At 41.2% G+C, this 144179-nt stretch overlaps 11 protein-coding genes and 3 pseudogenes across 11 annotated transcripts; 13 read left to right on the plus strand and 1 right to left on the minus strand.

The window, feature by feature from the left end:
* Nucleotides 1-8054: 8054 nt before the first annotated feature.
* On the plus strand, nt 8055-20231 carry LOC123033441 (vomeronasal type-2 receptor 26-like). Its single transcript, XM_044450044.1, has 6 exons — nt 8055-8101; nt 9740-10031; nt 10977-11816; nt 12417-12644; nt 18869-18995; nt 19330-20231. The coding sequence occupies exons 1-6, from the start codon at nt 8055-8057 to the stop codon at nt 20229-20231; spliced, it is 2436 nt and encodes an 811-aa protein (XP_044305979.1).
* A 1893-nt stretch (nt 20232-22124) lies between these two features.
* On the plus strand, nt 22125-23038 carry LOC123033442 (annotated as a pseudogene).
* Nucleotides 23039-26641: 3603 nt separating this feature from the next.
* Nucleotides 26642-27577, plus strand: LOC123033479 (olfactory receptor 1020-like). The gene has a single exon (XM_044450083.1). The coding sequence runs from the start codon at nt 26642-26644 to the stop codon at nt 27575-27577; it is 936 nt and encodes a 311-aa protein (XP_044306018.1).
* A 9529-nt stretch (nt 27578-37106) lies between these two features.
* Nucleotides 37107-41029, plus strand: LOC123033351 (olfactory receptor 1020-like). Its single transcript, XM_044449955.1, has 2 exons — nt 37107-37458; nt 40512-41029. The coding sequence occupies exons 1-2, from the start codon at nt 37107-37109 to the stop codon at nt 41027-41029; spliced, it is 870 nt and encodes a 289-aa protein (XP_044305890.1).
* Nucleotides 41030-44855: 3826 nt separating this feature from the next.
* LOC123033350 (olfactory receptor 1020-like) lies at nt 44856-45770 on the plus strand. The gene has a single exon (XM_044449954.1). It carries the CDS (start codon nt 44856-44858, stop codon nt 45768-45770), a length of 915 nt encoding a protein of 304 aa, XP_044305889.1.
* Nucleotides 45771-50081: 4311 nt separating this feature from the next.
* On the plus strand, nt 50082-51010 carry LOC123033443 (annotated as a pseudogene).
* Nucleotides 51011-51183: 173 nt separating this feature from the next.
* Nucleotides 51184-55511, plus strand: LOC123033444 (putative olfactory receptor 2B8). The gene is given in 4 exon segments (XM_044450046.1): nt 51184-51216; nt 54567-54885; nt 54888-55078; nt 55080-55511. Coding segments are annotated over 4 exon segments (975 nt in total).
* Nucleotides 55512-58912: 3401 nt separating this feature from the next.
* LOC123033445 (olfactory receptor 5F1-like) lies at nt 58913-59968 on the plus strand. The gene has a single exon (XM_044450047.1). It carries the CDS (start codon nt 58913-58915, stop codon nt 59966-59968), a length of 1056 nt encoding a protein of 351 aa, XP_044305982.1.
* Nucleotides 59969-61373: 1405 nt separating this feature from the next.
* On the plus strand, nt 61374-65006 carry LOC123033446 (olfactory receptor 6M1-like). Its single transcript, XM_044450048.1, is given in 3 exon segments — nt 61374-61379; nt 64127-64378; nt 64380-65006. Coding segments are annotated over 3 exon segments (885 nt in total).
* Nucleotides 65007-71525: 6519 nt separating this feature from the next.
* LOC123033447 (vomeronasal type-2 receptor 26-like) lies at nt 71526-79418 on the minus strand. The gene is made up of 6 exons (XM_044450049.1): nt 79219-79418; nt 78251-78542; nt 75648-76460; nt 74913-75140; nt 73784-73910; nt 71526-72427 (listed from the first exon to the last, which is right to left on the minus strand). The coding sequence occupies exons 1-6, from the start codon at nt 79416-79418 to the stop codon at nt 71526-71528; spliced, it is 2562 nt and encodes an 853-aa protein (XP_044305984.1).
* A 4581-nt stretch (nt 79419-83999) lies between these two features.
* Nucleotides 84000-92783, plus strand: LOC123033448 (vomeronasal type-2 receptor 26-like). The gene is made up of 7 exons (XM_044450051.1): nt 84000-84151; nt 85633-85800; nt 86697-86988; nt 89561-89848; nt 90346-90573; nt 90772-90898; nt 91882-92783. The coding sequence occupies exons 1-7, from the start codon at nt 84000-84002 to the stop codon at nt 92781-92783; spliced, it is 2157 nt and encodes a 718-aa protein (XP_044305986.1).
* Nucleotides 92784-106909: 14126 nt separating this feature from the next.
* LOC123033449 lies at nt 106910-119076 on the plus strand (annotated as a pseudogene).
* Nucleotides 119077-120399: 1323 nt separating this feature from the next.
* On the plus strand, nt 120400-127682 carry LOC123033450 (vomeronasal type-2 receptor 26-like). The gene is made up of 7 exons (XM_044450052.1): nt 120400-120611; nt 121494-121785; nt 123419-123442; nt 123929-124741; nt 125142-125369; nt 125680-125806; nt 126781-127682. Exons 1-7 carry the CDS (start codon nt 120400-120402, stop codon nt 127680-127682), a joined length of 2598 nt encoding a protein of 865 aa, XP_044305987.1.
* Nucleotides 127683-131447: 3765 nt separating this feature from the next.
* LOC123033451 (vomeronasal type-2 receptor 26-like) lies at nt 131448-140660 on the plus strand. Its single transcript, XM_044450053.1, has 7 exons — nt 131448-131463; nt 132770-132953; nt 133874-134165; nt 136065-136481; nt 137363-137590; nt 138702-138828; nt 139759-140660. The coding sequence occupies exons 1-7, from the start codon at nt 131448-131450 to the stop codon at nt 140658-140660; spliced, it is 2166 nt and encodes a 721-aa protein (XP_044305988.1).
* Nucleotides 140661-144179: the final 3519 nt, after the last annotated feature.

Here is a 144179-nt window from a genome sequence, read left to right on the forward strand (position 1 = left end):
GTCATGCTCATTTCAAAGAAGGGTCCAGAAAGACTCTGCAAGGTTTCCTTCCCAGTGCAAGTTTCAGGGCTCTCTACAGCCACATGGGCATCTGAAAATATGCAGTCAAAGGCCTGCTCCCAGAAGTCCCTGATAAAATTACCTCCATTTAGTGAGTGAGGATTCAAAGCTAGAAGGAAGTTTTGAAATCCAGGCATCTCATTGTCCTGCATCGCAAAAGACAAGGCTCCATTGAAGACTCCTATATCCCAGTTCCTGTGAAATTGTAAGGCTGGGAAGTCCCATTGAGCTGTGAAGATCCAAACTCTACTCAGAGTCTCTGGACTATCCTCAGCCTGAACCAGCAAATATTTCAAAGATAAGATGGCATGAGTTTCTGCATAGACAACAAGGGCTTTGGTTTTTCTGTTGCTGAAAAGATGGAGCTTGTCCTCTATCTTCAAGTATATGTCATGTAACTCAGAGAAATCTGTCAGGGAAGGCATTCTGTCAGTGAAAGCTGGACAGATGTCACTCAGAGAAAGCATTGGCATCAGGGTCTGTACAAAATTTTCTCCTTTGTCATCATCTAATGTGATAATCCCAATCCAAGTCCATTGGAAATGCTTAAGAATTTGGATAATCCCAAAGTACTGATGTTCTTCATTGGGAACTACCCGATACATGAAAGGAAACTGACTTTTAGCACTCAGCATAGGACCAAAAAAATAGTAAGCAATCTAGGCAAAAAAGGAATTACCAGCTATGAAAAATATTGCCTCCATGGTGGACTTTATACAGATATAACAAGTGTTTCTGATAGATTGATAGGAACATTCTAGGAGATTTTCAGCATTGAATAAAGAGATATTGTTTGCCTTTCCTCCCAGGTAGCAGTTGATCAATCCCTGCTATTCATTCTAACTAGAAATGGCTCCAGCCATTTTGCTGCTTAAGGTGAAGAATATGATGGCTCTCTTTTCACTTCTATGGAGAAAAACCAACCACATAGGAAGCTGAGTCTTAGTTCAATATTACTGAGCTCATCCAGCACATATTAGGATAATAAGAGCACAGGACAGGCTGTTTGTCACACAGAGACCTGTCTTTCAACTCCTTGACTTTTCATGGCACCTGATGAGCTAATGCCTGGGGTAGCCATTTCACCCTGTTTAATGATCATGATGGCCTTGATTGCACTCAAACCAATATTTTGGACCAATTGATAGCACACATTCTTGTTGGACAAGCAAGCCGGCTTTTGGTAATGCCAAAAACAAATTGTAAGCAGATATTCTAGGAGATTTCTTGAAATAAGGACATTCTAAGAATGAGATAAACCTCTCTATTGCTATCGCATTCCTACCTCCTCCCACTTTCCTTTGCACTTCCACAAATGATCACACCAGTCCTGATGATATAGGAAAGTAGGACCAGTGTCAGAGTTATGAAAGGCGCAAATCCCACCTGTGGAATTCTATAGATGCCTAAGAGGGTGGCCATATAGAAGGAGGTTTCAGGGTTAAGTCCCCCAATAACAGCTACCAGATGCTTCTGTGTGTCACATTTGTAGTTAGGCACAATCCTTTTCAAGGTAGAAAGAAGATTCAGGGTACTCTGATAAGTCATCTTTTCATTGAAGTAGCTGTCATAGATATGGAATCCCAATGAAACATTTGGTAAGATCCTAAGATTCTTACTGATTTCCTTCACTGCAAACACAAAGGCCAGGATATGCTGGTAGTTCTTCATCACTACACTGAAATGAGAGTATAGTAATGAATAATTGTAAATAATTGAACAATGAGTAATTGTTATTGTTTCTGAATATATTATTACATATTTTCAGCCTATTCATACTATATTTAAACCTGTTGGATTACTTGTGAGTCCACATTGTTCCAACAGAAGCACTTGTTCTGGGGACATGCTATTGTATAAATCTTTACAATATATTTCTCTAAAATCAATGAAGTGATACTTTGGAAAACAAATGAAAATAAAAAAAGTTGGGATGAGTTTAATTTTCATAGAACAATATAAGTCACTTGGGCTGTATATACGTAGAACACATCTGTTTACTTTTGAAATAGAGAGTTACCACTGATTACAAGCTTTCTGTAATGCTCATAGAGTACTGCATGCAGTAAGTAGAAACATTAGGTATCCCATCAGATTTCAGCTGTATACCAGTTGCTTTTGTGTAAAACACATATATAAGTATACACACAATATATAGAACACCTTATCTATATGAAATATTTAATAATAATATTAATAACAACAACAACAATAACAACAACAACAACAATACTACTACTACAACAAAAACCAACTAAAGAATACTGGGGTGCTTCATCAAATTCAAATGGACTTGTGCTTTGGTGGGATATATACCCTGAATACCCACATTTCGTTTAGTTTGGAAAAATATGCTGGACAGAGCTTATCTGGCAAAAGGTTGCCTAGAAAAAGCAAGAACAATGACAAGTAGAACTTAAGAAAAAGTTGCCTTGCTGCATTCTAATTCACGGCACTGTTGCTTTGATTGTGATTTCTACCCCCAAAATAGGTCGCTGCATAGGAGAAGGGTAAATCAGAATGTCATTTCTGCATCCACATTCTGTTTTCAAGCTCTAGAATTAATGTAATAACGTGATCAAATTGTTATCAACCTCTTGATTTTTGTCCATTATCTTAACAGTATTATCAAATCAATACTGAGTATACTAGAAGCACAATAAAACAAAACTAGAAGAACTGTTAATAATTTGTCAGAATAAAAGCTGGATGACAGACATATAGATAAGAACAGTGAATGGATAGATAGTGCTCCTCCATAACATTTAGAGTCACAGAAGCCCTGTGAGTTTGCTCTGGGTTTAATAACCATGTACCAAAAAATTATAGTTATAAAAGTTACAAATTTATAAAAAGTTAAAGTTTAAAAGTTATATATAATTAAAATAATAAATATACTTTAACAATATGCAATTATATATTAAATATGATAAAGTCATGATAAAGTCATCTAGTTTTAGTGTCAAGGTACATGTGAAGGAAAAACTGCAGTGACTGGAAAGTGTATTTTATATGCATGGAAAGACAGCAATGATAGGACAACATGGCAGGATGGAATAAAAGTGAAAGAAAGCAAAACAAAAACCTGATGATAAAATAAAGGTGAGAATGATTAAAATAATAGAGAAAAGTGGTATAATGGGTAGATTGATGGACTTTACATCTGACAAGATATATCAGTTGTACTGATGGCTACATGCTAATTTAAACCCAAAAAGGCAGTTTGCCTAATGCCAATGGCCAAAAGCTGAGCATGAGTAGGAGGCACTCATGTCCTTCTTGTGGGTTTTGTATGGGCAGCAATTAAACTCTGTGCAAACAGAACACTGGACTAAATGTGTTCTGATCCAATATGGTGATTCTTGTGTCCTTATGAGGAGTGAAATGGCACAATACAGTAATCAGCAAGTGAATTCTATAAAAAGCTGGGCACACATCCCAAAATAAAACACCAAAGCACCATGCTATCCATCAATCTAGTTCACATTAAAAATAAAAGAAAAAGAAAAAAAACCTAACATAACTTTTCTGAAATATCTGCTCATAGGAATTCTAATAACCTGCTCATAGACATCGCATGGAAACAAGAAGTTTCTTACATAGGCTCTTTAATAAATGATTCACTGGGATGTTCATTGAAGTTTATAACATTAAAAAAGGAGAAGAACATAGAAGAGATACCACCAATTATGAGGTCTCCTTGCTGATAGTATTCATGTGGAATCTGAAGAGGATCACTCATGCCGCATATAACAGAGTGTGACTTGCACTCAATGTGGGGCAGAAATATCCACCACAACGTCAGTAGCCATAGCAAGAAAAGCAGCATTCTAATACAGAAGTGACTCCTTTTCTATTAAAGCCAAATCTACAGTTCCAAACTATTATCTAATGTCCATTCAAAATGATGTTTCCTGACTTTTCTATTCAATGCTGATAGCATCTGCCAGCAGTTGTGCCTGTCCACAATCTGTCTCCCTGAGCTCTGAAAGGCACATATGTATGAATGTATGCATATGCATATGTATGTATATCTTCCCATTCTGATTGTTTACTGTGAGAGCAGTCACTGGAAATCTATGTAGCTTTTGGCAAGAAAAAACATTGGTGTAATTTTAGACAATTTCAGGTTTACGTTATCTCCCTAAAGTATTCTGCTCATAGGCAGCAGAGCAGTTGATGAAAACATGTTTGTTAGATCTCATGTCACATCTGTTCCTTGATGGCAACAGTATCCCACCTGAGCTTAATGCAACAATGAGCCTGAAAATTCATGTGGTGCAGTTAGGCTTTATGATGGAGACAGAGAGCAATTGGCCATGGTTTGGACAAAGAGCATAAAGTTAACAATGTCTTCCCCCAGTCCCTCATTCTACAGTTACATACCATGTTCTACATTGGTCTGCTTGTAAAATATAGTCAGAAGTTTCTAAGGCTATGTTAAGCCTCTCAGAGGAACTCCATGGTGGACCTCATACACTCAGCCTCATTCTTTCCATCAACTATAGCATAGTTTCACTTGGCCTAGACTGTAAGAACACTTTCTATTCCTCCTTTCTCTACCTCAAGTGTGTCTTCAGAAAACACAGACCCCTATTGTTTCTGCATCATTTATAAGAACTAACTGATAAAAGAATATTCAATCTTTTGTGAGGTGAAGAATCATAATATTTCTTCAACAGGATGGTGGGAAACTCATAGTCTTCCACATGCTGTTGGTCTCCAAATCCCACCATTCCTTATTATTGGCCATGCTGTATGGGGCTGATGGGAATAGGGATCTTAGATCTTTCAAGGTCCATGGGTTCCCCACTTCTACTATAACAATATACTTTGAGCTTTCTTCCACAGGTGGGGTGAGTCTTAGCATGGTAGGAAAAAGTACATAACTTACTGAAAATAAAGACAACTGAACTTTCTCCTCCCTCCCTCCCTCTCCTTACAAAATAATCAGCAAAGACAATGAAATTCATAGATTTTTCCCTTTTGTGCAACTAGATTTAAATATTATAGTTCTAGGAAGCATTTTCTTGTCTTTATCTTTTTTTTTGGTTTTCTTTTTTTTTTTCCTGCAGATGATAGAAATAAAGAGATAGTAACAGTTATATAAACTATGAAAAGGTAATTCAAAACCACAACCATTAACCAGTATGATTGATTGATTGATTGATTGCACTGTAATGATTTAGTACAGCCATTCCCCATCATTCATTCTAAAAATACAACATGTTCCATACAAACAAGAACCACAAAACAGAGCAGCAGGCCAAGAGATAAATAGGTCATGACAGCAGCAATAAAATATCTCAACTTGATTAGGGTGGAGCCAGAGTATTTGGAGATAAAGTGGCTGGTGTTGGCAGTGGTGAGGAACACTTTCCTTCAGCTTCTCCTGATTTACCAACTATGCCCTTACCTGGATGAGCAGTGCCTAGCAACAGTGACCCATGCTCCGGTAACTTCCCAATTGAGCTACTGCATTGTGCTCTACATGGATTTTCCTTGAAGATGCTCCAGATATTTCAATTGGTTCAGAATAGTTACCAGGATATGAATGGGGACTGGCAGGTACTCTCATTTAGTGCTTGTCCTATGCAGTTTACACTAGCTGCCAATTGAAGTCCAGGCCCAATTTAAGGTGCTGGTAATGACCTATAAAGCTAAATGGCTCCTGGATACCCAAAGGAGCACCTTCTTCCTTATGCACCCACCCACCCCTTGAGATGTGAGGCACAGGTCCTTCTCCAGGAGCCTTCCTTGAAGATGATTAGGAGATCAGTTACCCAGAGAAGGTTCTTTTTGGCCAAGGTGCCCTAACTCTGGAATTTGTTCCCCAGTAAGATTTGCCTGGCACCTTCACTTTGTTCTTTTCAGTGTTAGGAAAAAACCTTTTTATTGTCCCATTATTTTAATATTTAATTGGGTTTATTGTGGGTTTTATTATTGAGGTTGGATGCAGTTCCTTGTTTTGTTTTATATATTTTTTTTCTCTTTCTTGTAAGCCTTCCTGAGATGCTTGCAGGGGATGGCCTATAAAAGCTTTTAATTAATACATAAAATAAACAAACTGTGGGTGGGACTGGTAGCCATGGCCCCAATCCACTAGCCACATTAAGCCCTCACACATGGTTTAAAGGTGAAGGACTGGAAAGTTTACAGATCCAAATTTATAAAGGGGGAAAGATTCTTGCAGTATAGTCCACAGCTATGCTCATAGTGCAGAGCCTCGAGGACCTTCAACTACTATTGTGCTGTTAAGATATAATCCATGAATAACGGCGATAAATAAGAGCTACACTATGAAAGTCCTCTGAGAGCATCCACATGACCAGAAGTCATTTGCAGGTATACATCATACTACATAACACAGTATACAATGTTAAGCATATGTAAGAAAGCAGGAAGGGGACAAGACCAGTTGCTCTACAGCTTCATCCAAAGGCTCATTGGCATTTTCTTTCTAGTGCTGTAACAAACAGGGTGGAGGACAATGCTACCCATTTTTTCATCCATTCTCATTCAATCTGATAGAAAAGAAATGGCTTTTTAAAGAAATTCAGCACTGAAATAATTTTGGAGAAAATCTTCTGACTTGGACTCACAGTAGGTAGATAATCAATGTGTCCAGTGTCCCACTTCTCTGTTGCTGCTGTTGTTGTGGACTGAATAACGTCATCTCTCCAGCATCCTGAAGTCTCATTAGCTTCATGCACTTTCATTCAAGCCCAGGGGAAGACATCATGAGATATTTCACCTCATGAAGCCTGGGCAGCTGCAGAGGTGAAGCCTGGGCATGAAGCCTGGGCAGCTGCAGAGATGACATCATGTTCATGATCATCATAATCATCAATTTCAAAAATGTCTATACCACCTGTAGCTGAAGTCCTCTGTGCAGTTCACAACATTAAGTCACCCATCCAGATTTCAACCAGTCCCAACCTTACTTAGCTTCCAAGCTGAGGTAAGATCAGGTACTTTAGAGAGCACCCAGAGAATGAGAGAGAGAAAAAGTGGGCGGGGGGACCTTCTTTTGTAAGGGAAGAAATTTTTCTGAAAATTTTAGCTCAGTGCTACCTCCAGTTCTTCTGGGGCGAGTCACAACAGTGGCCATCCAGAAGCAACACTGCCACCCCTGCATTGTGGGGAATGCAAAGTGGGGGTCAGCATACAGTTGGTCTTGTTGCCATTTTGCAGAGGAAGTACAACCACCAACAGAAGAAGCCATGTTACAGCCTCTGCCAGTGGTGAGCTCCACCTGTGAAAAATCGTTGGCAAATTTCTCTTTCCCCTGGAGACATTCAGTAAAATTAACACACACACCCCCAGAGAATTTTGAGACATCATTCAAACAACACTTTATGCATTTATTTCGTGCTTTCCATCCTAATAAGCCCAGGTGCCACTTCTGTCCCAGAAGAGAGACAACACCGAAGGAACATGTTATCTTCGGCTGCTTTGCTATCTAAGAGAACAATACTCTGGACAGATTATTATGCACCTTGATATAACCTCAAATAACAGTAATCTAAATGTATTTCCTGTCCAGGTTTTTCAGTAGCCATTGCCACAATCATCAACTGAAATAAGACTATGTGTCTTGCATGCCTGTGCCTTTCAGACTGGGAGACAAATGGTGGGGATGCTGCACTCCATCCAGCTTCTCTTCAGGTTTTACCTTGCAGAAAGTTCCTGTTTTGGCCAGAAGAAGCATCAGGAGTTCAGAAAATCAGGATGTTGTGATTAGGCTAACATTGAAGGATAATTAGTGAGAGGAAGCCCAAAGGTGGAAAAGGATTCACTTTTTGACTGCAATGATTTTCTTCTGGCTGTGGCTACCAGTTTTGTGGTTGGTGTTTGTGTCTCACACTGAGGGCAAGGGGCAGTCTGTTATTTGTGGTATGAATGAACCCCTGCACATCCCACATGAGTATTATCAACCAGGAGACCTCACAATTGGCTTGATGTCTTCCCAGTTCTTCTCCCTTTTTGACACAATGCTCTTTGATCAATCTCCCCATGATATGTTTGTTGAAGAACCTGTGTAAGGACTGCTTTATTCCCAGTGAAATGTCTTTTGTCAAATTAGGCTGATGGTAGAAACTATGATATGTGAATATTTCTCATCAGATAACTTTTGACAAGTTCTTATAAAGCTTAATTAAGAATAAGAGGTAGATATATCTATAGTTCTATCAATCTTTCCATCATTTATCTTTTCTCTATCTATAGATCAATATATTCGGGGGGGAGGATACACATCCTTCTGTAGGATATCTTATTCTTTTCTCCATCTTACCTTTCCTATTCTATAGTGCAACTTACAGGACATATGTTGGTCATTGGCTCCTTTGTGGTTTCCAAAATAGCCTTTATCCATCTAACTTTACGATAACTAACTCTAAGGATAGTTATTCTCTATCTCTCCCTCCCTTCAATCTTTATTTTTTAAAATTTTGTTTTATTCTGGATGGAGTGGGTTTGATCCAGGATGTGTTCTCCATGAAAGGGAGGGATATTACATGAGAGGAACAGCTTCACCTGAAGCTGTTTCCTGTGTCCAATTTCTCAGGTTCTCTTCCTCTCCTGACTGCATCTTTCATCCAGTTCAACATGGTCTTCTGACTCTCTGTGTAGGACTTTTAGGGGACTGGAGGTGCCACTTTGGAATGGTAGGAAGGAGTGGAGAAGTCCACTTACCTTAGGATAGCTGATTCATATAAATCTGGTTCCATATCTGCCTTTGAATTTAGTCTTTAGTAACTCGAGTTTATCCTCTGTATATACTTGAAGACAATTTGTATGCTCACATAGAATTATTGCAGACTTTCTCCTTTTCCACTATATTCTCTTTAGCCATTCTTTCACCATCTCTTTTACTATAAGTATATTTCCCATTTCAAATGTTGATGTGATTGTATTGACAATGCTGAATTTTCAAATATTAGGAACTTTGTAAACCTAGCTTGTCAGGGAATATTCAGGATGCTGCTTTCATAGTTATTGTTTTAACAGTGCTTTGACAGGAGAATCATAATTCATTGATTTAGATCTCCCCCCACCCTTCTTTTTACACACACGCGCAGACACACACAAAACCTTCTATTCTCATACACCAGTATCTCATCTTAGGAAATAATTGATATCCTAGATATCCTTTGTCTCAATAGAAGCAAGATTAAGGAGTTAGTTTCTTCTTCACAATGTAAACTTGAACTACAATATTTTAATAATTACACTGCTATTCATATATTTCTGTGAGACAATTGAACATTATTAGCTTTTTCCCCTTCCTAAGCACTACAGCTGTTTTTTCTTCTCTTTGAAACTGAAGGAAGAAGTGGAAGTTTTCCTGGACACAATTTTCCCTTCATGAAAAGCCAAAAATTGTTTGTATTTTACTTATCCCAAACACAGCTTCAGAAATATGAACAATCTGTAATAACAGTGAAAAGCTATTTTGTATCTCTGCTTCATAATTAAAAGTTGTTCTGTGCAATGTTTTACCTACCTGTTCTATACTCCTCTCAGTTCCTCAATGTTGTTAAGCTAGAGATGTTTTTACTTTAAAGATGTGTGGTTATAATAAAGTTCAAAATACCATGACACATTAGAAGGGACTCAGGAAGTAGTCTATGAAGTCTAGAATATGTATGTAAGTTGGCCGATACTCTCATTACAGTGTTGTGACAAAAAACTACCAGCATGTTCTGGCCTTGGTATTGGCCGTGAAGGAGGTCAATGAAAATCCCAGGCTTTTACTGAATATTACATTGGGATTCCACATCTATGACAGCTACTTCAATGAAAAGATGACTTACCAAAGCACCCTCAATCTTCTGTTTGGCCTGAAAACCATTGCTCCCAATTACAAATGTGACACACAGAAGAATCTGATAGCTGTAATTGGAGGACTTGATTCTGAAACTTCCCACTACATGGCCAGCATCTTACATATTTATAAGATTCCCCAGGTAGGATATGCATGCAAGGAATACAGGTTTTGCAGAAATAGAACAAAGAAAAATGTTTATTAAAAATGGAGTGTTGCTTGGGAAGTAACCTGCCAACTTAGAAATGTTAAAAGACAAGTAGAGGGAGTGGGGAACAGCTGGCATGGAAAGATCCAGGACAACTGCCACTCCAAGTCCCCAGAAATGACAAAAAGGGGCACGCCAGCTGTTGGGGAAGGGAAGGAGCTGAGGTTGATGACTTAGCCTGACTGCTATCAGTTCCCCAGCCTCCTTTCCTCTCCCTCTCTGGTGCTTTTTTATGGACATATGAAAAATGATCATAGAAACATAAAGACATAGAAACAGAATGAGTCATAAGGAGCCACCCAGGCCATCTAATCTGACTCCAGCCTCCAGCCAGCTCCACTCATGACATGCCTACTTTCATTCTTGAGAAAGATTTGTTTCGGAAAGTAACCCAATTGATGATATCAAATCCACTTTCCAATTCACCATTCTCATCCAAAGACACCTGATCACCCACATTATTGTTAAGTGAAATTCTCCGCAAGAAGTGACGGAGCTACAGTCAAAGAGTGTTTATTAATCACATTGTATGGTATCCCACTTTGAGCAACAACATAGCGAACTTCAAAATAGGCACATGGTAGGCTAACCAGCCTGTAATTCCTCATGACCCCTAGATCATCCAGAAAAATATATGGAATAAAGCTTGGGGGCAGCAGAGATCAACATTGCTATCCATCACTCCATGCCTTGGATGCACAAAAACCACTGACTCGAGATTTATGTGAATCTCAGCAAAGGGTGTTGGATTACACCTTACTTTGTTCTAAACTACCCTGAGAGCTATTGGACAGTATGGAATATTACTAACAACAAAGTTTATATTAATACTAATAGAAATTATGTCCTACATTCACCAATTTATTTGCACTTGCCTAGATTGCTTATTACGTATTTGGACCTATGCTGAGTACCAAGATCCAGTTCCCTTTCATCTACCGCACTGTCCCCAGTGAAGAATATCAGTATTCTGGGATTGTCCAACTACTGCTGCATTTCTTATGGACATGGGTTGGGATCATCACATTGGATGATGACAAAGGAGAGAATTTTATACAGATTTTGATGGCAATGCTTTCTCAGAATGGCATTTGTTCTGCTTTCACTGCAAGAATGCCATCCCTTACTAGTTTTTCTCAATTGTATGACAAATACTTCAACACTGGGATTCTGCTCCATCTTTTTAGCCACAGTAAATCCAAAGTACTTGTTGTATTTGCGGAAACTCTGTCAACATTGGGCTTGAAGTTGCTGCTAATACAGAATGAAAATATGGAAGGAACTCTGGGCAGAGTGTGGATCATGACAGCACAGTGGGATTTTCCAGCAGTGCAGTTTCACAGGAACTGGGATATACGTATCTTCCAGGGAACATTGTCTTTTGCAGTTCACTCCAATGAAGTGGCAGGATTTCAAAACTTCCTTCTGGCTTTAAAACCAAACTTATTAAATGGGGACAATTTTATCAAGGACTTCTGGGAACAGTCTTTCGACTGCCTATTTTCAGATGCTCATGAAGGTGGGGAGAGCCCTGGAACTTGCACTGGGAAGGAAACCTTGCAGAGCCTTTCTGGACCCTTCTTTGAAATGAGCATGACTCCCCAAAGCTACAGTGTATACAGTGCAGTCTACATTGTGGCACATGCCTTACATGCCATGTTTTCATCAGCTATCAAGCTCAGACTGGCAGCAGCACTTCCAAATCCCCAACCATGGCAGGTATTACCTTACAACCCTAACTTTACTATCATAAACAGGCAGATATACAGGATCACTGATTATTTAGTTTTTACAATAAGTGTGGATAAATTTCTGGGAGTCTTTGGAGTTACTTTGTTGTTGTTGTTTGTCTGCTTTCAGTGATCTGGTGCTTCTTACTTCATGGACTAGCCACCTGGTGCTTTATCCTTATCCCATCAAAATTCCATCATAAAACCTGCTTCAGTAATGGGGAGAGCCATTTCATTTAAAATAGTGTTCCAGGGGATTGTCGCTTTGATGGATCAGCTGCTGCAGCAATTCCTTTTTCCAGTGAGTCAATGAGGAGGAAGGCATGAGTCAAGGATGCACTGGCCATCAACAGTGTCAATGCCCCTTTGGTGGAAAAAAAGTGGGGAGAGTCATGCAGAGTGACAGGAAGAGGGGTGCCATTTTCTAAGATGAACAAAAGAGAGATGCCAGTGGGGTACAGCAGGAAAGCAAGGGGTCCAGGATTCCTCAAAAAAAGCAGCACCACTGTTCATATTTTGGAGCTCGCTACTTTGTTGCTCCCGGTGGGATTCCATATGATGTGATTAATAAACACTCTTTGACTTGTAGCTCCATCATTTCTTGCAGAGAATTTCATTTAACAACAGTGTGGGTGACCAGGTGTCTTTGGATGAGAATGGTGAATTGGAAAGTGGATTTGATATCATCAATTGGGTTACTTTTCCAAACAAATCTTTCTCAAGAGTGAAAGTTGGAAGGATGGATCCATGGGATGTACAAGCCAAAGAGCTCACCATTGATGAGGATACCATCACATGGCACGACGCATTTGATCAGGTTGGATCTGACTGCTGGTTCTTGGTACAGCCTGAAAGGATATGTTTTCCAGGGTCCATCCTAGATAGTTTATTTGTCAGATAATTCATTAAGTTATGCATGCTCTGAACAGGAGCAACCCTCCTTAATTAAATCTTCTACCCCATATTAAGGAAAACATAGATAGCTACGTTCTGATTCAGAAGCTCAGTTCATATGAAAATTTGCAAGTGCTGATACTCAAGCCCCCTGGCATCTATGAAAGTTTCCTTACCAGTGAAACTACCAGTTCCAGGCTGGGTGGGGACAATGGGAGTGTGGGAACACCACTTTCTCACTCCTTGTGCTTTCAGTTGTGCTTAAACCCTTTCATCCACACAATTAACATGACACTCCTGATGCTTTCTCAACTTTTGTACCTAATCTGCCTTTAAAATGGTATGAATAGAGGGAGAATTAGGAGAGATAAAATACTCTATTTGTGCAATGAATGTTATAGGAGTGTGTGACTGCATTGGGAGGGGACTGCGGGTCAAAGCCTCATTTTCCCAGCTTCTCCATGAAGGGCAACACACGAAAGCTGGTGCATTCACCAGGCCTTTATTCTTCTCTTACAGTTCCCACCGCATGCTTCCCACAGTGCCTTGCCTGCTCTGGCTCCCTTCCCCCTTGTCGCTATGGCAATGAGTTGTGCCATCCCGCAGTACCGCTGCCCAATCTCTGCTTGCAGTTTGCTCTGGCCTCCCTGCCAGCGGCTGCTGCTGCAGCTCTTCTTCAAACACACGTGTGTTTCTGTGCTCTTTGCTCTCTCGCTGTCTCTCACCGTCTCTCTCTCCTCCCCCCTCTCCTTCCTCTGCCACCTCTTTATGATCCCTCCTCATGCACCATTCCACCCAGCTCAGCTGTCCCTGCCTCAGTCTGCAATGCCATACAGTTTCACACTCCCTCGTATCCCCTGGCCACTGCTTCCCAGCAAATTGCTCTCCCCACCTGGACTCCCAGCCTCGCCCTGTTATCTTTGGTCTGGCCCTGTGGAAGGCCCCAGGAAAAGGGATGAGCCCCTCTGTCTCTTCACATACCCCCCCTCCAAGAGGGGATCACCATCTTCGTGTAAGGGCCAGGGACTCTGGCGGGAAATGAAATCAGCATTAGCATGTTGGCGACCATGCCTGTGCTGGACCGTAAAGGCATACCCTGCAATGCTAAATACGAATGAGTGAGGTGGGGATTGTCATCTTCCATCCTTCTTAGCCATTGTAATGGAGTGTGGTCGGTGACCAACATGAATGGGGCACCCCAGAAATAGTGTCTCAAAGCCAGAGCAGCCCATTTGACAGCTAGAGCCTACCTCTCTATTGTGGAGTACCGGCACTCTCGTTGCTCCAGCTCATGGCTCAAGTAGAGTACCGGATGTTCTCCCTGTGTCAGAACGGCTCCCAAGCCCACGGTTGAGGCATCGGTTTGGAGGATAAAGGGACGGGAGAAATCTGGCGACTGTAAAACAGGCTGGCTGAGGAGACAGGTCCTCAGTTCTTCAAAAGCTAGTTCCATCTCCTCAGTCCATATCAGGGCACAACTTTGCCTTTTCTTAAGTGCCTCTGTCAAGGGGGCAGCTTTGGAGAAGAAATGATGGATGAATCACCGATAGTAGCTGGCCAGGCCCAGAAACTGTTGTACTTCCTTCATGGTGTGCAGCCGTGGCCACTGGCTTAGCTTCTCCACTTTATCTGCCATAGGCTGTATCTGCCCATGACCTACAATATACCCCAAATAATGCACCTCCTGTCACACTATTCTGCAGTTGCATGGATTAGCTGTCAACCCAGCCTGTCTTAGAGCCACCAAAACTTGCCGGAGGTGATCTAGATGTTCCCCCCAGGTACGACTAAAAATGACAATGTCATCAATATAAGCCGCAGCACAATGGGACAAATGTCCCAAGACCTTGTCCATAAGCCGCTGGAAAGTCGTGGCTGCCCCATGTAACCCAAAGGGCATATATTTAAATTGGAATAGCCCTACTGGTGAGGCAAAGGCTGTCTTTTCTTTGGACTCTTCAGTCAATGGGATTTGCCAATACCCCTTAGTGAGGTCTAAGGTTGAAAGGAAATGGGCTTGCCCCAGAGGATCCAGCAACCCATCTATCCGGGGCATGGGGTAAGCATCAAACCTTGATACCTCATTGACCCTCCTAACATCAACACAGAAACTGACACTCTGATCCTGTTTGGGAACCAAGACTGGCTGACTCCTCCACGCACTCACTGGCTCCTCAATCACTCTTAATTGGAGCATCTGTCTCATTTCCTCTATTATCACTTGCCTCAATCATGGTGGGTAGGGCCGGGTTGGCACCCTGACAATGGCCCAGGGACTGTTTGTATATGGTGGGCTACAACCGTCGTGTGCCCAGGTAGATCAGAGAATACTTCCGTAAATTCTGCCTCCAAGGCCCTGACTTGTGCTACTTGAGTGGGTGTTAGTTGTGGATCAAGAGATAATTTCCCAGGGGCTAATGCCTGCACCTTGGGCGACTCAGCTATACAGTCTACCTGATGACTGGTACTCTCCCTTTCTCTTCAGGCCTTGAGTAGATTTACATGGTAAATCTGGGTCGAGCGCCGCCTATCGGTGAGGCGTATCTCATAGTCCATTGGCCCCACCCTCCTAATGACCGCGTAAGGCCCCTGCCACCATGCAAACAATTTGCCCCCTCCCGTGGGCAGGAGTAGGAGAATGTGCTGGCCAGTTGAAACATCTGGGGCTGGATGTGCTGATTGTAATAGTACGGCTGCTCTCCTTGGGCCTGTTTTAAATTACTCTCCATCCGCTGAGCTAGGTCAGTGAGGTGTTTCCTCATATCCAGCACATACTGGAGGGTAGAGGTGGGCTTTGGGACTGACGCCTCCCAATGCTCCTTGACCAGGTCTAGAATTCCCTGGGGGTGCCACCCGTATAGCAACTCAAATGGTGAAAATCCTAAAGAGACTTGAGGCACCTCCTGTATTGCAAACATCAAGGGCCCCAACAAAAAAATGCCATTGTCATGGGTAGGTTGACACAAACTTTCTAAGCATCTGCTTAAGGATCTGGTTAAAACGTTCCACTAGACCATTGGTCTGGGGGTGATAGACTGTGGTGCGTAAGGGCTTTATTCTCAACAGGTCCCACATCTGCCTCAGCACCTGGTTCATGAAATTAGTGGCCTGATCTGTCAAAATTTCCTTGGGGAAGCCCACCAGGGCAAAGACCCCTAATAGCTCCTGGACAATCACCCAAGCTGAAGTACTCCTGAGAAGCATGGCTTCAGGATAGCAGGTTGCATAGTCAATCACCACTAGAATATATTGGTGTCCCCAGGCTGACTTTTGCAAGGGCCCTACCAAGTCCACCCCAATCCTTTTGAAGGGCTCCCCTATAACTGGCATGGGTATTAAGGGCCCTGATGGGGATCCTTTCCTCTGAGTCTTCTGGCATTCTGGACATGACAAGCAGTACTGCTTGGTCTGAGCATACACCCCGGGCCAGTAGAACCTTCAGACAAGACTGTCGGTGGTTTTCTCCACTGCCAGGTGGCCAGTGGTAGGCAAGTCATGGGGTAGTCATAAAACGGCTAGCCTCAGGGGTTCAAGAATCACCAACTGCCACAGTTCACCGTGTCCTTCTCGCGCAGGTACAATCCTATACAGCAATCCCCCCGCAATCTCAAAGTGCAGGCCACTCCTTGCACCCTCTCTTGCTCCTGAGGGGTCCTGGGCTTGTCTCAGGCATGGACAAGAGGGGCATCATTTTGCTGGAGGAAGACCAGGCGCTTGTAGGAGGTATGCAGGGCTGTAAGTGTTACGTCTTCCTCCTCCCCTGCAAAAGCAACCTCTGAGCTCACCTCCCTCACCAGCTCTTCAAAATGGGGCCAATCACGTCCAATTATCACTTCATATGCTAAACTGGGGACAACCCCCACCTTCCCCTTTACTTCCACCTTAGCCCATTGAGTGGCATAAGGCTTGACATCCCCATGTATACATTTCACCGGTAGTACATCCACCAAGGGGCTGCACTGGGCTTGCCTAACCAGGGTGCAACCACAGCCGGTATCTACCAAGGCCTCAACTTCCTTCCCATCCACCCTGGCCTGAACCCACCAAGCTTGCTGAGGGGCGGTGCTCACCGGGGCAGACCACCAGGCTTCCACAAAGTCACACTCCATCAATGGACAGTCTTGCCGGAAATGCCCCTCCTTGCCACAAGTAAAGCACACTGGCTTCTGCTGGAATCCTCTTCCTTTCCCACTTGTAAGGCGCTGCAAAGCCAAGGGGGGGCCCGGAGCACATGCTTCCAGCTGGGAGACATACTTAAGCTTCATGCCCCTTCCAGTGGGTGTGGGTTCAGCAGGTCTTGCTCTCTCTGGGCCCTGGTTGCACCGGCCCCCAGGGCCTTTCTGCCTCTGACCCTCCTGCCAGGGTGGCCCTGGCCTGTCTCCTACATCTGGCTCTTCCGCAGCCACAAAGTTTTCCATAAGTTCGATGGCCTCCTCTAGGGTTTCAGGCCTTTGGCACCTAACCCAGTTTCTGGCTAGGGTGGGCAGGATGCTTATAAACTGCTCCAGCAGGACCAGCTCAGCCACCTGTTCCACACTGCGGACTGCAGTCTTCCTTTATCTCAGCCCATTAGCCCGAATCTTCTGTCCCAAGGCTCTGGGTGATGTGCCAGTTGCAAATGCAACCCCTCTCATCCGCTGCAAATAGGTCTCTTCCAAAACATTCAAAATCCCTAGAATGGCAGCCTTAACTAAATCATATCGGCCTGCCACTTCTGGGGTAAGGGTATCCACTGCTTCTTGGGCAGGACCCATGAGGCAAGGTGTCAGAATAAGGGCCCACTGGTCTTTGGGCCACTTGGCCACGAAGGCAACCCTTTCAAAGGTATTTAGAAAGGCTTCAGGGTCATCTTCTGCAGTCATCTTAGAGATCCGCATAGGCCCTGGGCACTTTCCTCCCATCTGTCCTACCAAGGTCTCAGATTGAGGGCTTTGTAGTCTCCCCAGCACTTGCTGACACTAAGAGCTTTGTTTCTGGAGCTGGGCAGTGAAAAACTGCTCCATAAGCTGCAACTGTTGCATTGCTAATTTCTGCAACAGGTGTTACAGCTCCTGGGCCTAGAGCAGGGGTCTCAAACTCAACTTACCTGGGGGCCACTGGAAGTAGACTCTGGGTGAGGCTGGTCCGCATCAAGTATTCCACCACCACGGTGGTGGTTAGCCGCTCATCCCGCGTCACTCCCGGAAGCTGGCCCTGGTGCCGCTGGCACTTTGAAGGCTGCAGAGCCCCTCCCCCATGCCCTGCCCATCCTGGCAATTGGCCTGCGGGCCGTGAGTTTGAGACCCCTGGCCTAGAGCATTTGCTGTTCAGCCCACCAAGCCATCCAGGAGTCAGCTGGGGTGGTGGGGGGGAACAGCCTGTGCATCCCCCTGCCGCCCTGTCCCTGGCATCTCCACCACTGTGACCGGGGGCTGCAGGAGGGGGCTCCGGGCCAAAGCTTCATTTTCCCAGTTTCTCCGTGAAGAGCAACACAAGAAAGCTGGTGCACTCACCAGGCCTTTATTCTTCTCTTACAGTTTCCACCACATGCTTCCCGCAGCGCCTTGCCCTTGCCCACTCTCTCCCTTCCCCCTTGTCGCTATGGCAATGAGTTGCACCATCCCAGCAGTACCGCCGCCCAATCTCTGCTTGCAATTTACCCTGGCCTCCCTGCCAGCAGCTGCCGCTGCAGCTCTTCCTCAAACACACGTGTGTTTCCGGGCTCTTTGCTCACTCGCCGTCTCTTGCCTTCTCTCTCTCCTCCCCCCTCTCCTTCCTCTGCCACCTCTTTATGATCCCTCCTCATGCACCATTCCACCCAGCCCAGCTGTCCCTGCCCCAGTCCGCAATGCCATACAGCTGCTCACTTGTTCATATCCCCTGGTCGCTGCTTCCCAGCAAATTGCTCTCCCCACCTGGACTCCCAGCCTTGCCCTGTTGTCTTTGGCCTGGCCCTGTGAAAGGCCCCAGGAAAAGGGTTGAGCCCCTCTGTCTCCTCACAGAGTGCTTCTCATGCGTATTTTTCATCTCCTGGAAAATTTGAAATTATTTTATGTACAAAATGATAACTCTGTCTTCCTGATATACCCAGTTTCTACATGGAACATCAACAGAGAAAAGCATTTAGAAGAATAGGTTTAGGATTTCCTTGCTTCTATTTATGCGCAGATGACACCCTCTTCAGTGTGCAATGATGAATGCCACCCGGGTTCTGTTAGGAAAAAGAAGGAGGGGAAACCATTCTGTTGTTATGATTGTGACCCATGTCCAGAAGGGAAGATCTCTAACCAAAAAGGTAGGTCTCACATTATATTATGATGTCTTCATTGATAAATGAATGGACAATGTTATGGCCAAACTCAAAGTTGCCATGACTGTTTGAATGATGCATTGCTCACAAATTATAAAGAATTGCTATATATTCATGGAGGGTTGGGCGGTTGGATTCCACATGCTACCTTTCTCCCACTCTGAGCATTCAGGTGAAAATACATTTGGTGGACACAGCTGTGCAAGTATGCACTTGTAAGTCCTCTTTTGTGGGATCAGAAACCTTCAGAATCCTGGAGAGGGTCTTAGCAACACATACCCATCTGAGAGACTGAGTTGTCATTCCTTCCTTTTTAAAGACATGGACAGCTGTATTGAGTGCCCAGACGACAAGTATCCAGACAGCAACCAAGAAGGATGCCTTCCCAAGCTCTTAAACTTTCTGCATTACGATGAAAGATTGAGCATCGGTTTAGTTCTTATGGCTTTTTCATTCTCCCTGGTCACAGCTTGGGTGCTGGGGACGTTCATCAAGTATCGAAGCACTCCCATCGTCAAAGCCAATAATCGTGGGCTCACCTACACGCTGCTCCTCTCCCTGCTGCTGGGCTTCCTCTGCTCCTTGCTGTTCATTGGCCGTCCTCAGCCAGTCAGCTGCCTCCTTCGGCAGACGGCTTTTGGCACCATCTTCTCAGTGGCTATTTCTTCTGTTTTGGCAAAGACACTGATGGTGGTTCTGGCATTTGTGGCCACAAAGCCAGGATCCAGGATCAGGAGCTGGGTGGGGAAAAGAGTGGCGGCCTTGATTGTTCTCTCCTGCTCCCTGATTCAAGCAGCCATATGCACTGCATGGCTCTGGACTGCTCCTCCGTTCCCAGATCTGGACATGCACTCTTTGGCCCAGGAAGTTGTGTTGTATTGCAATGAAGGCTCTGTCCTCATGTTTTATGGGGTCCTGGGCTACATGGCCTTTTTGTCTTTAGTAAGCTTTGTGGTGGCTTTCTTTGCTAGGAAGCTGCCTGATGCCTTTAATGAAGCCAAGTTCATCACTTTCAGCATGCTGATGTTTTGCAGTGTGTGGGTCTCATTTGTTCCGACTTACCTGAGCACCAAGGGGAAATACATGGTGGTTGTGGAGATCTTCTCCATCTTGTCCTCCAACGCTGGTTTACTGGGCTGCATCTTTTTCCCCAAATGTTATATAATTGTCCTGAGGCCTGAGCTGAACAACAAAGAACAACTGAGAAGGAGAAATATGTAGAAGTCTTTAATCTGGGTCAAATATTTACGCAAAGGCATGCATGAGAGTCCTTCTTTACTTAGCAGGAATTCTTAGGGGTCAAGAGTTTCCTTTTTTTGAAGTTCAGGAACAGTTTCAAGTCTTCATTTTTCCATTGTTCCAAAATCAGTAACATTTCCAAGTCTTCATTGTTCCAGTGTCCAAGTGGGATCAATGCCAAACTAGCTTATAATGCAGCTATATTATCTATTTGACACAATAATTTCTTGCTTGCTTTTGCATTAATCAATTACTTTTCTGTGTCAAAAATGGTTGTTTCAGTAATAAAATATTTCTAACTTCCAAAACAGTTATTCATATTTAGACAACAGATTTTAATGGGTCAGCATGGAAATCACTGGCTCCTGATCCCTGTTATTTTTTTACTGTGGTGGCCCCAATAACACTGTGATATCAGCCACTGAAACATCTGCAGCCCCAGATAGCTTTCCCAATCAGTTGTGGAAGGGCAAAGGGGATGAAACTCTGCCATTTTTGTAATTCCACAGAGAACTCTCACACCTATGATGCAAACACTGTCTGATCTGAATCAAAGTTTTTTTTTTTTAATGCCTGCACTTATTCCTTGTTGGTTATGAGAATTTTAGAGAAAACCAGAGAAGACATATTGGCAACTCCCTCTGTCCCCAGATTTCACTTTTCCCCCACTTTGCACAGTCATTGATGAGATTGCATGAACACAATGGCATATATATTTGGAAGTGAACAGTCAGAAGTAATCCATACAATAATGGAGATTGTCAGGGAAAGAAAGTGGCTGTACTGAACAAGTGCCTGGCCAAGGTAATGGGCTGTTTGAGGGCCAATAAACTGAAACTCAATCCAGATAAGATGGAGGTACTGTTGGTAGGTGATTCAGGTTTCTGGGTAAGTGACTTGGGCCGTGCCCTGGATGGGGTTGCACTCCCTCTAAAGAACAGGGTCCTCAGCTTAGGAGTACTCTTCAACCCAGAACTGTCCCTGGAAGCCCGGAGTGCTTTCCTTCAGCTCCAGCTGGTCCACCAGCTGTGTCCTTACCTAGAAGAGAACTACCTGGCAACAGTGATGCATGCTCTGGTTACCTCCCGTTTGGGCTACTGTAATGTGCTCTACATGCAGCTGCCCTTGAAGATGGTCCAGATACTGCAGGTGGTGCAAAATAGAGATGCCAGGATGCTATTGGGGACTGGTCATTATTCTCAGTTAACACCAGTTCTCTATCAGCTCCATTGGCTTCCCATTAAAGTCCAGGCTCAATTTAAGGTGCTGGTTATTATCGATCAAGCCCTAAACGGCTTGGGACCAAGATACCTAAGGGAATGTCTTTTTCCCTATATGCTCTCCAGCCCCTTAAGATGGGCAGCAGAGGCCTCCTCTGGGAACCCTCTTTGAAAGATGTCAGAAGACAGAGCACTCAGAAGAGAGCTTTCTCTGTGCTGGTGCCCCGACTATGGAATGCATTCCCTATATGCTTTTCAGCACCAGGTAAAGACATTTTTATTTGACCAATATTTTAATGTCAATCGATTTTAATTGTATATTTATTTAACTTATTTTAAATATGTTATTTTTAAATTCATTTGTGGCATAGCCAATTTATTTTGTTTAGGACTTATGTTATATATTGTAAGCCATCCAGAGACGTCAGTGATGGATGGTCTATAAATGCCCTAAATAAATAAATAAATAAATAAATAAATAAATAAATAAATAAAACCATGGCCCCTTTGGCAAACCAGCTACTGCACACACCTGAAAGGAAGAATCTGTAAGGTTGGTTCTCCCACATTTGGAGCAAGCCAGAATGATTGCAATTAACCTTTTGTATTCAAAATTTTGTTTCCTGCATATTCCTAGAAACTTCCAGAGGAGGAGATGTCTAATGGAAGTCTTGTGACTGAATTCCAGTTTCTTGGATTTTCCGACACCTCAGAGCTGCAGGTTTTGCAGTTTGTCATGTTCCTAACACTGTATCTGATGGCTCTGATGGGGAACTTCCTGATCATCACTGTCATATCCCTTGGTCATCACCTTCATACAGTCATATACTTCTTCCTGGTAAATTTATCTCTCGTGGATTTTGCTACCATCTCTGTCATTTTCCCCAAGTCAATGAGCAAGAGCAGGTCAATTTCTAACTTTGGATGCGCTGCACAGGTGTTTTTCCTCATTTCCTTCATGGCAATGAATATCTCCCTTCTCACAATTATTGCATATGACCGCTATTTTGCCATTTGTGACCCATTGCACTACACAACAGTCATGAGTGGAAGATCCTGTGTGCAAATGGCAGTCACTGCATGGATCAGTGGTCCCTATGGAACAATGAATGCTGCGAGCACTTTTGCAATCACCTTTTGTTCCAATGTCATCTATCAGTTCTTTTGTGAGGTTCCACAGCTGCTGAAGCTCTCCTGCTCTAATCTGTACCTCATAGAATTGACAATTCTTGCTTTCAGTACATGTTTGGTCTTCAGCTGCTTTATATTCATAGCAATGTCTTATGTACAGATCTTCAGAATGGTAGTGAAAATACCCTCTACGAAGGGAAGGAAAAAAGTATTTTCTACCTGCATTCCTCATCTAACTGTAGTATCTTTATCTTCACCTGTGCCTTTACCTACTTAAGACCAGTCTCCAGATCCATGTCTGAACTTGACCGAGTGGTTGCTGTGATCTACTGCATTGTGCCACCAATTATGAATCCAGTCATTTACAGTATAAGGAATAAAGATATCCAAGCAGCTTTGTGGAGACTGATTAACAAAGGCATCACCCAGGTTTTTTAAATAAGTTCACCCCACATTAAACTTGCTGATGGATATGCTGGAATGGGTGGCTTAATGATAACCTACCTGGGAATTTGAACTTAAACAAGTGTGCAACAGTAAGAGAAAGTTACTGGGAAAAAATACTGCTCTTAATCCCATTTACAAGTATAGAATTATAGAACTGGAAGAGAATTTGGGGGTTATCTAGTCCTCTTCTGCTCAGTGTAGGATCTGCAAATAGGATGCAGCTACAGTATCTCTGATAGCCTCTGTTTAAATACCTCCAAAAAATTACTGCCCCCCACCACCACATGCTGAGACAGAGTCTTCTACTGTTGGTTCCCTCTTATGATTAATGTTCAGCTCAAACATGTGGAAAAGAGGGCGTTTGCATGTGTTCTAATTCTGGAAAATGAGGCCAATGGCTATGCTATGTTCAGGGAGGATGCTGGAAAAACAAGAGAGGGAAAAAAGTAAAAGTAGAAAAAAGGTGTTCACCATCAGTTTTCCCTAACTATGCAGCCACTTCTGCACATCCTATTCTCTATTCTATCCACATGGTTTATCTGCCTTGAGAGAAATAGAATTTCCTTTGTGCTTCTTCTATTTTTACAGAAACCATAATCAAGGATTCAGACAGTGGAATCTCAACTTGTTGTGATCCAAACCTTCATTGTTGGACTATTTATTTCCCAAATTAGATGTGAGTGGAATGCAAAAGCAATCCAGTGTTGGCACTGATGATGATCACATTGCTGTCATTGAATAAAAGATTTTAAATATGTTTCATAGCTTGTTAATTTTAATAAATGGATCCTTACTTTCTCTCATTTTGAATCCTTTCCAAGTATGCAACACAGACGCCATTCTGGGTCAGAAGAACTGCTATGAGGAAGCCCTCTCCATCATCACCACCTGAAGTAGTGAGGTCCGCCCATGCCTTTACAAAGTGCAATGGCCACTTTGAAGTTCCCATGTTCTGGGTAGTGTCTTTGATACCATAATGTACAAAGAAAGGAAATCTATTCTAGCAATGTGTGTTTCCTCATATGCATATAAAGTAACACAACTGGGGAAATGAAATTCATGAGTACTTGCAGAAATGACAACGTTTTTCAAACTGAGTGATGACTATTACAAATTGCTATGAATAATATAGATAGCTTCATTTTTTTCTTATTTTGAATATATAAATAATAATAATAACACTTCTTTTCTAAGCTGAAAATTTAGTTGCTAATGGTTAAAAAGTTTCAGATCATGTTTGCAACAATCCACCATAGAGTGAAGCATGATCCACTGCTCACAATAGGTTATTGCTTTGGTCAATAGTCAGCATACAACTTTGTCCTGTAGGTCACATTTTCAAAGATGAAAAACTGTGTGCTGCGTTGAATACAGACAGAGATGTTGTGTGCCCACAGTCGGATGAGATTCCCAGGCACGCATGGGAGACCAAGGGCTCTGATGGGAATAATACCTTAGAAGAAGAGGAGTTAATCTTCGTCCCAGTAGACGCTCAGAGTTCTCACTCTGAGGTTGGAGTTGTTGATGCTTGCAAGGTTCCAGGTGGCAAACCACCCCCAGGGGGCCAGTCTGAGACAGTGGTGGATCAAAGCACTTCAAGGACAAGCATGCTACCCTCAATTATTGTGGGAGTAGTAAGACCACAGGTGTGGCCCCTGTTCTGGAGCCTCTTACAGACTTTTAAGACCAGCATTGTGAGCTATTTAATGCACTGCAGTCTGTGCCAGGTCACAGCAGAGCTGCCCTTAGGTTCAAACATTTGCCATCTGAAACCTGTAAAGAAAATTCCAGTGCAGATTTAAGAATATAGGAAGTTAGAACTTATTTATTTATTTAAAACTTTAAAGATTGTCCCTTAACATAGCATCAGGATGGTTTAACAGTAAGACAAAAGACAGAATAAAATACAGCAGTTTAAACACAACTTAAACTTGTGAGCACACACTTCACACACATACACACAGCAGCAGGGAGAGAGGAAGCTCATTAATCAAAAAAACAACAACTCCCTGGTGATGCTATTTGTATGTCTCCACAGTTCTCCTCAGCACATTTCAGTAGCATCTTCACTTATACTGAGTTTTAAAAGCCTTGAGCTGAAGTTAAAAGGAGGGAGAGAAGAACAGCAGCCTGTGTTGGTGGGAATGAGTCAGGAAGTCTCCTCTCTATCAAGATCTTTTCTGGGATGTGGTTTCAAAATGGGCTACTGCTGAAGTTCCAAAATGGAACAAGAAGTACAGCTCTGAACAGGTAAGACTATAATAAAAGGTATTCACACATGCATGTATATATCTTAAACATATGCAGTGGTTTAGTTGCTTATTTCATGGGCTCTCGAAAAGAGGATTAGAAAGGTGAGGTTGAGAGAGGAATTTCCCATGGAAATCTCTTGAGTCTCTAAATTCAAGACTGAAACTTACTCTTGCCAGTCCAATGCCCAGTTCATGCATGCCTGTTCCTCAACTGATTGCTGCACCAGGATCTAATGACCAACACATCAAACAGTATTGACAGTCTTGTCACCATTTCGAACAAAATGCAGTGCAATAAAAACCATTCACATATTGATAGAGGTACACAGTAGATACAGTTGAAATTCTGTGACAGCTGTTTGCATGCTTATTATTTATTTAAATTTGCTGACTGGCGGGCTTGTTTGTTTTAATGACTGCACTGATCTGAAGTCCCATGTCTGATTGGAGATGAGGAAAATATTGTTGAGTTCATATTTTAATGAGTCTTATCTACCAAAACCTAACTTCCAAATCAATATGAGAACTGGAGTGCCGTTATTCTTCAATAAACACAATATTCCAGGTTTAGTAATTTTTTCTCAGAACAAAATATAGAAACAAAAATGTATAAAGTAGAAAAAATTAGTGTAAGTGAAAAAATACTAGTACTCTCCACTGCAGCTTTCATAGAGTACTTTAAAAGAGCAGCACATTGGAGTTTTATTCTTCTCTTTCTTGAAAGATCCCCCAGTTCCACTTAAATTTAATTTACTTTTTCAGAACTATATGTTGTTCCTCTACAATGATTGTTGGCATGTATCTTATCATTTTTAAAAATCAGAGAAAAGGTTAACCCAGTTTCAGTGATATTAAGCCAACTAGTTAAATAGCATGCAATTGCTATGGATTTGGCAGTCTTTAGTGGCTTGTAACACTCACGGTGTTACAATTCCTGAACCGTGAACAATTGTCATTAAGTGGCCTTTTGCTTCTGGCACCATAGGATCAATCATTTCTTTCTTTTTCTTTCTTTCTTTCTTTCTTTCTTTCTTTCTTTCTTTCTTTCTTTCGTGTCTCTCTCTCTCCCCCCTCTTCCCTCCTTCTTTCCCCTCCCATCCCATAATGTCCCATCCTGACCCATCACTTTGACAAATCCAGGGAAATAGGGTCTGAGAGAGTTGATAGGGTCAAGAAACAATTGAGATGGGAGAATGAGATAATTTATGGGAGAAAAAAAATATAGGAATGCTGTCAAAACATTTGACTTGTTTTCATATGGCTACTTTATTTCACAGCCCACAGGGTGGCACCAAAGATAAGAGGAAGAAAATAAAAATGCTCCCCCAATATCTCTTCACAAATGAAGCTTCCATGTGAGAAGATGTGCAATGGGACAGCTGTCACTGAATTTGTGCTACTGGGACTCTCCAGCAACCCTGATGCCCACTTCATTCTCTTTGCTCTCTTTCTTTTCATTTACTTGGTGGCCCTGGTAGGGAACTTTCTTATCCTTCTCCTGATCAGTTTGGACAAAAGGCTTCACAACCCCATGTATTTCTTCCTGGGAAATCTTGCGGTGGTGGACATTGGTTATATAACCAGCACTGTTCCCAAGATGCTGCTCAACTACCTGTCTCAGGACAAGAGCATCTCTCTGGCCGGCTGCTTCACCCAGATGTTTTTCTTTATCTCCTTTGGTGGCATTGAGTGCCTTTTGCTGGGTGTCATGGCGTATGACCGGTATGCTGCCATTTGCCATCCACTGCATTATAGCATGCTCCTGAGCCCCAGAGTCTGTGCTTGGCTTGCAGCAGCTGCTTGGATTCTTGGCTTGTCTAATTCAGGTGTGCATTCTGGTATGATGTCGCTTTTATCATTCCGCAGAAGCAACATTATTCAACACTTCTTCTGTGACGTCCCACCATTATTCCAGCTCTCCTGCTCTGACACTCAGGTCAATCAAATTACTACCTTTGTATTAGGTGGGGGTGTAATCATGGGCTCATTCTTGGTTACCTTAGTGTCTTATGTGTACATTGTCTTGGCTATCCTCAGGATACACACCAAGGAAGGGTGTCTCAAGGCATTCTCCACTTGTGCCTCTCACCTGACTGTAGTTAATATTTACTTTGGCACCATCATTTTCACTTACATACGTCCCAACTCCACTTACTCCCAGCAGCAGGATCGGGTATTGCCTGTGCTCTATGGAATCCTAACCCCTATGTTTAATCCACTCATCTACAGCTTGAGGAACAAGGATGTGCAAGGGGCTCTCAGGAAAGTCATGCTATGAACTCAATGGGTATCCAGTTAATTGGTTTTGCAAGATCCAGGCCCTTTTCCCTGGATAGGCTTTGTTCTTTATGCACAAGATAATTGCAAGTGCTGTTTCAGTTTGAATGGCAGTGAATGGATATTTATCAATATCTGCTAACATTAAACAATGTTATTTAATGGTTTGATTCACATGCTGTTATTCACAAAGCATAATTTTTATTGTTGGACCATGCAAAAGGATGCAGGCACTAGCAAACAGCCATTCTAAATTGTTCCTGTTACGTAAAACTCTCTGAGTGCTGCATAAACTTGATGTACCAATACAGGAAGGAATGAAATAGAGGAATTTCTGTGCAATTCAGTGTCACTTCGACTGACACAGTTTAAGGGCATGGACAGTGCTTTAATTTTTCCCCCAGTAATATTTACATGAAACCCCTCCCAGCAATTTGATGTGGTCAAGTTAGCTGGGGTGGGCAAGGGCCATTACTCCTTTCCTCTGTCCTCCATTTATCTTTGAAGCAGAACTAAGGAGCCAAACACTAGCTTGAGTAAGAACATTTTGTATCCACCAGCTCGTATACATAGGACTCTATCCATTGTTTCAGTCTAAGATTCAAAGTTATGGATTGCAATAAGAAAAGGGGAAGTACTCTACTTCAGATTCAAGCTGCAACTCTCACCAGCTCTGGAAGGTCAAGATGAGGGGACTTGATGGGTGATATGCATGACATACCAGCCCAGACTGGCAATAATGTATGATGAATTGGTTATCCTTTGAACCACCCATGGTGTTATCTGGCAGAAGTTTAGGGCAGCAAAATTGGTTTAACAGAATGATCCTCCAATGGGTTTCCCAGGAGACACAGTAACCAAATCTATCTATCTTTTTCTGCACAACAGTTGTGAACCTTTTCTGGCTCAATGCACTGAATTTTTCATTTTCCTTTTCTATTTTGGTGATTGAGATCTTGGCCAGCCAACTTTCCTGATCCCCATTTTGACAGCTCAAAGAAAATCTAGTGGGGGGGCTCACAATCTGATTTACAGGAGACATTGCTGTTGACAAGCAAAAGGATGATTCCTTTTAAACAGAGATTTAGGCAAGGATATTTTGCTTTTGCTTTTGGAAAGGAAATTATGCATTTCTGAATGGAAATAGTACCTTTCCAGTATTTGTTCAAAAGGGAGCCTTATTTTGACAGCTAAAGTGATAACTCCTGTAAATGGAGAGGCTCATTCTTTCCATATTTTTGATCACACAGAGTCTTTGGACCAACTGGAAAAGAAAGACCACTCTTAGGACAGTGAGGTCCAAGAGGAGAGGAGAGGGAAGAGGAGAGGAGAGTGGAGTACATCCTGTGTGAAGAAGGTGTGAATCCCAATATGCTATTCAAACTGAGATAAACAGAATAAAGATGGGTTAAATTTTCATTCAGGGTCAATTTAATACCTATCTCATTAATTATCCTCCCACATATTTTGGCCAAGCTGTAACAGTCCTTCATTGGGGTATGTGGTCTGCAGGATGAGGCACTGATCATCAAACAGCCTATGGCTCTGAGTTATGAATAACCAAAGGAAACATTCTGTGTAAAACAAATGTAATAGCTTCAAAATGTGCTGGAACTTTTCCTTAGTACAAAAAACAGAGTATAATAACTGATGGAGATATGTCCCTCTTTCCCTTCACAAACACTCCTCACACAGAGATCACTCCTGTCCTCTCTCATGCTGTCTATCTTTGTAACAGAACTAAGGAGCCAAAGGGTAGCTTGAGAAGGAACACTTTTGCATCCCCTAACCAGAATACACAGGACCCTATCCATTGATTCAATGTAAGACAAACTCAAATATATGGATTAGAATAGAAAAGTGGAATGCTCTACTTCAGATTCAAGATGTGACTTTCACCAGCTCTGGAAGGTCAAGACAAGGGGACTTGAAGGGTGATGTGCATGACACACCAGCCCAGACTGGCAATAAACTACAATGGATTGGTTATCCCTTGAACCACCCATGGTGATAACTCATAGAGGTTTAGGGCAACAAAACTGGTTCAACCCAATGGTCCTCCAGTGGGTTTCCCAGGGGACAAAGTGTCCAGATCAATCTATCTTTTGTGAATCTATTCTGCCTCAGTACACTGAGTTTTCCATTTCCCTTTTCTTTTTTCTGATTACAATCTCTGCTAACCACCTTTCCTGATCCCCATTTTGACAGCTCAAAGGGAAACTAGAGGAGGACTATTGCTGGTTAACAATCCCATTTACAGGCATTATTGATGCTGATACATCTCAAAGGGAAAACAAAGGTTTAGTCAAGAATTCTTTGCTTTTTTTTTGAAAAGGAATCTATGCAACTATGAATGCACACATTACCTGTCCAGTTTCTTTTCAAAAGGGAGCCTTATTTTGACAGCAGCCAAAAGGAGTAACTCATGTAAATGGAGAAGTTCATTCTTTTCCATATTTCTGATCATGCAGAGTCTTTTGAGCAAGTCGTAAAATAACCACATTCTTAGGAGAGTCAGGTTAAAGGGCAGGGCAGGGCAAAATGGATCATGGGTTCAGGGGATGTATATCCCAGCATCCTGCTCTCATTAGCAAACAGCACTCAGGCCACTGGTATGTCTCAAAAGCTTTACCTTTGACCTGACCTGCTTTACCTTCAGTTACACTGATCAGAGTTCAGCACCTGAGAATTGAAAGGAACTGAAAGGCAAGAAGCCAATTGATGTCACATGAGGAGTTTCTTTCATCAGACATTACAAAAATTGATGCAGGTTGAAGACATTGTTCAGTGGCGGCCACTTCTCCAAGAAATGCATAGTCTTCAGTGCACAATGGTCCCTTGGATGTGTTACTGTCACACCCCAGCAACCTCAATGTGCAATGTGCCTCCAGAGCCTTGGGCACCATGCATGAGTTCCAGATTTAGGCTTTCCTCTCCTCCATCAAGAGAATATGGTAATGAGCCCCATGCTCTTCTTTTCCTCACCCCAATTAGTTCTGTTGGTCTCAGTGGGTTTAAAATGAACAGCAAAGACATGTGGCAATTTATTTATTTATTTAGAATATTTATATGCTGTCTTTTTCGCAGTGCCTCAGGACGGCTTACATAAATAAATAAAAATAACAATATAAAACATGATAAAAATAAAATTCCAGACCCACCCTGGCTGCAGATTAAAACAAATATAGCTAATATTTAAAAGTTATTAAAATATTGTTGCAATAAAAAGACCTTAGCCTAGTGCCGAAAAACAAATGACTGCGCCAGGCAGACCTCTCTGGGGAACGCATTACATAGGTGGGGTACCACTGCAAAGAAAGCTCTCCTCTGGGTACTTTGCTTCCTAATATCTTTCATGGAGGGTTCACGGATGAGGGCCTCTACTGCCGATCTCAGGGGGCGGGAGGGCAAATACGGAAGAAGGTGTTCCCTTAGGTATCTGGGTTCCAAGCCATTAAGGGCTTTATAGGTAATAATCAGCACCTTGAATTGAACCCGGGTTTGATGGGAAGCTAGTGAAGCTGGTAGAGGACTGGGGTTATATGAGAATAGTGCCCAGCCGCCTTCAGCAACCTGGCTGCTCTATTTTGCACCATCTGAAGTATCCGGACCGTCTTCAAGGGCAGCCCCACATAGAGCATGTTACAGAAATTCAACTGGGAAGTAACCAATGCATGTGTCACTAATGCTAGGCAATCGTCCTCCAGGTAGGGATGCAGCTGATGGATTAACCGAAGCTGAAGGAAAGCACTCCTCGCCACCGCAGTCACCGAGCTTCCAGGTACAGCTCTGGGTCAAGGAGCACTCCCAAGCTGCAGACCCTGTCCTTTAGAGGGAGTGCAACCCCATTCAGGGCAAGGTGCAAGTCATATTAATGACCTATCATTTTAATCATATTAATTAATTATTAACAATATTAATGACCTAGCCTATCCAGAAGGATACCATGGTCTATGGTATCAAAAGCTGCTGAGAGGTCCAGGAGGACCAACAGGGATGCACTCCCCCAGTCTCTCCCTGCATAGGTCATCATACAGGGTGATCAAGGCAGATACAGTACCATACCCGGGTCTGAAGCCAGAATGAAATGGGTCCAGATAGTCAGTTTCATCCAAGAGTGCTTGGAGTAGTCCCGCCACCACCCGTTCCAACACCTTGCCCAAAAATGGGATGTTGGCCACTGTTCTATAATTGGTGGCCATCTCTGGATCCAGGGATGCCTTCTTTAGGACTGGCATGACTACCACCTCCTTTAAAGAAGCAGGCACCCAGTCGTCCCTCAGAGAGGAGTTAATCTCCAGGATCCAGGCACCAATCCCGTGTTTGGCTTTGGTAGCAGCCATGATGGGCAAGGGTCAAGTAAACAGGTGGTGGGATGTACTTGTCCAAGCACTTTGTCCACATCATCAGGCCACAATAACTGAAATTCATCCAGTAATATCTGACCCTAGAGGATCTGAATCACTTGTAGAGTCCAGCTTGTGACGAATCTGAGTGATTTTCTCCTTAAAGTGCTGGACAAAGTCATCACAGTGGGCCATCGAGGGTGGTACGGGAACTTTCTTAGGGCCAGGATGTACCAGCCCATGTTACCACTCGAAAGAGCTCCGCTGGACAGCACTGTGAGGAGGCAAAGAAAGTGGAGGAGAATTTCTTTTTCGCTGCCCTCACTGCCACAGCATAGCTCGATAATGAGCTTGTAAGCATGTTTGGGCAGATTTATCTCGTGATTTCCTCCACCTATGCTCTAGACGTCTCCCGTCCCGCTTTATCTCTCATAGTTCAGGTGTATACCATGGGGATGAACGGGCTCTGCCAGACGGGATAGGATGCTTAGGAGTGATCGTGTCAATTGCTCTGGCCATTTCCCCATTCCACAGTTCAACCAGAGCATCAACAGCAGCACCAGCTTTATCAACAGGAAACTCCCCCAGAGCCTTCAGGAATCGATCTGGATCCATCCAGCTCTGAGGGCGGACCAACACAATAGGGTCTGCAGTCTTACAGAGGGAAAGGCCAGCATCGAGCTCAAACCTCATAAGTGATCTGACCATGACAAGGGAGTCAGACACAAATTCCTCACCCTCAGATCACCCTCTTACTGCCCCATCAAGAAAACCAGGTCTAGCGTGTGTCCACGTTCATGGGTAGGGCCTATGACATGTTGAGACAGCCCCATGGCCTTCATGGAGGCCATGAAGTAGCAGCAGACTTTCATGCTTGTATTGAAAGATGGAGTTTCTCAGAGGACAAATACATGCCACCCTCTAAAAGACTGAGACAGGGGAATGTGGGTTATTGTGACTGGTGAAAGAGTTCCAGTGCAGAGTGCGAAGAGCCTGTTGCCAGTGGATGGCAACGCTAATGTCTCCTGAACATCCTGAAGTATTATGAAGCACAGGTAACAAATCAGTTCTTGCAGCATTCTTACCAAAAAAATCTTGCCATATTTTAGGGAGGGTGAAAGGAACACAGTTGAGGACTTGAGGATCTGTTGGTCTGAGAAACCTAGAATTGGCATCTCCATTTCTCCCTCTTGCAGCTTTCACTCTTCCAAGACTGATACCCTTCACTTCAATGAAATAATCATTTCCCTAACCTTGTCTGTTGTGGAGAGCTTTAAAGAACCTGAAATAGTCCCAATATGATAAGGCCGTCAACTTAGAAACAAGTAGCGGGGCTCGTTCAGAGGACTGAAGACAGCTTCAAGGAGGGAATACTTTTTCTGATCTAAACAAACTCCCTGTATTCTCTGGGTGGAAATGAAATATCTCTGTATGATGGATGGATAGTAGTGTGTTTGTGTGTGTGCTTAACCTTTGGTCTAGTTTATTCAAGACTTTGAATATTTTTCTAATATTTCTTTGCATACATTGCAAATCTTGAAAAAAATCTTACATGGAAAATGTACACAATGTTGTGCACAGTTCTTTAAGTACATGCTTTGGTATGCAGTTTGTTTTAATATACACATACATGTTTTATCATTATTTTCATGATTACACAACATTCCTGTATTCATTCATCCCCAGCTGCCTTGAGTTGTTTTTTTCTTGGAGGAAAGTTGGAGTTCAAATCAAATATGGCTCTGTAACAATTTTCTTTAACTAATAACTTAATGTGGACATGTGTTGCATTGCTAATCCTGTGAAATCACCCTCTTGCAATTCAGATAGTGACTGAAAAGGCTGGAGATATGCAGAGCAGTGCTGCAGGGCTACAAAGTCATCTATTCTCTGTATCAGCTGAGCACAAGAAATTGAAAGCAATGCATCAGGGCAAGACACTCCATAAGGGCATACATTTTTAAAGGAAGTATTTTGTCAGCAGGAATAGTACGAATGTATTGCACTGCAGTCTGTGCCAGGTCAGAGCAGAGCTGTCCTTGGGTTTAAGCCTTCTCCATCTGAAACCTGTAAAGAAAATTCCAGTGCAGATTTAAGAATATTGGAAGTTAGAACTTATTTATTTACTTAAATCTTTTTTAGACAATCCCTTTCCATAGTTTGGCACAATGGTTTAAACTGCTGAGCTGCTGGGCTGGTTGATCAAAAGGTCGCGGGTCGAATCTGCACAATGGGGTGAGTTCCCATTGCTCCGTCACAGCTCCTGCCAACCTTGCAGTTTGAAAGCATGCAAATGAAAGTATTTAAAAAGGTACCACTTTGGTGGGAAGGTAACATCATTCCATGCACTTCAGTGTTTAGTCATGCTGGCCACATGACTACGGAGACTCTCTGCAGACAAATGCTGGCTCCCTCGGCTAGGAAACGGAGATGAGCACCACCCCTAGAGTCAGACATGACTGGACTTTAATGTCCAGGGGAAACCTCTACCTTTTACCATAGTTTCAGGATGGTTTAACAGTAAGACAAAAGATAGAATTAAATACAGCAGTTTGAATACAACTTAAACTTGTGAGTATGCATGCACATACACGCATGCACGCACACAGGGGTGGGAGAGGGGAAGCGAGAAAGAGAGACCTCATTAATTAAAAAAACAACTCCCTGGTGATGCTATTTGTATGTCTCTACAGTTCCCCTCAGCACATTTCACCAGAATCTTCACTTATACTGAGTTTTAAAAGCCTTGAGCTGAAGTTCAAAGGAGGCAGAGAACAGCTGCTTGTGTTGGTGGGAATGGGTCAGGAAGTCTCCTCTCTATCTAGACCTTTTCTGGGATGTGGTTTCATAATGGGCTATTGCTGAACTTCCAAAATGGAACACAAAGTACGGTTCTGAACAGGTAAGACTATAATAAAATATATGCACACGTGCATGCATGTATATCTTAAACATATGCAGTGGTTTAGTTACCTATTTCATAGACTCTCAAAAAGAGAATTAGAAAGATGAGGTTGAGAGAGGAGTTTCCCTTGGACTTCTCCTGAGTCTCTAATTCAAGACTGAAACTTACTCTCTCCAGTCCAATTCCCAATTCATGCATGCCTGTTCCTCAATTGCTTGTACAGATGCAAGGGAAGGACATAGGATCTGTATAAATACTTCGTACATAATTATTGCTGTTATGTAATGTTTACTTTGTGAGGCATTGTTTGTGGAAGTCTGCAGCCAAGAGCTGGCCCTGATTGTGCATTTATTTAGCTGGGTTGGAGATTTATGGAATACATCATGATGAAAAAGAGGTCCATATGCTTAAGAGTTTAACTGGTTTAAGACACTCGGTTAAATTGCTGTAACTGTTTTGGAATTCCTTGGTGCACTGTATATATTCAATACTACTTCTGGAAAACATGATTCCAATTGTCACTCTGGCTCAAAGTGATGGCAGTTACAGTCCAATACAGCTGGAAGGTTCAGCTTGGAAGAAATCAACTCTTTAAAATAGTGAAGTATATGACCTTAAATTATTCATCATCGATTTTCATAATCCTACTCTGGATGGTGAGACAATTCCAATGCCAAGAAAGAAGAATTCAGTACAGGGTGTCTGACAGCTCCAATGCCTCTCTTGCATCTTGAAGTTTTGTGACTAACAGGTGCCAAATCAGTTTTTACTGAATTCTTACCAAAGAAATCTTGCCTTATTTTCTTGAGGTTGAAAGCACCACTGTCAGTAACTAGATGGCTGTCGATAACTAGATGGACTAGTGTTTTGAGAGTTCAGAAACTAGGATATCCATTTCAACTTTGTACAGCTTGCACACTTCCAAGAATCCAAGGTTCAAAGGATATGAAAGAGTCCCACTAGGTTTAGTCCATGTGGCTAGAGATGTGCAATGGCTTTTTCATATACATGAAGACAGCCTCAAGGAGGATTTACCTCTTGAGGTGTGAACATTCTGCCTCCCTCTTTGGGAGAAAAGGGGGGAAGGATTAATGTGTCCATTTTCCCATTGTAAGTTCAGTTCATTACATGCATTTAGAGGGTTTTCAAATGCCCATTTAGAGTCATCCCAAATGTTGAGTTTTGTCCAAGTATTTCCATTAAAATGTATGCACAATTTTGCATGCATTTCTCCAAAATTCATGTATTTTGTATGCACTGTTGCCTTATATTCACATTCTTTGCAAGCATGTTGATTTTATTTTCATTAATATGGATATTTCAGTTTGCAATTGGCCCAGTTTTCTGCATTTTTTCTTATTTTATATTGACAAAATACTTGCAAATTTCAGGTATGCAACTTTTTTCTTAAAATGTTCAAAGATCCAGCAGTAGTGGCAGCAGTTACAGAAAAACCTATTGAATAATAACCAAGCTGTCTTGAACTGATATGGATACAGGAGTAGTGCAAATTTTCAAGGTTAACTGATTTTGGTTTGTATATTGGTTTGAATACCAAAATTAGACAATGTCTATCCATCCTAATGTTTACAGAATGGGAAACAAGGATTGTCCACACCAATAAGTTTGGGATACATGACTGCTTTGAATCTTACATCCAAGGCTATGAATAGTTTCTCTGAGAGAAATCAAGCAACAGCCTGAGTACTCCTAAACCTTTCCTTCCATAGAAAATATGTTTAGGCCACTCACACAGTTGGAGATCTGTTTTACTACACACAGGAAATATGAGTAAGCTGATGTTTCAATCTACCTTAGGTCAAAGATGGCTTACTATTGACTGTTAATGGCAAGGAAGTTGCTAAGAGGTTTTTTTTTTTAATATATGTTGTAAGATAAAAAAATGTTAAGAGCAAATACTTAACAATGCTGCATATTGGGACACAACAGCTTCCCAAGCTTCTGGCACCATAGAAATATGATCTCTCTCTCTCTCTCTCTCTCTCTCTCCTCCCATCCAATAACATCCCATCCTGTCCTATCCCATTCCCCTTTGCAAATCCAGGGAAAACAGGTCTGAGAGACCTGGGGTCATTGAGATGCGAGAATGAGATAAATTATGAGAGGAAAAAAAAAGTGAGAATGTTTTCAAAATGTTTGGTTTGTCTACATATGGCTATTATATTTCACAGCTCACACTTTGGCACTGAAGATAAGAGGAAGAAAAATAAAATTGCACCCTCAATATCTCTTCACAGATGGAGCATCCATGTGAGAAGATGTGCAATGGGACAGCTGTCACTGAATTTGTGCTACTAGGACACTCCAGCAACACTGATACCCACTTCATTCTCCTTGTTCTCTTTATTTCCATTTACTTGGTGGCCCTGGTAGGGAACTTTCTTATCCTTCTCCTGATCAGCTTGGATAAAAGGCTTCATAACCCCATGTATTTTTTCCTGGGAAATCTGGCGGTGGTGGACATTGGATACACAACCAGCACTGTTCCCAAGATGCTGCTCAACTACCTGTCTCAGGACAAGAGCATCTCCCTGGAAGGTTGCTTCACCCAGATGTTTTTCTTTATCTCCTTTGGTGGCATTGAGTGCCTTTTGCTGGGTGCCATGACATTATTATTTTTTTATTATTATTATAACATTTCTATGCCGCCCCTTGCCGAAACCTCGGGGCGGCTTACAACATGATAAAATACATTGAAATACAATAGTACATAATAAATTACCATTAAATATAAAAATACAAAAAATACATTGATTTACAAATACAAAATTAAAATTATCAGTATAAAATAAAAATATAGGAGGAGAAAGAGAAGGAAGAAGAAGTTGCCCAGGCCAGATCATATGTTTTAACAATTGAAATGATGTTTAAATAAAAAGGTCTTTACCTGGCACCGAAAAACCAGTAACGACGGTGCCAGGCGGACCTCTTTGGGGAGTGAATTCCATAGGTTGGGCGCCACCGCAGAGAAAGCCCTCCTCCGGGTACTTACTCTCCTAATTTCTTTCATGGAGGGTTCCCGGAGAAGGGACTCTCCCGCAGATCTCAAAGGGTGGTCGGGCATATACGGACATAAGCGCTCGTTCAGGTAGCCAGGACCCAAGCCGTTTAGGGCTTTGTAGGTCATAATCAACACCTTGAATTGGGCCCGGGCTTCAATGGGAAGCCAGTGAAGCTGATGGAGGACTGGAGTCATGTGAGCATAACGCCCCGTCCCCGTCAGCAACCTGGCAGCTCTATTTTGCACCAATTGAAGTGTTCGGACTGTCTTCAGGGGAAGCCCCACGTAAAGCGCGTTACAGAAGTCTAGGCGGGAAGTCACCAGCGCGTGTGTCACCGTCGCCAGGCAGTCGTACTCCAGGTAGGGGCGCAGCTGATTAATCAGCCGAAGCTGAAGGAAGGCGTTCCTCGCTACCGCTGTCACCTGAGCTTCCAATGAAAGCTCCGGGTCGAGGAGTACTCCTAAGCTGCGGACCTTATCCCTAAGAGGGAGTGTTGCACCATTCAGGACCAGGTCAAATCCACCCTCTCCGAAACCCGATCTGCCAACCAACAGGACCTCCGTCTTGTCTGGGTTGAGTTTCAGTTTATTGGCCCTCATCCATTCCCTTACCTCGGCCAAGCACCGGTTCAGCACAGCCACTGCCTCACCTGGATTAGTGGAGAATGAGAGGTAAAGCTGGGTATCATCAGCGTATTGATGATTCCGCAGCCCACACCTCCTGATGACCTCTCCCAGCGGTTTCATATAGATGTTAAATAGCAGAGGGGATAGAATGGAGCCCTGTGGTACCCCATGGCATAGCTGCCATGACGTAGAGACATGGTCCCCCAGCACTACCTTCTGGAATCGACCGTCGAGATAGGAGCGGAACCACTGCAAAGCAGTGCCTCCAACCCCCAATCCCGCAAGTCTATCCAGAAGGATACCATGGTCGATGGTATCGAAAGCCACCGAGAGGTCCAGAAGAACCAACAGGGATGTACTCCCCCTGTCCTTCTCCCTGCACAGGTCGTCGTACAGGGCGACCAAGGCAGATTCAGTACTGTACCCGGGTCTGAAGCCGGACTGAAAAGGATCCAGATAATCAGTTTCATCCAAGAGTGCTTGGAGTTGTCCCGCCACCACTCGCTCCAACACCTTGCCCAGAAACGGGATGTTGGCCACAGGTCTATAGTTAGTGGCCATCTCTGGATCCAGTGACGCTTTCTTCAGGACCGGTCGTATTACCGCCTCCTTTAAAGGGGCAGGCACTCGACCCTCCCTCAGAGAAGCATTAACCACTTCCAAAATCCAGGTCCCAATCCCGTGCTTGGAGTTATTTATTAACCAAGACGGGCAAGGATCCAATAGGCAAGTGGTGGGACGTACTCTTCCAAGCACCTTGTCCACATCATCGGGCCGCAATAATTGAAATTCCTCCAATAATTTTGGACCAGACGGTGGCATTGGCAACTCCTCAGAGACCTCTGATTCATTAGTGGAGTCCAGCTCGTGACGAATCTGAGTGATTTTCTCCCTGAAATGCCTGGCAAAGTCGTCACAGCGGGCCTTTGAGGGTGGCATCGGATCTTCCTTAGGACCCAGGCGAACCAGGCCTTGCACCACTCAAAAAAGCTCCGCTGGATGGCATTGTGAGGAGGCAATGGAAGCGGAAAAAAACTTCTTTTTCGCCGCCTTCACCGCCACAGCATAGGCCCGATAGTGGGCTATCAAGTGTGTTCGGTCAAATTCATCCCGTGATTTCCTCCACCTACGCTCTAGCCATCTCCCAGCTCGCTTCATCGCCCGTAATTCAGGTGTATACCAAGGGGAAGAGCGGACTCTGCCTGGTGGGAGAGGACGCTTAGGAGCGATCGTGTCCACAGCCCTGGTCATCTCTCCGTTCCACAGTTCGACCAGAGCCTCGACAGGAGCACCAGTCTTGTCAGCTGGAAACTCCCCCAGGGCCCCCAGGAATCCATCCGGATCCATCCGGCTCCTGGGGCCGGCCCATACAATCGGGTCCGCACTCTTATAGAGGGAGAGGCCGCTCTCGAGCACAAACCTCACCAGGAGGTGATCTGACCATGACAGGGGAGTCAAACATAAGTTCTTCACCCTCAGGTCATCCTCTACCTGCCCCATCGTGAATACCAGGTCCAGAGTGTGTCCACGTTCATGGGTAGGGCCAATGACGTGTTGAGACAGGCCCATGGCCGTCATAGAGGCCATGAAGTCCTGAGCCGCCCCGGTCAGTCCAGACTCGGCATGGAGATTGAAGTCCCCCAGGACCAACATCCTGGGGGTCCTCAATACCAGATCCGAGATGGTCTCTGTCAGCTCAGATAGGGAGACTGCTGGGCAGAAAGGTGCACGGTACACCAATAGAATCCCCAATCTGTCTCGTTCGCCCAACACCAAGTAGAGGCACTCCAGCCCTGGTCTCAAAGGGACCGGAAGACCCGTGAGAGAGATGAAGGCTCTGTAAACCAACGCGACTCCCCCTCCCCTCCCTTCTGGGCGTGAACAGTGTTGAACCAGATACCCGGGCGGGCACAATTGGGAGAGGGCAACAGCCCCTCCCTCTCCCGCCCAGGTCTCCGTTATGCAAGCCAGGTCGGCCCCCTCATCCACAATCAAGTCATGGATGAGGGAAGATTTATTATTGATCGACCTGGCATTGACTGGTATGCAGCCATTTGCCATTCACTGCATTATAGCATGCTCATGAGCTCCAGAGTCTGTGCGTGGCTTGCAGCAGCTGCTTGGATTCTTGGCTTGACTAACTCTAGTGTGCACTCTGGTCTGATATCCCAATTTTCATTCCACGGAGGCAATGTTATCCAGCATTTTTTCTGTGACATCCCACCATTATTCCAGCTCTCCTGCTCTGACACTCAGGTCAATCAAATTAATACCTTTGTGTTAGATGGTGGTATAATCATATGTTCTTTCCTGGTTATTCTTGTCTCTTATGTCTACATTGTCTTGGCTATCCTCAGGATCCACACCAAGGAAGGGCGTCTCAAGGCATTTTCCACTTGTGCTTCCCACCTGACTGTAGTTAATATTTACTTTGGCACCATCATTTTCACATACCTAAAACCCAATTCTACATATTCCCAGCAGCAGGATTGGGTATTGCCTGTGCTCTATGGGATCCTAACCCCTATGCTTAATCCACTCATCTACAGCTAGAGGAACAAGGATGTGCAAGGGACACTCAGGAAAGTCATCCTAACAACTCAGCAGATATCCAGTTAATTGGCTTTGCAAGATCCAGACCCTTTTGCCTGAATAGGCTTAGTTCCTTATTCATGGTATAATTGCAAGTTCTATTTTGGTTTCAATGTAGGGGACTGGATGCGTATTGATGTATTAAACAATATTATTACACATTTTGTATCACATGTCGTTATTCACGAAACACAAGTGTAAGGGTTGGATCACGCCAAAGGACATAGGGACTAGTGAACAGCTATTCTAAATCATTGCTGTTTTGTAAAACTCTCTGAGTCCTGCATCTGCTTGATGGGCCAGTGCAGGACGGAATGGAAGAAGAATAATTTCCAGGCTACTCAGTGCCAACCCTCTCTTACTGACATTGCTGTACCTTCATAGTCATGGACAGTGCCCCAAGAATTAATCTTGTGCAATAGATTTGGAATTCTTAACTGTATTTCCTTCACCTTGCTCTCACTGTGAAAGTTGATCACATCCTCAACGCTTTCCCACTGTAATCAATTGTGCTTAACATTCTGTTTGCAGCTGCAATATGACTAGTATGATTTGCATTTATTTCCAAAATATTCTAGTCAACAGCCATTTGGGCTATGGGCAAATTCTTGGGCTATGGATTTCAGATTCTTTTTCCTACTGCCTACCTGATCGACCTTTAGCTGGTCAGAACAGGTAAGAATAGGGATACCTTCATCTTACCCTCACCCACCCCACTCATTCTCTCCCTTTCTTCCCAATTCTCTCTCTCATTCTCTCTGTGTTTGCTGTGGGGAGGGTGAGGGTATGAATTGATTTTGTGTTGTGCCCTCAGCCATTCCATTTATTTTTGTAACAGAACTAAGGAGCCAAAGGCTAACTTGAAAAAGAACAAATTTTGCAACCATTGATCAGAATACCCATCACTATACCCATTGAGTCTAAGGCAGGTTCAAAGATGTGAATCGGAATAAGAAAAGGGCGATACTGTACACCAGATTCATGCTGTAACTCTCACCAGCTGTGGAAGGTCAAGATGAGGGGGACTTGATGGGTAATCTGCATGACACTCCAACCCAGGGTACCAATAAGCTACAGTGAATTGTTTATCTAGTGAACAGGCCATGAAGCATCTGACAGAAGGTTAGGGCAGCAAAACTGGTTCAACGCAAAGATCCTCCAGTGGGTGTCCTAGGACAGACACAGACACACACAAAACCCTGCATGCACACACACGCATGTGCACACACGCACACTCACGTACAGGGAGGCAGGGAGACAGGGAGACAGGGTGAGAGAGATACAGTCAATTAATCTATCCATCCTTTTTCAACCTTTGCTGGATCAATACATTGAATTTCCCATTTCCCTCTTGGAGATTGTGAAGTCTGCCAACCACCTTTCCTGATCCCCATTGTAACAGCCTAAAGGGAATATAGCAAGGGTCTATCCATGGTTAACAAGCCCATTTACAGGAGTCACTGCTGTTGACAATAGTTAAAAGGGTGACTCCACTTAAATGGAGATTAAGGAAATGATTCTTTGTTCTTGGTTTTGATAAGGAGAATATGCATGTATGAATTCCCACGATACCTGTCAAATCTCTGTTTAAAAGGAGCCTTACTCTGACCCCTGTTAAAAGTGGTACCTCCTGCAAATGGAGTGGTTCACTCACTTCCATATGTAGAATCTCTGGAACAAGAAGAAAATTAATCAGACTTTTAGGAGAGTCAAGTCCGAAAGAAGCAGAGGGGAGGGGACACATGGATTTTGTGTGAATGGGGTTTAAATACCAGCACACTATTTTTGGGAGCAAGGATCACTCATGCCATTTGTTTGGCTTGAAAGCTTTGCCTTTGGCCTGACCTCTTTTTCTTTCAGTCACACCCACCACCAGAATTCCACTTCTGGTGAAGAAATTCCTCTTTTCTTTCACTTTCCCACAGTCTCTATTTCTCCTTCTCTCTCTCCAGCTGTAGCAATACCCACTCTTTAAAAGACTTTTATTATTGGAATTATGTACGAACCAAAAGTCAACAGCTTTTATTTCAATTTTCATATGGAGCTGGGACTTTCCTTCTTAATTTACTAAGACCTCCAACTGCTTCTCATAGTTGAACTTATAAAAATGACTGGGACATCAGGATATTTGCAGTTCAGCATCTGATCACAGTGTCAAATTTGTTGTTCTGAGAAACCATTCACGAGAAGTTCACCATCCACATGAGGTATTTTCTTTAAGCAAAATATTTGGGAATGGGAGGTGGGGGGATGAATATTGGAGACAGTCTTTTGACTGGGAAATGCAAAGTCCTCAGTGCACAATGGTCCCTTTGATGTGTTGCTGTTATTCTCCAGCAACCGCAATGTTGAATTTGCTTCCAGAGTCTTGGGTACCACCATGAACCATGCGTGATTTCAGTCTTTCCTCTCCTGCAATAAGAGATCATGTTAATGAGCCACATGTTCATCCTTTGCTCACCCCAATTAGTTCTGCTGGCCTCAGGGGGTTTAAGATGAACAGCTAAGACATACGGCGATTGCAGCAGAGTTTCATAGTTACAGGGAAAGCTGGAGCTTCCCAGAGGACAAATACATGTCACCCTCTAAAAGATTGAGACAGGAGAATGTGGGTTTTTGTGGCTGGTGAGACAGTTCCAGTGCAGAGTCCGAAGAGTCTGTTGCCAGTGGATGGCAACACTAATGTCCCCTGAACATGCTGAAGTATTATGAAGAACAGGTAACAAAGCAGTTCCTACAGCTTTCTTGCCAAAAAAATCTTGCCATATTTTGGGGAGAGTGAAAGGAACTCGGCTGAGGACTTGAGGATCTGTTGGACTGAGAAACCTAAAATTGGCATCTCCATTTCTCCCTCTTTCAGCTTTCACTCTTCCAAGACTGACACGCTTCACTTGGTTTTGATAAGGAGAATGAAATAACCATTCCCCTAACCTTAAGTCCTTGGAGGAGAGCTTTGAAGGACTTGAGAGAGCCCCAGTATGGTAATGCTGTCAGCCTAGAAAAAAGCAACAGGGTTCTTCTGGTCTGAACAAGCTGCCTGCATTCTTAGGGCGGAAATGAAACATCTTTGTATGAAGGATGGATGGATGGATGGATGGATGTTTGTGTGCGTGCGTGCGTGCGTGTGTGTGTGTGTATTTAACCTTAGGTCTAGATTATTCAAAAATTTGAGCATTTTTCTAATATTTCTTTAGATATATTAAAAATCTGGAAAAATAATCTTACATGGAAAATACACACAATGTTGTGTACATTTCTCTAAATGCATGCATTTTGAATGCAGTTTGGCCTGACATGGTATGTTTTAAGCACTGCCTTCCAGTCTAATACATTTTTGAACATTATTTTCATGATTATACCACATTTCTCAATTCACTTCCCTCTAGTTTCTTTCAGTACAATTTTTCTTGAATTGAAATTGAGGGTGCAGACAAAATTATCTTTGTGAGTTATCTGTTTCTTTATTTGGATAATATAATGCCAAACCTCCTTCCTTCCTTCCTTCCTTCCTTCCTTCCTTCCTTCCTTCCTTGCTTGCTTGCTTGCTTGCTTCCTTTCTCCCCTCATCCTATAATGTCCTTTCCAACTCCATTCCCCCATGACCTTTCCAGTGAAACAGGGACTGAGAGGGAAGAGAGGTTAAGAAGAACTAAGGAATTGCAATTAAGAGAATCTGAAAGAGATGATACACATAAGAACGCTTTGAATGCTTTTGTTAAGGTAACAAAAAGAGCTATAAAATTGATCCCTCAGTATGTATTCACAGGTGGACCTTTCATGTGAGAGGATGTGCAATGGAACAGCTGTCTCTGAGTTTGTGCTACTAGGACTCTCCAGCAACCCTGACGCCCACTTCATTCTCTTTTCTCTCTTCCTTGTAATTTACTTGGTGGCCCTGGTGGGAAACCTTCTTATTCTTCTCCTGATCAGCTTGGACAAGAAGCTTCATAACCCCATGTATTTCTTCCTGGGCAATCTCTCAGTGGTGGACATCGGGTACACAACCAGCACTGTTCCCAAGATGCTACTGAACTACCTGTCTCAGGACAAGAGCATCTCCCTGACAGGCTGCTTCATCCAGATGTTTTTCTTTATCACCTTTGGTGGCACTGAGTGTCTTTTGCTGGGTGCCATGGCATATGACCGATATGCAGCCATTTGCCATCCACTGCATTATAGCATGCTCCTGAGCCCCAAAGTCTGTGCGTGGCTTGCAGCAGCTGCTTGGATTCTTGGCTTGTTTAACTCAAGTGTGCACTCTGGTCTGATGTCCCTTTTAAAATTTTGCAGAGGCAACATTATCCATCACTTTTTCTGTGACATCCCACACTTATTCCCGCTCTCTTGCTCAGACACCAAGGTCAATAAAATTGCTATATTTCTGGTAGGTGAAGGTTTAGGCATGGGGTCATTCCTGGTTACCTTAGTGTCTTATGTCTACATTGTCTTGGCTATCCTCAGGATCCGCACCAAGGAAGGGCGCTTCAAGGCATTCTCCACTTGCGCTTCCCACCTGACTGTAGTTAATATTTACTTTGTCACCATCATTTTCACATACCTAAAACCCAATTCTACTTATTCCCAGCAGCAGGATCAAGTATTGTCTGTGCTCTATGGGATCCTAACCCCTATGCTTAATCCAATCATCTACAGCTTCAGGAACAAGGATGTGCAAGGGGCACTCAGGAAAGTCATGCTATGAACTCAATGGGTATCCAGTTAATTGACTTTGGAAGACCCAGTCCCTTTCCCCTAGATAGGTGTGTTCCTTATTCATGATATACTTGCAGGTTCTGCTTTAGCTTGAATGCCAGTGAATTGATACTTATCAATATATAAAACAATGATATTCCATGGTTTGAATCCTATGTTGTTATTTACAAAACACAATTGTTCTTGCTGGACCATGCCAAAGGAGGTGGGCACTAGTGGACAGCCATTGTAATTAACTGTTGTTATGTAAACCTCTCTATGAGTCCTGCATGTACTTGATGGAAAGGAAAAGAGGATTAAGCATGAAGGAATGGATGGAATGGAAGATTGGGGTTTCGGTGCACCTCAGCACCACTTATACTGGCACAGTGGTGTGGTCAAGATAGCAGGGATTGGCAAGGGCCATCACCTCTGTCCTCTCTCATTGTGTTTACCTTTGGGATAAAAATAAGGAACCAAACGCTAGCTTGGGAAGAAACACATTTGCATCCACCAGCCCAAATACACAGGACTCTATCCATTGATTCAATGTAAGAGAAACTCAAAGATATGGATTAGAATTAAAATGAGGAATACTGTACTTCAGATTCAAGCTGTGACTCTCACCAGTTCTGGAAGGTCAGGATGACAGGATTAGATGGGTGATTTGCATGACACACCGGCCCAGGCTGGCAATAAACTACAATGAATTGGTTATCATTGAACCACCCATGGTGTTATCTAGCAGAGGTTTAGGGTTAGGGTTAGGGTTAGCAACAAAACTGGTTCAACCCAATGGTCCTCCAGTGGGTTTCCCAGGGGACAAAGTGGCCAGATCTATCTATCTTTTGTGAATCTATTCTGCCTCAGTACACTGAGTTTTCCATTTCCCTTTTCTTTTTTCTGATTGCAATCTCTGCTAACCACCTTTCCTGATCCCCATTTTGACAGCTGTAAGGGAAACTAGAGGAGGACTATTGCTGGTTAACAATCCCATTTACAGGCATTATTGATGCTGATACATCTCAAAGGGAAAGCAAAGGTTTAGTCAAGAATTCTTTGCTTTTTTTTTTTTTTTTGAAAAGGAATCTATGCAACTATGAATCTATGCAACATTACCTGTCCAGTTTCTTTTCAAAAGGGAGCCTTATTTTGACAGCAACCAAAAGGGGGAACTCATGTAAATGGAGAAGTTCATTCTTTTCCATATTTCTGATCATGCAGAATCTTTTGAGCAAGTCGTAAAGTAACCACATTCTTAGGAGAGTCAGGTTAAAGGGCAGGGCAGGGCAAAATGGATCATGGGTTCAGGGGATGTATATCCCAGCATCCTGCTCTCATTAGCAAACATCAATCAGGCCACTGGTATGTCTCAAAAGCTTTACCTTTGACCTGACCTGTTTTACCTTCAGTCACACCCATCAGAATTTAGCCCCTGAGAATTGAAAGGAACTGAAAGGCAAGAGGCCAGGTGATGTCACATGAGGGACTATCTTTCATCAAACATTACTAGAAATTGACTCGGGGGTAGACATTGTTCAGTGGCGGCCACTTCTCCAAGAAATGCATAGTCTTCAGTACACAATGGTTCCTTGGATGTGCTACTGTTACACACCAGCAACCTCAATGTTTAATTTTGCTTCCAGAGCCTTGGGCACCATGCATGAGTTCCAGATTTAGGCTTTCCTCTCCTCCATCAAGAGAATATGGTAATGAGCCCCATGTTTTTCTTTTCCTCACCCCAATTTGTTATGTCATCCTCAGTGGGCTTAAGATGAACAGCAAAGACATATGGCGATTGCAGCAGTTTCATGGTTGTATGGAAAGATGAAGTTTCTCAGAGGACAAATACATGTCACCCTCTAAAAGACTGAGACAGGAGAATGTGGGTTATTGTGGCTGGTGAAAGAGTTCCAGTGCAGTGTGTGAAGAGCCTGTTGCCAGTGGATGGCAACACTAATGTCTTCTGAACATCCTGAAGTATTATGAAGCACAGGTAACAAATCAGATCTTGCAGCATTCTTACCAAAACAATCTTGCCATATTTTGGGGAGAGTGAAAGGAACTCAGTTGAGGACTTGAGGATCTGTTGGTCTGAGAAACCTAAAATTGGCATCTCCATTTCTCCCTCTTTCACCTTTCACTCTTCCAAGACTGACACCCTTCACTTCCATGAAATAAGCATTCCCCTTACGTTATATCTGTGGTGGAGAGCTTTAAAGAACCTGAAATAGCCCAGTATGATAAGGACGTCAACTTAGAAAGAAGCAGTGGGGCTTGTTCAGAGGACTGAATACAGCTTCAAGGAGGGAATACTGATCTAAACAAACTCCCTGTATTCTCTGGGTGGAAATGAAATAGCTTTGTATGATGGATGGATGGTTGTGTGTTTGTGTGTATTTGTAGGTCTGGGTGCGTGTTTAACCTTAGGTCTAGTTTATTCAATACTTTGAATAGTTTTCTAATTTTTCTTTACATACATTGCAAATCTTGGTAAACATTCTTACATGGAAAATGTACACAATTTTGTGCACAGTTCTCTAAGTACATGTTAGGTGTGCAGTTTGTTTTAATGTACACATAGATTTTTATCATTATTTTCAAGATTACACAACATTCCTGTATTCATTCATCCCCAGCTGCCTTGAGTCATTTTTTTCTCGGAGGAAAGTTGGAGTTGAAATCAAATCTGTCTCTGTAGCAAATTGCTTGTTTGTTTCTTTAACTAATAACTTAATGCGGACATGTGTTGTACTGCTAATCTTGTAGAATCACCCTGCTGCAATTCAGGTAGTGACTGAAAAGGCTGGAGATAGGAAAGTTTCTATTTAAATGCAAATACTGGGAAACATGAAATCATTTTCAGCTTTGGAAACACTCTTTTGCCTCTAGCCTCAAATCTGTCTTTGTCAGGGGACATGTCAGGATAGTAGCAGGATAGCACTGTAGACTTCTCCCTTTGCAAACTCAGGAAGCAGCTTTCATCCAGATGTGCATTTAGAGAGACATTTCTCAATGTTTTACTCTATGAATCCAGGACACTATTGTGGACATTGAAGTGCACCTTACACCAAGTCAGGTTGCAGTGTAGCAGCAACACCCTTCCCACCAGTAGAAGACTAATGAAAGAGTAGAAGCAGAGGGAAGCAAGCATCAAGGAATAATGTGTGTGTGCAAAAATGAGCTGAGCCAATCCGGGCCATCAGAAATAAACCCAGCAAAGCTGACTTTGAAGCTCTATGCTTAGCAGGAGCAGCAGAGGCATCTCGATTCCCCAGCAGCTTCTGCTCTGCATTTGCACTTAAAACAGCCACCTAGCTGCCTCATTTGGATGGGAGGGGGCTGGAATGCCACAAGAATGTTTCCTATCCTGACATATGCCTGCCCCACCTCCCCAATCCTCTCCCCCTTTACACCTTAGTGACTCTGAGGTCACTATGCTAACCTGAAGAAGCAGCAAGGAGGGATCTTCAGCTGGGAGGTCAGAGCTCTGCTTGCAGACATGGATCACATGTCCTTGCTCCCTCCCATGCTGTCATACACTTGGCCCTTTGTTAAGTTATTCAGTCAGTAGAGTTGGTTGTGAATGGCAACAGGGGAAAAGAAGCTACTGAAAAGCGATTTGCTATTAGGGCTTTAGTACTGCAACTCTTGTTCCTTATTAGTTGCTGCTTGTTTTGAATATTGACCTGTCACATGGATAAATTATTCTTATATTGCTATTATTCTTCCCTTTCAGTCTTCCAAGAATGTCACCTTTCATTTTCATGGATAAACACACTGCTACCCTTTTGTTGATAGAGAGGAGCTTGAAAGGGTGTGAGAGAGGCCTGCTGGGCTCAGTCCAAATGGAGAGAGATGAACAATGGTGTTTTCATAGACATGAAGACAACTCAAGGAGGGTTCACTTCTTGTAGTTTGAACAGTCTGCCCCCTTCTTCTGGGGAAAAGGAGGGAAAGATTAATGCATCCATTTTTCCCATTATAAGTTCCATTCATTAGTGTTTGGAACATTTAGGCACCATGGAAGTATGATTTCTTCCCTCCCTCCCTCCCTTTCTCCTGCCATCCCAAAACATCCCATCCTGTCCCATACCAATCCAGTGAAAGAGGGTCTGAGAGACTTGAAAGGATCAAGACCAGCTGAAATGTGAGAATGAATTTATGGAAGGAAAAAAATGAGAATGCTTGCAAAATGTTTGGTTTGTCTACATATGGCTGTTACATTTCACAGTGCACACTTTGGCCCTGAAGATAAGAGGAAGAAAAATAAAATTGCTCCCTCAATAGCTCTTCACAGATGGAGCGTCCATGTGAGATGATGTGCAATGGGACAGCTGTTGCTGAATTTATGCTACTAGAACTCTCCAGCAAGCCTGACACTCACTTTATTCTCTTTGCTCTCTTTCTTGTAATTTACTTGGTGGCCCTGGTGGGGAATTTTCTTATCCTTCTCCTGATCAGCATGGACAAGAAGCTTCATAACCCCATGTATTTCTTCCTGGGCAATCTCGCGGTGGTGGACATTGGGTACACAACCAGCACTGTTCCCAAGATGCAGCTGAACTACCTGTCTCAGGACAAGAGCATCTCCCTGACAGGCTGCTTCACCCAGATGTTTTTCTTTATCTCCTTCGGTGGCATTGAGTGTCTTTTGCTGGGGGCCATGGCATATGACCGATATGCAGCCATTTGCCATCCACTGCATTATAATGTGCTCATGTGCCCCAGAGTCTGTGCCTGGCTTGCAGCAGCTGCTTGGATTCTTGGCTTTTCTAACTCAGGTGTACACTCCAGTCTGTTGTCCCATTTATCATTTTGCAGAGGCAACATTATCCAACACTTTTTCTGTGACATCCCACCCTTATTCCAGCTCTCCTGCTCAGACACTAAGGCCAATAATATTGCTATCTTTGTGGTAGGTGGAGGATTAGTCACAGGCTGATTCCTGGTTATTCTAGTGTCTTATGTCTACATTGTCTTGGTATACTCAGGATCCACACCCAGGAAGGGCATCTCAAGGTATTCTCCACCTGTGCTTCTCACCTGACTGTGGTTAATATTTACTTTCCCACAGTCTTTTTCACGTACCTACATCCAAACTCCTCTTATCCCCAGCAGCCTGTGCTGCCTGTGCTCTATGGAATCCTAACCCCTATGCTTAATCCAATCATCTACAACTTGAGGAACAAGGATGTGCAAGGGGCACTCAGGAAAGTCATCCTAAGAACTCAACAGATATTCAGTTAATTGGCTTTGCACGATCCAAACCCTTTTCCCTGAATAGGCTTTGTTCCTTATTCATGATACAATTGCAAGCTCTGTTTTGGTTTGAATACAAGGGAGTGGGTGCATATCAATATATTAAACAATTATATCACATACTGTGAATTTCATGTTGTTATTTGCAAAACACAATTGCAATGGTTGGACCTTGCCAAAGGAGTTTGGCTCTAGTAAACAGCCATTCCAAATCACTGCTGTTATGTAAAACTCTCTCTGAGTCCTACATCTGCTTGATGGACCAGTGCAGGAAGAAATGAAAGGGTATAATTTCTGTGCTACTCAATGCCAATCCTCTCTTGTTGACATTGCTGCACCTTCAGGGGCATGCAGACTGCCCCAAGAATTGCTTTTACTGTTACAGATTTAAACTTCTTAACTGCATTTACTTGAACTTGTTTTCACTGTGAATGCTGATCACATCCTCAGTTCTTTGCCACTGAAATCAATGGTGCTTAACATTATGTTTGCACTTGTACTATGACTTGCATTCATTTCCAAAATATTCTATTCAACAGCCATTTGGGCTAATGGCTAACTCTTGGGCTATGAATTTCAGATTCTTTTTCCTGCTATCTATGTTATCGACCTTTAGCAGGTCAGTACAGATAGCAATAGTGGTACTTTCATCTTGCCTCTCCCCCCTCCCGGCCACAGCAAGACCAGAGGGGCGGGGAGAAGGGAAAGAATGAGTAGGATGGGTGAGGGTGTGAATGGATCGTGTGTTCTGCCCTCACTCATTCCATTTATCTTTGTAACAGAATTAAGGAGCCAATTGCTAACTTGAAAAAGAACAAATTTTGCATCCACAGATCAGAAAACCCAGGACTCTATCCATTGAATCTAAGGCAGTTTCAAAGATGTGGATTGGAATAAGAAAAGGGGGATACTCTACTCCAGATTCAAGCTATGACTTTCACCAGCTGTGGAAGGTCAAGCTGAGGGGACTTGATGGCTGATCTGCATGACACACCAGCCCAGGCTGCCAATAAGCTACAGTGAATTGGTTATCTGTGAACGTGCCATGATGCATCAGGCAGAAGTTTAGAGCAGCAAAACTGGATCAATGCAAGGATAATTCAGTGGATGTCCCAGGACACACACAGAGAAGGAGACGGGGAGACGGGGAGAGGGGGAGAGAGAGATCCAGTCAATCTACCTATCTTTTGTCAACCTTTTCTGCCTCAATGCAGCAAATTTTCCATTTCCTTTGATTTTTTGGTGATTGCAATTTCTGCAAGCCACCTTTCCTGATCCCCTTTTTGACAGCTGAAAGGGAATCTTGAGTGGGGCTATGGGTGGTTAACAATCCCATTTTCAGGAATTATTGCAGTTGATAAACATCTAAAGGATAATTGCTTCTAAACAAAGATTCAGTCAAGAATTCTTTGATTTTGTTTTTGAAAAGGAAACTAAATCTATGAATGCACATGATACCTGTCCCGTATCTGTTCAAAAGGAAGCCCTATTCTGACACCTGTCAAAAGTGGTAACTCCTGCAAATGAAAAGTGGTAACTCCTCCTCATTATTTTTTATACATAAAAATCTTTGAACAAGAAGAAAATTAAGCATTATTGCAGGAAAATCAAGTCTAAGGGGAGGGGAGGGGAGCTGAAGACAGCTTCAAGGAGGGATTACTAATTCTAGTCTAAACAATCTGTCTGAATTCTTTGGGAGAAAATGCAATGCAAGTTTATGATGGATGGATGTGTGTGTATTTGCGTGTGCATGTGTTTTTTAATCTTAGGTCTAGTTTATTCCAAGCTTTGAGAATTCTTCTAATATTCATTTAGTTTCTGTTCAATTCGAAAAGATCTTCCATGGAAAATATACTAAATTTTCTATGCATTGGTTGCTTAGCAGCAACTGCTCTGCGTCCAGTGGAAGACTAATGGTATAGCTGAAGCAGAGCGAAGTGAACATCAAGCAAGAATGGGAATGTGGAGGAACAGTGGACAGGATTCAAGGCAAAATGAGCAAAAGCTTAAAAATAAATCAGAAAGGAACCCAGCTAAGATAGTTTTAGCATTCTGTGCTAAGCGGTAGCAGCAGTGACAACCCTACCTCCCAGCAGATTCTGCTCTGCATTTTCTCCTAAAACAGCCATCTATTTACAGCATTTGGATTGAAGGGAAGCTGGACCCCTACCAGAATACCTCCTATCCTGCCATATTTCTGCCCCAACTGCCCAGAATTGTTCTTTTGCCCTTTCTCTGAGGTCACTTTGGTAACCAAGAGAAGCAGCTAGGACACTTTTTTCTCCATTGTCTATCAAGAGAGAAATGGGATCTGAAAGCAGAGCTCCAAATATGAGGCCTTCTCTGCTCCCAACCTTAGATCTGGAAATCTAAATTATCCCATGCCCTCCCCCTGCTGTCATAGAATTAGTCCCTTGGTTAATTAGTCAGTAGAATTGGTTGTGAATGACAGCAGGGGAAGAGAAGCTATTGAAATGTAATGTTAGGGCTTTAGTACTACTGTTTTGTTTTTTACCAGTTACTGTTTGTCCAGAATATTGACCTGTTAAATGCATACGAAACATTCATTCATGCACAAATGTTTACACTATTAAATATGTGTGTTCTAGCATGGATGGATTTGAAGTGTGCCAATTCTCAGCTTAAATACTAGATTGCACATTCATGTTCCTTCTGCCAGTAATCTATTTTTGAGGACACAGAATACAGCTCTGTACCGCTATCATACAGAAGACCATCTTAGCAATGGACACGTTCTGCATTTGTGGATGTAGATGAATCATGTGGAGCTTGTGCTGAGCATTGGTAGTCAAATGTCTTGCTGGCCTGTTGCAACAGTGGCTATTCTATCAGAAAGCATTGTTTCCCAATACTGGGACTTTTGTATTAAATCACTGATTGATTGTATGGATTACAATGCTTTCTGTATTTCTCGCTTCCGGATGTCTGGAATTCATTACATTTTACCGCATAAGGTGTAAAGGTTTTCAAATATAACACGTTGAAGTGCTATCATGCAATCAGGATTGAGCATTTATATCTGATGTACAATCTCCGTATTTTAATGTTATATGATTTGTTTGTTTGCTTTTCTATTGTCATGTTTTTTTCTCTGTTCTGCTTCAGCTAGGTGGTTGGAATGGGATTTCATTCTTCTGGCTTTGTATGGTGTGAAAGCAGAAGCTATTTTACCAAGACTGGGGAAAACCAATTTCAATCTTTCCTGCTATACTTTTCTGTTTTACTAGAATACCCATTGTTTTCCAATATGTAATCAACTACTGTTAGAGTGCTCTTCTAACGATTTATGAAAAAATGCAAATATAAGTTGATTAACTCATCTTGCATTTTTAGCAACCACAAGGTCCTACATATCCTGCTAGGAAATTAGGCAACGGTTTTCCCACAGACTGTATTCTACCTTCAGTCCTAAGTCTGGATGTGATCAATAAAGACTGATTTACAACTGCAGAGACTGACTGCCTTATGCAGCTACCATAATTGGGAGATCAAACCCTTAAAGGCCTCACTATTCTGACTGAAGGTAGACTCTCTAAAGCTTATGGGAAGTTTAAACCAGACAAGTGTCACAGCATTTGTTCTTATTGGATTTTCCATTGACCCAAAATACCAAACTCTCCTCTTTGTCATAGGCCTGCTAGTCTATCTGTTAACGCTGGTGGGGAATCTAGCCATCATTGCACTGAAACAGATAGACCAATGCCTTCAAACTCCCATGTACTTCCTGCTGGGCAACCTCTCTCTCACTGAGATCTGCTACACCACCACCATGGTACTGAGATTGCTGTGGGACCTCTTGTTCAGGGAGAAAAATATCTCCTTCATAGGATGTGCACTCCAGATGTGTTTCTCACATTAGGAAGTACAGAGTATGTGCTCCTCTTGGCCATGGCATACGACCATTATGCAGCCATCTGCCATCCATTGCACTACACTATCATCATAAACCATCCAGTACTTAGGGGTTTGCTGGCAGTTCCCTGGGCAATTGACAACATCAATTCCATCATTAACACAGGAATGATCTTTTTCTTAAAGTTTCTGCCACTCCAACAAAATTGGTCATTTCTTTTGCGATATCCCTCCCCTTTTATTCCTCTCTTGCTCTGACATTTCCATCAGCCAGCTGGTGACCTTCATCATCTCTGGATGTGTTATCATTCTGCCATTCTGCTTGACACTTCTCTCCTACATCCTCATTGTCTCCTCTGTGCTCAAAATCCACACAGCTCGTGGTAGGATGAAGGCATTCTCCGCCTGTGCTTCCCACCTCACTGTGGTCAGCATCTTCTATGGAACCATCATCTACACTTACATACGGCCCTCTGCCACTCATTCCAGGGAAGAGGATCAACTGATTTCTGTGATGCACACCATTGTAACTCCAGTGCTCAACCCCTTGATTTACAGGTTCAGGAACAAAGAAGTACAGGGGGCATTGTGCAGAGTCCTTGGAAAGATCAAGTAACAGTTGTGAGATCAGTGTCTTGAAGAGTTACAATCCTCCACAAAACTAATCAGGAATATTTATATTGTTGTCATCTTGATCTGCACTTTTGGGGAGCAGGGGAATACGGAAGCATTTGCTTCAGTAATATGTAATATGACCAATTCCATCTAATATTATTGTATGAAACTATTATTATTGATTACAAATAGGAATGGGCACATCAGTCAACCTGATTATGTCAAAATATTCATTTTTCCATTGTTTGGCCCATTCTTTCTCAGCTCTGTGTGAGTTTTCATTTTCTGTACAGAAATGTTTATGCATTTTTGTGCATGCTTTTCAAATTCATTTGGTTTTGTAGCCATGCACCTCTTATGCACATTTTAGAAATGTATCTGGGGAGTTGTCTGGGTGGGGTTGGAAGGGGTTCTTTTTTGCTCATCCTTCAAGTTATGTGCAGGTTGTCAAATGCATTTTGTGGGATGCAGAATGCAGCACAAGTTCATAGATGCATACATATAATAATAGAAGTAGTCACCTAGATAAGCAACAACAATTATTTCAGAAATCACTGGGAGCACTGGAAGGCTGGACCAACATACTGACCATGTGTCTACCTGGGAGTGGGTAGTGGAGAAGGAAGTTTCAACAGAGTGCTTTAGTGGATTGACTTTGTGCCTCAGGAAAGTTTGTGACACACGCGAAGGATTGTGCCAGTAGTTATGATGCAGCTATGTGGGAGTTTGGCTTTTCATTGGTTTCAGACTGCTCGAGAAAAGTTAGCCTCCATGCCACAGCTATATAATGAACATAAAAATTAACCTATCTCCAAAGAGCATTGAGGAACTTGAAAGGGATTAGGAAGAACTTACCATACTGAAAATAGCATATAAACAGCAATATACATGATATAACATAGAGTGAAATCCTATATATTGGAGTAAGCTCCATTTAATTTAATGGGGCTTGCCTATGAGTAAAAATTTGGGGCTATTCTCATTAAAGTATTACTCTTTGTTTCACATTTTAAAGTACTATCCTTTGAAATCAGAAGAGTGAACAAAATCCGACCAAAATTAAGTACATTTAAATCCTGTTAAACCTCTTGGAAGAATTTAAATACTTTCCCACAAATTTCGGTGTCAATAAACTTTGGCTGGATCATTCCAGTATTTTGAAAATATTTTTGAAGGTTGCTTGGGTATTCACTGTTTTTGTTATTTATTATTATCCTGCTTTCAAACACTATGGAATTCAGTTATTACACCAGTTTGCAGCCTAATGATTAGGAGGAACCACCTTGTTTCTGTTGTAAGGGATTTTTTGCACTCTGGCCAAAAAATGAAGAGTGCAAAAGAATGAAGACAGCATGAATTCTTCATATGCCTCCAAGGGACTAATTCAAGTGGTCCCACAGAGGAAATGTCACACCAACCAATTGTTTATACCATACTGTATTCTACCACTGTTTGTCAACAGCTTCCAGAGCCACTCAAGGACCTCCATAACTTAATTATACATTCCATTATAGTTGTCAAGTGTAAACTGGTATATTGAAATAATGAATACGAATATGAATACAATGATGATTAGGTCTTCAAAAATCAATTATCAACTGACAGGATTCTGTTTTCTGTGGGATTTATTTGTTCTATTAGACCTTTGTTACTGATAATGCATGCACATGAGATCCATCTCCTTGTGCACCACCTATTTATATAATTATTGTCATGGTTTATTGGCTCAAAGTGATAAAGATGAGAGAAAATTCCAATATGTATTTGTCTTTTCTTTGATCCACAAATAATTAGAAAAGATGATCAATATTTCTCTTGGCTTTGCAAACTGTTTGTCTATGGAGCTGCCTTCAGAAGGAATAAATATGGATATGTAACCAGTAATGTTGTCTATAGAAATCATGTTATGCTACCAAGAAGAAGAAAAATCCCCTGGGAACACCTTAGTGGCTTATTTACTACACCTGGAGTAATGAAGTTTGGAGATGCATCTTGGAGGAGGTGCATGCCGAAGAGCTGCTAACTTAGGTATGGCCTTTAATGAAGACAGCAGTTTTATCTTTTTCCAGAATGAGTTTTCACAGAGGATGACTACTTGCAATAAATAAAAAAGGTCAGTTATATGGCCATGTGTGGCCCTTCCCTTGCCCCTTGTGCAGCTCCCATGTGAATTTACAATAATGAAGACAGCGTGAATTCTTCATATTCCTCCAAGGGACTTATTCCAGTGGTCCCACAGAGGAATAATCTGAGCTTGGAAACAGTTTCAACAACACCTTCTTGTGGAGCTATTCATCAACAAGAAAAGGTGGTGGATAGCAAATAAAAAGGCACCTAACTTGAAAAGTCACCTAACAAAATGGCAGAAAATGAGGTGGCTAGATGGAGCCACTGAAGCAGTTAGTGTGAGTTTAGATGGACTCTGGGGGATGGTGGAGGACAGGAGAGCCTGGAGGAATGTTTTCCATGGGTTTGCGATGGGTCAGACACAACTTTGCGACTAACATAACGTCACTTGAAATGATGATTCTCTTATGACTTCAGAGTTGCTCCTTGGAAATGCAGTAGCAGTGGAATGACAAGGTTTGTTTTTCATTCCCTTTTGTTCTGAAAATTGGACTAAGCCATTTCTTACCACTAAGGTAAGAAGAGCCCTCTCACCCCCACCCCCCCCCACACACAAATGCAGACATGCACAAGAGTAATGTAATTTTTCCCTCCAAAATATTAGCGAAAAAGTACCTTCCCTTTCCCCTGAGGATAGATGGTTCCATGAAGGGGTGGGTGGGGGGTTATTTATTCTGTCAATGAACAGAAACATTGTTATATGTACTTCAGGTGTACAAAGGATTCCTGTAATGTAGCTGGTGCTGGAATTAATTTCATTTTTTTCAGCTTGAAACTGTGCTGTTTCAAGTTTTAAAATAGGTGCAGCAGTTGCCACAAGTATATATTGAAATAACAGTGTCTATACTAATAAAGTCCAAAGCATATGAAATAGAAGGCATCTCAGCAATGTCTGTTAAGAAAGCAGTGAAGTACTGAGAGAGCAGCTAACACTGTGGCACTGTTCAGCAACAGTGAAGTATTTAACTGCAAAACTATTCATATACAGTCAATTGCAGATAATCCCTGGAAGAGCAATAAAGGAGGGCAGGGACTGAAAGAATTAGGAGAAAATCATATATGGGATGAGAGCCTGGTTTCACCATAGTAAATTTTGTTCAGAGAATCTGATAGCCCTTATCATGAGGGCCAAAGTTAAGCCCTACCTAAGGATTGTCAGTACTCAGTCCCTTTTATTATGTGTTTCCACTCTTCCTAAATGTACAGTTCTTGTGTAATGATGGAAGCCTTCTGAATAATCTCAGTGCCTTCTAAAAAGAGAAATTAATCTTCAAAATGGAAAGTAAGAATCAAACAAAGCTGAAAGAGTTCATCCTTTTGGGACTCTCAGATGACCCTAAACTGCAGATGCCACTCTTTGCTGTGGGGCTATTGCTCTATGTGCTCACCTTGACAGAGAATCTGGCCATCATGAGTTTAATACAAGTTGACCAGCACCTCCACTCACCTATGTATTTTTTCCTGAATAACCTGTCTTTTACGGAAATCTGCTACATCACCACCACCATGCCGAGGATGTTGTGGGACCTCCTGTCAGGGGACAAGACCATCTCTTTTGCTGGCTGTGTGCTCCAAATGTACTTCTTTCTAACCACGGCTGCCACTGAGGGTGCTCTACTCTCGGCCATGGCATATGACCGCTATGCTGCCATCTGCCACCCACTGCGCTACACCTTGCTCATGAATCAGCCTGTCTGCAGATCACTTCTGGCAGCTTCATGGTTCATAGGAAAGCTCAATGCCATTGTCAATACCACCTTTGTCTTCTCCCTGAACTTCTGTGGTTCCAATAAGATTGTGCATTTCTTTTGTGACATCCCACCAATCCTACATCTTTCCTGTTCTGATACCTCCCTGGCTGAGTTAGTGACTTTCATAACCTCTGGCAGCATCATGATAACTACAGTCTCCTTAATTGTCCTCTCCTACTCCTTCATTGTCTCAGCTGTGCTCAAAATCCATACAGCTCAGGGGAGAGTCAAGACATTTTCCACCTGTGCCTCCCACCTTACAGTTGCAAGCATCTTCTACAGCACTGCCATCTTTACCTACCTGCGACCCTCCTCTAGTCATTCTGTGGAACAGGACCGCCTGATCTCTGTATTGTACACAATTATCACTCCTTTGCTGAACCCCCTGATCTACAGCTTCAAGAACAAGAAAATGCAAGCTGCATTTCTGAATGTTCTTAGAAAAAAAAAGGACATTATCTTCTCTGAATGCTCGAGTTTCCTTTTTAGTGGCCATGTTACATTAAGAAACATCAGAAGAATTAAGTGGGAAATACTTTTCATTTATTGGCTTGTTCATGAACCACAGTTATCATTCTGAATTAACCTGAGCAACCACAGTGACCCTAGAGATGCAGTTCTTTATCTCTGCTGTGGTCTTAAATAAACTCATATCTACAGCAGGTGCAATTTACATTTATAAGGACATTCTATTTGACATCAATTCAATCAGCCATCAGTAATATCCAAATCAGTTCTCTTTGCAGTAAAAGCAATAGACAAACCTATTCAGAAGCATCAGTGCTGCAGATTCTTCAGGGGAAAATGACCCTACTTTGCTCACCCCCAGAAATACTATTTGCTGTTTGTTTTGTGTTTCATCACTTCATTGTAATAGTGAACTTGTCTCATTGTCAGTTACATCATGTGATGCATTTTTAATGATGTTCTATTTTGATATTTATTGTGAACTGGTTGGAGTGCAATCACCATAGAAAAACAGCATATAAATTTGAATAAAACTCCACCCCCCAGCAGTAATTGTTGCCTTGCATTTTTCTCCTCATACTTCTAGAATTCAATCAAAGCAGGAACTGTCTTCAGTTGTTCTCTCTTCCATGCAAGTGTGCACGCGTGTGCATGCGCGTGCACACACACACACACACACACACACACACACACAATTACTGTCTCATGAAAGGAAAAGTGGCCTTTCCCACACATCCTCCTTCATGGCCAAAGGGTTTTCTACACAAGGCTTTGCCATGAAATATTTAGGAATGTGTGAAGAACCTGATGGGGAAGGAGAACATCTAATGGATTTTCATGATTTTGACCCTGGATTATAGATTCTGGTTTCTTAGCCCTGCACTGATGGCAACCTGCTGTTATGAAAGCTGAGCATGCTCTGAGACGTTTAGCTATGTTGGGCCACAGTTTGCATATTTTTTAAAAAAAATCCACTATGTACTATTTGTACAAATTATGTGATTTGTAGTATTTGCACAAAGTAGAAGACAAAAGCTGTAGCATTCTTGTTTGATTTGGACAATTCAATCTAGAACTATATAGGTTCTGGCTTCCAATTCACCCCAATAATACAAAATATCAGTGTCCTTCATTCTCTAGTTCTGGTTCTTTACTGCTTCTTTAGACAATGTTGTGACCGTTCAGTTTTGGTTCTGTTCCTAAGGAGCATTTCCAGTTAAGTTTATAAGAGAAGGTGAAATACAGTATGCATTGTGAAAGCAAGCACTCTTTTCATTTGTGTGTTTGCACTGTTCTAATTTGCCAGAGTGCCACCTAGAGGTTATGTGGTAGAAAAGCAGGGAAAACACTGTATAGTACTTTGTTTTCAATTTTGCAAGTAATATGAAAGTTGATAAAGAAGATTAACAGCCTCAGATAGAAAAACTTCCTGTCCCCATTACCAGTCCTAACATATTTCAGATTTTTACACACAAGCAGAAAAATCACTCCACTTGCAATCAGTATCCCTCAAAAACATGGAGGTAATAATACTGTTTCCTACAAGCTAGGCTCCAGCAGTATGTGGACCAAGAACTACCAGAAGTATAGGCAGGATTTCGAAGGGAGAGAGGAACTAGAGATCAAATTGCCAACATATGCTGGATCATGGAGAAAGCCAGGGAGTTCCAGAAAAACATCTACTTCTGCTTCATTGACTATGCTAAAGCCTTTGATTGTGTGGATCAGAACCAATTGTGGCAAATTCTTAAAGAGATGGGAGTACCTGACCATCTTATTTGTCTCTTGAGAAACCTATATGCGGGTCAAGAAGCAACAGTGAGAACTGGGAATGGAACCAATGATCAGTTCAAAATTGAGAAAGGAGTTTGGCGAGGCTGTATACTATTTAACTTATATGCAGAACACATCATGAGGAAGGCGGGCCTAGATGAATCACCAGTTGGAATTAAGATTGCTGGGAGAAATATCAACAACCTCAGATATGCAGATGATACCACTCTCAGGGCAGAAAGTGAAGAGGAACTAAAGAGCCTCTTGGTGTGGGTGAAGGAGGAGAGCGCAAAAGTTGGTCTGAAACTCAATATTAAGAAAACTAAGATCATGGCATCTGGTCCTCTCACTTCCTGGCAAATAGATGGGGAAGAAATGGAGGTAGTAACAGATTTTATTTTCCTGGACTCTAAGATCACTGCAGATGCGGACTGCAGCCAAGAAATTAAAAGACTCTTGGTCCTGGGGAGGAAAGCTATGGCAAATCTAGACAGCATACTAAAAAGCAGAGACATCACCCTGCCAACAAAAGTGCGTATAGTCAAGGCCATGGTTTTCCCAGTTGCAATGTATGGCTGTGAAAGTTAATCCATAAGGAAGGGTGAGTGCCAAAGAATTGAGGCCTTTGAATTGTGGTGCTGATGGAGACTCCTGCGAGTCCCTTGGACAGTAAGACGATCAAACCGGTCAGTCCTAGAGCAGATCAACCATGACTGCTCTTTAGAAGGCCAGATACTGAAGATGAAACTCACATACTTTGGCCACCTAATGAGAAGGAAGGACTCCCTGGAGAAGAGCCTAATGCTGGGAACAATAGATGGCAAAAGAAGAAGGGGACTGCAGAGAATGAGGTGGCTAGATGGAGTCACTGAAGCAGTTGGTGTGAGCTTGAATGAACTCCAGGGGATGGTGGATGACAGGAAGGCATGGAGGAATGTTGCCCATGGGGTCGCAATGGGTCAGACATGACTTCTTGACTCACAACAGCAATAATGTGGGTACTGAAAATCCAAGAGAGACCAGCCAGAGGGGATATCCCTAGTCAACATCTAATCCTAAGGCTGGGTTTAGAGGTGTGATGATCCAGCTAGAATCTTCTCTCACCAGACATTTTTTTCTTTCTTTTCCCAGTCATTTGATGGCATATAATGGGTTATGCCACTTATTTTAATTAGGTCTACTTTTATGGAAAGTGTGTTAGATGTTAAACTGATTCATCCTTTTTTTGTTTTTTGTTTTGGACATTGGAATTTTGGCACTGTTTTTAATTTGGTTAACAGAGTGTGTTTCATTGTTTTTGTACTTTTATTGTATCTTTTGTGTCTTGATTAATTGTCTTGAACCATGCAACGTGCTTGTTTAGGGTTAGGGTTAGGTTTGTATAAGGCTGTATAGAAATAAAATAAAGAAATAATAAATTAATGAATAGGGAGTTTTCTGTGCCATCACTATGGATACATGACTGTGATGAGATTTGATCACAGACTAAAACACCCTAACTGTAAAGACTGACTTTTTTACAGTTTATCATACCAACACTAAAAACAGCAACTTTTGAAAAACTCTTGTTGTTGATCTCTTTCCAGAAAGATGAAAGAACAGCACTGGTTGATGGGTCTCAAGTGTGTATCTCCTAATGGAACTACTCAGGCTTGTTGCTCTCCCAACTTTAATTGGAAAGGCTTCTTTAAGTTGAAAGAGGTATTAGTGTGCCTGGATGATGACAGACAAAGCTGCAAAACACAATACATAACAATGCTCTTATACATTGTATAAGAATTATGTTGAGCCAAACCCCTTTCCAGTAAATCTCTGTTTGGAGTTATAGAGAAAAATGCATGGCTGAGTGGGTGTCATGGGCAGACTCCCAAGGACAGATCACAACCAGCATCTTTCAACCATTTTTACAGTGAAATAAAGAAAGAACATTCCTTTGGCAAAGTTTTTTCTTACCAGTCTGGGTCTACTGCTTCAGCAGCTGACCTGTCTGATTATCCAGCACAGGCCATCTTCAAGACAAAAGGATGAGTCCCCAGGGATGATAAGCCCCCTGTTTTCAAAAGGCTCACACCGCATATTGAAACAGACTCTCTTCCTTTCAAGCAAAACTCATCACACAAAGGAAAAAAAAAGAGTAAGTAAAAAAGAAGTTACTGCCAGGGACAGAAAGACTCTCTGCTGAAAAGATCAGGGAGGATTTGCAAGAGTAGATCATTAATGAGCATGGATTATGGTACTTTAGGGAAAACAAGGATGGAATAGGTGGAACCTGCTAGTCTGTGAATACTCGTGTATTTAAAGGAGAAAAATAAGAATATTACCTATAGATGATTGCCTTATTTGTCTATACTCATTGTCTCTCTCTTCTTTTCCTCCCCACACTTTCCTTCTTATTGTAAAAAGGAACATGTTGTAGGAGAATGACCTTCAGCAACTTCTCTAAAAGCCATGTCACTGGGTTTTCCTACTTGGCTTCTCTAATTACCACTGGCTTCAGAAACCATTCTTCTTTCTTTTCCTTGTCATGTACATTTTGACTTTGATTGGCAATGCTTTAGTCATCCTTGTGATCCAGATAGACCAACGTTTACATACACCAATGTATTACTTTCTCAAGAACCTCTCCTGGTTGGAAATCATCATCACCACAACAGTCACACCCAAGATGCTCAACCTGCTCATCTCAAAGGAAAATACTATTGCATTCTTTGCGTGTGCTTTGCAAGGATATATCTACTTTGTTGCAGGTTTCCACTGAAGTCCTCATTTTGGCTACCATGTCAGTGGATCGCTACATGGCCATCTGCCACCCTTTGAGGTACAAAGCTATCATGAGCAGTAGGGTCTGCCTGCTGATGGTTCTGTCTTGTTGGCTGTGCAGCTTCTTTTCCATTTCAGCCTCCATGCTACTAAAGGCAAGGCTGCCTTTTTGTGGTTCCAATGTAATTGATCCCTTTTTCTGTGACAGCGGCCCTCTTCTGGAAATGATATGTGCTGACACCCACTTCCTTCATGCCTTAGACTTGGCAGTTTCCTGCTTCATGCTTCTCAGCTCTGTATCTGTGACAACTGTCTCCTATATCTGTATCATTAGCACTGTGATTAAGATGCCCTCCAACAAAGGCCAAAGCAAAGCATTTGGTACATGCACCTTTCACATCACAGTGGCATCACTTTATCATGGCAGCTCCATCTTCATCTACATCAAGCCAGTGGGCAGCTCTTCAATGGAATTCAACAAGACTGCCACAGTGTTCAACACTGTGGTGACTCCATTGCTCAACCCCATCATTTACAGCTTCAGAAACAAGACAGTGAAGGAGGTACTGAGGGACACACTGGAAACAGTGCAGAGATGTTTGCAAGACAAGTGCTAAGTTTATTGTGGAAACAATGGAATAGAGGAATCCTGTTTCGTATTTCTGCATTGCCTCCATGAGATACAGAGCAGGGAGGGGTAGGGAGAGTAGGGAAAGAGAGTCACTAAGCTGAAAAGCCAAAGGTTACTCTGTACCCACAGCTTTTTTTTACTAAATTTTGCAACCAGCTAAGAAGGTAAGTCCTTTAGGTACCCCTTCCTCTAAAATCAGGTTACTATCATTGCTTCTTTTCTATTTCCTTCCCTTCTAAATTTCTGTGGTGGCCCAAAATTTTCATCAATGAGCTTCTTGGTTGCATTGACTTCCAATATCCTATTTCACCATTTTCATAACGCATTAGAAATCCAGGCACCAAGATTTAAGAAAGATGCAGGGAAATTAGGAAAGGTCCAGAGGAGGGCAACGAAAAGGCCCCAGGGCTTGGAAACACCGCCCTATGAGGAGAGACTGAGAGAACTGAACATGTTCAGCCTTGAGAAGAGAAGACTGATGGGGGACATTATATCCCTCTATATGTACCTCAAAGGCAAAAAGGCAAAAAGGGAAAAATTGAGATCTTTTCTTGATGGTGCCAGAGTGCAGAACATGGAATAATCAATTCAAGTTGCAACAATCCAGATTCATGCTGGGCATCAGGAAAAGCTTCCTCACTGTCAGAACAATGCTGCAGTGGAACCAGCTGTCTAGAAAGGTGGTGGGCTCTCCCACATTAGAGATATTCAAAAAGAAACTGGACAGTCATCTGAGTGGAATGGTGTAACTTGGTGTCCTGCAACAGCAGGAGGTTGGACTCAATGGCATTCATGGTCCCTTCCAACTCTACTCTTCTCTGATTCTATCATAAGAAAAGCCATGCTTGATCAGACTGTTTACACACATATCAAACCAGTTGCCTATAGGAGCCCTCAAGCAGGATGGGTGCAAGGCCTCTTCCTGCCCAAGCTCCTCAGCAGCTGGAGTATGCAGGCATGCCACTTCTGCTAAAGAAGGTAGCACATAGCCAGCAGGGCTAGCAGCCATTGGTAGTCTCCTCTCTCATGAATCCATCCAATATCTTTTTAAACCCACCCAGATTGGTAGCCATCATCACTTCCTGTGGCAGCAAATTCCATGGCTTACCTCTATGCTTAAACACCACCATCCGTTTCTTATTTAGCAAATATTATTTCCTCATTCTTCATCTTGATCTGTCTTCAGTTAGATTTTTCAGACTAATGTGGTAGGGAGGATAAATGAACCAAGTGAATTTTCTTCATAATGAATGCATGTGTGTGTTCTTGAGAACAAACCACCCTGAAAATAAAGTTCATGTGTCTGGATTTTAATGGATGTTTGAGCTAAGCTCCTTTTGTTATGAGAGTAGTAGTTATTTTAGTAAGAGAATTTAGCATAAGTTCACTGTTTACACACCATGCCTCAGGTTAACTGTTACCTTGGATCCAATGTTGGTTGTTACATGTGTGTCCATGTAAGATGCATGTCCTCATGAATGAGGATGTCTGACAACACCAGTCCACATAAATGATGCTCTAGGATGAAGGAGTGCAACACCCGTGGGGCCCCAAGGAAGTTTCAGTAAGATTCTACAAATGCACAGTGCCATAAATATATCACCCTGAAGACAATTTTTCACAAATCGAGTGCCACTGCTGAGAAATTCTTGTGAGCTACCTGCCTACATAATGGTGAGAAACCCTAGAGTGGAGTCATGTGCAGACCTCAATGGGCAGGCAGGCTAATGTCAGAGAAGCTGGTCTCCCAGGCACAACCTGAGTGTGCATGTGTGTGTGTGAATGGCAAGCCTGTGGAGAACCATATGCCAGTAGTAAAGTAGATACACCTACTGTGGTTTGTGGCGCTGACACTATTACCTGAAACCTCTTCAGCCCATGGAACTCCTTCCACTCTACTTCAATCATAACACTTCAATGGTAAAAGATCTGTACTGCCTTCTACATCATTTCCAGGCAAAATTCATACTCCTAGTGATAACCCATAAAGCTTTAAGCTGTCTACATACATGTGCACATACGCACACATGCACACACACACATCTCATGTTCATACACATGTATACACACTTGGTTTTGTCTTTCTACCCTTGTTTCTTGTCTGTGTAGGCAGGTGATATGAAGGGTTGGTGAAGCCCACTGAGGCAGTGCCTTAAGGAATATTCCTTGAAGCATCAGCTCTCTTTCCTCTTCAATCTCCATTCTCTGATGGGTTCGAAACTTTAGATAGTGGAAAGATTCTCAGTGGAGGACTTTGCAGGCTGAATGGGAAGATCCCATTTCCCAGTGGGGAGCTTCCTCATCCCTGAAGTGCAATTCCTGGTAACAATCTGTTCATTACTTGCTTCATCTCAGATAGTGGTGCAGAAGAAGGTCTCTGAAGAGGGACCATAAGAATGATTAAGGTGTTGTTCCTTCAGTTATCTGGGCTCAAAGTTACATAGAGATTTAAAGGTAAACACCAGAATTTTGAATTGTACCCAGAAACTGACTGATAGCCAGTACAGTTCATTAAGCAACCTGTGTTTCTCATGAAAAATGTTTCCTTTGTATGCTCATGGTATTCTAGTTCCATTCAAAATAGGCACTCCTAGACTCAGATGGCAGATTCTGGTGATTTGTGAAGCTTATCTCTAATACAAACTCAATTTAGTCTTATTGAGGTGCACTTTCTGATGTGTGAAAGTGTTTATGAACTTCAGTATGCCCCATGCTCTAAGGGGTCCCCACTGGAGATTAGGGGGTAGTTGGGTTTAGAATTACCCCCAGCAACTTGATGAAATCTCTTACTAGACCTGTTACCTCTCCTTAGTTGTGACCCCAAAACTGTCTTTCTGGGGCATCATCTGAAACCAACCAGAGAGCAATATATTCATGGAAAGACAATGCTTCCAATTCCCTTCCTCCAACATCTTGATCAGAAGGACACTGCAGCCTTATCCATTAAGTGAAACTATTCTATATCCAGGCCAAGATTTGTAAATAAACATGTTTATTTATTTACAAATAGAAATAGTAAGCAAATGTAATAGAAAACAAATATGAAATAAGAATTAAGTAGAAATAGAAAACACATATAATCAAACAAGTTCAATATAATTAAATGAGTTTGACCAATTCTTAAGAACTGAGAAGTTTAATAACATCTTTTTTAAACTGCTTTTTTAAATATATGCTGTTCTTGTTTCAACCTTATTAAAGAATAAAATAAAGATGGAATGCAATCTCCCAGCTTTTGCTCCATTCTATCTGGGTTCTGCTACCATGGCTCCAGGCCATTCTTGCACACTTTCTTGAAACAGAGCCTTGTAATTACCTTGATGCTTACAACTGCTACTTCTCTTCTTCTTGTCCATCACTCCTCTGCCTATACACTGCCACTTACATTAGAGATCACGGAGGCCATACTCACAAAGTGAAAGAAAGGCTGTTCACACAGAATCCAGCATCTGCTCATATCACTAAGGAAGAGACTATGCTACCTGTCACCTGTTCTGGCCTGCTTCACTGTGTGAGAGGGCGAAGCAGTGCCCACACAACTGCTGGTGCTGCTTTGTGCTTTAATGAGGAAGATGGACCAATGTGCCTCCCATTATGATGTCACCTATCTGAGGACTGGCCATTGTGACCTCTGGATGACGCTGTCTCCCTGGAGATCTGAGACAGGCCATTATGATTTGAGGCTGATACTACCTATCATACAATTCCCTTCTTTGTTGACATGTTTAGACCTGCTGGGATTCTTCTAGGGTATAATTGCCAGAAGGAGAGGCTATCGGCTATACTCAGTGCCTGATTTTTACATGAGTGTCAGGGTCCATAGAAAAAGGGCATCTCTGACTGTCATCAGCACATGAAGTGATTGTCCCTGAGCTAAATTAGTGGCAACTGCTGGCACTTTCTAGATGTGGGACAGGAAAAGCTGGCTGTAAAGTGACAAGCACCTGAAGAACCACAATGGCAAAGAACAGCTCACTCATGTAATCATCTAGCTGCCTTGAGTGCCTAAGAAGCCACATTTCCCCCATTAGCTCACCTATGGAGCAGCCAAGCCTGCACTGAGTGGAAAAGTTCACTTTCCTTCTTTGCACTGGATGGCACCACAGGAAATTCACCAACATGTGGGGATAGTCCACTTACTTCTGCATTTCAGATGGATATGGGTTAGCTTCATTGTTTCAGATGATGATAATGGAGAACATTTTATGAAGTTCCTGATACCTCTGCTTGCCCAAAAATGCATTTGTGTTCCTTTCTCAGAAAGGGCCATGGCAATGAACTATGGTTCCAATCTCCATTTTAACAAGGTTCAGAAGTTAAAATCAGTACTTCTGTCAGTAGATGCCAATGTGAATATTATCAACGGAACCTCTCAGTCTCTAGATATGCTGACTTTGGTCTTAGAATTTAATGAATCTACCCAAAAAAAGTCATATAGAGAAAATTTGGATCATGCCACCTCAGTGGGATTTCACTGATACAGTGAACAAAAAAGTCTCCACTGATACATTTTCTCCCTGTGTTCTGGTAAGTTGCATTTCATTGTTGTCTTCCTGATGAAATCCATCAGATCTGTTGGATTTGCATAACATGTACAGTTGAGGAGAATCTGGAAAATGTGCATGGGCATGTACTTGAGATGGAACTCACAGGGGAGAGCTGCACTATCTACAATGCTGTCTATGCTGTAACACATACATTACATACCGTACATGTGGCAAGACAAAGAGCAACAAAGGACAGAACCAAATTCATTCATTGGAATGTGGAGTCATGGCAGGTAAAGGCATCACTGTAATCTGTTTTTTCATTAATTGTGTGGGGTAGCAGCCACCAGGAACTAAAGGCAGGGCAGGGCAGGGCAATCCTATATGTTGCAGGGGCATTTTCATCATGACTATAACATGTGGGAATTCCTTCCTTCTCCAACTGTGATCACAATGACCCCCAGCTAGATCCATAGTTAGCCTTAAGAGAAACATGGTGGGAAGTCCAGGCTAACTCCAACCCCATCTGCACAAGATACTTATTGTGTCCTCATGATTATTCAGTGTAGCTTGTGAGTGCTTTTTATGATCTTGTCATTTTTCAGGACTTTTCCATGCTTTTTAACAGCTCCAGTATACTGCAGGTACAGTGTACTTCCTTGTGGTTTTCTAATGGAATGTACAGGGAGGCAGAGAAATAAAACCCCCAGAAAACACATAAACATAACACAAACCTCTCCCTAATGGTGAAGTCCCATTGAAAAATCCATCCCCATTTTAGCCAACTATGGATTAAAAAGAAAAGAAAAGCAACATAGCTGCTAGTCATGCACTTAAGAATAATCCATATTTTGATCCTTAGCATGTATGAAATAAGGTTTGATAACTGATACTGTATGGACATCTGAAAACCCACTTGAGAATCCTTTAAAAACTAAGTAAACAAATCATCCACAATTCAGCAATACAAACATGTTGCATGGTGGTAATCTGAGAGGAAGATGCCATATAACCACCAATCTTTCAGTAAAGTAAGTTTGAGAAGATTTCATGTTGCTGTTAAAGTCCTCAGTTTTTATGTGTGGGTTTCTCCAATAGCAGACAAATTGGTGTCATATCATCCCTTGTTAGATAACAAGAAGTCTGGTTCATGCTAAAGACAATTTAGCCATATGATTCTTCATTCTGTTAGCCACCTCGTTATCATGCCAAACTGAACTTTCTGATTGGAAAATGCAGCATGGAGAAGGGGAAAATTAATGATAATTTGCTCTCAACTTTAATTGTGATGTGGTAAGTTGGAGAGGCTACTGTCTGTAGGAGAGATGACTGGAGAATAATAGCACAACATGACACACACACATTTCCTGATTACCTGTGAGTTAGTTAAGCAGAAGAACCCTGAATCCTATGCACTATAACTTCTCTGAAATGTTCTTTTCCTTTGAAAATCTATTTTTCAGTGGTTTCTCTAGTAAAAAAAGGAGATATATTTCTGGCACAGCATTAACTTGGCTATATTTTCCTCTAAATCTAAATAGTATTGGTCTTTTATATCTTGCATGTGCAGCCGGGATTGATTAGCATGCAAACACACTTTTATTGAACTTCATAAGATCCAGCAGCGAACTACATAAAAATGGAGGGTGTTGGTGTTCCATTACAAATTGAGACACACTTTGTCAAGTCTCATTCATTACCATGGTGTCAACAATATTGCCTTTGCTTTTGGTCAAGGGTGAGGGCAGCTAGATTATGAAATTAATGATACCTGCTCAGAGAACTTTGGCTATGGGCGATATAGAAATGTAATGTAATAAGGTAATGTAACGTAATGTAACAATAATACTAGGTTTGAACATACATGAGTTAACTTGAAATGATGATATATTTGAGGTGGGCTATACCTGCTTAAATTTGCTCAAAAGAATTCAAGCTGGGGTGTTCACCAGTGCAAAGACTCATGACTGACCCTCCAATCAGATTTCCAGTAAGGCTAAGGAGGGAAACATATTCTTTTAGTTTTTCCTTCTCATTAGGTGCTCCCTGCTGTTCAGTGCAGGCCTGAGAACAATAATGTAGCATTTAGGTCCAAAGATGCAACCCAGCAGCCCAGCACTGGAAGACAAGATGGAGAAGATCTCCACAGCCACCACATATTTCCCTTTGGTGCTCAGGTAGGATGGGACAAAGGTGAACCAAACACTGCAAAACACCAACATGCTGAAGGTGATAAATTTGGCCTCATTGAAACTGTCAGGCAACTTCCTGGCTAAGAAAGCCACAATGAAACTGACAATTGCCAAGACACCTAAATAGCCCAAAACAGAGTAAAACATGTGAGCAGAGCCCTCATTGCATTCTAGAATGATTTTCCCATCCAGTGAGTGCATGTCCACATCTGGGAAAGGAGGAGATGTGATTACCCAAAGTGAGCAAAAGCCTGTTTGAATCAAGGAGCCGGAAAGGGCAATTGATATGGCAAGTCCTTTCCCCATCCTTTTCCGCATCCTGGACCCTGGTGTGGTTGCCATGAATGCCAGAAGCACAGTGATGGTTTTGGCCAAGATGCTGGAAAGGGCCACAGAGAAGACAATGCCAAACACCATTTGTCGGAGAAGGCAGGTCACCTTTGCAGGTTGCCCAATGAAGAGCAAGGGGCAGAGGAAGCAAAGAAGGAGGGAAATGAGGAGGATGTAGGTGATACTCCTGTTGTTGGCTTTAACTATTGGGGTGTCCTTGTGCTTCAGAAAGAGTCCAAACACTAGAGCTGTGATGAAGGAGAAGTAAACAGTCAAGATTGTCAAATGTATTCCGAGGGTTTCTTCATAAGAAAGGAAACTGGGAATTCTGGGAATGCATTGAGTTTGTTCCTTGTTGGAATACAACTGTTCCAGACATCTGATGCAGGTCGCCATGTCTGAAAGAAAGGAAAGGCTGATTGGATCTTGCCAATTATGATGGACATATAAAATACATCATGATAAAAGGTAATGCTACTATGTACCCTTTAATAAAGAACATAATGGAGCCTGTACAAACATTATTGATGATTTATGTTTTCATGCAACTGTAATGTATCCATAGCAGATCATAGTGATCAGAAAATTGATTGGTTTATACAACTATAGTTCTCTTTTTAATGAGCTCCAACAAAGCTTGATTGAAAGAACCACAGAAAGTTTGCTTTTTGGGGAATTTCCTAGCTTATTTAATTCTTAAATGTGTGTAACACTTCTTGGAATTCTTACTTGTCTTTCACATTCCTTTCTTTTCTTGTACTTCATATCTTCAAAGGAAACAATAAATATCATATTTTAAAAACAAAACAACAAAAATGCAAAAAGGCATACTTTCATGTCTTTCTGTCCCCAGAGTGTTTTTGGGTCCTTTATGTAGTTACCAAAGTTTCTGGTTGTCTGTTCTTGTTTTGTTTTTGGGCTTTGCCTTGAGTTCAGTTACGGAGAAAAAGCAGGATACAATATGCATTAAAAAGTCATATTGAAAGCATTTGGCTCAAAGGTGTACCAAGATTCCATTGGTTTGCTGTGCTCCTCTCTTGGGTGCTTTGGTGGCATATTCAGAACATTCATGTGGTTGAAAATGTGGTGAAGGACTTTCAACAAGGGAAGATTCTGGAAGGATGTACCCCTCCTATTGGTGATACTTCCCTGAGCCCAACTCCAATCTCTGGCAGATGCACTCTAGAACCATAAATCATTCAGGGCTCAATGCTATGGGCATTTAGGCAGCAAAAAGGCCTTCAGTTGTCAGCATGCCTTAGACAGCATCCCTGGCTATATGGGTACTGCGCATCGCAGACTTGCACTATGCCCTGGAGGACTTTCTACTCACTAAAGAATACTAGTGTAAATAGTGTTCTTGGACTTCTCATTCCACAATTCTAATCTCCTAAGCACATTAGTATGTTCAGGTGTTTCCTCTATCTGTACAAAACCTCCAAATCAAGGAAATGAGACTCCATGCACTCAGCCATAGTGAAATCAGTCCTTGGGCAGGCAGTGGAACTCTCAGTCAAAGGAAGCCAACATGCCCTCCTGTCATTCCTTTTTAGTCTTACAGGTGTTAGACCTGATGTTGTTTAGGCATCTTACTCTTTATTTTCTGCCTAAATATATAACTGTTTAGTCATTAGATTCTCTTAATTTCTGAGTTGTGGAGTATTTTCATGTGCACTGAAGTGCACACATTAGCTAAATAAACAGTAATGACTGAGATCCAGTAGGTGGCTCTCTGCGTACATCATGTCTCCTACCCTTCCTGTTGGAGATCATTCCTTTTGGACATGCAGCACAGTCATAGCAGCAAAATGGCTCCCTCTCCCTCTTTTTCCTGCTGTATCCTGGATAGCAGTTATCGTTGCACACAGAAAGTGGCAGAGCCTGCACAGAAGCAGAGAGAAGGAGAAGTAAATGGTTGAGTCTTGGGAATGGGTTGACACAACATGAAAACGGGTGGCTTGTTAGCAATTTTTTGTTTCAAAGAGGCTTGTCATGTTATCTGAACCCAGCAGCAAAATTTGTTCATACGGCTGAAGCCACTCTGGCCGGCTTTCATCTCACTGACAGCCAGTCTGAAACAAATATGCCTGACAGTCATTATAGTGTTGCACTTTGTAGAAACCTAGTCACTGTCATAGATCAAATGGTGGCTTGTTAGCTATGATTGATTGAATTCTGACATTACAGATGCCCAGAGATAAAAATGACCACTTTTCCAAGCTGATGACGGTGAATAAAGTGAAGTGAAATCCTTCTATTCTGCATGAAATTGGTCAATGAAATCATAAGTATTGTGAACTGTTAGCAGTTCTGAAAGTGATACCATGAGAACAGAAATATGGGGCTGAGGTGTAAGGTTCTACTAAGCAGAAAAAATGAAATTACTCTCCAATTCAAGACAGTTGTCTTACCAGTTCCTGGAGTCAAGAGTTTGCCTTCTGAAGAGCACACCGCCCCCTACAAGTCTGTTCTCAAAGAAGTTTAAGGGTGCAATCTCATGTTCTCTTGACAAAAACACCAAAGCAAAAACCACATTGGCTGCCCACTAAAGGGTCTTAGAAGGGAAAAGAGTGGAATGCCAGGGCTGTAGGCACATCATCCCTTCCCTCTCAGATGCCCAAACTCTGTGGGATACACAATGGCCAGATTTTTCATAAAAGGTAGGTTATGATGCATATCAGGTGTATGTCTTGCTACCTTCATAACTCACACCTTGTACCAGATGCTCTTAAACATTCACATTTGTGTGCTTCTGAGCATCCACCACAAGAGAGATAGGGTGCAGTCTCCATTAATGAATCATATCACCACTTATATTGTAACACTTGGTTACCAAACCAATAGGTATGTTTAAATATTTAAGCATTTGCAGCTGTGACTCACCTGATTAAAGCTTGTATGCCACCTGATTTGGTCATCATCAATGGTTAACTCTTGGTCTGCTGGAGCCTGGGGGTTCAGGCTTCCGACTCTCACTCTAGCCATGGAGCCATTGGGGAACATCAGCCAGTTAGTAACATCAAACTCTGCAACCAGCTCTCCATTTTCATTAAAATGCACAGTGTCTCCAGCAGTGTTATTGAATGAGATGGTGCTTAGAAAGTGATGGAGCTGGATTGGAAAAGATTATGAGGAAAGCGGAAGTATGATCTTGAAACTGCAGCAATGAGCTTCCCTTGGTCTTATTTCAACCTACATCGCAATCATTCTCCCTCCCTGACATGTGATGAGTTCCTGTTTATACTTTGCATGTTGCTCCAATTATCTCCATTTGAATCCAATTGAATATAATATCTTAAATAAATTGGAGTTGTATACTAGTTTTCATTCACATTTAGACATGTATAGACTAAGGTCATGGAAATCTCTGGTCCCAGTTGTATCTGTAGGCCAGCTCAAAGCATTACTTTACTTTAAGCATTTAAATTTAAGCATAACCAGTCAGACTGGTCCTACTACCCAGTGCTGTTCCCCAAAAGGAATCATTTTTCCAAAACTATATATTTTGTAGAATTGCAATTCATCACATGTTATAATACTAACATCTTGCCAAGAGTTTTGAGGTGCAACTACCTGCCATGATTGCACATTCTGTATAGCCAGTTTTTCTTTTCCTACCCATTTTCTGTGTATGAACCTGGATTCATATAAAGCGTTCAAAGCATGCGCCACAGCATAGACAGCGTTGTAGACATTATAACTGTGTCCAACCATACTCATTTCAAACAAAATACCAGGAAGAGCCTCGAGCTTCTCATCCCCTAAGCAGGTCACTTTGCCATCTTGTATCATGTCAGCCAGGCTTAGCAAACAGTTGAATGCATGTTCCCAGAAGTCTTGGATGAAACCATCTCCTTTGGCCCAAGAAGGTCTAACCATCTGCACAAACTTGTGGAATCCTAAGGGCTGGTTTGAGTGAACACTGAATGATAAGTAGCCATGGAAAGTTTGTATATCCCAATTTCTTTGAAGAGGCACTGATGCAAAATCCCAGTGGGAAGTAGTAATCCAAACTTTACCCAGTGGTGGAAATTCAAAGAAGGGTGCTATAAAGAACAACATTCTCAGTACTTGAAATGATGGTGGCTCCCCATATACAAAGAAAACATTGGCTTTGCAGTCAAATAAAATTTCAAAGTTACTGCGATCTTTCATACCCAAGGCTATCATCTCTTCTATATAAGACCATTTGGGGATCCTTACTATAAATTCATAGCAGATTCCATGCTGGGAAAGCATTGGCACCATGGTCTGTAAGAACCTGTTTCCTCTGTCATCATCCACAGCAACAAGCCCAATCCACGTCCATCCAAAATGCTGAAGCAGTCTCACAACTCCCAGGTATTGATGTGCTTCATTTGGAACCATCTGGTACAAAAAGGGCATTTGTGTTTTAGCCCCTTCTGGTGGCAAAAATGATCCATAGGTGAGCTGAAATTAAATATGTTTGGAGAGATTGGAGAGAATCTTACATCATGGAAAAAGAGAATAGCAGGTGTTCCTGTTGGTCATATGGACAAGGAAAATCATGTCATGCAGGAAACTCAAAGCTAAATATTCCATATCAGGTTGTTGAGTAGCTTTTGTGTTAAAATTCACCAGTAGAAAAGAGCATCCCCCAGGGTCATTAATTTCCATTGCTTGACTGTATTTACTATTAAGATTCTTTTTATGAATGTTAGGTTAAAATCTAGACATGGCTTCTACACGGGAGGATAGGTCTTTGCCCTCTTTTCTGTGATGACAATTCAGGTTCATGATAAGTTCTATGATCTCCCATTTCACTCTCCCTTTCCTCAGGCCAAAGTTGTGCAATGTCCTTAAATTTGCATTGGAAGCCTTGCATCCCAAACACCTTTCCGCTCCTCTGAATCTCCCTCTATGGAAAGTCAGAACCCTCAACTGGATCCAGGAGAAGCCTGTTCTGATTAGTGTGAAATGAAATGGAACTCTAAGTTTTCATAGCGTGGAGACTATGTTCCGATTTATGTAATTAAAATGGCAATGCATCCACCACAATCCTGTGCATTCTAATAGGAGGAATGCTTTAGAAGTAACTGTGAATTCATCAGTGAGAATTCTTAGGAGAATGTGTATTAAAAGCATCATAGTAGTGGTGTCCCTGCTGAGGCCTATCTATACACTGAATTTCCCAAGTCTTCTGTAATGATAATAGGGAAGCATTCAAATTTATACAAAATTAGTATTTGCCCCATATTCTAGAAATGTTCATGTTCCATAAAATGATTTCATTTTGAAAATCCTAAAAATGGCATGACAATTTTGTCCAATTTTCCATGGTTAAGGAATGAAAAGTGGAACCAAACATGTCACATTCCTTCCTGTGTTGAAAGCAATTTTCTCAAAACATATGTCACAATTTTAATGTTATGATTTGTCAACAGATGGATTTGCTCTCCACTCAGACAGTTCTTGTTATGGAAACCTATTATTACTCAACCTTCTACTTCATGCAGCTCTTGAGGTATGCATTCTAGTTTAATGCCAGTCAGTGGATTAAAGATGAGCTTGAATGCATTCAGTAGCTCTCCGCACTCTCTCTCCCCCATCACAACTCATCTTCAATGTTGATGGGATAAATTCTCATGTACCTCTTTCCAAGGCATGTGAGATGGTGTCTTTTGTTAAGGCCCTTTAAAAACCTGCACATTGAAAAATCCCACGGTAAGGAAGTGGCATCTTTGGGCAAAGTTCCAAAAGCAAGGGGATGGGGAACTAAGCAGAATGTCATGAATGACACGTCCTATAATCAGTGATGCTGATGTGCAATGCAGTGAGAAGTCCTGGAACTAATGAAGTGGGGTGCATGTAAACCTTATTCTCTAATCACATAGAACCTGAAGATACTGTGGATAAAGAAGGGAAATGTCAGTATATGGCCTTTTGGGCAGAAGAAACAAACCTGGTTTTCCAGAGAGTGCCAAAAAAACAAACAAACAAACAAAAAACCATCTTGTTAGTTTTGGATACATTGTACATGTTCAGTGACACCCCAGTAAAACCTCATTAAACTTTGATGAGGAGTCAAAATCAGACTTTGGTTTTTCAAAATGTGGTGAATATACCTGATTACATAGTCGCTTTTTCTGCATCTAAGCAGCTGGCTGACTGATCATGGAACGTGTCAGAAACTTGGCTGAAAGGAGGAAGATTCTGTGTCACACCTATGAAAACGCCAGGCATACTTACACCTTGCTTACCTGCAGTGTCTTATGAGTAGCTGAAAGAATAGCTATATTGGCAGAGATTTCAGAGAGGCATCCTCCAATGAGAGCAATCACATTATTCTGGTTGTGACACTTGAAGTTGGGAACAAACCTGTGCTGTGTGGAAAGCAGGTTCAGGATGGCCTTGAAGGTCATCCTTGGTGTGTAGTAACTATTGAGGATGTGGAAGCCCAGGGAGATATTGGGTAAGATCCGAGGATCCTCATTGATCTCCTTCACAGCAAATGCCAAGGCCAGGACATGTTGGTAGTTCTTTGGTACAGAACTGGAAGAAGAATGATAGGCTGTTTGATTGAGAGCAACATCATCATCATCATCATTGCATGTTTGTTTTTGAGATTGAGCAATAGATCAAAACATCAGATTGGTCTACAAATGGCAATAAGAAAGGGAGGTAAAACAACATAAATACATCAAAATGGTTATTTTTTCCATTGAGAAACTAGAAGCTTTGAATATTTTGGGAACTTTCAAGTGCTTAACACAATAGAGCATGCATTCATCACAGTGAAATGCTTTGCATACATATGGGAATAACTCAAACAACAAAATCTTGTAAAGAGCCCATATGTGTCTTCTTTTTAAAAGTAATCTCCCCTTAGACTCATCACTGAGAATCTTTTCCTAAGGATAAAATATGCAAAGTCATGATACCAGTGCACAATGCTATTAGCAAATCATTCATATGACTTGATATCAAAGGCATAGGAATGCAACTGGGTGCATGCTCCTGAAGTAAATGAAATTTGAGAGAAAGTGCTAATAAAAAAATTAAATACTCTTTTTTTTTCAACATCTGTTATATTTACTGAAGCCCCAGAAATGTTTTTCCCAAGCAAACGTGTATTAAGAAGTAATTAAATTGTGCAGGGTGGATCATGGTGCATTTTCACAGTGAACTGCAAATATTATGGGAAGGAAGAGAAGAAAGAATGCCTTACATTGGTTCACCGAGCCGTGTTTGTGCAGGCTGTTCCACAAAAGAAAGGATATTATGGAGGAAGAAGACCTGAGAAACAATCCCACCAATTACAGCATCACCTGGCTGGTAGAATTTATGAGGAATAGGGAGAGGATCATCGGTTGTGGTGCAATTGATAGAATGTGCATGATGTGGAAGAAGCAGTGAAAGAAGCTGCATCACCTTGAGCAACCTGCTGAGAAAGCCTCTCCCCCAAAAGTCAAAGTTCATGTTTCCCTCCATCAAAAGCTTTTCCTATATTTTCATTATCAGATTGCCCTGCTCTTCCATTCAGTATTGAATACTTGCATTACCAACAGATTTACTCCTGGTGTGCTGGGAAATCTGTGCACCAATGCAGTGATTTTTGCAGCTAAATATAACTTTTTCTTCATCAGTGTAGAATGATATACTCAGGCTCTTTCCAGATGCTGACTTGTCTATGAGCTGGGGCAATGCATTGAGCCACAGAATGGAAAACAGTAATTTAGACAATGTTATAGGAGGTTATAATTTCCCCAGTGTGTTGTTAGCTACTTGCTAGTTGCATTATGTGTGAGAAACTGCAAGGGGTGTTTTTAAAAGTCATATATTAATCACATCCTTTTTGAGAGGTATTATTTGGGTTTTATTTGAGGGATATTCATAGGCTTTTTCTTAACATATCAAGCCCTGAATGGGTTGGGGCTAGGAAAGCATCTTCCCAAATATGCTCTGAGGTTATCTTCTGTGGTCCTTCTCAGAGAGCCACCCCTAAAGGAAATGAAGAGGGGTGATACCAGGGGAAGGAACCTCTGAGCTGTGGCACTCCATCTATGGAATCAGCTCTCCAAGAAGGTATACCTGCACACACTCATTGCTCCTTTTCGTACCAGATAAAACTTTTTATTCACTCATCTTTTTAAAAAATTGTCTTTATAGTGTATTTTGTTTCTATTCCATTTTTATTGTGCCTTATTGCTGCTCTACTCTTGCATTAATAAGAGCATTGCATTTGTGGGCCTACGGTTTTCATTTATCTTGCAAAATTTACCCCTGAGCAAAGGAAATACTGAATGATACTATTACTATTCCAGAACTATCACAAGCTATTAGGAATTTTAAAAAAAGATAAAGCACCTGGTCCAAAAGAATTCATTGCTATAGATTATAAATGTTTAGAGAAAAATTCATGTCGCCACTCCAACAAGTAATGAATGAAATTAAAGAAGAGAAACTAATACCACCAACATAGCAGGAAGCCCATAGTACACTGATATATACAGACCATGATCCTACTTTGCCACATTCTTACCAACCTATTTCATTACAAATGTGAATTACAAACTTTTTACTTCAATAATGGCAGACAGATGGAGAAAAAGTATAGAAAAACTGATTCATAAATATCAGATTGGATTTCTTCCCAAAAGATTTAGGAGAGATAATATTCATTTTGTGCTTGATGCAATTGAATTGGGGAAGAAGAAGAGGAGGAGGAAGAAGGAGGAGGAAGAAGGAGAAGGAGGAGGCGGCGGTGATAGCATTTACTTTTCTAGATGCAGAGAAAAGCTTTTGGGAATATGTCTTGGCCCTTCTACACTTAGGCCATAGTTCAAGCTTTATGAATAGGGTTCAAGCAATTTACACTAAACACCATGGTAAAATATTAATTAATGGAGTATTAAGTGACAGTTTTCAAATGGAGAAAAGAGCACGTCAAGGATGTCTTTTATCACCCCAATATTTATTCTTGTATTGGAAATTCAAGCAAGAAATGTAGGACAATTTGGATGCAGAACCTCAGAAAAGACCATCCCATCCATGGGAAGCTATATGGAAGAAAGACATTAAATTTACAGTTAGTCAAGCATTAAGAGAAAATTGGAATTGGATGTTTTTTCAGTGGAATATCACCCCAAAAGATGTAGTAAAAATAGACAAGAACTACAATGAAGAATGTTGGAAATGTGGATGGGCTTTCAACCCTATGTGGTAGACCTATGAAATAACAAAAAGATTTTGGAAGTTGATACATGTGAAATTACAGAAAAAACCTTTGAAACCGATTAACCCATGAGTCCTAAGAATATGCTTTTGAACATAATGCCAGAGAGTATTTTGTAGAACATGTCAGTTATTCAACTATATGACAACTGCAGCAAGAATTACAATTGCTTCTTAATGGAAAAAGCCAGAATGTCCAACAATTGAAGATTGGAAAAATAAGTTGGCAGAGCATGCAATGATGGCAACATTAATTAATTATGTAGTCAAATAACCGACTGAAGTATTTAATGATAAATGGAAATTCTATTATATCCAGTAAAATTAATATGATGTAAAAAGAAGCTCATCAAATTTTGTTCATGATTTAAAATTGATTTGAAGTGAATGGAAAATTTGTATTGTACTATTATAGTCCTTCTGTGTTTGAGCTTCAGCGGAGTATTGCTGGAGAAAAAGATAGAATTTTTGGTCTCTTTGGAAATTTGCAGGTTATGAATGTATTGGTTATATTGGTTTAAAATCCCTTGGCACTTTCATTTCATTTCTTTTCTTATACCCGTTTTCTTTCTGTAACTTATTCATTTTAAGGAAACTATAAAAATAACATTTTTTTTAAAGTTTTGCCTTTGTTCTCTTCTCAACCATTCACTTCTAGAATGTAGAATGCAAAATGTAGATTTATTGTTACAAATATTTTAAACCGGGGTGTCCAATCCGTGCCCCACGGGCCACATGTGGCCCAGGATGGTTATGAATGCAGCCCAACACAACATCTCAAACTTACTTAAAACATTATGAGATATTTTTGCAATTGTTTTTGTAACTCAGTTGCACTGTTCTCAAGTATGAGCTTTGTAGATGACATCATGTCACAATGTCATGTAAAATAAACATGTGTGCTATCATTATTTGTACACATGCTTAAGTTTTATGACATTATGACAGCTTCCAGTGTGTTATCTTCTAAGCACAGACAATCGAATTGACACCTTCAGACATTACATGTGCTCATGGAGACCTGGCAAGAGAAATGCAGCTATTATAAATAATATTTCAACCTACCCTTGCAAACAATTTTATACATTTTGACATGATAGCTAAACCAAGTCCTATGAACAGTGAAAAACATGCAGCCTTGCTTTTCAATTTGATACCAGAATTTGAAAGAAGATTTCAAGATTTTCAGGAAAATAATCACTATTTTGGTATATTTGCAACTCCATTTTCAGTTGACATAAATATGTTACCTGCTAATTTTAAAATGGAATACATAGAGATGCAATCTGATATCATGAACTTTTATAGATACTATCTCCCCCAAGACGAATAATCCTCACTTCACAATCATGTCTTATTCATGTCTTCACTTTTTGGCAGCACCTACATTTGTGAGCAACTATTTTCAAGAATGAAGCACACTAAGAGTAAAATTAGAACCAAATTATCTGTTGAGCTCCTTGAGAATGACTGAGAATTGCAGCTACTTCCATCAAACCAGATTTTGATGCATTCATTTCTCAGATACAGTGTCAAATATCCCACTTGTTTTATGTCACCTTATTTTCCTTTAAAATAAAAAATATCAAAACAATCAATTAAGTTTTGTTACTTAGATATGTTCATTTTCTGTATAAGTGATTACAAACTTGGGATCTGCTCAATGATTTTAAAAGACTCCCCAGATGGGGTGCTGCATTATGAGGATTATGTGAAGAACTATTTGCTTATCTGTGGTGGCAAATATCATGAAATTATGCAGACACTTTTTTTCCTCATCAGCTCTTGTTAGTGTTTGTGTATTTAATGTGTAGCCCAAGAAAATTTTTCTTCTTTCAGTGTGGCCCAGAGAAGCCAAAAGATTGGACACACCTGCTTTACTGTAATATAATTTCTGTAATATTACTGCCAGGTCCACCCATAATAAAAACTCACTGCTCCATGCTTTAATTGTGGATCTGGGAGCCAACCCACCATGTATTGATGAGACCTGAGTGGATCAGGCTGGGGGCAGGGGTGTTATCCCATCCCAGCTTTGTCCACCTTGATACTTGGTACAGCATCAGCCTCACCTTGAGGGTCAAGGACAGGGGAAGGCCATTGTTCATCATGATTTCATCTCCCATTCAAGGCTTCCTGTTGACTTGAGTGCAGGCCTGAAGTGTCTTTACCTTGCATTGGGCAATCAAGAGAGATTTCGGATCCTACTGGTGTACCATGCATCCTACTGCCCAGCAGTCTCCCTGCTTGTGCTGAGAGAGGTAGTCTCGGGATCTGGTGTTGAGAACCTCCAGGTTGTTGGTCCTAGGGGACCTCAACTTCCATGTGGGAGCTGCCTTATCCATGTTGGCTCTCTGCAGGGTTTCTTGCGCACCCCTAAAGAAATATACCATAAACCCAGTTGATGTGAACCTGACCAATTGCCGAAAGTCCCTTTTTGTGCAAGGAGATAAAGTGGGTTGTGTCCAGGCAGTTCCAAGCTCTCCTGCAGAAAGTGGATTATCTAGACCCATTTCAACTGGGCTTCATGCCTGGTTTTGGAATGGAGACTGCCTTTGTTGCCTATGGGATAATCTTTGCCAGGAGAACAATGGGGGAGTGCAACTCTGGTGATTCTTCTGGCCCTCTCAGCCTCTTTTGACCATGGTATCCTTCTGGAGAGGTTGGGTGGGTTGGGAGCTGGGAGCACAGCTTTGCAGTGCTTCCACTCCTACTTAGCAGACTACCTCTAGATGGTGGTACTGGGGAACAATTCTGTGCCATGATCTCTGCACCATGGAGTTCCACAGAGCTCTATTTTCCACCCCCCGCCCCATGTTTTTTAACATCCACAGGAAAAATCTTGGAGAGGTCATCCAGAAGTTTAGACTGAAATATAATCAGTATGCTGATGACTCAGCTCTACCTCTCATTTTCATCATCTCTAGGTGAGTCAGTGACACTTCTGAACCAGTGCCTGAGCTCTGTAAGGGGTTAATGTGGGCAATTAAGCTGAGACTTAGTTCATGGAGGTACTGCTGGTGAAGATTCCATCTGTTCAGCTGAGGAATTATCAACCTGTCCTGGATGAGGTTGTGCTCTGCCTAAAAGATAAGGTTTGCAGCCTTGGAGTACTCCTGGATTCCAAGTTGTCACTTGTTGCCCAGATGAGTTAGGTTTTCAGAAGCTCTTTTTATCAGCTTCAGCTAATTTATCGTCTGTGTTCCAACTTGGATGAGAGGAGTCTTGCAATGGTTATCTATGTGCTGGTAACCTCCTGCTTGGATTACTGTAATATGCTCTACATGGGGTTGCCTTTGAAAATGGACTTTGCAACTCACTGGTTAGCACACCTGCTGACTAGGGCCAGCATTTGTGAGCATATCACACTGGTCCTTCACAGGTTACATTGGCTGCAGGTTGCCGTCTAGGAACAATACAAAGTGCTCATGATGATATAGAAAGTATTAATTAGTTTGGAGCCAGGTTATCCCCATATGTACCAGCCCATTCACTGTGATCTTCATCTGAAGCCCTCCTCTGCATTCATCCCCCTAATGAAGGAGGGGGTCTTCCACTTCATAACACCCCAACTTTGCAATTCAATCCTGAATGAGGTCCAGTTGCACCTATTCCTTTGGCTTTTAGGTGCCAAGTTAAACGCTTATTTGTGCAGCAGTTATTTTGAATGGTTAATTTTTAGGCATAAATAATGTTATTTTATGCTGCTGAAAATGGGACATGATTTTAATGAAGGCATATTTATTTCTAATTTTCTTTGGTTTATGCTTTATTTTTGATTTGAATCTATTATTTAGAATATCTCCAATTTTTCCTATTTTTGTTTTAATATTGCAAATTTATTTGAAGATTTTATCATTATTATTATTCGGTTTTGAACTAAATGGTGAAGTGTGATTGTATTGTCTTATATTACTGAATTTTAATATATTGTAAGCCATCCAGAGACTTTACGATATCCAGCCTATCTGCCACATACTATATTTTATTCCCCTTGCAGTTCCTCACACACTAACAACACAATGGGGAAGTGATAACCTCTCATAACATTGTTTCAATTACTGTTTTCCATCCTGTTACTCAATACATTGTCCCAGCTCACAGACAAGTTAGCATCTGAAAAGACTTCAAATAGATCATTCTACACTAAAGGACAAAGAGGTATAATTAGCTGTAAAAGCATTGTACTGGTGCACAGATTTCTAAACACACCAAGCAACGTATCAGTTGGCAATGCAAGCAAGCATTCTCTACTGAATGGAGGAGCTAGCCAAAATCTCAGAACCTATAAACAGTCATTGAAGGAAAGAACCATGACTATTGACTTTTTGGTGAGATGTTTTCTCAGCAGGTTGCCTAAGGTGATATTGCTTCTCTCACTGCTTCTTCCTGGTTATGCTGTGTGCAGGAGACATTCTATCAATTGCACCACAACCGATGATCCTCTCCCTATTCCACATAAATTCTACCAGTCAGGGGATGTTCTTATTGGAGGGATTGTTTCTCAGGTCTTCTTCCTCCATAATATCCTTTCATTTGTGGAACAGCCTTCACAGACACGGCTCGGTGAACCGATGTAAGGCATTCTTTCTTCTCTTCCTCCCCGCAATATTTGCAGTTCATTATGAAAATGCACCATGATCCATCAAGTACAAATTAGTCATTTCCTGATTTATATTAGGTTGGCAAAAAGACATCTGGGGTTTTGGTAAATATAACATGTGTTGAAAAATAGGGAGATATATTTTTTCACACACCCCTCTTCATTCTCTCTCATTGTTGGTTGCTTCTCATTCACCCGTCTTCTGGATTTCTTGTTTCATATGGTGCTACTTTAGAAATATTTTCTTTTGTAAAATGGTGGACTAGTCCTTGGTACTATTCACTGCTCCGGAATTTTGGGGATATTATCTGCAAATGTAGACAAGTTTATGCAAGCTTGCAGTGTTTTCTCCCTTATACTGAAATATTTTCTCAAATTTCATCTCCTTCAGGAACAAGCACTTTAATTGCATTCCTATTTGATTTCAAGTAATATGAATGATCTGCTAATAGTACTGTTGACTGGTATCGTGCCATTGAATATTTTATTCTTTGTACAAAGATTCTTGGTGTTGAGTCTAAGGGAAGATTACTTTTAAAAAGAAAATACATATGGGCACTTGAAAGAATTTTGTTGTTTTTGTTATTGTCATTGTCATATGTATGCAAAACATTTCACTCTGATGAATGCATGCTGTATTGAGCACTTGATTGTTCCCAAAATATTTTTGGCCTTGAGTTTGTTATGGGAAAAATAGTCACTTTGAAGTGCTTACCTTCATTTACTTCCCTTTTCTTTTGTCATTTGCAGTGCTTTTGCTGGTTTTAAGCTATAGCTCACTTTCTAAAACAGAAATGAGATGGTGTATTTAGTGGTGATGCTGATAATGCTGATTTTGTCAATCAAACTGTCTGTCACTCTTCTTCCAGTTCTGTGCCCAAGAACTACCAACATGTCCTGGCCTTGGCATTTGCTGTGAAGGAGATCAATGAGGATCCACGAATCTTACCCAATATCACCCTGGGGCTTCACATCCTCAATAGTTACTACACACCAAGGATGACCTTCAAGGCCATCCTGAACCTGCTTTCCACACAGCACAGGTTTGTTCCCAACTTCAAGTGTCACAACCAGAATAATGTGATTGCTCTCATTGGAGGATGCCTCTCTGAAATCTCTGCCAGTATAGCTATCCTTTCAGCTACTCATAAGACACCACAGGTAAGCAAGGTGTAAGTATGCTTGGACAGTTCATAGGTGTGACACAGAATCTTCTTTCTTTCAGATAACTTTCTGACACATTCTGTGATCAGTCAGCAAACTGCTGAGATGGAGAAAAAGTGATGGAGAAAAATGTGATGGAGGAAAAAATGTAATCGGGTATAACAGAGGTCTCAAACTCACAGCCCGAGGGCCAATTGTCGGGATGGGTGGGGCATGGGGGAGGGGTCCTTTGGCCTTCAAAGTGCCAGTGGTGCCTGGGTCAGCCTCCAGGAGCGACACGGGATGAGCAGCCCACCACCACCGCGGTGGTGAAATACTTGATGCGGCCCAGCCTCACCCAGCCTCTACTTCCAGCAGTCCCCAGGTAAGTTGAGTTTGAGACCCCTGAGGTATAATCACCACTTTTTGGAAAACCAGAGTCTGAATCCAACTCCTCATCGAAGTAGAATGAGGCTTTAGTGGGGTGCCACGGGACTTTTCTCCCCCCCCCCCATTTTCATGCTACTGTATCAGTGACATAGATGGAAGCATGGAAAGGATTCATATAAAACTTTTGGGTGACACAAAACAAGGAGGGGTGATTAACCTTTCAAAATGCTGCACAAAAATTCAAAATGATTGTGGTAGAATGGAAATGGTCTGCCTGTTACAAATCATTAATTCCACAGAAAAAATGCATTTAGAATTTAGAGAAAAGGAAAAACAAAATCCTGAATAGGGTTGTAGGGGTGAAAAGTACGAGAAAAGTATGATCTGTTGAACCATCCAGATCTTAGTTTGGTGTTCTATTTCTTCTGGAAAAGCGAACAATAAGAAATTCGTTGGGTTTTTTTTTTAAGTTGTGATGGGCAGGAGAGAGAGTGGAGAGAGCTACTGAGAGTGTCTAATCTCATCTTTAATCCACTGACTAGCATTAAACTAAATGCATACTTGAATGCCTACTTCAAGAACTACATGGAGTGTTCAGTAAGATTAATTTTCTATTAAAAGAAGAATTAAATTTCATTACTGTCTGAATGGAGAGCACATTGGTCTCTCATGACTTTAACAGGTGACATTCTTTCTGACAAAAAAAAATTCTTTTGACATGAGGAGGAATGTGACATTTTTACTTCTGAATGACATTACATAAACCACTACAAATAGATCATACTGTCAGAAATGTCATGACATTTTTCGGGTTTTCAAAATGAAGTCATTTTATGGAACATGAACATTTCTAGAATATGGGACAAATATTAATTTTATATACATTTGAATGCCTCCCCATTATCACTACAGAAGACACAGGACATTCAATGCAGAGATGGGCCTCAGCAGAGACACCACTCCCATGTTGCCTGTAATTAACATTTTTCAAAGAATTTTCACTGCAGAATTCAGAGTTCATTCTACAGTTTTCTTCCTGTTACAGCACACAGGTTTGCACTGGATGCACTAAAATTTTAGCTGCATCAGTAAAAACAGTCACCACACTATTAAAACTAAGAGTTCCATTTTATTTCTTGCTAGTCAGACCACATGTCTTTTACTGGATCCACTTCTGGGTTGTTGTTGTAAGTTGCAAAGTCATGTCTGACCCATCACGACCCCATGGACAACATTCCTCCAGGCCTGCCTGTCTTCCACCATCCCCTGGAGTCCACTTAAGCTCACACCAACTGCTTCAGTGAGTCCATCTAGCCACTTTAATCTCTGCCGTCCCCTTCTTCTTTTGCCATCTGTTGTTCCCAGCATTAGGCTCTTCTTCAGGGAGTCCTTCCTTCTGATTAGGTGGCCAAAGCATTGGAGTTTCATCTTCACTATCTGGCCTTCTAAAGAGCAGTCAGGGTTAATTTATATTTGGACTGTAGCAGGTTCAGAGGAGGAGAAAGTGGGTATAGAAAGCAAAGCTCACAAAGCAATTTAAAAACATTGTGCATGATTAGCATGAAGAAGAGGAAATTAAAGTGGGAAATTATAAAAATGATCAAGAACCTGAATTGCCATCACAAAAAAGAGAGCAAAGTCTTGTCCAAATCTATGCAAACATATTTCACTTCAGCTCACCTATGGATCATTTTTGCTACCAGATGGGACTGAAAATGAAATGCCCTTTTTGTACCAAATGGTTCCAAATGAAGCCCAGCAATACATGGGAGTTGTGCAGATGCTTAAGCATTTTGGATGGACTTGGATTGGGCTTTCAGCTGTGGATGATGACAGAGGGAATAGGTTCTTACAGACCATAGTACCAATGCTTTCCCTGCATGGAATCTGCTATGAATTCATACTAAGGATACTAAAATGGTCTTATATAGAAGAGATGATAGCCTTGGGTATGAAAGAACGGAGAATGTTTGAAGTTGCCTTTGAGAGCAAAGCCAATGTTTTCTTTGTATATGGAGAACCACCATCCTTCCAAGTGCTGAGAATCTTGTTGTTCTTGGCACCCTTATTTGATTTGCCACCACTGGGCAAAGTTTGGATTACTACTTCCCACTGGGATTTTGCATCAGTGCCTCTTCAAAGAAATTGGGATACACAAACTTTCCATGGTTTTTTATCATTCAGTGTTCACTCAAACCAGCCATTCGGATACCGCAAGTTTGTGCAGATGGTTAGACCTTCTTGGGCCAAAGGAGATGGATTCATCCATGACTTCTGGGTGCATGCATTCAACTGTTTACTAAGCATGGCTGATGTGACGCAGGAAGACAAAAAGACCTGTTTAGGGAATGAGAAGCTGGAGACACTTCCTGGAATCTTGTTTGAAATGAACATGACTGGTCACAGTTATAATGTCTACAATGCTGCCTACGCTGTGGCACATGCTTTGAATGCAGAATATGACTCCAGTTTCAAACACAGAAAATGGGTAGAAAGAGAAAGACTGACTTTAAAGAATGTGCAACCATGGCAGGTAGTTGAACCTCAAAATTCTTTTGCAAAATGTTAGAATGTAGAACAAGAGGAATTGTAATTCTGCACAAGAAAATTTTGGATAAATGATTCCTTTTAGGGAATAACTTTCGGTAGCAGAACCAGTCTGAATGGGGTGGATCCAAACTTAGTGATGCTTATAGCTGACCTAGAGAAATCAGTAGGACTACAGATTTCCATGAGTTTTTTTCTATACAAGTGTAAATGTGGATGGAAGCCAGTATACAACTTCAATCTGTTCAAAATATTATGTTCAACTTAAGATTCAAATGGCAGTAATTGGAGCAACATGCCAACTAGAAATATGAAGTCACCACAATGTGCCAGGGAGGGAGAATGATTGAGATGTCAGTTGAAACAAGCCAGAAGGAAGCACATTGCTGTAGCTTCAAGTTCATGCTCTCCCTTTCTTCATATTCTTTCCTAATCCAGCTCCACCACTTTCTAAGAAGCATCTCATTCAATAACACTGCTGGAGAAACTGTGCATTTTAATGAAAATGGAGAGTTGGTTGCAGAGTTTGATGTTACCAACTGGCTGATGTTCACCAATGGATCAGTGGTTAGATTAAAAGTTGGAAACCTGGACCCCCAGGCTCCTGCAGGACAAGAGTTAACCATTCATAATGACCAAATCAGGTGGCATGCAAGCTTTAATCAGGTGAGTCACAGCTGCAAATGCTCAAATATTTAGATGTTCCTCTTCATTCATGGGGCATTTACAAGCAATTTGGCCACTGTGTGTTATGATAGTTGTGGTCCAGTAACACATAGTGTGACCCTGTCACTCATGTGAAAGATACTCGGAAGCTAACAACACAGGCACATACTTTTCCTTTTTCTCTCTTCTTCTGTTCAGGCTCTGCCACTTTCTGTGTGCAATGACAACTGCTATCCAGGATACAGCAGGAAAAAGAGGGAGAGGGAGCCATTTTGCTGCTATGACTGTGCTGCATGTCCAAAAGGATTGATCTCCAAAAGGAAGGGTAGGAGGCATCATGTACACAGAGAGACATCTACTGGATCTTATTCATCACTGTTTATTTTGTGAATGTGAACAACTTCAGTGAACAAGAAAATATTCCCCAACACAGAATTTTAAATAATCTATTGACTAATCTGTTCTGTTATTGGACAGACTAAATAAAAATATGATGCCCAAAGTTCATCCACTACATGTTAGCTCTAACATCTGTCAGAATAAATAGTGGTGATGGGAGGGCTTGGCTTGGCTGGCTTCCTTTGGCAGGGAGTTCCACTGCCTGATCAAGGATTGATATCTCTATTATTGAGTGTGTTGAGTGTCAGCTCCTTAAGAGAGAGGCTTCATACAAATGTAACAAACAGATAATCATTGTAAGGCACTATGCACTTTACAACTTGGCAACTGGTAGCCCAGGAAGAGATTCTACACTAGAATTCATTAGTGGGCCAAAAGGTCCTCTTGGGCACAATACAAGCATTTGTGTGTGAAAGAAGTCAACCATGCACAGCACAGGACCATATTGGCAGCTTCAGTAGGATGGATGTGTGATGTGTGAGAAGCATGCGTCCTTGGTTTTAAGAGCTTCCCAAATACAATTGACAAATAAACAGCTTATTATTTAAAATACTGCCACCACCCAAAAATAAAAAATAGAATATAGCACATAATGTGCAAAGTGCTGTAGAGCAATTTCACTTGATAAAAAGGTTTGTCTTACAGCTACTCCCGCACTACAAATGAGGCCTAATGCAAAGAAAAGATAATTTTTACTAAAGGATACCATCTGAGTACATAGATAGAGGTGTGAGTTAGGACTCTCTTGTCTCCTATGCTACTGTGAAAAACTACAAAATGTAAATTAAGGTCAATTCATACATGGCAGGGGAGACAGAGGAACACTGAAACATGAAGAAGTTTTACTGTTTCTTTCAGTAGAGGTTTGCTAGTATTTTCAAATGCTAGATCAGCCTTTCCTTTTTTCAGACATGGATGCCTGTGTCAAATGTCCAGGAGAGCAGTATCCCAGCAAGGAAAAATCCCAATGCATCCCCAGGGATCTCAGCTACCTCTCTTATGGAGATGCTCTAGGGATCGTCTTGATTTTATTAGCTATTTGTTCCTCATCCACTACAGCTCTGGTGCTAGGAATTTTTCTCAAGCACAAGGACACCCCCATAGTTAAAGCCAACAACCGAAGCATCACCTACATCCTTCTCATCTCCCTCCTTCTCTGTTTCCCATGCCCCTTGCTCTTTATTGGGCAACCAGGAAAGGTGACCTGCCTTCTCCGACAGGTGGTTTTTGGCATTATCTTCTCTGTTTCCCTTTCCAGCATCTTGGCCAAAACCATCACTGTGCTTCTGGCATTCATGGCCACCAAGCCAGGCTCCAGGATGAGGAAACGCATGGGGAAAGGACTGGCCAATTCTATTTCACTTTCTGGCTCCTTAATTCAAGCAGCAATTTGTGCACTTTGGCTGAGCACGACCCCTCCATTTCCAGATGTGGACATGCATTCACTGGATGACAAAATCATTCTGGAATGCAATGAGGGCTCTGCTGCCATGTTTTATTGTGTCTTGGGTTACTTGGGATCCCTGGCTATAGTCAGCTTCATTGTGGCTTTCCTAGCCAGGAAGTTGCCCAACAGTTTTAATGAGGCCAAGTTCATCACTTTCAGCATGCTGGTCTTCTGCAGTGTGTGGTTGGCCTTTGTTCCAGCCTACTTGAGCACCAAAGGGAAGTACGTGGTGGCTGTGGAGATCTTTGCCATTTTGTCATCCAGTGCTGGGCTGCTGGGTTGCATCTTTGGCCCCAAATGCTACATTATTGTCCTCAGGCCTGAACTGAACCACAGGGAGCACCTAATACGAAGGAGGAACTGAAAGGATGTGATGTTCTATGAATTCTATTAAACTTATGATTAACAGAAACATTGACCTCTGATTTTGTTTGGATTAACCCATATACAAAATAAAGACAGTCTAGCTCAATTTGCTGAATGTATTTATTCCGGGTTATTTTTAGGTCTTTTCCCCATACACCCTCCCACCCCTCAAGACCTGCAGGAGAGGCCCTGCTCTGGGAACCCTCCCTGAAGGAGGTTAGGAGAGTGAACACCAGGAATAGGCCTTTCTCTGCAGTGGTGCCCTGGCTGTGGAATGCGCTCTCCAGAGTGGTTCCCCTAGCACCAACATTATATGCTTCTCAGCACTAGGTTAAAGCTTTTTATTCACACAAAATTTTAAAGTTTTAAAAAAATTAATTCAGATTTTATTTATCCTCTGTTGCTTTTTATCTTGCTATTGTATTTATTGGATATTTATCACTCTGTAATCTGTCCAGAGATTTTTCATATTGGACAGTTTAGAATAATCCGAATAAATTATTAAGTATACCTCAGTAAGTGTATTTTCTCATTTGAGACCATTTGACTACTCGCAAAATGTGAACTATGAAGTTGTCAGAATTCAAAAATGCCTTGTTCACTTCCCATGTGAAAATATCCTCATTGTCTTTTATCTGGTTTGCTGCCCATGGGTGCCCTCAGTTTTTCACTTGCTCCTGGGAATCTATCTTCTTGGGTGCATCCAAAAGGGGATGCCATGAGAGAAACTGCTTTCAGAAGTGCAGTTCTCATTTTAGAGCAGGAAATAGAAGAGCTTTCACTTTTCTTCTTTGCAGCAAACTATAGAAGTGGATACGTTCTTCCTTTAATTGCAAATTTAAATTCATTGCCATCTTTCCTGAATTAAAATCATAATTGAGAATAGACATCTTTACACAAAATGAGACACTGGGGGCCAGGTGGAATGTTTGATTGAGGATATTCCAAAGCCTGTGTGAAGCACCCAGGAAAAGTCTTGTTACCGTACTGTGCCAGTCAACAGCCAGGGCAAACCCCGGGTGGACCCCAGACCCAAAGCCAAACAGAGCCTGAGATGACACTTAGAACCAAAACCAGCTTTATTCTAGTGCACTATAGAATAAAGGGAGACAAAAGGCGACATTCAGCCCAAAGCAGTTTCTCAAAAGTTGCACCCCAGTACATGCGTTTTATACCCTAGGTAACCAATTAGGTCACTTAATACACATCTAATAGATCGATACATCAATGTATGCACCCACTCCAGTGCTGGAGAAAAAGTCCTTTCTTCTGTCAAGAACAGACATTTCCCATTTCTATTTCTTATCTGCTCGAGATTCACACAGACTTGCCATGTTCTTACTCCCTGCACATTTGCAACTTTCATGGTGGTTAGAACCAGTTTCCACTGTCCCTTTGATTACTGTATTCGAGGTCAGGCTAGCTGTGGGTTACACAAAGTTCATTTTGTTCTTATCTGCCCTCCCTTCTGGGACAGTATAACTGTGGTGTTTTTACTATGTGGCCTTCCTCTGGCCAATTACTTTTGGGGTGCTTTAGGATGCTGCAATTGGCAACAGTCTCTTAAGTATACCATTACTTCCCATGGTTTGAGTGTTTTTTTCAGAAAAAAAATGGTACTTCTTGCCCCACACACAATGCCAGTTTTGCTTCTGAATCAGAGGCATCTAGCTGTTCATTCTGGTTGGGGCATCATACAACATTAAAGGAGGGATTCCTGCATGCAAGACATCAACTGGTGAATCCCAGACTGGTGGAGAGATTTGGCTCACACCTCTCCCTCAGCCATCCAAACAAATCTACCCCCTCCACACCCTCATTCAGAAGGGCTGTCAAAGTGAACTTAGCTGCCTAGGCAATCCAGTGGTCTACATGCATGGATTTCCCAATTGAGGGGGGGGGGTCTGTTTTTGGGCTTCACAATTCCCACCTCTGTTTACCCCTTCTGAGCCCCTGGAAATTGTTCTGTTGTCAGACGAACTCTGTGCTCTAATCTTTGCTAGGTTTTCTCTCCTGCTCAATCTCATCTGAGAGAAGAATGCTTGAAGTTGCTTGCCTCAAGCTTGGCAAGAGGAGAAGTGATGTTGATGGGGCATAGAGGAGAGGGAAGTGTCAGGATGCCCATAGGCCATGAGATCATCATGTGAAGCAACCAATTTTACATACTTTTCATGGCGAGGCTGGAAGTATGCTTGTCTGCACATTACCTCAAGTCCAAAGGAATGGTGAGCAACTGTAGTGCTTGAGGGAGCACCTTCCAAAGCGCGGAGGAAAAACAGAAAAAGCCCTTTTCCATGTACCCAGAAAGCTGGTCTTTGGTAAACATGAAGGTGTTCTTTCATTTTGTGCCCACATTTCATTGACTATAGGGCAGGATAGACATGAAATAAATGAATTTAAGGAGACAATCCTATACATGTTTAGACAGAAAAAAAACCCTCTAGAACTCCTCGCACTCCCTGAGTGAGCCATCTTTTTCACGTGGGACACAATCCAGATAAAGTGTAGAATAGGGAGTCTGAAGGCTTGAAGATCATGGATGACGTGCTTCCGTCCAAGCAGTGGATGCACAGAAGGTGGAGGCCATGGGATGCCCCCTGTAAAGAATTAGTGTTTACGAGCAACATATTGAATTGACCCCAAAAGCAATCAGAAACCAAAATAGGTCTCACACTTGACTTCTTGGTCTTCATTAAGCTCTGTCTGAATAGCCAAGTGTATTGTAATTATTTATTATTTTATATGATTTAATTTCTATACCACCTATTATCCGGAACAGCTCTCTTGGTGTTCACATGATCTAATTACAGAACCAAACACAAGGTCAATATGAAGAATAAATCAGAACATTCAAATCAAACATAAATAATATATTTAAAATGGATACAAGAAAAACATTGGCCTGCAGCTGCCATGTTCAAATTAATCCAAGGATACATCAGCTCTAAGGCATAAAAAATGGAATTGAAACGAAATACGCTATAAACACAATCTGTTTAAGGGTTTCACTATTATTAAACTTTTATAGGGAAGGGAGAATAGAAAGGTTCTACCTGGCAATGAAAGAACAAGCAAGATGAATCAGGCACAATTGTTGAAGAGTTGATTCCATAACTGGGGTGCCACATCTCAGACGTCCTCTCCCTGTGTAGCCACAATTTTAATTTCCTTTAGGGGTCACTCTCGGGCAAGGACCTGCAAAGAAGACCACAGGGACGTTCCTTTGCACAGCCTGGCCCTAGCCATTTAGGACTTGATATAATAATGAACGCTCTTTGAATTTTACTTCAGTTGGTAACCAATGGTGTTTGAACAGGGCTGACACAATATGCTCATATTGGACACTCCTCATCCGTAGGCTTGCTGCTCTGTTTTGAACCACCTCAAATTTCTGGACCATCTACAATGGCAGTCCAGTGCAGAGTGCATTGCAATAGTCCTAGCGCATGGTTTCAGGAAATTGGACCAGTGTTGCTAGGCTTTGCTTGTCCAGATAGGGTTGCAGTTGATAACTCAGCCTAAGATGATATTTATACATACACGATAAATGAAGAAAAATTAGTGAGATTTCATCCAATTCATTTACAGCATTGGCTTACAAAATCCATTTGCAAAGTCACATTGCTATTAAATTTAAGATTATTCACCTTCTTAACTGAAATAGACCCAAAAAGAGGTTTTGGAATGATTTCAAGTGTTATGGGACTGTGTTCCATAAATGCAGTTTTGTTTCAGAGAGCAAGAGGGGGGAAAGGGGGAGTTGAGGGAGGGAACTGATGGGAGGAGGGAATGACTCAGTGAGTGTGGAGGTGTGAGAGGAGAAGGAAGAAAAGTTTTTCAGGGAGCAGTTAAGTTTGAGCTTGTGGTGGTGCGTCAGCAGCTAAAGCCAAGGGAGACCTGTCAGAAGTTGACATATATAGTTGAATTCTGCAGTGCCTGAAGAAGTAGCCTTCTCATGAGCATCCTACAGAGTGGTGATGAAAGCATTTAAGATTCAAAAGGAAAGGGGGGGGAGCAGAATACCCGGAGGATGTGCTAGTGAGTTGGAAAAGTCAGAACCCAATATCGTCAAGAATTACGAGTGAGAGAGAAGCCTGCCAAAACCTGAGAGCAGGAGAGAAAGGAGGATCTGCTTACAGAGAGTGAATGTGAAGGCAAAGAGTGATGTATCTCAGTCAAGGGTTATTCTCTAGCTTTACTGAAGAAGAAAAAGTTGCAGAACATTTTGAAAATATAATGCTCATTTTTGAAAGTACATTTTAATTTGTTCATTGCTAACTCAGAGTCATTGGATGCCTGATTATCCATGTCTCATCCTCAGAACCACATAGTCCAGAGAAGGAGGGGCCTTACAGGTCGGCACAACACTGTGCAAGAACAATCAGTTAGAATGGTCTTAAATCCCTGGTGGTAGCGTAACCTCCTTAAAGAAAGTGAGGGAGATTAAAGAAGGCTGAAGATGCTCCATATCCAAAACATTAATCGGAGTGCACTTGTTACAGTGTTCTTCTCTCTTGTCAAGAAGTTCTGCTTTCTGTCTGTTATCACCCAATTCTATCAGCTATTTGTAGGGTACTGATGTATTGTTCTAAGTAGTTTTTCACAATAATGCTGTGATACTGGATGGCTAGGAAATCAATCAGTAAATCACTAAATGGGGAAAAAATATTTTTAAGGTCTGTTGAAGCCATGTATAAGAAGACCCATCAAATAAGAATGTGACTAATATATGACTTCGAAAAATACCGCATGACAATTCTCATACATAATTCAATTTCAAAAGGCTAGCAAGAAACTGGGGAGGTGATAACCTCCCATAACATTGCCTAAATTGTTGTTTTCCATTTTGTGGTTCAGTGCACTGCCCCAGCTCATGGACGAGACAGCATCTGGAATGGACTCAAATATATTATTCCACACTGGTGGACAAAGAGTTAGTATTAGCCGCAAACCATTGTACTGGTGCACAGATTTCCCAATACACCAGGCAATAAAACACGTCTACAAGCAATGCAAGCATTCACTACTGAATGAAGGAGCGGCCCCTTCTGAAAGCAGAACCTATTAAAGCCACAGATGGGAGGAAGCAGGAACACTGACTTTTAGGGCAGACAATTTTAGGCCAGATATTTTAGAGCAGACAATTTCTCAGCATGTTCCTCACAGTGATGCTGCTTCTCGCACTTCTTCTTCCAGGTCATGCTGTGGGCAAGAGACATTGTATCAATGGCACAAACACCGATGATCCTCTCCCTGTTTCGCATAAATTCTACCAGCCAGGTGATGTTGTCATTGGTGGGATTGTTTCTCAAGTCTTCTTCCTCCATAATTTCCTTTCTTTTGTGGAACAGCCTGCACAGACAAGATTCAGTGAACCGCTGTAAGGCATTGTTTCTTCTCCTCCTTTCTCTGATATTTTCAGTTCATTATGGAAATGCATCATGATGCATCCAGCAGAATTTTATACTTCTTAATTTATGTTCAGTTGGAAAAAAACTTTTCTGTGGTTTTAGTAAAAATACTACATGTTGAAACATGTGGAGATTTAGATTTTCCCACACCCCTCTTCATTCTCTCTCATCATCCGTTGCTTCTCATTCAACCCCTGCCTTCTGGATTTCTTTTCTTTCCTTATTTTTTTCAGTATGGTTCAACTTTAGAAATATTTTCTTTTGTAAAATGGTGGACTGGTCCTTGGCAATATTTACTGTTATGGAAATCTGGGATTTTATCTCCAAATGTAGGTGTGTTTATGGAACCTTGCAGCAACACCTTTTCTCCTTTCCTATTAAAACACTTTTCACGTTTCATATACTTCAGGAGCATGCAGTTAATTGCCTTCCTATGCTTATGACATGAAGTAATATGACTGATCTACTTTTAGTACTGCTGAATGATATCCTGCCATTGCATATTTTATCCTTAGTACCCAGTTCCCATTGATGAGTCTAAGTGAAGACTACTTTTAAAAAGAAAATACACATGGGCTCTTTACTGGATTTTGCTGAGTTATTCTCATATGTATGCAAAATAATTCACTCTGATGAATGCATTCTGTACTGTATTAAACACTTAACAGATCCCAAAATATTGGGAGCATTTAGTGTCTCAAGGGCAAAAAAAATACCCATTTTGATGTCTTTGCCTTATTTTACCTCCCTCTTCTATTGCCATTTGCAGTTCCATCTGATGCTTTTAAGCTATAACTCAATCTTGAAAACAAAAACATGATGGTGATGGTGATGGTGATGATAGTGAAGATTCTTTCAATCAAACAACATGTCACTCTTCTTCCAGTTCTGTACCCAAGAACTAACAACATGTCCTGGCCTTGGCATTTGCTGTGAAGGAGATCAATGAGGATCCAAGAATCTTACCCAATATCTCCCTGGGCTTCCACATCCTTAATAGCTACTACACTGCAAGGATGACCTTCAAGGCCATCCTGAACCTCCTTTCCACACAGCACAGGTTTGTCCCCAACTTCAAGTGTCACAACCAGAATACTGTGATTGCTCTTGTTGGAGGTTGTCTTTCTGAAATCTCTGCCAATATAGCTATTCTTTCAGCAACTCATAAGACACATCAGGTAAGCGGGTTCATATATTCCTAGAGTTTTCATAGGTGTGACATAGAATCTTCACTTCTGCCAAGCTCCTGATGAATTCCCTGATCAGTTAATGGTTTCATTAGAGTCAGGCAAAGGTTCAACCAAGGCAGATATATTCAGCCTTGTCAGAATCCAGAGTCTGAATCATCAAAGTGGAAGGAGGATTTAGTGGGGTCCCACTGGACTCTTCACCATCCCCCTCATTTTCATGCTACTATAGCAGTGACATAGATGGCAATATGGACAGGTTCAATATAGAACTTGTGAATGACATAGGACAAGGAAGGGAGTTTAACATTTCAAAAAGCTATGATGGCTGTAGTAGATTAGCAATTAACTGCATGTTATCAATCTCTAATTCCTTAGAAAAAATGCAAATTATGTATTTAGAGAAATGAACAAAACAAAAGCCTGCATAGGGTGGTACAGGGTAAAAGAACCAAAAAAGTACAATCAGTTGCACCATTCAAATCTTTCATTTGCTGTCCTAATTTTTCCAGGAAATAATATGAAAAGGCTAAGAGTAAACTATGCTTTTGAAAACAATGGTTAAGTGTACACAACCAAGTACCGAAAAGCAGAATAAGTTTAAGGAGGGATTGCAAGTCCAGCTCGAAATACATATGTACCCTATAGTAACAATATTTTTTGATACTTCTGGAGAAACAGGTTCAGCTCCTCCTCCCAAAAGCCCATGTTCTGACATTTTCCATCATTATCAGCAACATCACCAGGCTCAATATAATTAGAGATGACGTTTACATGCATACGCTTCATCAGTAGCAGCGCTGTTCTCATTATTGCAGAGCATCATCACTAATTATAGGACATGTCAGCAAAGACGTGCTGCTTAGTTTTGCATTTCCTGACATTTGGAACTTTGTGCAACCATGCCAGTTGTTTAGTATGGATCTTTGAATGGAATATCATCACTGTCAGAGCACAGAGCACATTGGTCTCTCTTTTTTCCAGAAAATTACTTTTTACACGGAGAGGAATCCAATATATCTTGTTCCAAGTGCCAATAATATGAACGTTTCTCGAATATGGAACCAATTTTTATTTGTAAAATTGAACAGCTTGCCTTTATCAATACAGAGAACTTGGGGAATTGAATGTACATATGGGATTAGCATACACAACACTACTATGATGGCAATTATACATTGTAATACAGTTACTTCTGCAGGATTCCTACTATTACAATGCAAAATGGAAGTACTGAAATTATAGTTTCATAAATGAAAGCATAGTCAACATGCTGTGAAAACTAAGAGTTCCATTTTATTGCACACTAATTTTCTACTGGATCCAGTTCAGGATGCTGCCTTTTAAGATTTTCCTTAGATTGAAGATGGTTCAGCGGAGGAAAAGAGGGTATGGGTAGAAGGCTCAAAATGCAAATTTAAAGACACTGAACAAATTTGACATGAAGAAGAGGAGTTTGAAGTAGGAAATCTTACAACTTTACAAGAATTGCCTTCACTGAAAAGAGGGCAAAGACTTGCCCTCTTCTTTGCAGAAGACGTACCTAGAGTATAATTAAACATTCAGAAAAAGAATCTGAATATGAAACACACTCAAGCAGTCAAACTCAGTGAACCTGGGAAGGGGGGGTGCTCTTTTCTACCGGTGAACTTTAACATAAGCACTACCCAACAATTTGAGGGGGGTATTTAATTTTCCACTTTCTGCAAGACTGTTTCCCTTCCACAGTTGACCAGCAAAAATCCCTGCTACTCTCCCTTTCTATGGTTTAAGATTCCCTTCTAATCTATCCAAACATACTTAATTCCAGCTCACCTATGGATCATATTTGCCCCCACAAGGTGCCAAGAATCAAATGCCCTTTTTGTACCAGATGGTTCCAAAAGAAGCCCAACAATACATGGGAGTTGTGCGACTGCTTCAGCATTTTGGATGGACGTGGATTGGGATTGTTGCTGTGCACGATGACAGGGGGAACAGGTTCTTACAGACCATGGTAACAATGCTGTCCCAGTATGGAATCTGCTATGAATTCATACTAAGGATCCCCAAATTGGCTTATATAGATGAGATGATTGGCTTGGCTTGGAAGGAGAGGAAGAGCTTTAAAATTGCCTTTGAGAGCAAAGCCAATATTTTCTTTGTATATGGAGGGCCCCCATCAGGTCAAATATTGAGAATATTGCTGTTTGTTGCACCCATTTTCAAATTGCCCACACTAGGTAAAGTGTGGATTCTTACTTCCCACTGGGATTTTGAATCAGTTCCTCTTCAAAGAACTTGGGATACACAAACATTCCATGGTTCCTTATCATTCAGTGCTCATTCAAACCAGCCATTAGGATTCCACAAGTTTGTGCAGATGGTTAGACCTTCTTGGGCAAAAGGAGATGGTTTCATCCAGGACTTCTGGGAACATGCTTTTAACTGTTTACTAAGCATGGCTGATGTGACTCAGGTGGATAAAGAGACCTGCTTAGGGGATGAGAAGCTGGAGACTCTTCCTGGAATCTTGTTTGAAATGAACATGATAGGCCACAGTTATAATGTTTACAATGCTGTCTATGCTGTGGGACATGCTTTGAATGCTGTATATTAATCCAGTTTAAACACAGAACATGTGTAGAAAGAGAAAAACTGACTGTATAGAATGTCCAATCGTGGCAGGTAGCTGTACCACAGTGCTGCCTTGCAGAACAATGATTCTTAAAACATGTGAGGAATTGCAGATCTACATACAAAAATTACATTTCCCCCTTTTTGTAAATACATTTTTTGAAGTACCAGTGTGACTGGGATTAACCAAGAATTATTGATGCTTAGTGGTGACACACAGAAATCAGTGAGACGAGGGACTTCCATGAGTCTCCACTAGAAAACTCTATGCAGCTCTGATCTATTCAAATTGTTTTATCTAACTGACCACTCAAATTGTGCTAATTGGAGCTGCTTGCCAAGTAGAAATATAAATTCCCTACATGGTGTGTCTGGGAAGGAGAATGATGGAGATATGTCGATTGAAACAAGCCCAAGGGATGCTCATTGAAGCAGTTTGAAGATCGTGTTCTCCCTTTCTTCATATTCTTTCCTAATCCAGCTCCATCACTTTCGAAGCACCATCTCATTTAATAACTCTGCTGGAGACGCTATGCATTCTCATGGAAATGGTGAGTTGGTTGCAGAGTTTGTTGTTACCAACTGGCTGATGTTCCCCAATGGATCAGTGGTCAGATTAAAAGTTGGAAGCCTGGACCCCCAGGCTCCTGCCGGCGAAGAGTTAACCACTAATGATGACCAAATCAGGTGGCATGCAAGCTTTAATCAGGTGAACCACAACTGCAAATGCTCAAATATTTGGATGTTCCTCTTTATTCATGGGGCATTTACAAGCAATTTGGCCACCGTGTATTGTGATAGGAGTGGTCCAGTAACTGATACTGTGGCCCTGTCAATCTCGTGGCAAATACTCAGAAGCTCACAAAAGTGGGGGTTTAAGAGTATTTGGTACAAGGCTTGAGGTTCACAAGACACAACAAGGCTTAATCTTGTTTGAGCCCATTTTTACAAGCCACAGGTTGTGTTTCCGCTGTGTCAACCCATTCTCAAGACACAGGCACATACTTTTCCTCTTTCTCTCTTCTTCTGTGCAGGCTCTGCCACGTTCTTTGGGCAACGACAACTGCTATGCAGGATACAGCAGGAAAAAGAGGGAGAGGGAGCCATTTTGCTGCTATGACTGTGCTGCATGTCCAAAAGGATTGATATCCAACAGGAAGGGTAGGAGGCATCATATACACAGAGAGACATCTACTGGATCTTATTCATCACCATTTTGTGAATGTGAGCAACTTCAGGGAACAAGAAAATATTCCCCAACACAGAATTTGAAATAATCTAATGACTAAACAGTTCTATTATTGGACAGATTTAATAAAAATAGGGTGCCCAAACTTCATCCACTACATGTTAGCTCTGATGTCTTTGAGAATAAATAGTGGTGATGGGAGTGTTTGACTTGGCTGGATTCCTTTGGCAGGGAGTTCCACTGCCTGATCAAGGATTTATTTCTCTATTATTGAGTGCCTTGAATGTGATCTCCTCAAGAGGGAGAGTTCATACAAATGTAACAAACAGATAATCATTGTAAGGCACAATGCACTTTACAACTGGGGAACTGGTAGCACAAGAAGAGATTCTACACTAGTATTCCTTAGTGAGAAAAAAGTTCCTCTATGGCACAGTACTAGCATATGTGTGTGAAAGAAGTCAACCATGCACAGCACAGGTCCATATTGACAGCTTCAGTACGTTGGCTTTGAGATGTGCGAAGAGCATGTTCCCTGGGATTTAAGTGCTTTCCAAAAGCAATTGAAAAATAAACAGCATTTTACTTGAAATTCTGCCACCACCCAAAAATGGAAACAAGAATATAGCACATATTGTGCAAAGACTACAAAATGTGTATTCAGAACCACCCATACATGGTAGGGGAGACAGAGGAACACTGAAACATGAAGCAGTTTTACTTCTCCTTTCAGCAGAAGTTTGCTAATTTTTTTCAAGTGCTTGATCAGCCTTTCCTTTTTTCAGACATGAATGCCTCTGTCAAATGTCCAGAAGAGCAGTATCCCTGTAAGAAACAAACACAATGCATTCCCAAGGAGCTCAGCTACCTCTCTTGTGGACAAGCTCTAGGGATTGTCTTGATTTTCTTAGCTATTTGTTCCTCATCCACCACAGCTCTGGTGCTTGGAATTTTTCTCAAGCACAAGGACACTCCCATAGTTAAAGCCAACAACCGATGCATCACCTTTTAGAATCATGTCTTTCTGTCCTTGTACATATGTAAACATTTACCTAGTTAAAACATTTTCTGACAACTGGAAAACACTGCTTCTTGAAAAGTTGTCCTATTGTTGTTAAGCATAATTTTAACATTTCACCCCATACTTTCAACTATTAATTCTAAAAATTATAAATTTAGGAGACAATAAATAAATAAATAAATTTAGGAGACAATCCTATACATGTTTAGATGGGGGAAAAAGCATTCTAGAACTCCTAGCACTCCACGAGCCAGCTATCTGTTTCATGTGGAACACCATCTAGATAAAATGCAGGATACAGAGACTGGTGGCTTGAAGATCATTGATTCCCTCCTCCCCTCCAAGCATTGGATGCACAGGAGCCCCTAAGCTTGGAGACTCCCACTGTTGAGGGTGGAGGGCATGGGATGTCTCCCTCAGGGAATTATAGTTTATGAGCAACTCATGGAATTGACCTCAGAAGTGATCAGAAACCAAAGGAGGCCTTCCATGGACTGTGAGAAGATAATTCAAGACAGAGAAATTGTAATTCATATTTCATTATGTGTTTGAGTTCTTTGCCTTCATTAACCTCTGTTTGAATAAACAAGTGTATTAAAATTATTTAATACTTTATTATATTTTCTTTCTATACCACCCATTTTCCAGAATAGTTCTGTGGGTGTTATAAAGGATCAAAATACAGAACTAAACACAATGTCAATATCAAGAACAAATCACAACATTCAAATGAAAAATAAACAATATATTCCAAATGGATCCAAAAAACCATGGGCCCAAAACTGCCGTGTAAATAATAATCCAAACATAGAGCAATAATAAGGCTGCTAAGTGTATTTATGACAATTTTATGCTGTCTTGTTATACATAGTTTTTAACCATAATGCTGTGATACTGAATATATGAATAATAAACAATAACAAATGGGGGAAAGTATTTTGAAAGGCCTTTTGAAGAGACATCATGCAAATTAGCAACACGCTGGGGGGAAAGCTCCCATACCATTGTCTAAATTACTGTTTTCCATTTTGTGGCATAGTGTATTGCCCCAGTACACAGACATGTCAGCAGCTGGAAAGAGCTGGAATGTGTCGTTCTGCACCTATAGAAAAAAGGTATATTTATCTGCAAAGCCATTGTATTGGTGCACAGATTTCCCAGCACGCCAGGAGTAAATCAGATGACAATGCAGCATTCACTACTGAATGGAAGATCACAGCAATAAAAACATATGAAAAGCTTTTGATGGGGGGAAACATGAGCATTGACTTTTGGGTGAGGGGTTTATTTGGCAGATTGCTTGAGGTGCTGCTTCTCTCACTGCTTCTCCCGTGTCATGCTGTGTGCAGGAGACATTCTATCAATTGCACCACAACCGATGATCCCCTCCCTATTCCACATAAATTCTACCAGCCAGGTGATGTTGTCATTGGTGGGATTGTTTCTCAGGTCTTCTTCCTCCATAATATCCTTTCTTTTGTGGAACAGCCTGCACAGACACGGCTCGGTGAACCCATGTAAGGCATTGTTCTTTCTCTTCCTTTCCCTAATATTTGCAGTTCAGTATGAAAATGCACCATGATCAACCAGCACAATTTAGTTACTTGTTCATTTACATTCAGTTGGCAAAAAAAGGTCTGGAGCTTTGGCAAATATACCTCATGTTGAAAAATTGAGAGATTTATTTTTTGCCACACCCCTCTCATCAATTTCCCCTTCTAATACAATCCCTTTGTTCTATATTTTTGTTACATACACTTCTATTTTAGAAACAGTTTCTTAAAAACAGCTAGACTGGTCCTTGACACTATTCAGTTCTCAGGAATTTCTGGGATATTGACTTAAAATTAAGATGAGTTTATGGAAGCCTGCAGCAATCCCTTTTCTCCTTTCCACTGGAAATTTCTTCTCAAACTCCATATCCTTCAGGAATTTGCACTCAGTTGCCTGGCTATGCTTTCACATCAAGTAAGATGAATGATCTGCTAGTAGTAACGTGGACTGGTGTGATGCCATTGCATATGTTACCCTTAGTACAAAAATGCTCAGCCTTTAGTAAATGTACCACAGGCTGAAAAATGGGGAGATTAAGATTTTCCCACAACTCTCCTCATTCTGCCTCATCCATGGTTGCTTCTTATTCAACCCCTGCCTTCAATATTTCTTATTTCATATAGTTCTACTTTAGAAATATTTTCTTTTGTAAAACAGTGGGCTATTCTCAGTAATGAGTCTAAGTGGTGATTACTTTTAAAAAGGAAGGACATATGGGCTCTTTATTAGATTTTGTTGTTTATGTTATTGTCATATGTATGCAAAACTTTTCACCCTGATGAATGCATGCACTACTGTATTAAGCACTAGACAGATCCCAAAATATTGTGAGCATTTAGTTTCTGAAGGGAAAAATACCTGTTTCCAAGTGCTTCCTTTCTTTTATCTCCCTCTCCTATTGCTATTTGCACTGCTATCTGATTTTAATATTTAGCTCAGTTTGGAAAACAAATACATGTTGAAGATTATGCAGATGATGATGCTCTCAATTAAAAAGTTGTCCACTCTTCTTCCAGTTCTGTACCCAAGAACTACCAGCATGTCCTGGCCTTGGCATTTGCTGTGAAGGAGCTCAATGAGGATCCTAGAATCTTACCCAATATCTCCCTGGGTTTCCATATCCTGAATAGCTACTACACAGCAAGAATGACCTTTAAGGCCATCCTGAACCTCCTTTCCACACAGCACAGGTTTGTTCCCAACTTCAAGTGTCATAACCAGAATAATGTGATCGCTCTCATTGGAGGTTGCCTCTCTGAAATCTCTGCCAATATAGCTACCTTTTCAGCAACTCATAAGACACTGCAGGTAAGCAGGTTCAAGTATGCTGCCTCCCCATAAAAACTGATGTTTTGACATTTTCCTTCATTACCAGCAATATCAGGTTTAATGTAATTAGAAGATAAAGTTGACATGCGTCTTTCTTCATTAGTAGCAGCACTGTTTCAGCATTGGAGAACATCATTACTGATTATAGGACATGTCAACCATGATATTCAGCCGAGCTTCCCATTTCCTGACTTGTGGAACTTTCTGCAAACATGGTGTTGCTTATCTTGGATCTTTTAAATGTGGAACTTTTTAAAGGGCCTTAACAAAAGGCACAATCTAACTTGCCTTGTAAAGAGGTACATGAAGATTTTACCATCAATATTGAAAATCCTTTGTGATGGGGGGGGGAGTGGAGAGAGCTACTGAGTGCATCCAAGCTCATCTTTAATTTACTGACTAACATTAAACTAAAATGCTTACTCCAAAAGATGCATGAAATAGAATGTTGAGTAGGAATAGATTCCCATTACAAGAAGAATGGAATGTCATCACTGTCAGAGCAGAGCACATTGGTCACTTGACAAATCATGACTTCAAAGGCGCCATTCGTTTTGACCATAATATATACATACATATATGTATATGTATGTATGTATATATTACATAAGGCTTAATGTGACATTTTCAGTTACAAATGTCATTCCTTAAACCACTACAAATAGATCAATATGTCAAAATTGCAAGGACATTTTTAGGATAATCAAAATGAAGTATTTTGATAGAACATGAACATTTCTAGAATATAGAAGACATCTTAATTTTGTTTAAATTGAATGCCTTACCGCTATCACTACAGAAGACTTGGGAAATTCAGTGTACAGGGCCTCAGTAGGGGAACCTGTATTATGATGCTTGTAATCCACATTTTCCTAAGAAATCTGACTGCTGAATTCAGAGTAACTCTACAGTGTTCCAGCTATTACAATGCACAGGATTCCACGGGATGCATTGCAATTTTAGCTGCATGAAGGAAAACATATTCACTATGCTACAAAAACTAAGTGTTCCATTTTATTTCATATTAGTCAGTCCAGTCTTCTGGATCCAGTTTAGTGTGCTGCCATGTAAAATCATACTCAGATTGAGGAAGGTTCTGAGGAGCAGAAAGGGGTAAGGGACGCAAGGCTCTCAATGCAAGTTTAAAGACATTGTGCACACTTAGCCTGAAGAAGAGGCGAGTACAGTGGGAGATCCTACAGTTTGTCAAGTATCTGAATTGACATAAAAGCAAAGAGGGCAAAGACTTCTCCTCCTCTCTGCAGAAGACATGCCTAGTCTTTAACTTAACATTTAGAAAAAATAAATTGAATCATAAACATAAGCAAGCCATAGAAATTAATGACACTGCATGACTAATGAAGGTCTTCTTAAAACAAGGGCTACACAACAACATGATGGGGAGATTTAATTTTGGCTCCTGCATGACTTGGTTTTCCTTCACCAGTTGACCAACACTAACCCCCGCTGTTCTCTGTCCATGTTACCAAATATGGTTAATTTCAGCTCAGCTATGGATCATTTTTGCCACCACAAGGTGCCAAGAAGCAAATACCCTTCTTGTACCAGATGGTTCCAAATGAAGTCCAGCAATACATGGGAGTCGTGCGACTGCTTCAGCATTTTGGATGGACATGGATTGGGCTTGTAGCTGTGGACGATGACAGAGGACACAGGTTTTTAAGAACCATGGTACCAATGCTTTCCCAGCATGGAATCTGCTATGAATTCATACTAAGGATCCCAAAATGGTCTTATATAGATGAGATGATTGCCTTGAGTATGAAAAAATGGAGAAGCTTTGACATTGCATTTGTGAGCAAAGTCAATGTTTTCTTTGTATATGGAGAACCTCCATCATTTCAAGTATTGAGAATCTTGCTGTTTGTAGCACCCTTCTTGGAATTGCCACCACTGAGTAAAGTGTGGATTGTTACATCCCACTGGGATTTTGCATCACTGCCTGTTCAACGAACTTGGGATACACAAACTTTCCATGGATCCTTATCATTCAGTGCACATTCAAACCAGCCATTTGGATTCCACAAGTTTGTGCAGATGGTTAGACCTTTTTGGGCTAAAGGAGATGGTTTCATCCAGGACTTCTGGGTGCATACATTCAACTGTTTACTAAGCATGACTGACGTGCTACAAGAGGGCAAAGAGGGCTGCTTAGGGGATGAGAAGCTGGAGATTCTTCCTGGAATCTTGTTTGAAATGAACATGATGGGCCACAGCTATAATGTCTACAATGCTGTCTATGCTGTGGCACATGCATTGAATGCAGTATATGAATCCAGCATCAAACACAGAAAATGGGTACGAAGAGAAAGACTGGGTATACAGAATGTGCAATCATGGCAGGTAGGTACAACTAAATACACTTTTGCAAAATAGTACGACCTGAAGCATAAGATGACATGCAATTCTGCATTAAAAAAATTACACAAAATGATTCCTTTTAGGGAATAGCTTTGGGTAGTAGCACCAATCTGAGCAGGCTGCACCCAGACTTAGCTATGCTTCGAAAATAATCTGTTCGATTTAAGAAGCTGATTGAGCTAATTGGAGCTTCATGCTAATTACTAATGTGAACTCACCACATGGTGTCAGGGAAGGTGAATGATTGAGATGTACAATGAAACAACCCTGAGGGAACCTCATTGCTTTAGTTTCACGATCGTGCTCTCCTTTTCTTCATAATCTTTTCCAATCCAGCTCCATCACTTTCTAAGCAGCATCTCATTCAACAACACTGCTGGAGACACTGTGCATTTTAATGAAAATGGAGAACTGGTGGCAGAGTTTGATGTTACCAACTGGCTGATGTTCCCCAATGGCTCCATGGCTAGAGTGAAAGTTGGATGTTTTGACCCCCAGGCTCCTGCAGACCAAGAGTTAACCATCGATGATGACCAAATCAGGTGGCACACCAGCTTTAATCAGGTGAGCCACAACTGCAAATGCTTAACTATTTAAACATCCCTCATTGTTGGCATGACACTTACAATGATTTGGCATCCAAGTGGTAGAATATGAGAGGTGATGTGATTCAGAACTGGAGAATGTGCCCTCTGTCTCATGTGGCAGATGCTAAGAAGCCTGCAAACATGGAAGGTTAAGAGCATCTGGTATAAGGTTTCAGGCATGGAGGTAACAAGTTGCACAACTGCTATGCATCATAACCTACCTTTTGTGTAGAAAATGGCCATTTTCTGCCTTCTAGATTTAGGAAATGTAAGGGGGATGTGATGGCAACTGCACAACCTCAGTCTCCATACTGTGGCCTGTGATTCCACCATTTTCCCTCTCTCAGGAGCTTTAGGGAGCAGGCAGCATGGTTCCCTCCTTGGTGTTTTGGTCAAGAGATCATGAGGTCACACCCTTAAACTAAATTGAGGACAGACATGAAGGGGGCCCAGTGCTTTTCACAAACTGATCTCTTGGCTCGATGAACTGGTGAGACAAATCTGTAGAATTGGAGAGCAACTGCATATTTCTGATGAGTAGGGCCTTGCACCCCACCCTTTATTCCTGTTCTCATGGCATCACTTCATGCAAGTCACTTTTCAAAGTTGCTGACAGTTTACAACATTGCTTAGAATTTGACTGATTTCATTGACTGATTTCTTGCAGAAAAGAAAGCTTTCTCTTTTTATGTATCATTCATTAGCTGGGAAAGTTGGTCGTTTAGCTTCCTTGGTCAAGCTTGGGCAACAATGCTTGAGTTCTATTTCTCAGCAGAAGTGAGAGGAATACGTAAAACCTTCTCAAGTTCCTTTTCAAGACTGACTCAGAAGACACATGTTGGGCATCTGTACTTTCAGAATTTGATGAATCATGGCTAACAAGCCACCAATTTGATCCATGGGCACTGACTAGGTTTCTACAAAAAGAAAAGTTATAATGGTTGTCAGCCATGTTGGTTTCAGCTTGACTGTCAGGGTGATGAAAGTCAGCCAGAATGGATTCAGCCATGTGAAGAAATCCTGCTGCTGGTTTCAGACAACATGACAAGCCTCTTTGAAAAAATAATTGGCTCCTCAGCCACCTTGTGATTTCAAGTAGTCAATCCCTTCTCAAGGCAAAAGTGTATTCTTCTCTTTCTCTCTGCTTCTGTGCAGGCTCTGCCACTTTCTGTGTGCAACAACAACTGCCATCCAGGTTACAGCAGGAAAAAGAGGGAGAAGGAGCCTTTTTGCTGCTATGACTGTGCTGCATGTCCAAAGGAAATGATCTCCGACAAGAAGGGTAGGAGTCATCATATATAGCCAGTGTGGTGTAGTGGTTAAGAGCCTGGGACTGGGACTCAGATGATCTGGGTTCTAGTCCCCACTCATCCATGGAGACTACTGGGTCAGCCCCCCACATATTTTCTTTTTATGTCAAACTATAAACATATTTAAATCGATGCATAGTCCCATTCCCCTAGCTAATGATAAAAAGAATCCCAGAAGTCTGTATCTTCTTTCTCATTCAGAGACAAAGTCAATCTGTCCATTTCTGCACAGTCCAAGTTTTTTTTTAGAATCAGTTCATTGGTAGGTGGCTCTTAACTCTTCCAATGATGGGCAAATGCAATCCTTGCCACAGTAGTTAGATGTAGAGTCATATACATTGCTTGTTTACCAACATCATCAGGTACAATGCCTAATAAGAATACTTCAGGTTTAAACGTTAGAGGTTTTTGTAACATTTCCTCAAGCCTTCAATGTATTTTAATCCAATATTTTTTCGCCTTATCACAGGTCCACCACATATGATAAAAAGTACCGGATTTGTGTTTACATTTCCAACATCCATTTGTCATATCTGGAAACATCTTAGCTAACCTATTTGGTGACAGATACCATCTATAAAACATTTTATACAGATTTTCTTTGTATGAGTTTCCTAATGTTACTTTAATATTTCTTTCCCACAGCTTTTGCCATTTCTCTAACACAATATTATATCCAAAGTTTTGTGCCCACGTTATCATAGTTTCCTTAACCTGTTCATCTTCCATTCTCCTATCCAGTAGGAAGTTATACAATCTTTTGATCATTTTCTCATCTGATTTAAGAATCACGTGATCAAATGCTGTTAGCTCATTATAAAAGCCCCACGTTCTTTAGTCTTTATATCTTGATTGCATTTGAACCTTGTGCCACCAAGAAATATCAATTCCTTGTTCTTGTATTTCTTGATTCAATTTCAGTCCTCCATCATTAACCAAAGTATAATCATATCTCACAATTGTATCAAAATTCAGTGCATTTGGATATACAGGAGCTTCCATAGGCAAAAGCCATCTTGGAAATTTAGTATACAGTCTTATCTTTAACTTTTCCCACACCGACATTAATGATTTCCTAATATGATGATTTAAGAAACAATCATGTAACTTACACTTTTCATACCACATATAAGCATGCCAACCCGTTTGGAAATCATGCCCTTCAATGTACAAAATTCTTTTATTTCTTAAACTTACCCATTCTTTTAGCCACATTAAAACATAAGCTTCATAATACAACATCCAATAGGGAAGACCAAAACCCCCATTCCCTTTAGCCTCCTGCAGCATTTTTAATGTAATCCTTTGTTTCTTTCTTTTTTTTTTTCCATATAGATCTCTAGATTTGGATATTTAAATAATCAAAGATTTTTTATCAATTTTTATGGGAACCATTTGGAATAAAAAACAAAAGTTTTGGTAATATATTCATTTTGACTAGTGCTATTCTTCCCAACAAGGATAATTGCAAGTTAGCCCATTTTTCAAAGTCACTCTTAATTTACTTAAATAGTTTGTCATAATTATCTTCTTTCAATGTAGTGAACTTAGCTATAACGAAAATTCCCAAATATTTAACCTTTTTAACAATTTGAATATCTACTTGCTCCACCAGAGTTTTTCTCTGCTCCAATGTAAGATTTTTTACAACAACTTCATCTTGTCTCTGTTTATTTTGATTTCAGTAACATCGCCATATTCTTCAATCTTTTGTAAAAGTTTAGACATTATTACGAAGGGTTCCTCAATTATTAAAACTAAGTCGTCTGCAAATGCTTGCAATTTATAGCTTTCATCTCTAATCCTAGTGCCTTTAATATCCATATCATCTCTGATATTTCTATTTAACACTTCTAAGATCAATATAAACAGCAGTGGTGATAAAGGGCATCCTTGTCTTTTGCCCTTTTGTATGTCTATACTGTTTGTAAATTCTCCATTAATTATTATTCTAGTAGACAGTTTTTGTTAGATGCTTAATACCGCATTAATAAATTTTTCACCAAACTCCCTTTGAACTAGTTGTTGCTTCATAAATTGCCAATTGACATTGACAAAGGACTTCTGGGCATCCATGAATAACACCACCATTGGTTTTTCAGAATGTACCTCATGATCCTCTAAAATGCCCAAGATGATTCTCATATTATACCTCATTTGTCTTATAGGTAAAAAGCTATTTTGGTCGGGATGTATGAAGTCTGTTAAATGCTTCTTTAGTCTTTCTGCCTTTACAGAGACAAAAATTTTGTAATCCACTTTTAATAGTGATACAGGATGATAGTTCTGGATCTCTGTCAAGTCCATATCTTTTTTTTGGTATTAATGTAATATTTGCCTCTGTCCAAGTATTTGGTATTTTAGCATCTAGCAATGCTGTGTTATATATGTCCTTCAGAGGCATAGGCAGGATTCCTTCAAAAGTTTTGTAGAACTCTGCTGACAACCCATCCAGGCCTGGAATTATGTCATTCTTTTGTCTCTTGATTTCCTCAATTACTTCTGTCATTTTCACTTCTACATTTACTTCTTTTTTGGTATTTCTAAGGTATCTTTGGTAGATTTCCCTTTCGGATATACTAATTAACTTTCACAGTTGAGGTCTCTTAACTCTGATACAGTTTTGCAAAGAAGTCTTCCACTATTTTCTTAATTTGTGTACTTTGTACTTGCAGTCGTCCGCCTCCATCCTTCAGTTTATATATTAGTCTCTTCTCTCTTTCCTCCTTTACTTTATAAGCTAACCATCTCCCTCATTTATTATCATTTTCAAAAAAAAATCTGTTTAGTCAATTTCATTTGCTTAGTAAGTTCATTTGTATCCAAGAGGTTCAATTTGTTGCTTAGAATATTCATTTGTTTCTTAAGGTCTTTTTTGGATGGATCTTCCTTTAGCTCCTGTTCAAGCTTCGTTAATTCCTCTACTAATTTAGATTGTTCCTGCTTTCTCATTTTATTTATTTTTGCTGAATATATTATCAGCCCTCTGACAAAGCCTTTATCTGTATCCCAAACACTTTGCAAAGAGGTTTCTTCAATTTTATTGATTTGAAAAAATATTTCCATTTCCTTGTTTATCTCTTCTTTGACATGTTTATCCTTTAATAAGGCTTTGTTTAACACCCATCTGGGCATTTTTACTGTCCCTTTCAATGTCATAGTTACAGGATTATGATCTGCCCAGACATTTGTCTCTATTTCAGCTTCTAACAGATCTGGTACTAAGTCTGGAGTTAGCCAGATCATATCGATTCTAGACCATGACCTATGTCTATTCGAATAGAAATATATTTAGCAGAGGTTGGGTTTTTATATCTCCAAATGTCTGTCAATCTAAATTCTTCAGTTATATTAAAGCAAGACTTTGGAAGTATCCTCCTGCCTTTTTCTCCTTAGTCTCACTCTTATGGACCTTTCTTTTGTGCACAATTGCATTGAAGTCTCCCATTAAGCACAAAGTCTGATAATCCAATTGTGAGAGTACAGTATGTAGTTTTTGGTAGAACATTTCCTGGTGATCATTTGGGGTGTAGATCACCACCAAAAGCACCTTTTCAAATTTCATTGTAACTCCAACCATCATAATTCTACCATCTTCGTCAGCTAACACACAGTATATTTGGGGTCTAATATTTCCTTGATGTATAATGCTAAACCTCTTTTCTTTTGAGAAGCAGAGGATATAAATAGCTTTCCAAGTTTTGGGCATTCCAAGAGCTTACTGTGTTGTTTCTTGATGTGTGTTTCTTGAAGACAAATTATATCTAGCTTCAGGTTTTAGAGCTGAGAGAAAGTCCTTCTCCTCTTGGAGGGTCCGTTTAGTCCATTTACATTTAGAGAGAGCAATTCAATTCTTCCTTCCATTTTAAGAGCCACATTTAAAGAATATATATTTATCTACTTATGCTTAGCCTTTACTCTTCTACCTTTTCCCTTTATTTTGGTTCCGATGTCTGTTCATCTTGTTGTATGTCTGTATTCGCTATTTCTCCTTCTTCAGAGTGAGATGTTACTTCCATTGCTTCAGCTCCTTTCCCTCCTTCTTTTTGTACGTCTGATTTTTCATCTTCAATTGAGCTTCTAAATTTTTCATAAAACACTTGTGCCTTGAAAATTGAATCCAGCTTATATCTTGCAGAGTTCCAGGTGAAGAATATTCCTTCTGGTGTTAACCACCTAAACATAATCCTCTTCTTGGTCAACTTCATTGTAAGGGATAAATATTTCTTTCATTCTTCTCTGATCCTCCATGGTATTTGTTTAAGAACAGTCAACTCATGGTGATTGTCAATTTTTAAAGGTTTATCTTGTACAGACCTAAGAACATATCAATTACAGACCTTTCTGCATATTTAACATGAACTTCCCTGGGTAGTTTAAAGGTTTATCTTGTACAGTCCTCAGAACATTACCACTTACAGATCTTTTTGCAAATTTGACATGAACTTCACTGGGTAGTTTGTGTATTCTAACATAGCTTGAGTTAACTCTGTAAACAAGATCAATATTTCTATCCATCTATTCCTTTTCCAAATCCAACGCATCTGCCAGCAGGGTAATTATTAATTCCCTTAGATCTTCATTCTTTCCATCAGCTATGTTCTGGAATCTTCAGTAATTTGATGCCTTCTCCATCTCTAATACAGCGACTGAATCCCATAATGACTTATTTGTTAGTTTTAATAGTTGTGTTTCTTTATCCACTGTTTCAAGTTTTGCATAGGCTTGTTGTATTTTTTGTTTATTCAGTTCAGTTTTAAGTTGAACATCTGTTAGTTGATAAGCTACATCCCTAGCAGAATGGTCCAATTTATCCATTCTTTCTCTTTGTTCCATCACCATGTTCTTTTGTTCCACAGTCATATTCTTTTGTTCTAAAGTCAATTTTAATTTTGCATAGCCTCTTGGAATGCTTGCACAGATGTTAGAGATGCTTGTATCACCAAAAGTGTCATTTGTAGATCTTTATGGTATTTTTTGTCACCTGCAGTTTGGAACTGATGAGTTCCAATGAGTTCTGGGTAGCCAATGTAGGTGCCAATGAGGAGGAGGGGTGTGTTGTTTCATAGGACTGTGATTTTTTGCTGGTAGCTACAAAATAACAGCAAGAAATCCTCCAGAGAGAAAGGAGGAGGCTTGTTTAATACACAATGTATCTGTTATAAGTAAAATGGCCACGGGGTGGCAGCAAAGAGTTGCTTGTTGATGTGACGTCACCAGAAAGAAAAATGTCTCTGAAGCCTGTATAACCAGCAAGGAAGAAGAAAGACTTTTCTATCAGTTAATCTGCAATAATTTATATTTTAATTATTCACCCCTGGGGAGGTTAAAGAGCTTTTCTTTTCCAAGCCTCAGCTTTCTCAGATCTCAGTTCATCTTCCCTAAATTAGAGGCCGATAAAACTCTGTGGGGGGTTGGGATTCCTCCCTACATAAAAAGGGCTTATCTTTTTTCTTTTATCCAGATTAATATTTGCTTCACGTTCTTTCATGGGTAATATCTTGAAAAGTAGAAATGCTCACCCAGCAGGTCTGAAGTGTTTCAGGCTTTTATTCTTTGCTATAACCAGTCATCGATGGCTTGCAGGGAGTGGATCTTTTCCTTGTGTCATTCGAATGAGAAAATCCTAAGTTTGTCCCAGCAGATGCAGAGCCACTGCTCTGCACCGGCCAGATGTGTGCTCAGACTTCTAGTCCCTTCCCCAACCGGGCTTGGATGGGCCTCTCATGGCACCCTGTTAAACAGATTACTGGTGTGATTTACGGGACACCTGTTCTACACAGCCGTCTCACCACGACGTCAACCAGAAGTCTTCCCTACCTCACAGGGTTCTTGTTGTGGGGATAAGATGGAGGAGGAGATGTAAGCTGTCTTAAGCCCCTTTTAGGAAAAAGGCAGGATATAAATCGAAAAATGAATAAATAAATATACAGAAAACCACCTACCGGATCTTATTTATTTCTGTTTATTTGGTGAATGTGTACCCCTTTAGTACATGTGAAAATACTCCTGGACACAGAATTTAAAGGAATCTAAGAACTAAACAGTTATATTTTTACATTGATAAAATAAAAAGTAGGATTCGTAAAGAGTATCACATCTAACACTTGTAAGAGTAATAAGGTTTGACGAGAGGGCATGGCTGGCTTCCTCTGATGGGGAGTTCCACTGCCATAAAACTGATTTCCCGAAAGTTGAGTTCATGGAGTGTCATTTCCTTAATTTGGAGGTTTTGTACAATTCGAAGAAACACATGAACATGGAAAGACGCTTACTAGATTGTAACTCTGGAATGGAAAGTCCAAGAACACATTTTACACTAGAATTCTTCAGTGAGGGAAAAGTCCTCCAGGGCACAATGCAAGCATGTGTGGGCAAAAGAAGCCTACCATGTCAGCACCCCTACAGCCAAGGATGCCGGATGGAGCACGCTGGCTACTGAAGAACTTTTTGCTCCCAAAACCCACATAGCAGTGAGCCCTGACTGGTTTATGTTTCTGGATTGCACCTCCCAGAGATTGGAGATATGCTCAGAAATATTTTGGGAATGAGGGAAGAATCACCTAAAGGACCATTCAGTTAAAGCATAGATTTAGTGCACTGGGATAAAGAGCTTTGGTAGCTATTTAAAGAACTGAAAAAAATTTGAGACACCAAAAATGGAAATATGCCTCCTTGCATTTTTGTTCCCTTATTTTTGAATTACAATCTCAAACACATTGCTGTAAGAAGAAATCTATGTTGACTCCTTTTCATAGATGTTGGCTTAAATCTAGATAAGTAATCAGATTTTCATTCATTTCAGATATGGCAACCTGCATCAAATGTCCAGGACACCAGTATCCCAATAATGAAAAAACACAATGCATTCCCAGGATTCCCAGTTTCCTCTCCTATGGGGAATCTCTTGGGGTCAGTTTGACCACCTTGGCTCTTTCCTTCTTCTTCATCACTGCTGTAGTGTTTGGACTCTTTCTGAAGCACAAGGACACCCCAATAGTTAAAGCCAACAACCGAAGCATCACCTACATCCTCCTCTTCTCCCTCCTTCTTTGCTTCCTCTGTCCCTTGCTCTTCATTGGGAAACCAGGAAAGGTGACCTGCCTTCTCCGACAAATCGTTTTCAGCACAGTCTTCTCAGTGGCCCTTTCCAGCATCTTGGCCAAAGCCATCACTGTGCTTCTGGCATTCATGGCAACCACTCCTGGGTCCAGGATGAGGAAAAGGATGGGGAAAGGACTAGCCACTTCGATCGCCTTTTGCAGCTCCTTGGTTCAGGCAGCCATTTGTACAGTCTGGGTGTGCATGATCCCTCCATTCCCAGATGTTGACATGCAATCACTGGGTGGTAAAAAATATTCTGGAATGCAACGAGGGCTCTACTACCATGTTTTACTGTGTCTCGGACTATCTGAGCTCCCTGGCAATTTTCAGTTTCATTGTGGCTTTCTTAGCCTGGACGTTACCTGACAGTTTCAATGAGGCCAAATTCATCACCTTCAGCATGTTGGTGTTTTGCAGTGTTTGGCTCTCCTTTGTCCCACCCTACCTGACCACCAAAGGCAAATATGTGGTGGCTGTGGAGATCTTCTCCATCTTATCCAGTGTTGGTCTGCTGGATTGCATCCTCTGCCCTAAATGCTACATTATTGTACTCAGGCCTGAGATGAACAGCAGGGAGCTCCTAAACAGAAGGAAAAAGTGAAAGACTATGTTTTTCTCCTTATGCTGAGGTTTACCTCAGTAGAAATCTGAATGGAGGGTCATATATGTGTTCTTGCACAGGTGAACACCTCAGCTTAAATTCTTTTGAGCAAATTTAAGTAGGTATGGCCTACTCAATGATATCTTCATCTCACATGCACTTACATATGATTTGATCTATTATCATGATTTCATTTTATTACATTTCTATATTGCCCACAACCAAAGTTCTCTGAGCAAGTATCATGGATTTTATGGTCTAGCTCCCCGCATCCCTGACGAAAAGTGAATGTTGTTATTGACACCATGGTAATGAATGAGAATTGACAAAGTTTGTGCCAATGTGTAATGGAACAACATGTCCTCCCATTTTTATGTTGTTTGCTGCTGTATATTATGAAGTTCAATAAAGATATGGTTTCTGTGCTAGTCAATCTCAGCTGGGCATACAAGATATAAAAGACAATACAAGCATTGGAAATTGTGGCTTATTGAAAACATGTTTCATTGTAACTCCTGAACTTATAACTATTTTTGAGATGGCTCATTCTAAAGGCAGGTGTCCAGGAAAATCAGACTGACTCTGAATTCTGGCAAACTAGGGAGCAGAATAACAAACCTGAGCTTTTCTACCCCATCCCAAGGGGCTAGTGGTGGATGGGATAGAAAAGTTTTCAATAACTAAATGAATCAAAAATCAAGCAGACTAGCCATGATTTCCATTATATCTGGAATGCAATTCATGACTAGGCAACTAACTATACTTGCAATTTATTGTTTTAAGTGGTTTTTCACCATTTTGTTGGGAAATTGAATAAATGACTAGGAAATAAATTAGCAAATCAATAGATAGGAAAAAAGTATTTTAAAAGGTCTGTTGAAGCCATGTCTAAGAATACCACTCAAGTAAGAGTGTGATTAATATATGACTTGGAAAAAGATCCCTTCCAGTGTCTCGAACCTAATACAACTTCAAAAGTTATCAACACCCTGGGGAGGTGATAGTGTCCCATAGCATTGTCTAAATTACTGTTTTCCATCTGTTGCTCAATACATTTCCCCAGCACACAGACAAGACAGCATCTGGAAAGAAGTCAAATATATTATTCCACACTGGAGGACAAATTGGTATGCACAATTTGCTCAACCATTTTACTGGTGCACAGATTTCCCAATATGCCAGGCAATAAATCAGGTCAGATAGAAATGCAAGCATTCACAACTGAATATAGAATTGGCTACATCTGAAAGCAGAACTTATTAAAGCCATAGCATGTACATTGACTTTTGTGGGAGAGGTTTTCAATGCAGTTTGCTTGCGGTGATGGTGCTTCTCTCACTGCTTCTTCCACATCATGCTGTGTGCAGGAGACATTCTATCAATTGCACCACAACCAAGGATCCTCTCCCTATTCCTCATAAATTTTATCAGCCAGGTGATCTTGTCATTGGTGGGATTGTTTCTCAGGTCTTCTTCCTCCATAATATCCTTTCTTTTGTGGAACAACCTGCACAGACACGTCTCGGTGAACCGATGTAAGGCATTGTTTCTCCTCCTCCTTTCCTTTATATTTGCAGTTCATTATGAAAATGGACCATGCCCATCCAGCACCATTTAGCAACTTCCTTGTGCATGCTTGCTTGGCAAAAACACTTCTGGATCTTTAGTATATATGCCACATGTTGAAAAAAGAGGAGATCTATTTTTTCCATCTCCCTTCTTCATTCTCTCTCATCATTGGTCAATCCTCATTCCAAACCTGTCTTCTGAATTACTAATTTCATATGATTCTACTTTGGAAATATTTTCTTCTGAAAAATAGTGGACTGGTCCATTCCACCATTCACTACTCTGCAATTTCTGGGATCTTGACTCCAAATTTAGATGAGTTTGTAGAAATCCCTTTTCTCTCTTCCACTTTAAGTATTTTCTCAAATTCCATATACTTCAGGAGCATGACCTCAATTTCATTCCTATGCCTTTGATACCAAGTAATATGAATCATCTTCTAGTAGTATTGTTGACTGGTATCATGCCATTGGATATTTTATCTATGGAACAAAGATTCTCTGTGATGAGTCTAAGTGTAGACTACTTGTAAAAAGCAAATACATATGGTCTCTTTACGGGATTTTACTGTTTGTGCTACTCTCATATAGACACAAAACTTTTCACTGTGATGAAACCATCCTCTACTGTATTAAGCACTGGACAGATTCCATAATGTTTCAAGCATTAAGTTTCTCAAGGGCAAAAATGCACATTTTGAAGTGTTTTCTTCCTTTTACATCCCTCTCTTAATGCCATTTGCACTGCCATGTGATGTTTTTTAAGCCTATAGCTTGATCTTGAAAACAAAATCATGATGATGAAGATGATGATGCTCTGAATCAAACAGTCTGTCACTCTTCTTCCAGTTCTGTGCCCAAGAACTACCAACATGTCCTGGCCTTGGCATTTGCTGTGAAAGAGATCAATGAGGATCCACAAATCTTACCCAATATCTCTCTGGGCTTCCATATCCTTAATAGCTACTACACTGCAAGGATGACCTTCAAGGCCATCCTGAACCAACTTTCCACACAGCACAGATTTGTCCCCAACTTCAGGTGTCACAACCAGAATAATGTGATTGCTCTCATTGGAGGATGCCTCTCTGAAATCTCTGCCAATATAGCTATCCTTTCAGCAGCTCATAAGACACTGCAGGTAAGCGGATTCATGTATGCCCACAGTTTTCATAGGTTTGGCATAGTATCTTCACTTCTGTCAAGCTTCTGATGAATTCTATAATCAGTTAGTGGTTTCATTAGATGCAAAGGATCAACCTTGGTAGGCATATTCACCCCCTGTCCTTGTATATTAACCCCTTGTCTTTAAACCAGAGTCTGAATCTGACTCCTCATCAAAGTGGAAGGTGGTTTTAGTGGAGTTCCACTGGACTCTACACCAACCCTCTCATTTTCATGCTACTGCATCAGTGACTTAGATGGAAGAATGGAAAGGATCCATATAGAACTTGTGGAGGGCATAATACCAGAAAAGGGTGGTTAACATTTCAAAATGTGTGCCAAAATTCAAGATTTTAGAATGGAAATCCTCTGCAAGTTAAAAATCTCTAACACCATAGAAAGAAATGCAAATTTTGAATTTAGAGAAATGAACAAAACAAAATCCTGCATGGGGTGGTACAGGTGTAAAGAACTCCAAACGTATAATCAGTTGCACCATTCAAATCCTTTATTTGTGCTTCTAATTATTCTAGAAAATCAAACACATAAGCAAAGAGAAAACTATACTTTAAAAACAGGTTAAGTATATACAACCAAGCACCAAACCTCAAGAAAAGTGAAAGGAGGGAACACAAATCCAACTCGAAGTATGTATGTACCCAACACTAACAATATTTTTTGATACCTTTGAAAAAACAGGTTCACCTCCTCCTCCCAAAAGCCCATGTTTTGACATTTTCCTCCATTACCAGCCTCGGGCCCAATGTAATGAGGGAATAATGTTTGCATGCACATTGGTACTGAGAACAGCACTGCAGAGAATCATCACTGATTAGAGGACATGTCAGCAAAGATATTCAGCTTGGCTTCTCATTGACTGATTTTGGGGACTTTGTGCAAACATGAGAGTCGCTTAGCACTGCTCTTTTAAGTGTGCAGGTTTTTAAAGGTCCTTAACAAAAGGTACAATCTCATATGCCTTGTACAAGGGAATTTCACCCATCAATTCTGAAAATCAGTTGTGATGAGGAGAAACATTGGGGAGCTCTACCGAGTGTATCCAAGCTCATCTTTAAACCACCAACTAGCATTAAAATGCTTACTTAAGGGACTACAAGTAGTAGAACATTGAGTAAGAATATGTTTAAATTACAAGAAGAATGAAATATCATCTCTGAGTGGAGAGTACATTGGTCTCTTCATAATTCATGACTTTAAAACCATGACTTTATTTTTCAGACAATTACCTTTGGCAGAGGGAGGAATGTAACATTTTTGGTTCCAGTCACCATGAACATGAGCATTTCTAGAATATGAAAGAAATGTTACTTTTGTAAAATTGAATGCCTTAATGCTACAACTACAGGAGACTAGGGAAATTCTGTGGGTGCATTAACTTCAGCAGGGACACCACTGCTATGATGCCTGTAATGCATATTTTCCTAAGAAATCTGACTGCTGAATTCAGAGTCTCTTCTACACCATTCTTCTTGCAACAGTGCTTAGGATTGCAGTGGATGACATGCAATTTTATCTGCATGAATGAAAATATAGTCAGCACACTGTGAAAAATGAGAATTCCATTTTTTTTTTTTTTTTTTTTTGTACAGGTCTTCTTTTGGATCCAGTTCAGGGTACTGCATTTTAAGATTATACTCAGATGGGGAGAGGGGTCGGGGGTCAGAGAAGTGGAAAGGGGTATGTAAAGCAAGGCTCTCAATTCAAGTTTAAAGATACTTTGCATGTTTAGCCTAGGGAAGAGGAGAGTAAAGTGGGAGATCATACAGCTTGTCAATAACCTGAATGGCCATCACAGAAAAGAGGGCAAAGACTTGTCCTCCACTCTGCAGAAGACATGCCTAGATCTTCACTTAACATTCAGAAAATAAAACCTTAACACTAAACATAGTCAAGCATTGGAACTCAATGACCATGGGGGATGCTCTTTTCAAATGGTGACATTTAAAACAAAAGCTACTCAACAACCTGATATGGGATATAACTTTCAGTATCCTGCATGACATGGTTTCCTTGCCCATATGAACAACAGGAACGCATGCTACTCTATATTTCCATGATTTAAGAATGTCTCCAATCTATCCAAACATATTTATTTTCAGTTCACCTACGGATCATTTCTGCTGCCAGAAGATGCAAACAAACAAATGCCTTTTTTGTACCAGATGATTCCTAAAGAAGTCCAGCAATATATGGGAGTCGTGCAACTGCTTCAGCATTTTGGATGGATATGGATTGGGCTTGTAGCTGTGGATGATGACAGGGGGAACAGGTTTTTAAGGAAAATGGTACCAATGCTTTCTCAGCATGGAATCTGCTATGAATTCATAATAAGGATCCCAAAATGGTCTTATATAGATGAGATGATTGCCTTGGGTTGGAAGGACAGGAAGAACTTTGAAATTGTTTTTGAGAGCAAAGCCAATGTTTTCTTTATCTATGGAGAGCCTCCATCATTTCAAGTACTGAGAATGTTAGCGTTTGTAGCACCCATCTTGGGATTGCCACCACTGGGGAAAGTGTGGATTGTTACTTCTCACTGGGATTTTGCATCAATGCCTCTTCAAAGAACATGGGATACACAAACTTTCCATGGATCCTTATCATTCAGTGCTCATTCAAACCAGCCCTTAGGATTCCACAAGTTTGTGCAGATGGTTAGACCCACTTGGGCCAAAGGAGATGGTTTCATCCAAGATTTTTGGGAAAATGCATTCAACTGTTTACTAAGCATGGCTGATGTGATGCAGGAGGACAAAGAGAGCTGCTCAGGGGATGAGAAGCTGGAGACTCTTCCTGGAATCTTGTTTGAAATGAACATGACGGGCCACAGCTATAATGTCTACAATGCTGTTTATGTTGTGGCATATGCTTTGAAAGCAGTATATGAATCCAGCTCCAAGCACAGAACATGGGTGGGAAGAGAAAGACTGGCTGTACAGAATGTCCAACCATGGCAGGTAGCTGTACCACAGTACTGCAGTGCAGAACAATGGTACTTAAAACATTCAAGGAATTGTAGCTCTGCATACAATAATTACATTTCCCCCTTTTGGTAAATATATTTATTGTAGCACAAGTCTGCCTGGGATTGATCCAGATTTAGTGGTGCTTAGTGGTGACACACAGAAATCAGTGAGACCAGGAACTTCCATGAGTCTCCACTACAAAAGTCCATGCAGCTCTGATCTATTCAAATTATTTTATCCAAATGACCATGATGGAGATATCTAGATTGGAACAAGCCCAAGAGGTGCTCATTGATGCAGTATGAAGATCATGTTCTCCCTTTCTTCATATTCTTTCCAAATCCAGCTCCATCACTTTCTAAGCAGCATCTCGTTCAATAACACTGTTGGAGACACTGTGCATTTTAATGAAAATGGAGAGTTGGTTGCAGAGTTTGATGTTACCAACTGGCTGATGTTACCCAATGGATCAGTGGTTAGATTAAAAGTTGGAAGTCTGGACCCCCAGGCTCCTGCAGGACAAGAGTTAACCATTGATGATGACCAAATCAGGTGGCATGCAAGCTTTAATCAGGTGAGTCACAGCTGCAAATGCTCAAATATTTAGATGTTCCTCTTTATACATGGGGCATTTACAAGCAATTTGGCCACCGTGTCTTATGATAGGAGTGGTCCAGTAACAGATACTGTGTCTGTCAGTCTTGTGGCAGGTACTCGGAAGCTCACAAAAGTGGGGGTTTAAGAGGCTTGAGGTTCACAAGACAAAACAAGGCTTAATCTTGTTTGAGCCCATTATTACAAGCCAGAGGGTGTGTTCCTGCTGAGTCAACCCATTCCCGAGGCACAGGCATATACTGTTCCTCTTTCTCTCTTCTTCTTTGCAGGCTCTGCCACTTTCTGTGTGCAACGACAACTGCTATCCAGGATACAGCAGGAAAAAGACGGAGGGGGAGCCATTTTGCTGCTATGACTGTGCTGCATGTCCAACGGGATTGATCTCCAACAGGAAGGGTAGGAGGCATCATGTACACAGAGAGACATCTACTGGATCTTATTCATCACTGTTTATTTTGTGAATGTGAACTTCAGTGAACAAGAAAATATTCCCCCACACAGAATTTAAAAGAATCTAATGACAAGACTGTTCTTTTATTGGACAGACTAAATAAAAATAGGGTGCCCAAAGTTCATCCACTACATGTTAGCTCTAACATCTGTCAGAATAAATAGTGGTGATGGGAGGGCTTGGCTGGCTTCCTTTGGCAGGGAGTTCCACTTCCTGATCAAGGATTGATTTCTCCATTATTGAGTGTATTGAGTGTCATCTCCTCAACAGGAAGGTTTCATACAAATGTAACAAACAGATAAATATTGTAAGACACTATGCACTTTACAACTTGGGAACTGGTAGCCCAAGAAGAGATTCTACACGAGAATTCATTAGTGGGCCAAAAGGTCCTCTAGGGCACAATACAAGCATTTGTGTGTGAAAGAAGTCAACCATGCAAAGCACAGGTCCATATTGGCAGCTGCTGTAGGATGGCTGTGTGATGTGCGAGGAGCATGTTCCCTGGGATTTAAGAGCTTCCCAAATGCAATTGACAAATAAACAGCTTATTATTTAAAATACGGCCACCACTCAAAAATGGAAACTAGAATATAGCACATAATGTGCAAAATGCTGTAGTGCAATTTCACTTGATAAAAAGGTTTGTCTTACAACTACTTCCACACTATAAATGAGGCCTAATGCAAAGAAAATATAATTTTTACTAAAGGTTACCAACTGAGTACATAGCTAGATACATGAATTAGGACTCTATTGTCTCCTGTGCTACTGTAAAAAAGTACAGAAAACTACAAAAGAACAAATCATACATGGTAGGGGAGATAGAGGAACACTGAAAAAGCAATTTTATAGTTTCCTTCAGCAGAAGTTTGCTAGTTTTTTTTTCAAATTCTTGATCAGCCTTTCCTTTTTTCAGACATGGATGCCTGTGTCAAATGTCCAGAAGAGCAGTATCCCAGCAAGGAAAAAACCCTATGCATCCCCAGGGATCTCAGCTACCTCTCTTATGGAGAAGCTCTAGGGATTGCCTTGATTTTCTTAGTGATTTGTTCCTCATCCACCACAGCTCTTGTGTTTGGAATTTTTCTCAAGCACAAGGACACCCCCATAGTTAAAGCCAACAACCGAAGCATCACCTACATCCTCCTCATCTCCCTCCACCTCTGCTTCCTCTGCCCCTTGCTCTTCATTGGGCAACCGGGAAAGGTGACCTGCCTTCTCCGACAGGTGGTTTTTGGCATTATCTTCTCTGTGGCCCTTTCCAGCATCTTGGCCAAAACCATCACTGTGCTTCTGGCATTCATGGCCACCAAGCCAGGCTCCAGGATGAGGAAACGCATGGGGAAAGGACTGGCCAATTCTATTTCACTTTCTGGCTCCTTAATTCAAGCAGCCATTTGTGCACTTTGGCTAAGCACAACCCCTCCATTTCCAGACATGGACGTACGTTCACTGGATGAAAAAATCATTCTGGTATGCAATGAGGGTTCCAATGCCATGTTTTATTGTGTCTTGGGCTATCTGAGCTCCTTGGCAATAGTCAGTTTCATTGTGGCTTTCTTAGCCAGGAAGTTGGCCGACAGCTTCAATGAGGCCAAGTTCATCACCTTCAGCATGCTGGTCTTCTGCAGTGTGTGGATGTCCTTTTTTCCAGCCTACCTGAGCACCAAAGGGAAGTATGTAGTCTCCGTGGAGATCTTTGCCATCTTGTCATCCAGTGCTGGGCTGCTGAGTTGCATCTTTGGCCCTAAATGCTACATTATTGTACTCAGGCCTGATCTGAACAACAAGGAGCAGCTAATACGAAGGAGGAACTGAAAGGATGTAATGTTCTATTAATTCTATTAAACATTTTATTAAACGTATGATTAACAGAACCACTGACCTCTGATTTTGATTGGATTAACCCATATACAACAGAAAGACAGTCTAGCTCAATTTGCTGAATGCATTTATTTCTGGTTATTTTATTTTTATATCTTTTTCCCCATACACCCTCCCACCCCTTGAGATCTGTGGGAGAGGCCCTGCTCCGGGAAGCTTCCCTGGACGAGGTTAGGAGAGTGAACACCAGGAATAGGGCTTTCTCTGCAGTGGTGCCCTGGCTGTGGAATGCACTCTCCAGAGTGGTTCCCCTAGCACCAACATTATATGCTTCTCAGTGCCAGGTTAAAAGCTTTTTATTCACACAACATTTTAAAGTTAAAAATAATAATAATTCAGATTTTATTTATCCTCTGTCGCTTTTCATCTTGCTATTGTATTTATTGGATATTTATCACTCTGTAAGCTGTCCAGAGATTTTTCATATCCGACAGCTTAGAATTCTCCTAATAAATTAATAAGTAAACCTCATTAAGTGTATTTTCTCATTTGAGACCATTTGACTACTGTCAAAATGTGAACTATGAAGTTTTCAGAATTCATCAATGCCTTGTTCACCTCCCATGTGGGAATATCCTCATTGTCTTTTTATCTGGTTTGTTGCCCATGGGTGAACTCAGTTTTTCACTAGTTCCTGGGAGTCTATCTTTTTGGGAGCATGCAAAATGGAAAGCCATTGGAGAAACTGCTTTCAGAAGTGCAGTTCTCCTTTTAGAGTGGGAAATAGAAGATTTTTCACTTTCCTTCTTGGCAGCAAACTATACAAGTGGATGCATTCTTCCTTTAATTGCAAATTCATTGCCATCTTTCCTGAATTGAAATCATAATTGAGAATAGACATCTTTTCACACTAATGAGGCACTGGGGGCCAGGTGGAATTTTTGATTGAGCATCTTCTAAAGCCTGTGTGAAACACACAGGAAAAGTCTCTTCAGCATACCATCACTTCCCATGCTTTGAGTGGCTTTTTTCAGATAAAAATTGGTACTTCTTGCCCCACACACAATGCCAGTTTTGCTTCTGAATCAGGGGCATCTAGCTGTTCATTCTGGTTGGGGCATCATACAGGATCAAAGGAGGGGTTCCAGCATACAAGACATCAACTGGTGAATCCCAGACTGGTGGATAGATTTGGCTCACACCTCTCCCTCAGCCATCCAAACAAATCTACCCCTCCACCCCCATTCAGAAGGGCTGTCAATGTGAGCTTCGCTGCCTAGGCAATCCTGTGGTCTACATGCATGAGTTTCCCAATTTTGGGGTGGGGGTCCCCTGTTTTTGGGCTTCACAATTCCCCACCTCTGTTTACCCCTTCTGAGCCCCTGAAAATTGCTCTGATGTCAGAGGAACTCTGTGCTCTAATCTTTGCTAGAGTTTCTCTCCTGCCAATCTCATCTGAGCGAAGAATTCTTGAAGTTGCTCCCCAAGCTTGGCCAGAGGAGAAGTGATGTTGATGGGGCACAGAGGAGGGGGAAGTGTCCAGATGCCCATAGGCCATTGGATCAGCATTTGAAACAACCAATCTTACATACTTTTCAGGGCCAGGCTGTAAGTACGCTTGTCTGCACATTACCTCAAGTCCAAAGGAATGGTGAGCAACTGTAGTGCTTGAGGGAGCACCTTCCAAAGTGTGGAGGAAAAACAGAAAAAGCCCTTTTCCATGTACCCAGAAAGCTGGTCTTTGCTAAACATGCAGGTATCCTTTCATTTTGTGCCCACTTTTCTTTGGCTATAGGACAAGACAGATATGGAATAAATAAATTTAAGGAGAGATTCCTATACATGTTTAGACAGAAAATATTCTCTAGAACTCCTCGCACTCCATGAGCAAGCCATATGTGTCACATGGGACACAATCTAGATAAAGTGTACAATAGAGAGTCTGAAGGCTGGAAGATCATGGGTGACCTGCTCCCCTCCTAGCAGTGGATGCAGAGAAGTCTCCAAGTTTGGAAACTCACACCTGTTGAGGGTGGAGGCCATGGGATGTCCCCCGTAAAGAATTAGTGTTTACGAGCAACACATTGAATTGACCCCAAAAGGAATCAGAAACCAAAGTAGGTGTTGCATTTTACTCCTTGGTCTTCATTAAGCTCTGTCTGAATATCCAAGTGTATTGAAATTATTTATTAATTTATATGATTCAATTTCTATACCACCTATTATCCGGAACAGCTCTCTGGGTGTTCACATGATCAAATTACAGAACCAAACCCAAGGTCAATATGATGAATAAATCAGAACATTCAGATCAAACATAAATAGTAGATTAAAAATAGATATTATAAAAATGTTGGCCTGCAACTGCCGTGTTCAAATTAATCCAGGGATACAGCAGTCCTAAGGCATAAAAAAAGGGAATAGAAACAAAATACACTATAAATACAATCTGTTTAAGGATTTCAATATTATTTAACTTTTATAATGAAGGGTGAATAAAAACGTTCTACCTGATACTCAAAGGACATGCAAGAGTGTACCAGGCACAATTGTTGAAGAGCTGATTCCATAACTGGGGTGCCACGCCTCAGACATCCTTTCCCCTAGTAGCCACTGCTTTAATTTCCATTAGGGGTCACTCTCAGACAAGGACCTGCAGAGAGGACCACAGGGTTTGAGTAAACATATATGGGAAGGGGCATTCCTTTACATAGCCTGTCCCTGTTGTATGCCACGATTTTACGGACGAGACCAGAGACTGGTTGGAATTTTCGAGAGAGGTTAATTTACCTGCAGGGACCAAGCACTCTAGGAGTGTGGTGCCGAGCAGACGAATGCAGCTTTTTTATACTCTTTTACAGCTCTGCAGGTGCTTGAATAACAGCGGACAATGGGGAACCCCACTGAGCTACATTTGCACATTCTGCACTTTTTCCATGCTAAAGCAAGCAAGTGAGGGTACAAGGGCGTGACGTTGGCGGTTATGCTTGAGCGTAGCCTACTTTGTTTTCATCCTTGCATAGCGTGCACATTCGTTGGGGTTCCTGTTCTTGTTCACGCGAACAGGACACCCTGATCATGCTTTCTTTTACCTGTGACGAGCCATGCCCTGGCTGCATGTTCGATTATGAGGGGGGTTACAACAGTCCCCAAGCCATTTCGGACTTGAGATGTTAATGAACACTCTTTGAATTTGACTTCAGTTGGTAACAAATGGAGTTGGAAGAGGGTTGACATGATATGCTCATATTTGTCAGTCCCCATCAGCAGGGTTGCTGCTCTGCTTTCAACCACCTCAAATTTCTTGGACCATTTGCAAAGGCTGCCCAATGCTGAGTGCTTTGCTGTAGTTCGAGCGATCAGTTACAGGAGGATGGACCTCTGTTGCTAGGCTCTGCCTGTCCAGATAGGTTTGTATTTGATAACTCAGCCTATGATGATATTGATTAATATGAGATAAATGAATAAAATTCAGTGTGATTTCATTTAATTCATTTACAGCTAGGTTTTAAAAATCTATTTACATAGTCGCATTGCTATTGAATTTGGGATTATTGACTTCCTAAACTGAAGCTGAACGGAAAATGGTATTCAGCAGTTTTTGGAATGATTTCAAGTGTTAATGGACTGTGTTCCTTAAATGTGGTTGAGTTTCAGAGAGCCAGAGGGGTAAAAGAGGGAGATAAGAGAGGGATGTGATTGGGGGGTGAAAGTGAGTGTGATGGTGTGAGAGGAGAGGGAGAAGGCAAAAAAGTTAGGATGCAGTTAAGTCTGAGTGAGTGGTGGTCTGTCAGAAGCTTCAGCCAAGGGGGACCTGTGAGAAGTTGACACACATAGTTTTGGTCCAAAAGAAGTCTGCAGATGCTGAAGAGGCAGCCTTCTCACGTGCATCTTAGAGTGCTGTTGAAAGCATTTAAGATTAAAATGGAAAGGGGAGGCAGTGGAATACTTGGAGGATGTGTTACTGAGTTGGAAGAGTCAGAACCCCAAACTGTCAAGTATTATGAGTGTGTGGGAGTGAAGCCTGCAGATACCGGAGTGCAGGAGAGATAGGAGGATCATTATGCAAGGAGTGAATGTGAAGGCAAAGAGTGATATATCTCAGTCAAGTGTTATTCTCATTCATTGCTTTATTGAAGAAGAAAAAGTTACACGTTTTAAAGGATGTTTTACTTGTTTCATTGCTAACAGAGAGAGGCTCTCTGTTTATCAGCATCTCATCCTCAGGACCATGTAGTCCAGAGAAGAAGGAACCTTACAGACTGGCACAACACATAGCAAGGTCAATTAATTAGAATGGACTTAAATCCCTGGTGCCAGTATAACCTCCAAAAAGAAAGAGATGGAGATAAAGAAGGCTAAAGACATTCCATATCCCAAAAAGTTATAGGAGTCTCCTCATGACACTTTGCACCTGTTTTCTCAAGGTGATGTTTTGCCTTCTATCTATTATCAACTAGTTACGAGTATCAATTCTATGTAGAATGCACATTTATTGTTATAGTTTTTCAGCATAATGCTATGATACTGATTAAATGAATAGAAATCAATCAGTTAATCAACAAATGGTGAAACAGTATTTTAATGGTCTGTTGAAGCCATGTATAAGAATACCCCTCAAATAAGAATGTGATTAATACTGTATATGACTTCGAAAAATACCCCTTGAAATTTCTCATACATAATTCAACTTCTAAAGCTAGCAACACACTGGGGAGCGGATAACCTCCCATAACATTGTCTAAATTGCTGTTTTCCAGTCTGTGGCTCAGTGCATTGCCCCAGCTCATGGACAAGACAGCATCTGGAAAGAACTCAAATGTATCCTTCCAGACTGGTGGACAAAGGGGTATTATTAGCAGCAAACCATTCTACTGGTGCACAGATTTCCCAATACGTCAGCCAATAAATCATGTATATTAGCAATGCAAACATTCACTACTGAATGTAGGGGTGGGCACATCAGAAAGCAGAACCTATTAAAGCCATACCTGGGAGGAAGCATGAACGCTGAGATTTGGGTGGACAATTTCTCAGCAAGTTCCTCGTGGTGATGCTGCTTCTCTTGCTTTTTCTTCCAGGTCATGCTGTGGGCAAGAGACATTCTATCAATTGCACCACAACCGATGATCCTCTCCCTATTCCACACAAATTTTATCAGCCAGGTGATGTTGTCATTGGTGGGATTGTTTCTCAGGTTTTCTTTCTCCATAATATCCTTTCTTTTGTGAAACAGCCTGCGCAGACACGTCTCGGTGAACCAATGTAAGGCCTTTTTTCTTCTCTTCCCTTCACAAATATTTGCAGTTCATTGTGAAAATGCACCATGAATCTTCCAGCCCAATTTAAGTACTTTTTGATTTATGTTCAGTGGGCAAAAACTCTTCTGTTACTTTAGTAAAAAAACTACATGTTGAAACATGGGGAGATTTACATTTTCCCACACCCCTCTTCATTTGTTCTCATCATCCTTTGCTTCTCATTCAACCCCTGCCTTCTTTCTTTCTTTCTTTCTTTCTTTCTTTCTTTCTTTCTTTCTTTGGATGGTTCTTCTTTAGAAATATTTTCTTTTGTAAAATGGTGGACTTGTCCTTGGCAATATTCAATGTTCAGGAATTTCTGGGATCTTATCTCCAAATGGAGATGTGTTTATGGAAGCTTGCAGGAATCACTTTTCTCCTTACAAATTGAAATACTTTTCAAGTTTCATATACTTCAGGAGCATGCAGTTAATTGCCTTCCTATGCTTTTGACATAAAGTAATATGACTGACCTGCTTGCAGTACTGCTGACAATATCCTGCCATTGCATATTTTATCCTTAGTACCCAGTTCTCAGTGATCAGTCTATGTTGAGACTACTTTTAAATATATATATACATGGGCACTTTACTGGAGTGTGCTGTTTGTGGTATTCTCATATGTATGCAAAATAATTCACTCTGCTGAATGCATTCTGTAGTGTATTAAACACTTGACAGATCCCAAAATACTGGGAGCATTTAGTGTCTCAAGGGCAAAAAAATACCCATTTTGATGTCTTTACCTTATTTTACCTCCCCCTCCTATTGCCATTTGCAGTTCCATCTGATCCTTTTATGCTATAACTCGATCTTGAAAACAAAAACATGATGGTGATGATGATGATGATGCTCTGAATCAAACAGCCTGTCACTCTTCTTCCAGTTCTGTGCCCAAGAACTACCAACATGTCCTGGCCTTGGCATTTGCTGTGAAGGAGATCAATGAGGATCCACAAATCTTACCCAATATCTCTCTGGGCTTCCATATCCTAAATAGCTACTACACTGCAAGGATGACCTTCAAGGCCATCCTGAACCTCCTTTCCACACAGCACAGGTTTGTCCCCAACTTCAAGTGTCACAGCCAGAATAATGCGATTGCTCTTATTGGAGGTTGCCTCTCTGAAATCTCTGCCAATGTAGCTATTCTTTCAGCAACTCATAAGACACTGCAGGTAAGCAGGTTCAAGTAAGCCTAGAAGTTTCATAGGTGTGGCACAGAATCTTCACTTCAGCAATGCTCCTGACGGATTACGTGATCAGTTAGCAGTTTCATTAGATGCAGGCAAAGGGTCAGCCTAGGCTGGTATATTCACCCTTTCTCAGCAAACCAGAGTCTGTGTCTGACACCCCTTCAAAGTGGAAGGAGGTTTTAGTGGGGTGCCACTGGACTGTTCACCATCTCCCTCATTTTCATGCTACTATAGCAGTGACATCGATGGGAGTATGTAATGGATCCATATAATATTTATGAATGACATGAGACAAGGAAGGGTAGTTAACATTTCAACATTCTGTGCTAAAATTTTAGATGACTGTGGTAGGATGGCAATCATCTGCAAGTTACAAATTTTTAATTCCATGGAAAGAAATGCAAATTATGTATTTAGAGAAGTGAGCAAAAAAAAAAAAAAAAAATCCTGCGTAGGGTGGTACAGGCTAAAAGAACCAAAAAAGTACAATCTGTTGCACCATTGAAATCTTTTATTTGTTGTTCTAATCCTTCTAGAAAAAAAAGAAATGAGCAAAAAGAAACCTATGGTTTGAAAAATAAAAAAGGTTGTACACGTACAACCAATCACACAAAAGTAAAGAAAGTGAAAGGAGGGATCACAATCAAATTTGAAATACATATTTACCCAAAACGAACAATATTTTTTGATACCTCTGGAAAAACAGTTTCAGCTCCTCCTACCAAAAGCCCATGTTCTGACATTTTCCTTCATTATCAGCAACATCACCAGGCTCAATGTAATTAGAGATGACGTTTACGTGCATCCACTTCATCAGTAGCAGCACTGTTCTCAGCATTGCATAGCGTCATCACTAATTATAGGACATGTCAGCAAAGACACACTGCTTAGTTTCCCATTTCCTGACATTAGGAACTTTGTGCAACCATGCCAGTTGTTTAGCATGGATCTTTGAATGGAATGTCATCATTGTCAGAGGGGAAATTACATTGGTCTCTTGACTAATCATGACTTTAAAAACATGACATTATCTTTGAGAAAATATCTTTTGAGACAGGGAGGAATGAAACATTTCTGATTCTAATTGCCATGAATATTTCTAGAATAAGGAACCAATCTTAATTTGTAAAATTGGACAGCTTGGCTTTATCACTACAGAAAATTTGAGAAATTGAATGTATTCATGGGCCTTAGCCTACACACCATGGCTGTAATACCTGTAATACACATTTTCTTTAAAAATCTCACTGCTAAATTCAGAGTTACTTTTACAGCATTCCTTCTATTGCAATGCATAATGGATGCAAGGCAACTTTAGCTGCAAAAATGAAAACATAGTCACCACACTATGTAAACTGTGTGTTCCATTTTATTGTACACTTGTCTTCTACTGCATCCAGTTCTGGGTGCTGACTTTTCAGATTAAACTCAGACTGGGGGCGGTTCAGAGGAGGGGAAAGTGGGTATAGGAAGCGAGGCTCACAATTCAAGGTTAAGGACACTGTACACATTTAGCCTGAAGAAGAGGAAAGTAATGTGGGAGTTGATATAACTTGTCAAAAAACTTAATCTCCATGACAGAAAAGAGGGCACAGACCTGTCCTCCACTCAGCAGAAGGGATGCCTGGACTTTAACTTAACGATCAGAAAAAATAAACTGAATAATAAACATAGTCAAGCAAAGGAATTTAATAACACTGGGGGACACTCTTTTCTACTGGTGAATTTTAACACAAAAGGTACTTAACAATCTGATATGGGATATGCAACTTTGAGTTTCCTGCATGACATGGTTTTCCTTGTCCATATGACCAACAGGAACACCTGCAACTCTGCATGATTTAAGATTCTTTTGATCTATCCAAACACATTTATTTTCAGCTCACCTATGGATCATTTTTGCCACCACAAGGTGCCAAGAAGCAAATGCCCTTTTTGTACCAGATGGTTCCAAACGAAGCACAGCAATACCTGGGAGTCTTGCGACTACTTCAGCATTTCAGGTGGATGTGGATTGGGCTTGTAGCTGTGCACGATGACAGAGGGAACAGGTTCTTACAGACCATGGTACCAATGCTTTCCCAGCATGGAATCTGCTATGAATTCATTCTAAGGTTCCCAAAATTGGCTTATATGGATGAGATGATTGACATGGCTTGGAAGGACAGGAAGAGGTTTGAAATTGCCTTTGAGAGCAAGGCCAATGTTTTCTTTGTATATGGAGAACCTCCATCATTTCAAATATTGAGAATATTGCTGTTGGTAGCACCTATCTTGGGATTGCCACCACTGGGTAAGGTGTGGATTCTTACTTCCCACTGGGATTTTGAATCAGTGCCTCTTCAAAGAAATTGGGATACACAGACATTCCATGGTTCCTTATCATTAAGTGCCCATTCAAACCAGCCATTCAGATTCCTCATGTTTGTGCAGAAGGTTAGACCTTCTTGGGCTAAAGGAGACGGTTTCATTCAGGACTTCTGGGAACATGCTTTTAACTGTTTACTAAGCATGGCTGACTTGACCCAGGACAAAGACAGCTGCTTAGGGGATGAAAAGCTGGAGACTATTCCTGGAATCTTGTTTGAAATGAACATGACCGGCCACAGCTACAATGTCTACAATGCTGTCTATGCTGTGGCACATGCACTGAATGCGGTATATGAATCCAGCCTCAAACACAGAACATGGGTAGGAAGAGAAAGACTGGCTATTCAGAATGTGCAACCTTGGCAGGTAGTTGCACCTCAGTACACTTTTGCAAACAATTGCGAGCTAAAAGATAAGATGAATTTCAATTCTGCATTTAAAAAAAGACACAAAAAGGTTCCTTTCAGGAAACAGCTTCTGGTAGTAGGACCATTCTGACTGGGTTTGTCCAGACTTAGTGTTGCTTTCAGCTGACCTACAGAAACCAATGGGATCAGAGATTTCCATGAGTTTAGTGAATAATGTGTATGGAAGCCACTATACAAGTCCTATCTATTCAAAATACTTTGTTCAATTTAAGAGTCAGATTGAATTAATTGGAGCACCATGCCAAGTAGAAATGTGAACTCACCACAAGGTGTCATGGAGGGAGAATGAGTGCTATGTAGGTTGAAACAAACCCAAGGGAAGCTTGTTGCTGCAGTTTCAAGATCATGTTCTCCCTTTCTTCCTAATCTTTTCCAATCCAGCTCCATCACTTTCTAAGCAGCATCTGGTTCAACAACACTGCTGGAGACACTGTGCATTTTAATGAAAATGGAGAGCTGGTTGCTGAGTTTGATGTTACCAACTGGCTGATGTTCCCCAATGGCTCCATTGCTAGAGTGAAAGTTGGGAGCCTGGACCCCCAGGCTCCTGCAGGCCAAGAGTTAACTATTGATGATGACCAAATCAGGTGGCATACAAGCTTTAATCAGGTGAACCACAGCTGCAAATGCTTAATTATTTAAACATTCCTCTTGGTTGACATGCCATTTACCAGTAATTTGGTAACCAAGTGGTATGATACATGTGGCCATGCAATTCAGTAATGGACACCCTATCTCCCTTGTGGCAGATGTTCAGAAGAACAAAAAAGTGGAGTTTTAAGAGCACCTGGTGTACGGTTTGATGCATGGAGGTAGCAAGTTGCCCAACTGCTACCCATAACCTACCATTTATGTAGAAAATTGTGATTTTCTGTTTTCTAGATTTAAGAATTGTGTGAGGGATGGGATGGCTAGTGCACAGCCTCAGTCCCCATACTCCGACCTGGCGTTCCATTGTTTTCCCCTCTTAGGAGCCTTAGAGAGCAGACAGCATTGTTGCCTCCTTGGTGTTTTTTTCAAGAGCCCAGGAGTTCACACCCTTAAACATTGAGAACAGACATGAAGGGGGTGCAGTGCTTTTCAAAAACTGATCTCTTGGCTCAATGAACTGGTGAAACAAATCTGTAGAAATGGAGAGCAACTGCACTTTTTCTGACTAGTAGGACCTTGCATGCCTGGACCCATATTCCTTTTCTCATGACACCCCTTCATGCAAGTCACTTTCAAAGCTGCTGACAGTTCACAAGATTGGATAGAATTTCATTGACTGATTTCTTGCAGAAGAGAAAACCTTGTCTTCTCTTTATATACCATTCATCAGCTCAGAAAAGTGCACATTTGTCTCCCTTGGTCCAGAAGTGTGTGGAATATAGAAAATCTACTCAAGTTCCTTTTTGAGTCTGACTTAGGAGAAATATGTTGGGCATTTGTAATTTCAGAATTCAATCAATCATGGCTAAAAAGCCATCAATTTGATCCATGGGCAATGACCATGTTTCTGCAAAAAGAGAATGTTTATTTCAGATTGGCTGTCAGGGTGATGAAACCCGCCAGAGTGCATTCAGCCATGTGAACAAATTCTTCTGCTGGATTCAGAAACATGACATGACAAGTCTCTTTGAAACAAAAATGGCTCACAGGCCACCTAGTGCTTTCAAGTTGTGTCTACCCCTTCTCAAGACACACACGTATACTTCTATTTCTGTCTGCTTCTCTGCAGGCTCTGCCTCTTTCTGTATGCAGCAACAACTGCTATCCAGGTTACAGCAGGAAAAAGAAGGAGAGGGAGCCATTTTGCTGTTATGACTGTACTGCATGTCCGAAGGGAATGATCTCCGACAGGAAGGGTAGGAGATATCATATATGCAGAGAGCCACCTGCTGGATTTCATTCATTAGTGTTATTTTGTGAATGTGTACCCCTTTCATTGCATGTGAAAATACTCCTTGACACAGAATTTAAAGGAATCTAAGGACTAAAAAGATATATTTTTAGACTGATAAATAAAACAGTAGGATGCCTAAAGAGCACAAGGTCTAATACCTGTCAGAATGGAAAGGAATGATGAGAGGGCATGTTTGCTTCCTTTGTTGGAGAGTTCCACTGCCACAGAAGTGATTTCACTATAGGTGAGTGCAAGGAGTGAAATTTCCTTAATTGGGAGTTTGTACATTTAGAAGAAACACATGGACATGGAAATGGACTTGTTAAAGTCCTTCACCACATTTTCAACTGGATGAATGTTCTGAGAATGCCTCCAAAGCAGCCCATAGAAGAGCACAGTGAAGGAACGGAATCTTGGTAAACCTTTGGCTAGTACCAGCATAAACACCTCCACTTTCCCTAGTAACAGGCACATCAAGAACAAGTGCCAATCCTCTCAGTGAATGGATTGCCCCCTTGCCTTTCGTGCCTCATTATCATTCAGGAGCAAGTCATTAAAAGGCTAAAGCCATTTAGGAAAATGTGGCAAATGCTTTCATTATGACATTTGCTTACACGTTGTCTCCAGTTTTCTCTCCATAATTGAACTCATGGCACTGCCGAGAACAAGAAGAAGAAGAGGAAGAGGAAGTTGTTGAAGTTTTTTTGGTAACTGTGTAAAGGATGCAAAATCTTTTGGAGACAGCAGTAAGTGGAAATATGCCTTCTTGCATTTTTGTTCCCCCTTTTTGGAATACGATCTCAAACTCGTTGGTATAAGAAATCTTTGCTGACTCCTTTCTGTGGATGTTGGCTTAAACCTAAATAAGTAATCAGCATTTCATTCCTTTCAGACATGGCAACCTGCATCAAATGTCCAGAACAGCAGTATCCCAATAATGAACAAACGCAGTGCCTCCCCAGGATTCCCAGCTTCCTCTCCTATGGAGAAACTCTTGGGATCATCTTGACCACATTGGCTCTTTCCTTCTCCTTCATCACAGCGCTAGTGTTTGGACTCTTTCTGAAGCACAAGGACACCCCAATAGTTAAAGCCAACAACCGAAGCATCACCTACATCCTCCTCATCTCCCTCCTTCTCTGCTTCCTCTGTCCCTTGCTCTTCATTGGGAAACCAGGAGAGGTGACCTGCCCTCTCCGACAAATCATTTTCAGCACAATCTTCTCTGTGTCCCTTTCCAGCATCTTGGCCAAAACCATCACTGTTCTTCTGGCATTCATGGCAACCGCTCCTGGGTCCAGGATGAGGAAAAGGATGGGGAAAGGACTTGCCACATCAATTGCCTTTTGCAGCTCCTTGGTTCAGGCAGCCATTTGTACAGTCTGGGTGAGCACGACCCCTCCTTTCCCAGATGTGGACACACACTCACTGGATGGGAAAATCATTCTGGAATGCAATGAGGGCTCTAATGCCATGTTTTATTGTGTCTTGGGATACCTAAGCTCCCTGGCAATTGCCAGTTTCATTGTGGCTTTCTTAGCCAGGAAGTTACCTGACAGTTTCAATGAGGCCAAATTTATCACCTTCAGCATGTTGGGTTTTTGCAGTGTTTGGTTCACTTTTTTTCCATCCTACCTGAGCACCAAAGGGAAATATGTAGTGGCTGTGGAGATCTTCTCCATTCTGTCTTCCAGTGCTGGGCTGCTGGGTTGCATCTTCGGCCCTAAATGCTACATTATTGTTCTCAGGCCTGAAATGAACAGCAGGGAGCACCTAATCAGAAGGAAAAAGTGAAAGAATATGTTTCTCTCCTCATACTGAGGATTACCTCACTGGAAATCTGAATGGAAAGTCATGCATGGGTCCTTGCACTGGTGAACATCCCAGCTTGAATTCGTTTGAGTACATTTAAGCAGGTATAAAGGTAAAGGTAAAGGCAAAGGCAAAGGTTTCCCCTTGACATTAAGTCCAGTCATGCCGGACTCTAGGGGACGGTGCTCATCTCCGTTTCCTAGCCGAGGGAGCCAGTGTTTGTCTGCAGACAGTCTCCGTGGTCATGTGGCTGGCATGACTAAACATTGAAGTGCATGGAACACTGTTACCTGCCCACTAAAGTGGTACCTTTTTATTTACTTGCATTTGCATACTTTCCAACTGCAAGGTTGGCAGGAGCTGGGACGGAGCAACAGGAACTCACCCCGTTGGGCAGATTTGAACTGGTGACCTGTCGATCTACCAGCCCAGCAACACAGTGGTTTAAACCACTGCACCACCTGCAGTCCCCTTAAGCAGGTATAGACTGACTCAAATGAATCTTAATCTCAAGTTAACTTATGTCTGTTCAATCCTATTACTCTTACATTACCTTATATATCTCTACTGCCCATAGCCATATTTCTCTGTGCAGATATCATGGGTTTCATCATCTTGTTCCTCACATCCCTCACAAAATGCAAAGGTAATGTTGTTGACAGCATGGTAATGACTGAGATTTGACAAAGTGTGTACCGATTTGTAATGGACATCAGTGCTTTCCATTTTTTTATGTATTTGACTGTGAGATATTATGAAGTTCAATAACAGTACGCATTTTTGTGCTACTCAGCTACAAGTATTGGAAATTGTGGTTTACTAAAAAATGATTCATTTTGACTCCAGACCTTGTAGCTTTTTTTGAGCTGGTCCATTGTGAACTGCAGGTGTCCAGGAAAGCCAGTCTGAAAATGAACCTACTCTGAAACCTGGCGACCTGGGAACAGAATGACAATTCAAAAACTGAATGAACAAGCCAAGGTTTCTTTTTTATTTTTAATGCAATTCATGACCAACAAACTAACTGTGCCTGACATCCACCCTGGTTTAGATTTGCATGTAAACATACTCATTATGCATCTATGCACATGCTTCAAACTTTAGTATTTCTTAGTTCTTTCTTGTCATCAAATTGATCTGAGTGATGGTTATGGTGTCAACTAATACCCTCCAAAATGTCCTGTTTGTGACAGACCTACTGAGCTCTTGGAAATTCACTAGTTTGGGACCTTTTCCTATATATAGTCTACACATCTAATTTCTCCTCTCCTCCTCCTCCTCCTCCTTTTCTGTATGCCTTTAACTTTCCACTTCATGAAAGTGTATCTTTCACTCTTGAAGCAGCCTACTCTTAATTGAAGTCAGAAGAGGAGCAGTTCTTCATTAGATACTATTGACACTGATCGAGAGTGTTTTCTTACTTCTGAAAAGTCGCAAAGTGAGGATACAAGGATTCCAATCAGAAATCAATCATATGTCAAAAATAAAAAAGTTTGGAACAGGAAGAAAGAATTTCAAGTGCCATGCTATCTTCCTGGTAGAGCATCCCGGGGTTCAAAGGAATGGCCCTGTAAACTGTTCCGATGTCAGAAGAGGAACTGTGTGCTCTATTCTTTGTCAGGATTTCTCTCCTGCCCAGTTTCAGTTGAGAGAATTCTTTCAGTTATTCCACAAACTTGGAAAGAGGAGAAGTGATGTTGATGGGGCAGGGAGGAGAGGGAAGTGACAGGATGCACATAGGCCATATGATCATAGTGTGAAACAGTCAATACTACATGCCTTACAGGGCCAGGCTGGAAATATGCAGCTCTACATAACTTCTTGAGGACAAGGGAGGACAGGGTGATGGTGATTCTTGAGGAAGCTCCTTCCAATGCGCAAAGGCACCTCAGAAGAAAGGCCTGTCACATGTACCCAGAAAGCCAGTCCTTGTTAAGTTGGTGCCCTCCAAAAGGGACCATTTTTAAAAGGCTTCTAAATACAAGGGGCAGATTTATATTGAAACACATCATTCCTTCAGAGAAGCAGATGATCTTTCCTTTCCCACCCACACTTCTTTGGCTGTAGGCAAAGATAGACATGGAATAAATAAATTTAAGGAGACAATCCTATACATGTTAACCAGGAAACAATTCTAGAACTCCTAGCACTCCACCAGCCAGCCATCTGTCTCATGTGAGACACTATCTAAATAAAATGCAGGATACAAAGTCTAGTGGCTTGAAGATCATGGATGGCCTGCTCCCATCCATGCATTGAATGCATAGAAGCCTCCAAGTTTGGAAGCTCACACCTGTAGAGGGTGGAGGCCATGGGATGTCACCCAGAAAGAATTAGCATTTAGGAGCAACACATTGTATTGACCCCCAAAACAATCAGAAACCAAAGTATATATTGTATTCATTTTTCGATATATATCCTGCCTTTTTCCTACAAAGGGCTCAAGGAAGCTTACAAATCAGAACATTCAAATCAAATATAAATAATAAAAATAAATACAAGAAAAACATTGGCCTGCAACTGGTATGTTAAATTAATCGAAGGATACAGCATCTCTGAGGCATAAAAAAAGGAATAGAAACAAAATACACTATAAACACAATCTTTTTTAGGGTTTCAATATTATTTAAATTTTACAATGAAGGGTGAATAAAAAGGTTCTGCCTGGTACAGAAAGGAAAAGCAAGATGCACCAGGTGCACCTTCTCGAAGAGTTTATTCCATAACTGGGGTGCCTCATCTGAGACATTCTTTTCCTGAGTAGCCACCATTTTAATTTCCTTTAGGAAATCCTCTCTGAGAAGGACCTGCAAAGATGAACACAGGGTCTGTGTAATCATATATGGGAAGGGGCATTCCTTTACACAGCTTGGACCTAGCCGTTTAGGACTTGATATATTAATGAACACTCCTTGAGTTTGACTTCAATTGGTAAAACTGGTAACAAATGGAGTTGGAAAAGGGCTGACAAAATATGCTCATATTGGACACTCCTCATTGGTAGGCTTGGTGCTCTGCTTTGAACCACCTCAAATTTCTGGACCATCTACAAAGGCAGTCCAGTTCGGAGTGCATTGCAGTAGTCCAAGTGAGTGGTAACAGGAAAATGGACCAGTGTTGCTAGGCTTTGCTTGTCCAGATAGTGTTGTAATTGATAACTCTGCCTAAGATTATATTTATAAATATACAATAAATATATAAAATTCAGTGAGGTTTCATCTAATTCATTTACAGCATTAGTTTACAAAATCCATTTGCAAAGTCACGTTGCTATTAAATTTAAGATTATTCACCTTCTTAACTGAAGTAGAAACAAAATGAGTTTTTGGAATGATTCCAAGTGTTATGGGACTGTGTTCCATAAATGTGGTTTTGTTTCAGAGAGCAAGAGGGGAAAAAGTGGGAGTTGAGGGAGGGAAGTGATGGGGGGGGGGATGACTGAGTGAGTGCAGAGGTGTGAGAGGGGAAGGAAGAAAAGTTTGTTAGGCAGCAGTTCAGTCT

Source organism: Varanus komodoensis, unplaced genomic scaffold, assembly GCF_004798865.1.
Source record: "Varanus komodoensis strain SLA01 unplaced genomic scaffold, ASM479886v1 scaffold62, whole genome shotgun sequence".
Classification (NCBI taxonomy): domain Eukaryota; kingdom Metazoa; phylum Chordata; class Lepidosauria; order Squamata; family Varanidae; genus Varanus; species Varanus komodoensis.

Coding starts and splice junctions, on each gene's coding strand:
- LOC123033441 (XM_044450044.1), top strand. CDS start 8,055: ATGCTCTTTGATCAATCTCCCCATGATATGTTTGTTGAAGAACCTGT. Junction 10,032..10,976: donor ATATTTATAAGATTCCCCAG/GTAGGATATGCA, acceptor GCACTTGCCTAG/ATTGCTTATTACGTATTTGG. Junction 11,817..12,416: donor CAAATCCCCAACCATGGCAG/GTATTACCTTAC, acceptor TTTGACTTGTAG/CTCCATCATTTCTTGCAGAG.
- LOC123033479 (XM_044450083.1), top strand. CDS start 26,642: ATGAAGCTTCCATGTGAGAAGATGTGCAATGGGACAGCTGTCACTGAA.
- LOC123033351 (XM_044449955.1), top strand. CDS start 37,107: ATGTGCAATGGGACAGCTGTCACTGAATTTGTGCTACTAGGACACTCC. Junction 37,459..40,511: donor TTTGCTGGGTGCCATGACAT/TATTATTTTTTT, acceptor ATCGACCTGGCA/TTGACTGGTATGCAGCCATT.
- LOC123033350 (XM_044449954.1), top strand. CDS start 44,856: ATGTGCAATGGAACAGCTGTCTCTGAGTTTGTGCTACTAGGACTCTCC.
- LOC123033445 (XM_044450047.1), top strand. CDS start 58,913: ATGGAAAGTAAGAATCAAACAAAGCTGAAAGAGTTCATCCTTTTGGGA.
- LOC123033447 (XM_044450049.1), bottom strand. CDS start 79,418: ATGCAGCTTCTTTCACTGCTTCTTCCACATCATGCACATTCTATCAAT. Junction 78,543..79,218: donor ACACGGCTCGGTGAACCAAT/GTAAGGCATTCT, acceptor TTCTTCTTCCAG/TTCTGTACCAAAGAACTACC. Junction 72,428..73,783: donor AATGATCTCCAACAGGAAGG/GTAGGAGACATG, acceptor CCTTTCTTTCAG/ACATGGCGACCTGCATCAGA.
- LOC123033448 (XM_044450051.1), top strand. CDS start 84,000: ATGGAGTTCCACAGAGCTCTATTTTCCACCCCCCGCCCCATGTTTTTT. Junction 85,801..86,696: donor ACACGGCTCGGTGAACCGAT/GTAAGGCATTCT, acceptor CTCTTCTTCCAG/TTCTGTGCCCAAGAACTACC. Junction 90,574..90,771: donor GGCATGCAAGCTTTAATCAG/GTGAGTCACAGC, acceptor TCTTCTGTTCAG/GCTCTGCCACTTTCTGTGTG.
- LOC123033450 (XM_044450052.1), top strand. CDS start 120,400: ATGGTGCTTCTCTCACTGCTTCTTCCACATCATGCTGTGTGCAGGAGA. Junction 121,786..123,418: donor CAGCTCATAAGACACTGCAG/GTAAGCGGATTC, acceptor TTTTTTGTACAG/GTCTTCTTTTGGATCCAGTT. Junction 124,742..125,141: donor GCTCCAAGCACAGAACATGG/GTGGGAAGAGAA, acceptor TTCCAAATCCAG/CTCCATCACTTTCTAAGCAG.
- LOC123033451 (XM_044450053.1), top strand. Junction 134,166..136,064: donor CAACTCATAAGACACTGCAG/GTAAGCAGGTTC, acceptor ATTTATTTTCAG/CTCACCTATGGATCATTTTT. Junction 138,829..139,758: donor AATGATCTCCGACAGGAAGG/GTAGGAGATATC, acceptor CATTCCTTTCAG/ACATGGCAACCTGCATCAAA.